We start from the raw sequence: 101514 nt of genomic DNA, 5'->3' as shown, positions 1-101514 counted from the left end.
ACGCGGCCTTTGGAGCTGTTCTAGAGAGGAATTCAGATAAACGAACGTCACTCGATGTGTCTTCCAAGGAGAAATTTGATAACTGTCCTCCAAGGCCAGACTGGGGGAGTTCGGATTGAGATAAGACTTTGTTTGGTAACAGGCTGGAATTTTCCACAGACTTTTCCGTGGCATCTCTGTCATGGCTGAATTATGTTTCAATCTGAGCGGACATTCTCTCCAAGATGGTACCTGATGAGAGGACGAGGTCATGAACCGCATAAGGCCAACCACTTTGAGCGAGAATGCTGCCAGTTTCTGTCCATGTTCCGTCAGCACTTCAGTCAGAGTCACACAATTCGCGATTCCAATCACTTATGGAACTTACACCAGTTATCCACCAGCTCCAATAAGCAGAAATCGAGTTATCATAAATCCAAATAGGTAGATGTCTTCAACATCCTCCACGGAAAGAACCATCAGACACAAGATCTTCCACTTTCCCAGGGAATCCATCATGTATCCAGCCGCGTGAGTTACATTCTTGCAGGATGCAGCCGAGGCTATCCCGCCCTGCTTAACCTTTATCATCACTTGAACAAAATCATGTCCATGATTATTTTAAATTGGCTCGGGTAATTCCATTATATAAAAAGAGCAGTAAACAGGACCCTGTTAACTACGGTCCAGTCTCAATCTTAATTTCAGTCTCTAAAGTTATCTTTCATCTTTGAACCAAATTAATGAATATTTGGTTCAAAACAACCTCCTGCACCAATTTCAATCAGGATTTAGACCATTGCATTCTACAGACACTTGTCTCCTGTACTTGACGGACTTAATTAGAAGTGAAATAGATGATGGTAAATATTGTGGAATGGTCCTGTTGGACCTCCAAAAAGCATTTGACACAGTCAATTTTACAATCTTTTTGTTTAAACTTAAGGCCTTGGGATTCAACACTGCCTCTATACAGTGGGTCAGGTCATACTTTGAAGGGCTTCAGCAAGTGGTGGAGGGGAATGGTGCTAAAAAAAATCCCATAGTCTGGAGCTTAGTAAGATCAACTCATGGCTGATGGACTATAGTCTGTCACTACATATTCGGAAAACTGAATCAATCCTTTTTGGTTCAAGTATCCGCTAATCAAAATCCCACAACTTAAGTATAATGTTGGGGGATTGTGAGATTGCAGTGAAAGAGGAGGTAACCTTTCTGGGATGTATTTTGGACTGCAGATTATCAGGAGAAAGGCTCTGAAAATGAATCAGCAAGTTGGGTTTTTAGCTATACTATCCACTTTCTTGAACAGAAGGGCCCTGGAAAATCCTATCAGGAGCTCTTGTACAGTATAGTGTCCCTATGATTGTGCCTTTTCCTCTTGCTTTTCTGCTATCCCCAAAATAATTAAAACCAGGCTCTCAGTCTGCTCAGAACAAATTGATAAGAATTATTCTAAAGTTGAACCCCAGAACTCACCTCTTCCCTGAACATTTTGACAGCCTTCAATGACTCAGAGTCGAGGAGCGTGTTACTCAAATTAAATGATGTGTGGTTTATAGGATTTTAAATAATGCTGCCTCAGATTACCCGAAGAGTTATTTTACTGAAGTTAGTGATGTTTACAACCATACCACCAGGGGGAGATACTTTAATCTGGTTCCTGTCAGATTTAAAAGAAATATAGGTCAAAATACATTCAGATATACAGCCTGTGTGGCCTGGAATTGTTTGCCCTCATCTGTGAAGAACATGAGCTCAATTTTTTCCGTTAAAAGGGACCTAAAGGGATAATTAAGAGGCACTTTTTAGCTAATAGTGAAGACTGTTATTTTATTTTATATTTTAACTTTGTTATTGATATTGCACTTTGTAATTGTCTCTCTACCCCAACTTCTGTGTGGAGGCATGTATGTTCAAACATAGTACTGTTGTCAAGAAAGATCTCAATCAATCAAAAAAGTCTGAGGTTCTCCACACACGTTCACGTGTTTCACCCACAGAGCTGGATTATATGTACGAGAGAGGGGGTTCTAGTTAATCCAGCTAAATTGCATGCTCTGTTGGCTCAAGAGATGGAGACGCGGCTCATATGATGCATTTTTCCCCAGGACAACTCGACTCATCAGAGCTTTGGTTCTAAAAGAACATTATTCAGCTTGGAGTCGCCTGGTTTTACTTCATTCAGATGGCAGAGGGAAGTAATCAGACGGGGCTATGCACTCCAGTTTGCCCGTCAACCCTGTGCGTTTTTCAGGGATTCTCAGGACACGCATGGTGGAGCAGGAGAATTTATTTTTCCTGCCTTAGAAATGAGGTCTCTACTCTGCTGCAGCTCTACTCCCAGCAGCAAAGATGATGAGTGGGTACCTTCTTGAGTCAAAGAAGACTGGAGGAAGGAGGCTCATGTTGGAACTCAGCTATTAGAACAAGTTCATAGCTGTCCACCCGTTTTGGATGTTGACGCCAGGTCAGAAGCAGAGAGTCACGCTCACAGATACAGAAGGTGTTGAGCCACATTGCCACTTGGGGGTTTATGGTGAACCTCAGCAAGAGCTCTCTCACTCCAGTTCAGCAGTTGGTTCACCTGGGGGTGCTGCTGAACACTGAGGAAGGATGCGCTTGCCTGCCAGACACGTATCCAGCCCATTCTCTGAGTGACAAACACAGACACATCCCTGACAGGTTGGGCACTTCGGGTCAGATTTATGCCGTCTCTGCTGTCCTGTCTTCCCTGCAACATTTGCTGGATAACGGACGGACTGTGGCTACACTGAGAGTGTTCACAAGAGCCATAGAGAGCGAGCGAGCTTGTGCTCTCTCCATTAGTCTGATATCTACAGATGCAACTGCTGATGAGATATGAACAAATGATACAAATTAAACTCACCTCGTCTTGGACTTCTAATATCATGAATGCAGTGGTACCCACGCCAATCCTCACGTCCCTGAAGCGAGAGAGATCCTTAAACTATTTTGAAGTGGTAAGAATGGTAAGGTGTCAATGTAGGTGTGGCATGATAAATAAGTTTAGGGCTTATTAAATTCCTCAACCAATCATCACATCCAGGTGGGCTTTAAAAAGCACTTAGGAAACACCTCATTGTTATCTTGTTGGTTGGAGGGAAGGGCTCTGTTGTTTCATGGCATCCATCACTTATGCTTTAGTCCGGCTGGAGGTAGGCTTTCGCAGCATCTGTTTTGGCTTACATGTAATCCATTCAATTTAACTCAATTTTATTTAAAGTGTCTTATCATGACAAAGTTATCTCAAGACACTTTACAGTTTATGTAAGACTACTGTATATTGGAGAAAAGAAAACGACAATGAGTGAATCTCAGCGTGGCAGTGTCCAGGAAAAAACTTCCCTTTAGAAGGCAGAAACCTCAAGCAGAACCAGACTCAATGTTGACAGCTTTCTGCTGCGAACGGCTTGAAGGGTGGATGGGGTAGACAGATGAATAGAGAAAATAGTGATTGAGGATACAGTGAGAGAAGAGAGGAGAGTATAGAGTAGGGCAGACTAGTCCATGGAGGTCCTGGATCCAGCAGCAGCTCTGGAGGTGGAGCCCTGAAAAGTGTGGATTTAAACTGCACAGGTGATGAATATATTGCAGAAATAAAGGATACACACAGAGAGAGAGAGCTTGGTGTCTAAAACGTATCCAACAATCTAAGAGCCCAAGTCAGTCAAAACTATAGGCTTCATAAAAAAAGTAAAGTTTTAAGACTTCTCTTAAACATAGAGAGGGTGTCTGCCCTCCGGACTGAAGCCGGTAGTTGGTTCCACAGCAGAGGGGCTTGAAAATTGAAGGCCCTGGCTCCAAATCTACATTTAGAGATTTGTGCTATAACTAATAGATCTGAGTGTAAGGATTGTAACGTCCTAGAAGGTTGATAGGTTTGGATTAAATCTGTGATGTATGTTGGTGCTAGACCATGTAAAGCTTTATAGGTTAAGAGAAAGATTTAAAATTTTATTCTAAATTCTACTGGAAGACAATTTAAAGATGACAGCACAGGGGAAATGTGTTCACGCCTCTTAGTCTTAGTCAGGATACGAGCTGCAGAGTTCTGAATGAACTGAAGAGTTCTGAGAGACTTCTTAGAACATCGTGACAGAAGAGAGTTACAGTAGTCCAGCCTGGAGGTAACAAAAGCATGGATGAGTTTCTCAGTATCGTCCAAACGAAGCAAACGTTCGAATGCCTGAAATGCCAGAGCGTCGAGGGGCATTAAAGTTAATGTGGCTGGGTGGTGTTGATGCATTTAAAGATACATAATCATCTATAGACAGCCATTTAAAAAACTGCTCCAGAAACGAAGACGATGAAATGGCAAACGATCTTTCAGCTGAGAGGAAGAGAGACATTATGCGGTGGTGCACATTCATGTAGCTCAATTTATTACAGAAGCCCCTGGGTGTTGCTTTGTGGCACAATCAGTGATGTGGGTTTCAAGATTCGTGCTGAGTGAGACTGACTGACCGGTGCATGATGGTGTCAGAGGATGGATGGAACACTTAAAGAGTCTCTAAAAGCCTGCTGTTTCTATGCTTTGTGTTACTTTGCTTCATGCCGTTTTGCTTCTTGCTGTTTTGACTCCTTTGAAATGCTCTGCTGCTGACCTGCAGAGTTCTGGAAAGTGTGTGGTCTGGCGGTGCACTGGAGTTAAAGGGCAACTAATGTGAAAAACCAACTCTCCTGATATACATGTTTCAAATGTTGAAGTCTTCCTCTCCAAGATGCTATGAATCCCTCATCATGATGATGCTCCGTTTTAAAGTTATTACTTAAAAAATGTTGTCCCTGTGTGAAGTCTCGCGGAACAAGAAGTTATGAAAACAGAGCCCATTATGATGTAATAGTGAGCTTCGTTCCTCGCTGCTTCTTTCTGTACACACGTCCCTTAGAGGTGGAGACTTCCTGGAGGACAACGCTGCTCTGACAAAAATTTGACCAATCACAGCAAGGTGGGTGTGGTTATCGGAAACAAGACACTTAATTGGCGCACTTAAATGGCCAGAAAATGGACACTTTCTACCCTTAACGGCTGCCGTCCTAATGACATAGATGACGCTAATGGACGTGTCTTCGGAGCGGATACTGGCGTAAGTGTGCAAAGAATACAATACTTTTACCGAAAAAAACAACAACAGTAATAACAAAATGAAATACAACATAATAACTAGTTTCAGTTAGCGAAAAGCGCTGTCAAGTGTCGCCGATAGGGTTCCAACAGCTGGTTGCATCAGCGTTAAAAGTATTGGAAGAAGAAGCTGCCAAGTCATTTCCGGTAAGTGTGTAGTGGCAGTGTTTGACTTGATATAGTACTATCCTGTTGAAATTTGTGCAGTTGTGCTCTGTCTTACAGTGTACTGTAAATAAGTAAGTAAGTAAAGGTTACTTGTAAATCACATTTCTAGACCACTTTCACAAAGCGCTTTAACAATCAAAAATGATACACAGTTCAAATATATACTTTAAAAAGGTGTTTGATTAAAATTGTTATATACGTATACGCCATACTTAAATTAATGCTAAAAGATTATCTAATATAACCTAAGGGAATAATATTGTACTATACTATACTTATACTATACTCTGCTTGATCTAAGAGCGGGGGAACTTTTGTCCCCCCACACAAACACACACAATCAACATACATGCATACTGATTGCTGGATTGAGACCAGCTCAATTCAGGATTAGGGTTAAAACACCAGTAGAATAAACATATCTGTCTGCCTGCAACAACATCTGACAAAAGGACAGGGACAAATGGGTTTCGGCGAGACCCCAGGGGGGAAGCGGAAAACCGGAACAAAGCCTATAACTAGTGTGACCTCTGTCTAAAACATTTGAATTATTAGACTAACAGGAGACAACAGGAGACTCTCCCAGCGGGACACTAGGGAATCAGAAAACTTGAAAGAACAATTTGGCCGGAAGATCCGACCCCCCTGGGTGGGGAATTGGGCTTAAATCGAGCAGGCTTTCTACAGCTCGATGCTATTGTGTTCTGGACTGTCAATTTGTTGAGTCGCAGAAAGAAGTTGCCTCTCACTCGGGATTGTTCCTTTTTTTCCACAAATCGAAGGATAAGACCCTGGCGGAAGTGAACGTTGTATGTGTGCAGATGTAGTGTGCACGAAAAAGAATGTCTTAAGAAGTTTCTTGAAGGAGTCAGTAGACTCCATCAAACACAGAGGTAGAGGAAGATATTTCAAAAGCTTAGGAGCAACAGCCTGGAACAGCTGGGGTGTAAGGCTGAATCAGATCACTGATGCAAGGAGGATACTCACAATAGCTCTGAAAGTGAGAACCAGAATAAAAAAAATTATCTGAAAGAAAGTGGCAGCCAGTGACGAGATTTAAGGATCGGGTAAATTGAGTTCTTCTACTAGAGCAGGTCTAAATTCACGCTGCAGAGTTTTGTATTGACTGCAGGCGACTGCAGAGTTTCAGTTTTGTCCACATTTAATTTAAATTTCAGTTTATTTAAAAGGACAATGTGCAGTTACATTAAAAAGATGGAAGCACCAGATTTAGCACAATGCTACTTTCCATCTGTAGTCCTCAACAAAGATGCAGACAGTTTACATAATACATCACATACAAATAAAGCAAAAACACAATAATATACAAAAACACAGTACAATCTAATAATGTCAATGATGTCCACATACCCGTGTGGTACTATTGGTGCGAGCAGGACTGGTGGTCTAAAAGCCAGTCTTTGACAGCCCGTGAGAAGCTATGAATGATTTTACCCAGGGGAATCAAGTACAGCAAAAACAATAAATAATAAAGCAGGGCACTAAGAGAAATGCAAGATTTGAGACACAGCATTAAGCTTGATAAACTGGGCGGGGCTTTAGCAAACTTACTAACGTAAATATCTTTATAAAAAAAAAAATTTTACAAACAGACACGTACTGATAAGTACAACAGTGGTCCAAGATCAACACATTAGTTTACCTTTAAGATGCGCGCACAGCCACATAGTGACCATTATTCTGTTACTTTTAGATTCTGGTTGCTGCTGCGCTGCTGGTAGGAACCATTAGCGAGAGATGGTGCACTTCAGTGATATACCTTATTTTCCGGACTATAAGTCGCAGTTTCATAGTTTGGCCGGGGGTGCGACTTATACTCTGGAGCGACTTAAACTTTAAATAATTAACACATTATTACCGGTATATAATTTTACATGTTATTTTCACACTAAACCGCAAGAGGGCGCTCTAGGCCTGTGTTGATAATTTCAGAAGAGGAAGCGCCGCATCTTCTACCTCCGGAGTTAGTGGAGTTGTTTAAAAGTGACACCGAGGATGAAGATTTCATTGGATTTTAGTTATTTGGAGTTACACAGATGGTTTGTTAAACTTCTTAGCATGTTATTTATGCTGTAGTTATCTGAAAAACTCTTAATATGTAATGCTAACATACCAGGCACTTTCTCAGTTGTGTCATGTTACGTAAGCATACCGTACAATTATTCAGCCTGTTGTTGCCTCTATTCTATTTTTAATTTTAAATTGCCTTTCAAGATGACATGTCTGTTCTTGGTGTTGGATTTTATCAAATAAATTTCCCCAAAAAATGCGACTTATATATGTTTTTTTCTTATTTATTATGCATTTTATGGCTGGTGCGACTTGTAGTCCGGAAAATACGGTAGTTTGAATCTTGATTGCTTTAGGTTTTTCTTCGGATTCCCCTTTTTGTTTGACTTTTCCATCTCCCTATTTTGGTTCTTGATTCTAGTTTTATAATTAAGTTGTTTTCAAGTAAACCTGTTATTTAATAAAAGTCATTTTATATTAATTTAACTGTGTATGATCAACTTGTGAGTAAATCTAAATTAAAATGTTATTTTCCCTGGTATATTCAGGGTGATGTTGTTGGAGCAGACATATTGAATTAATGTGAATGTAGTAGGATATGGAAATGTGTTGCTTTTCAGTAAAGTTCAATTAATTTCCTCACTCCACTGTTGGCCCTGTTGGCAGTCTTATGTTTTGATTTCAATACTGTTTTTATTTGTGATAGGATCAGTCTACTGTTTGCTTTGCCTGTATGCTTCGCCTGTAGGCCTAAAGTCCCATTCCTTGCCTGGACGGCTTTGCTCTGCTTTGCCTATATGCTTTGTTTGCATGCTTTGCTTGAATGGTTCTGCGCTTTGGTTGCTGTGCCTAGCCTGACCTGTTTTCAAACCAACTCAATGCACTTTATCTGCTGAACGAACCTGCTGGCCTTGAAGATGTCGCCAGCATCGCCACAGTCAACTTGTATTGACGTCATAGACCTGATGGTGCCAGCTCACCTATGTTTTTGCTAAACTAACGTTGATTTACCTCTTTTAAAGGACATTTTTATAGATATTTTAAAGATTTCCATTACACATCTTGCGTTATTTGGGTTCTTTATGCTCATTGTCCATCTTGTATAATTTTGCCTTATTGTTATTTCTTTAGTCTCTGTGTGAATGTTCATTTTTTTTTGTTTTTGCCATTGTCTTTGTTTAACCTTGCAATTGCTGAGTGCTGAGGTGGTGGTCCTGGATGGCAGTTCCCGTTCCCTGTCTTATGCACCCTGTTAGTGCGTTCACTTCGAATGCATGTCGGCTTCTAATGCCACTTGCTACAAAAGCATTTAACAATTCAAATAATTTATATTCTCGGCTCAAATTGTCAAATTGAGGATTTCAATCTTCCTCTGAACAATCCAAACTTTGCAAACCAATTTCTGTTTGATCCTAAAGTAACTCATTTTTTTAACCTCAAGATGCAATATCTAAAACCACTCTTAATTAGTTGGTCCGACCAAAACTATTGCAAATTCCTTTGCTGTATACCTGTTACAGAACCAGCTGTGTCCTTTGAAATGTGTTGCTTGAAAAGCTCCTTTCTCAGGCTTTAGAGATAAGAGCCGGCTCGCTCCTAGTGTGGAAATTTAAAGTGTTCTCGGCATGAGAAGCACAAAAGACTACAGAAGGAATCTTTTGTCGAAAATTCACAGGATTATTATAATGGTTACCTGGCAGTTATGGAGGACTGTTATGGCAGCTCCTTTATCATTCAGCAGGTCATGGGGAAAATTGGCTACCAGAATTTCTTTAAGGTTGTGTTTAATTGAGCCACATGTGAGAGGTTTTGCTATCATGAATGACAGTAAAGAAAGGCACAGTATTTGCAGAGTTTGTACAGAAGGAAGCTACAATTGTACTTGAACCTCAAATGTCCCTAATGTGGGTATCATCATCTCCAATTGCTTGCCATCCTGCTGCCTTATCCCTAATGATGATGAGGGCAGCAGAGAAGCGAACCTATAAAGGGGCCGAATCATTTAGCTGTTAAACTGTTGAGCTTTAATATGCCTCAAAGCTTAACAGTCAATTTAACAAATATGCAACTCATTTTATCATCATATGTTCCTATCTTGTATTGAAAAAGATAAGAAAAACAGGCTGTGATCCATTAATATTTCTTGTGTTTGCATGAGACACAGCACAAATGAGTGTAAAAATGCATCACATTTGAAGAATTTGCAATAGAAGACATCTAACTTTCATCCATATGGAGAGTCTTTAGAGATTTCAAGTACTGGTTCTGGTGCCTAGATCAGACTGGTTATTGGTGAATGAGGTCCATAAAGTTTGTCTATATATTTTATAACAGCTTGTTCTTTCAACATTCAGCATAGTACCTGTGCTTTCCCTCTGTGAAAGGTTTTTTAAGTTGGCGTAGAACTACACACATGCATTTTTTCCTTTAGACTAACATGCTGAGCAATTCAATTCAATTCAATTTTATTTAAAGTTTCTTATCAGAACAAAGTTATCTAAAGAGACTTTACAGTTTACTTAACACTATAGTTGAGAAAGGAAAAACAGATCCCAGCAATTCAACAATGAGTAAATCACATCGTGGCATTGGCGAGGAAAAACTTCCTTTTAGAAGGCAGAAACCTCGAGCAGAACCAGACTCATTGTTGACGGCCTCCAGCTGTGACCAGCTGGGAGGAAGGATAGTAGATGGGAGCAGCAGCATCGAAAGGAAGGAAGTGCCTGATTTTTGAAATGTTATGAAGGTGGAAGTAGGCAGTCTGTGAGATTTGTTTTATGTGTGAGTTAAATGATAAGTCCCTGTCAAAGCAGACACCCAGATTATTTACATTGATGCTAGTAGCAGGGGCAGGTCCATTCTGGAAAGTTAGATCATTAGTAATGATTGTCTGAGACCAACTAGTAGAACCTCAGTTTTGTCTGTGTGCAGTAAAAGGACGTTTTTGGTCATCCAGGACTAGATTTCTGTAATACAAGACTGTAGTTGTGTTAGCTCATTACTTTCACCTGTCTTCATTGATAAGTAGAGTTGGGTGTCATCAGTATAACACTGAAAGTTTGAAAGAGTGTCTTCTGATCAAGTCCCCTAGTGAGAGCATATAGATTGTGAATAGGATTGGACCAAGAACAGAACCTTGTGGGACACCATAGCTGACCTTAGTGTGTGTCGATGGGAGGTGGTTGACATGTAGTGCCTTCTATCCGACAGGTAGGATTTAATCCAGTTTAGAGCAGTTCCACGTATGCCTATACGGTTTTCTAATCTCTATGGAAGGATTTGGTTCAACAGTGCCAAATGCAGCACTGAGATCTAGAAGAACAAGAACTGAAACCTGGCCCTGATCAGAGGCCATTAGCAGGTCGTTACTAACTTTCACCAGGTCGGTCTCTGTGTTGTGGTGTTCTCAATCCCGATGAGAATGGCAGCCAAACAACAAGAGAGTGTTGTATGTAAGACCTCATCAGCAGAAATGATGCAGTGCTAGCCCCTGTAGCTTCGAAACGGCAGAGCATTTGGTATGTTCTTCATCATGGAGTGTACCACCTGAGGAGGCCGTAGTCAGAAGATTGAAACTCCTCAAATTTACTTTGGTAGTATAATGGAAACTCAGATTCAGGGCCAGACATGTACAGGACAGTTCAACTGTTTTGTACTGAATTTTGAGTTAAGTTATACATATTCAGTAGTGTAATTTGTAATTACTTTTTTTTAACGTCTTTTTATTGAGATTTTTTGAATTATTACGAAACAAGTAATTCCGATCTGACAAGTAAAACCGAAAAAACAAACACCCCCCCTCCCATAAACAAACAAATAAATAAATAAAATTAAATAAAACAAATAGCACTACATTTTGCATTCAGTATAATAAGCATACATATTTGTACATTTTGTTGTCCTCAATTCGGTAACTCTAATAGCTGTGACAAGTCTTTTTTATTATTATTTAGAATGTTCCCATTTCTTTCAAAAGACTTTACTTGTCCTTCAATGAATTAATTCGGATTTTCCTATGAAAACAAATCAAACAGCCCTTGCAACCAGCAACCAATACCTGGTCCATTAGTTGATTGTTTATGACGGTTTTACACATGTTTTCCCAATTCTTAACACACTTCTATTGGTAAGTCCTCAATCCATGCCCTTTATTTGGTTTCTGCAGATTCCTATTCTTTAAAATATAATATATTTCTGAAATAATTCCTCTTTATTAAGGTTATTTTGTTGGTATTTCTTCCATAAAATACATTTTAGGTTCTCTTCTTCCCATCTGGTTAGATTGAATAAAATGTAATGTAAATACTTAATAACCACACTGTACTTCATATTTGTTGTATTTTTTTGGTTTACTTTGAACTTGAATTCCTGTCCATACAACTGAAAAACCAGTGAATCGGTCACTAGTGTCATATTAGATACTAGAATAGTGCAAATATCAAGTAAAGTGCAAATGTCTTGTAAACAAATGTGAAGCATTTGAACCATGGCTTTTAACTAACTTTTATAATAGAATATATACAATAAACAGGCCTGCTCTGGCCCTACATTTGTTGACAAAGGCTTTCTTGAGCTCATATTGAGTTTAAAAGAGCTTGCACTCCTCTAATTTTTAGTTTTTGCTGATCCAGTAGAAAAGAGATAACTGTAAGAGAATCAGAGAACTCAAATATTGAGCAGTGAGAGACAGTTTTTCTCACTGAGCTGTAACTAAGATCAAATTGACAAATATTCGATGGAGGCACAGTATGTCTCATTTTTTTCTTAGTTGAGATGAGGAAAAGAGACAGCTGTGAGATAATTTAGAGAACCTGCACAGTACTCTCTGTGAGACTTAATTCTCAGGAGAGACATTTAAGAAGAATGAGAAAAACACTTTTGTCCCAATAAGTGCTCATTTATATCTAGGAGATGTAAATGTAACATGAATGAGATCTGATCTTCAATTTTGCTTTGCTATGGGTGAATACAACTGAGCATCAGAATGGACTTAGCTTTAACTCTAAAAAGGAGCAGATTACCTTGAAAACAATCCCAAGAATTTTGGGTAAACTATCACTTTAAGCAGCACAACAACATTCTTAAATTCTTTTAAGCATTGAGAATGTTTGGGGAGACCAAACGAGTGGACGTTGCATTTCAGTTTCATCATCATGGACAAAAAGTGTTTCTTTAGTCAGGGTTTTTGTTGCTGGTGAAAGGGTAAGGGAATCCAGTCAAGTCAAGTCAAGTCAAGGCAGAGCCACAAACACCATCTTGTGCAGCATTGAGACTCCGACCTTTGGTTAGTCTCATTCATAGTCAAATCTAACTGATACAGCTCTACATTGGCACCACACATTGTCTACAAAATTGTCACAACACATACCATACACAAACATGTTCTTTACCTGTGTGAACCAAGATCAGCCCTGAAGCGACATCCTGAATCGAGGGTGACAAGTTCAGGCTTTCGCTCAGTGAGGTCTGAGGCTATGAGTCCAGTGCTGAAGTGCTTTCTTTCAAATTTTCTGAAGTCACAATAAATGGATAAAATCGAGTTCCTTCTCCTGCCCTTAATTTCAACTGTTTAAAGTCCTCGCTCCTGAATTGCTGCATCCTGGTACACTGGTCCTCTGGTGCTTTCTGGACATGCAGACCAGGGTAACCTGGCTTGGGTTGACGGTGATCCCTTGTTGGTGTGGCTTCCTTGAATTGTTTTTATCTTTTCTCAGAATTCCGGGTTGTAGTGATAAATATTTGTATTTACCTGCTCCCAAAATTGATTAGTTAAATTGCCTGCTTAGTGTTCTATAGATACATCCTATTTCCGCTGGTATTTCTGTTTTTGTGTGTTTTGTGTGTGAATAAAATGAAAAGTAAAATAATTATGTATCTAATTTTGTCACTCTTCATTCTACTGCATCCTCCCTCTTCACACCTCTTATGAGCAAGAATTAAGTTAACATATACTACTACAAATACTTGATAATATTCTAGCAATGTTGAATTCATAAGACAGATAAATTAAGCAATTGTATTGAATTGCTGTACGCCTTTAGAATGCCTCAATCATTATGTGACTGCACATTACCCCTAGATAGATTGTTAGTAAGCTGCAATGAATTCAAACAGACCACAAAATACACATTTCCATTATTTGTAATGAAGAAATAATGTATACATTCGTGTAATTTGTTACAACATGAGCACATTACCTTTAAAATGATAGTCAGCCATGCATTGTGTTTTTTAAAATTGTGTGGAGCTTCATCATTTTCTCCTTTTCTGTGTTCGGTCCTAGAATTCCTGTTTATTTATTTCTTGTGATAGCATCTCTCTCACTCAATTCTGAAGCGCTCCGTTATTTTTAATTCCCCGCCCGCCCCCTGCGGCTCACTTCAAGTATTACGGTAAAACGGCAGCAGCTTCTGCCTCAGTGTCTGAGTCCACAACAGTCGCTGGTGAGGCGCATGTATGTTTCTCTGCTCAGTCAAACTCTTGAAGCTCTTCTAAATGAGGATTGTGAGAAACAGGGCGTAATATGACATCGTTCATATCTATATTGAACTTTTTAACCTGCTGGACTTTCACATGCGCAAAGGTAAGGACCTGTATTTACTTCACTGCGCTTAGACATTTATCACATTAGTTGATTTTCAATATTATTTAGAAACACCTTTCTCTCTATATTTCTGCAGTTAAGGTAATTGGTTTTCGTCTTATTTCTTTCTCACTTATTGTAATTTTTTATTTATTATTACTTATCTTATATTCACTATCAATGTAACAAACCAAACACCTTCCAATATTAAAGTAAACGTCATTTATTACATTTAATTGGACAACAAATGGGCTGATGAATGTCATTACCGGTAGCAGCTGGCCTACAGAGGGCGCTGGGGCGCCGACCTGGCTATGTTTTTTCATGTTTAAAATTATTTTGTCAATTTGAAAATAATCATCAACAATGATGGTTTCGTATATATGTATAACTCTTTACACAGGTCAATATATTTGCATTGATTCACGTTCGTTTTATAATCTTGGTTTGTGTCGACTCCACAATCGTCATATCCGGTCTACTCTGCATGTTTGCCGAGCATATCAGTGCGTCACGTTTCTGTAACTCAGCCTTTTCGGTAAGGAAAGGTTTCCATAGTCAACTAAATATCTCTGATTTTGCTGTCCGTTCATTGAGGATTGCCACCATGTCAAGAGGCTTTGAAAAGTTCATAAGCCACTTGATGAGTTTGTTCCAACATTGAATAATAATACATTTGTCTTTTGGCTGAAACCATTCCATACAATATTTGCATTGTTTTGGAATCATTAATATTGTTGTGAGTAACTTAAAATGGATTTTCCAGGATCAAGAGCTACATTTCTCTGCAAAACTGCAGAATAAACAACAGTCAACAGGTTGGACAGGTTGATCAGAAAGGCTGGTTCTGTGGTTGGAATGAAGCTGGACTCACTGGTGACAGTCGCTGAGAGGAGATCACTGGACAAACTACCGTCCATCATGGATGATGACAGTCATCCTCTGAACACTGTCATCAGTGAGCAGAGAAGCAGGTGCAAAACAAATAGACTCAAGGACTCATTCATCCCTCGGGCTATTAAATTGTACAATTCTGAGTTCGGGGGCAGGAGTGGAGTGAAAGTATCGGAATGTTCTCTTCTATGTTATTCTTTGTATCCTTTGTTATTTTTCTTTGCTCTATGTTCTTTATCTTTATCTTTAGACTTAGATTGTATCATCTTTTTCTTTCTCTTTATTTCTCTTTGTTCTTGTTCTTATTTTATTTTTGATTTATTTCTTATGAAAAAATTGCTGTATTTTCTGTGGCTATTGGAAAAAAATAATTTCCTGAAGGAGACCTCCTGAGGAATCAATAACGTTTTACCTTACCTTACCTTACCTTAAACATAGAATATATCTTCCCAAAACTTTGTAAGTCTGCAGCGAAATAAAAGTAAACTCAGCTTGTTCGCATTCGATACATATTGGAGAAGTGGATGGATTAAAGGAATGTAGTTTTACTCTGGAATAATGCAGTCTGTGTGTGACATTGTATTGTATCAATTGATGCCTGAAGTTATTAGGTAAGTGTGGATGGTGTTGAGACATTAAGTTGTTGAGTCCTCTGACGAGCAGTAGGTGGAGCCACACAAAAAGAGAAACCAAAAGCCTGCTCCCAGGTTTGGTTATTATCAGTGACCTTTTTTATTTATTTATTTTTATTCAGAATTAAGTTCTTTAGTTTAAATATGAGAAGGATATAAACCTTAAAGTTCTCCCACAGTTTTAAATCAGAAACATGTCCTTAATCTCTAAACTTAGGAAAATGTTGTCGGAACATGATCTGGAGCTTGTAATCCATGCGTTTGTTTCTTCTCGTCTGGACTATTGTAACAGTTTGTTTTCTTGTCTTAACAAGAAGGAGCTGTCTCGTCTGCAGTTGATTCAGAACTCTGCAGTGAGAATTCTAACCCGCTCAAGTAGAAGAACTCACATTTCTCCGATCCTTAAAACTCTTCACTGGCTTCCAGTTTCTTTCAGGATCAACTTTAAAATTCTGGTTCTTACTTTCAGAGCTATTCATGGTCAGGCTCCTCCTTACATCACTGATCTGATCCAGCCTTACACCCCAGCTCGGGCTCTGAGGTCTGTGGATCAGAATCTACTTATGGTTCCACGCACACGGCTCAGGACTAGAGGAGAGAAATCTTTTCAGGCTGCTGCTCCTAAGCTTTGGAACGATCTTCCTCTCTCTTTGCGCTTGATGGAGTCTACTGACTCCTTTAAGAAACATCTTAAGACGTTTCTATTTGTTCAGGCTTTTCCTTGATTTTCTGGAACTCCTGTGTTGTTCCCCCATGGACTCTCCTACACTCTCCTCTTTTCTCTCACTATATCCTCCCTCACTCCTCTTCTTATCCATCTGTCTACCCCCCCATCCTTCCTCCCAGCCGGTCAAAGCGGCAGGCCGTCAACAATGAGTCGGGTTCCGCTCGAGGTTTCTGCCTTCTAAAAGGAAGTTTTTCCTCGCCATTGCTCACTGTACAGCTCACTGTACAGTGTTTTGTTTCTTGCTCTTTGTTGAATTGCTGGGATCTATTTTTCCTTAATCAACTGTAGTCTTATTTCAACTGTATAGTGTCTTGAGATAACTTTGTTATGATAAGACACTTTAAATACAATTGAATTGAATTGAATTGAATTGTTCTCAGTATTATCTTGATCTTTAAAGTATGTACTTTTTTGAGTATTGTTTTGATTGTTTAAGCGCTTTGTGACCCTGGTCTCGAAAAGCGCTATATAAATAAATATTACTTACTTACCTACTTACTTACTTTATAATTAATATATTCCTTAGAATTCCTTTCATTTAGAAAATAGTCAATTGGTGTTTGTGTGTTTTGTGTACCGAAAAAAAAAAGAAGCTTAGGTTATCAAAATTAGGTTAATATGTTCAATTAAGTTACATGTAGTGTCAACATCATACTGGTCACAATTATGAAGTAACCATTTGCATCTGCGTTGATATAAGGTGAAGGGAACATTATTCAACTTATATAATTACTTAATATTGCCACGACACATGCTTTAGTAGAGAATGTAGAGTGATACGTTTTTGCTATACATCCAGATCTCAATTTCAAAGCTTTTGAATGTTTAATATGCGTCTCCTGTAGAAAGCTTTTCAGATTGGAGTAAACCTTTGCTCTTTGTACCGGGTTGTTTAAACCTCTCACATTCATTTAGCATATATTTAACACTAGAACCCTATAAAGGACCAAAACATAATTTGAGTAACATAACACTATTGATGACAACATATTTGTATTTATAAAACAAATATCTCAGATTTGACACTCTCACACTCTGCATATATAATGAATGAACAATGCTAACTTAACATAGCGCTAATACTAGTACATTGTTTGAAAGGTCTTATGATTCTGAGTGACCCTGAAAATGTGAAGGTACTACTTTTGAACCTCTAAATAATTCAATTCAATTAAATTCAATTGTATTTAAAGTGTCTTATCATAACAAAGTTATCTCAAGACACTATACAGTTGAAATAAGACTACAGTTGATTAAGGAAAAATAGATCCCAGCAATTCAACAAAGAGCAAGAAACAAAACACTGTACAGTGAGCTGTACAGTGAGCAATGGCGAGGAAAAGGAGATATGGATAAGGAGGATGGATAAGGAGAGGAGTGAGGGAGGATATAGTGAGAGAAAAGAGGAGAGTGTAGGAAGGGTCCATGGGGGTGCTGGAGAGAACTCGGGATCTGATGGTAATAAGCTTACATGTGGGAATATAAATGAATTGGTGGTTGTTTTTACACCCTAGACTTCTTGACTTTCTAATGGCACGTTACCATGACATCAAATAATTATGTTAAACTTAGAGTATCCACAAGTGGCTGTGGCTTCTCCAATGTGTTTCTGTTCCTATTCCTTTCCTTTTCTTGTGCGAATAGTCTCAGGCCTGTGGTCAAGGGGCGATATGGTAGAGTGGTTGCCTGCAGTCCAAAAGGTTGCAGGTTCAATCCCAGCTCCAGACAAGCTTGTGTCGTTGTGTCCCTGAGCAAGACACTTCACCCTGATTGCTCCTGATGGTGAACATGGCGCAAGTGTGCATGCCTACTCACATCAGTATGTGTGAATGGTTGAATTTCCCCTCGCGGGACTAATAAGGGATTCTAAAAAATAAAACTAAAAAAAAAAAAAGGGTTCTTATGACATCCAGCATGTAATGCAGAGGGTTGTTGGAAATCAAAGAGTTTGGTTGTATTATATTTATAGAACTGCTTCAGCAATTTAAGAGCTTTACAGTGAGTCATCCATTTACACACTAATCGGAGTGGAATGTGATGCATCCAACTCACCAACTGGCAATCTCGGTCTCAGTCTTAACTTCTTAGCCAATATAGCCAAGTACTGTACCCTTTGAGCTGTGCAGCTGCATTCTCCATCCCTCTGTCTACTCATTTATTTTCAATTTAAAAGAATACACCATCCATCCATCCGCCCATCCGTCCATCCTTAACATGCTACTTAATAAGTCACAACACTGAGTATATATATATATATATATACACTAAATTTAAATTATCTTTTCTGTTCTCCACAGATGGAATTCGACAGCTCTCTCTCTGCGCAGGAACAGATGTTTATTCTCTATGAAATTAAACAGCAGTGCTTCCACAACATCTCCATCAGGGTTTCGGGTACCAAAGGTGTTTGGATTGCGTTAGGAATTGCTTATTTATGTGGGGTCTACAGAAACGCAATTAGACAATCACCTGGCTGTGATTCATCTTTTGTGATTTGTGAAGATATTTAAAATTAAGAATTTTATGGCCTTGTGTATGGTCTGAGTTATAGAATTCATAATTCATATTTTAAGATATTAGTCTATGTATTAAGTGCATTCATAAACAGATCATAAATCAAGGTCTCACCAACACACAAAAGTAGAATGTTTTACTATTGAAACAAACTTATACCTTGAATGACTGATTCATATCACTTACTGCGCTTCTACTTCACCAGTGTATCTGTCAGAAGATTGATTACCTATCTGTTTGCAACTTAAAGGGATGGTCCAAAGCTTCAATTGCAAAAGCAAAAGCAGATTCAAAAATGGCATGTTTTAATTTTGACTATTTATTTTGTTATTTCTTTGTTTATTCTTTCTTAATGTTTTGTTTTGTTTTCTATTCTATGTTTGTAATTTCTGTCACCAAACCAACCACCACCACAATCATTAAAGTAACCAGACTTTTAAATACTTAAAACAAAAAATATATATATATACATTTTCTTGATTGTCTTGCAATTCCACAAAGAATTTTTTTTTCCAAGACATATTCATTACCACTTTCAGAGGTAACTCTACCATCTGTGTCTCCTGTCTTTAATAGATGAGGTCTGCCCTCCACACTGGGATGGTCTTATTTGCTGGCCCCAAGGGTCACCAGGTGCTGTTACCAAGGTTCCCTGTCCTTCCTACATCTACGACTTTAATCAAAAAGGTATTTTTTCTCTCCTTCTGTTTGAAAATACCATAATGTGCTGACCTGAGATCAATTGCTATCCATTTTTTATTATAAAACATTAATAAAGAGACATCTTAATATATTTAAAGAAAAAGTTTATATGCAAGAGACTTTATTGTCATTATACAGTAATTTCATGTAACATTTACTGATATATGTACGTAATGTTATATGTAAAACTATGTGTATTTGTGTGTGGAAGAACATGGCAGCAGTTTAAAAAGTCAATGTCCTCGTGGGGGGGATCTGATGCAGTGTCTTGATCCCCTCTGAATTCTGGTATACAGTGAGTTCAGGTCAGGAAGACGACAACCCACAATTCCCTGTGTATTTTTTAAAAAGTCTTTTCTGTCCTATGACATGTAGCTGCCATATGAAACTGTTATACTTTGGCAGACGATGCTCAATTTTTTGCCCTGTAGTAGTTTGTGAGCATCATGTTGTCTATCCTCTCCACTTCCTACCCCTATGCACTCAAGAGTCATCCTGCACCTCCTATAGTTCACTATGACCTTCTTGTTCATTGCTAATGTTCCAACTATTCAAATATCCAAATATTTCAATATTTTGATTCATCAGTCCAGAGCACCTGCTGCCATTTTTCTGGACCCCAGTTCCTATGCTTTAGTGCATAGTTGAGTCCCTTGGCCTTGTTTCCAAGTCGGAAAAATGGCTTTTTGGCTGCAACTCTTCCATGAAGACCACTTCTGGCCAGACTTCTCCGGACAGTAGATGGGTGTACCTGGGTCCCACTGGTTTATACCAGTTCTGAGGTGATGGCACGGCTGGACATCTTCCTATTTCGAAGGGAAATAAGCTTGATGTGTCTTTCATCTGCTGCACTAAGTTTCCTTGGCCGAACACTGCCTCTCATTCCTCAACATTGCCTGTTTCTTTGTGCTTTGAAATCTTTGTCTGGGAGAAACCTTGTTGATGCAGTAGAACTACCTTGTGTCTTGTTGCTGTGCTCAGTCTTACCATGGTGTATTATCTGTGACATGAAACTGTCTTCCACTACCTCAGCTTGGTAGCAGAGTTTGGCTGTTCCTCACCCAGTTTTAAGCTCCTACACAGCTATATCTTTTTTTTACTTAATGACTGTTTTTCAACCTACTTGTGAAATTGATGATCATTAGCACCTGTTTGCTATAATTGGTTGATCATACACCTTACACAAAACGCCTGACTTTGTGCTAATGTACCTATAAGAATTGATGCTGGTTTTAAGGCAAAAACTGAACATTAACACTGAAACAAGCAACACTAGAGTTAATACTTTATTGGGATAAAAAATATATATAATATTTAAATAATCTGCCATTAGGACTATTCATTAAGCGTTTTCCTTAAAATACACAAGGGCATACTTCATAAATAATGATTGGCTTCAGTGATTTCAATTTTATCTTCTCACAATTCTTAATTCCAAGTTCTGTCTTTCTATCCACCACCCCAATTCCCCACCCAAAAGTGAACCAGTCTAATGAGAAAATGTCCTTTCCCCCGGATCAGGCTCCATTGTGAAATAATGGATTTCAACATTTAAATAAAGTATATTTTAATAATAATGTTTGTATACAGGTCATGCCTACAGGATGTGTGATAACAATGGTTCATGGGAGTTTGTAGAGTACTGGAACATGACTTGGACCAACTATTCGGAATGTCTTCCTTACCTCAAGACCAGTGATGAAGAGGGGAGAGTAAGTATAACTAACTTACATGGAGCAATTGTTCAACAATGCAATTAATGCTAGATTACGTAAGCGTTCTAAGCACGCTAAATGGAAGTGTAATTGTACGAATTGAAAGTAGAGTCTTGTATCTATTCTGACTTGACACACCACTGCTCCCCCTCCAAATGGTGCTGCTAAAGTGCAGGAGATAAGCAGGGACAGAGAGCCACATTGTTTCTCCTTTCTGTTTGTCCATTGCAATCGATGTAATAGGAAATACATTTTTGAATTCCCTTTTAAATGAGCAAGTTAGAAGGCAGGGGCGTGACTCCAGGTGCTGGCGGGCTTCTGTATGTCCTGCCGTGTCAAAAGACAAGAGTAATAAAAATAAGCATTTTTGTTATCAGTGCTTTGTCTTTATTTATTTGCGTTAATAAACCATCTCCCGAAATAGACCTCCTGATGGATCAATAAAGTTTTACCTTACCTTACCTTACCTTATAAGTACTAATACAACTTTATTGACACTACACCGGCCATGGAAATTGATTTTTGAAGGTCTAGCCCATTGAGTCGGACTGCTAAAGATTTAATTTGGTGTTGAAGTCTACCTCTCACTCGTCATGACCATCACTGTTCACTCTGAGCGCGCAAAAATGAAAGATACAACCTTGGGTTTGGGTTTGTCTTTATTTTAAGCGGGTGACATTTGTGAGCAGACGGTTGAAGTGCATTTTACAAACTTGGGGTACAGGTGTCTGGTTGGGCAGCTTTGCGGGGTCTTAATCGCTTTAAAGACCAGTGCGGACCAGGGTCATCGTTTCTTAAGTTTTTTTTGTAAAGCGCCTTTCACAGACCAGGGTCACAAAGCGCTTAACAACATTTTAATACAACAACACTGACATCAGGTTTTCGCTCTGCCTGCTTTATATTCCTTCATTACAAGGGTTTAAAATGCAAATTTGTTGTTTATTAATTGTTTCTAATTCATTATTTTATTCATCAAAGTATTGTTTAGAACACATTTTAAATTTTAAAGTTAATAGGTTTCAGATACTTTAAATGGAAAATTTAGGATTGTGATAAATCAATACTTTCCATTGGTAACAATCATGGACAGCCATTGATCTCTTCTTGAAGATGAGGACCATCCCACAAACTATCATATCATTTGAAAGTAGAATTTAGAGAAATTGATTATTAAATCATAATATTGTAACTAGGACGCATATAATTAATTGTCAAAGATGGCGGGTTTATGATATAAATCAATAATTATCCCAAGTATGGATCTCTGGCCTAATGTTGCTCAAAGTAGTTAAAATAAATAAATTGAGGGAACATTGATGACAAAACTCCATTTTGAAATAATTAAAACTGAAAAGAAAACAAAGCATTTTCAGTGGGCGGTGATCAAGCACATATTAACATTCCTGGGTTTCTACTTTTCAATAAAAAAAATAAACTTGTTTTATAATAGCATGCAACGTCTTTAAATAGTCAAATATAAATGGTGTGCAAGATAATAATACAATTAAAATAATTACCTGCAAAAGGGTTCAACAACAAGTGAAAAAAACAAACAGTAAATAACATTATACCTACATTTAAAATCTTTTGTAGGCCTTCAAATAAACATTTAAAGACAAAGATTTATTGAATTAATAAAAGGACACTGTTTAAACTGTTACATTTATTTGATTAAAAATGTCTCAGTTGCTGATGTTAACTCTGTTTCGGTCCACAGCAAGTTTTCTTTGACCGGCTCTACGTCATGTACACCATCGGATATGCTGTGTCCTTCAGCTCTCTACTGGTGGCCGTCTTTATCATCGCATACTTTAGGTAAGAGCAGTGAGTGTGATAGCATCAGGCTTATCATGTATTTTCATAGACATAAATCAGAAGTTAAGAGGACGAAAGAGCTCTTAATGAGCTTAACCCTTGACCCAGAGATAACACAAGGCTTAATTGTTGGTCAGTATCTGAATGGATATAATATTAATATATATATATATATAATATATTTTAAGGCAGTCAAATCTGAATGTGCCCTGCAAGGGGAAATGTGTCAGGTTAGGAATCTGACTAAAAGCTTTCACAAATTGCAAGAAAGTAGAACAGAGTTTACATTACAGTCTGAAATATTTATGAAGCGCAGAGCTGTTAGTTTGAAGTCTCACAAGCCATATACATTTTTTCTCTAATCAAATGTGAAAGTGCTTGTAGGAAAGTGCTTTTCAAAATATTTAAAAAACTTAAACCTATGTTAAAAAGAAACAATGAATTGCATTAACAGTTTCAATCAACCTGGAGCAACATGCAATATCAGGTATCTGAAGTTTGTGGAATTTAAATTTTGCGCTGATGTCGCACACACAAAACTCAGCCTTTATTCAACAAGTATTAAACACAAACTCGCTATTTATTGTATGAGACAATAATCTGAATAAAAATATCGAGATATGGTGCTATATCAAAATTTTCTTACACTTTTGGATCACATGGCGGAAGACTGCCAAATACCACATCTGCTTCTTATATTAGTCTGTGTTCACAAAACACAGCTTAACCAGGTGTACTGCACTACATCAAGAAGCAACAGGATGGCACTCCTTCACTTAAAACATACTGCACTTCTCTGTTTGACGCTGGATTACTTGGAAGCCGCAGTATCAGTGTGAGCTCTCATACTGGGCCAAATCCTACAGTGAATGCTAAACAGCACATTTATTTCTATAATCAAGCCCTAGCATCTTGATAAAGTAACCTTCTTCACATTGGGTCGTACATATTTCCATATACACTGAATCAGCTTCGCCATCCTGTTCAGTCTGTTGCCATTGTGAATCTAGGTGATTATTAACCCTGGTTTCAAGCTTGTTACACACTGCAGTAATATTACCTGAATGAGTACTAGCTGGACTAGACCTTGTCTTTACTGTTCTCCCGAATATTCCTGTCTCTCCTTGACACTTTCAATAACATTGCATTTATATTGTCATTGTAGAAGGCAACCCCATCTCTCTTATCCATAATCTTGTATGCATGAGCAGCTCAGATGCCTGGCCTGAGTGGTAGCAAGGTCAGGATATTATGCAGAGCTGTAAACACATCAACTGCTGATCAAAACATTGATTTCTAAGTGAGAGTACTGACAGGGCTGTGTGGATGACCAAGAACACATTGTTTTACCTAGAATAAAAAATAATAATATACCAATTAAATATGCAGCAAGACCTAAGCTCCCTAACAGACGAACACTTTATTACTTCTGCCGTTTCAGCTATGAATGGATAAAAATGGTAACAAATATTTCCAGTAATATTGCTCTAGTGCCTCCTAGAATTGTCCAGCAGGAAGGGGTCCATGAGGTAGACTTACTGGAGACTTCTATCTGCTGCTCTTACCCTCTGATGCGCAGAAGAAAATAAATAAGCTGAAGTTGTGATCTGTAACAATTGTCTGCTGTTTCTCAGTTTGACATTTATTTAACATGTGTCTTATTTTCCTCCCACCAGGCGTCTGCACTGCACCAGGAACTACATACACTTGCATCTCTTTGTGTCATTTATGCTACGGGCGGTCAGCATTTTTGTGAAAGACAAAGTGGTCTACTCCAGTGCAGGACTGAAGGACTTTGATAGCAAATCGTTGGACAATTTAAAATCAGTCACCATGGCACAGCTGGACAACTCTCAGTTTGTGAGTAACTTTAGTCCAATACCTGATAAATATGATAATATTAATACAATATTTTACATTGATATTATATGAATTGCTCTAGTGTTGACTTGAGATCAAAATAGATAATAATATAAATTATAAACAAACTTTGACTCCAGCTCAATTTAATGTGATATAACAATAAACAATATAGCAAATCTTAAGTCTGTGTTTTTGTGTAAAGTTTTTTTTTTTTTTTAGGAAAAAAGGCTCCTGATCTCCTTTTTTTCCCTTAATTTCGCTCTTTCTCTAGTTCATGGAATGACAAGAAAAATTTGAAAAAAAAAATTCCTACCATCCAGTTTAAATTGACAATTATTGATGATTTTTTTCCTTTAAAAATACAAAATCAGCTATTAAACATTCTAAAAAGTGCATACAAAACTAGTAATATAAAATCGACAAAAAATAAATAAATAAATATGTAATAAACATGATTACACAACCCTTTCAAAGGCTGAATTATTGTGGGCAAAAGAACACATTTTTTAATCACCTGTTCTAATGAAGACCCAAACACAACAATCACCACTGTACGTTGGAAGTATCTAAATTGTTGATAGATATTATCTTAAGAAACCTCATTTAGAAAAATGATAGCCCTTTTATTATTTAAATATCAAAAAGCAACAATGATATCTCCTCAAGAGATCTCTTGCAGGCTCCTTTTTTTCCCCACAAGAACCACTTTCCATGTTTAATAAATTAATAAATTCAAATTTATTTGAGCATTCATGTTTCCACACTCATTTTTTAAATAAGGTCATGTCCCCAATGTTTGACTCACATCAACAGGCAGCAGAAAGATTGTATTATTAGTAAGAAAGAAAATGGTTTAATGATTCAATTTCTTGAATGTTTCCTTCAATTCTGGAACAAAAATATCTTTAGCTTGTGATTATTTGTTGTGGATTTGAATCATTTCAAATTTGAAAAAGATTAAACATGTTAATATGTTGTTTCTTCCGAATGACGCTTAATTAACAACATTATCCCATGTGTTTTTTCATTAGATTGGCTGCAAGGTGACTGTGTTGCTCTTCATCTATTTTTTGGCCACCAATTACTACTGGATACTTGTTGAGGGTCTTTACCTCCACAGCCTCGTCTTCATGGCCTTTCGCTCAGATTCCAAATATCTCTGGGGATTTACACTCATTGGATGGGGTAAGACATAAAGGGCATTTATTGTGTAGTACACGACAATTTAATCATGACCAACCAAAATGAAATGTCCGCAGGTATGTGTAAGTTTGTTTGTATGAATGTAAGAATGTTTGTGTGTGTGTAAGTGTCTTTGTTCTTTTTTTGTCTTGAGCATTCAGTGGTTATCAATGAGATGATTAGGTCTCCTTGCAGCTTAAACAGTTAAGACCCCTTGCATTGTATAGATATGTTTAAGATAAAGTTCTTCTTGAAGCGTAATCTATAGCCCGAGGCAGTGTGTCCATAATTTGTCTAGCAGAAATGCACTTCTAAAAAGAACCCGTAACAATAGTCTTTATTTGAAGAATATTTTGAGTTCTTTAAATAACGGCTATTTTATCTACCAGAATACATTACTATGAATAATACCAGGGGTCGCAGTGGCATATAGCTTTGCACAGAGACAAAACTTTTTTTTTTTAACATGTATTTAAGATTTTTTTTAACATGTATTTAATTTTTTTTTTTAACATGTATTTAAGGGTTGTTGAAGCGTTGGGCAACTGAAGGAATCACAATTTGGGTTGAGGGAGCACCACCTGCTGCCTGGTAATGGCAGATCTCACCGAGTGAGAACCCTATGGGGAGAACACCTCACCTAGTCGATATCTGTCCTGATTCTCTCTAAGTCGATTCTCTCCCTAGTATTTTGATTAACAGTATAAACTGGTGTGGTATCCACAAATCTCCAAAATATTATCCATAGTGCCAAGTAAGAAGTCAACTGAGATTCTCATCATGCCGATGTGTTGGTGCACGCATATTGGTTATGAAGAAATGTTAATTTTTTAATCTGTAATTCAATGCAAAAGAAATTGACCTGAATTCTTTTTATCCCCATCACTGACTTCCTGCCTAAACAGTCCTATCAACACCGGTATCCTGGTATATAATCAGAACAAGTATCCTTTTCAGGGGATTAAATACGGATAAATTTCCCATAAGGGATGAATAGGACGAGGTCAAATCTGCGGCGTTTTTTAAACATCTCCTGCTCTGGCATACGTTCACGTAGAAACATCATTCAAACTTTAAAACGTGTTTTGACTCTGTTGTTGCTTTCATGGTTTTATTGTCACGGGGTAGAGTGCACAGCCCACTTTTGCGATTTACCATTGGGGAATTGTCTAGCCTTTAATAATACTCAAACACAAAACTTCTTCATTAGCAGATTAAGCAATTTTACGTGGCAAAAAAAAAATGTTCTACTTAAACTAACTACTTGAATTTATAAAAAAACAACCCAATAGATATTCTTCATGTGCAATTTTCTTCCAAACTCCTTTCAGACGTTTAAATCAAAAGCTTGTATGCTACAAGAAATATCATATTCCATTTATACATTAAACAGAGATCTGGCTTTACAGATGTGAATAATAGATACAACATGAAAAACAGAACAACTTTAGATGGCAGCACACTCCCTCCTCCAGGTGTAATCACTCACAGGATCAAAACAATTTCTTCTGCCTGATGTAATCAAGCTTATTATGAGATGTGCTAATAAAACAATATTTGTCAGTTTATAATATTTGATACATGATTAAAGGTTAATGAGGTTATGTTTAAACATTGAATCTCAATGAAGGAGAGAAAGTCAATGTTATTTATCAGTTGCACTGCAGGAGGGCCACTTTTTTCTAAGCGATAATGAGGTCCCTTCAGACTAAACAAAACTTTTTATTAAATGATCAAAGGGTTTCATTGATAGGTAAATAGATAAAGGGGTTAAAATCAACCCCCGTTCGTTCATTTTCTGTACTGCTTAATCCCTTTTGCGGGTCATGGGTGTGCTGAAACCTAAACCAGATTCTTCATGTGAGAGGCGGGGGACACCCTGGAGAGGACACCAGTCTGTCACAATGCACACAAAGACAGAAAACCATTCACACACACAAACTCATTATGATGGACAATTTCCAATAAGTTCTCATACTCATACAAGTTCTCAATCAACCTCTGTATGTCTTTGGACTGTGGGAGAAAACTGGAGTGCCCTGAGTAAACCCACACAACAAACTCCACACAGAAAGGTCCTAAATTGGCTCCCTCCCAATCTAGAAGTGAACCAGCAACCTTCCTGCTGTGAGGCAATCAGGCTGTAAAACTGTTATTCAGTAGCTGTAAAATACATTATTATCTGTAATTCATTGTTCTAAATAATCTCCTTTTCAATCTCAAATTTAAAAAGCCTCCAACTTCAAATTCAAGATAATGTATGTTGAAAAGATTGATGTTTAATTTGTGAAGTGTCAGTTCAAAAACACATTTATTGTTTTGAGCAGATTTGAACAGATGCATTTCTAGTCATATTTATTCTGCTGTATTTTAGACTAGTACGAAGTGTTGCATCATTATACAGATAACACATGTTAAAATAAAACTGCAAGTCTACAGTATATTAATGATAAGTGATGCAAATGAACTAATCAAAAACAAGCGTCATAAAGCTGGCAGTGAATATTAGATTGTTCAGCCACGTTTGCACTTTTTTTTTCTGTAAGCTGCATTAGTAAATTGAATGAAAAATGTTACTCAATATGTTAGAAAAAATCTTTCAAAAAAAGTATCTTTTAGGAACTGGTATCAAAGTGAAGGTACCAGTATTAGTACCGGACTGGTATTTGAATTTTTAAAAATCTATACCCCGCTCTACTTTTAGGTTCTGTAAGTATTAGAAGCTTTTTCTGCTTGTTGTACTTCAGTTCTTTAGTTGCTACAGTCCTTTCCTTATGTCATTTATCTGTATTATTTGTTCATTTAATATATACATCCGTTTAATATGTGGAAAGTAGAAAGTACATTGATCACAACAATCATTTCTCTTATTCAATTTAAATATAAAATAGACAAAGTATTCAAATCTGGAGAAAATTCCACTTTATATTACTGAAATAACCAATCAGAAAAAATACCTTCTGCAATTTTAGGCAGGAAGAATTGACAATAGTATTTATTAACTATGGGCATATATCTTGACAACTGGCAAGCTTAATGCTTAATGCTTAATGCAGGCACAGATAGAACAATTAAAATACAAAAGTCCATTCTTTAAAAAGAAACATTTCATCTAACCATTCTGTTGGATTTTAGGTATACCAGGAATATTTGTAGCAGTTTGGGGGATATTCAGGAGACTGTTAGCAGATGCAAGGTGAGTCAACTGGTCAGTTTTAAATACATTTTTTTTAAAGTTCAGGTATTTCTTTGAAAAACATTTGTGCGATTTATTCTTTCTTACACTACACAACCACTGCTGACACACCATGTTAAAGAAAATAAAGAATGAAATAGCTTACAGTTCATACAAAATTATGATTTTGAAAATGATGAATTCTAAGATAAGATAATTTTGAGATCATGATATCTGTGTATATTAGCAATGAAGTCAATCGTTCTGACCTCTAATGCTTTTTACACAAGCCGAGAGCAACAGCCATCTCTCTAAAATAGCATTGCAGCCTACTTCAAGGGTCAGCTTGAAGAAGGGTACATCTTCCTCCCCACTCTTCCACTCTTCCACTCTTGCAGCCGCACTGCTACATCTTATGCATGTGTTCAAGTCTTGTTAATTTTTATATCATTGGTTATCTTATTCTCTCATGAGTACTCATTACATGATTTATACACCCAAAAAAAATGTTGAATATCAAAAATAGCATGTAGCAAATGGCTTATATGGCAATAATTTTGAGAACACTAGCATATCATTTTCTGTTTATTAACTGTTTTACATATAATAATAATAATACAAATATTGTAAAAAAAATAAAATAAAAATATAATATATATATAAAATATAAAGTAAATCAATCTTTGACATATGTTTTGAAAGAACTTTAAGGCCATGAAGAGTTATCACAAGCATTTTTGTTTAGTCTACAGACCTTAGAAGATCAAATATTTAGATTATCCAGTAAAGGATAAAACTGTCTTTGTTGAACTAAGCCTGGGTGAAAAGCACTATTGCGTTGTTCATCGTCAACCAGTTAGTGGTAGATTAAATTGCAATAAACTTTGTCTTTTGTAATCACAAACTAATGTTCAAGGCTGGTTTAGTAATGGAGAAGAACGGCTATTTCTATATTGGGGAACTTGAACAGTTCACCAAATATATATTTATATACATATAAACATACACATGTGTTTCCTAATTTTCAAGAACTATCAGCAAAAAATAGGGTTAAGTGATATTTATCAAATTGTCACCAGCACCAACGCCGTTGGATTGACAATAGTATTTATTAACTATGGGCCCATTTATGCTTTGCCAACGTCGCAAATTCGTAATGTTTCTTGTTAAGTCCAACATACCCATAGACCTCCCCGGTGTGACTCCATTTATTTAGAGCTCACAGGTGCCAGACAACATCTGTTGTTACATATCTTCACAACTGCCAAGCTTAATGCTTGTGGGCACAGATGGATAGATACACTTTCAACCTAACTTTTCTTTGTCCAGTCAAAGCCTGAAAGGGAAATCATTGATGTTTGGAGACACCATCAAGAGAAAGACAAGATGGAAGTTTGAGAATATTGGATTTGTGCTGCAGAATAACCACAAATGTTTGTAGCTAAAACAAATCATGAGTTTTTGCTCAGCCTTAAAATCTGAGGTTAGAGCTCTGGCTCTGTTATTGCCATGGTAACGCCTCGACGAAAGCAAGGTAAATGTAAATCCCTCGCTAAGCACTTGCCCCCTAATGTTGTCACACTGCAAAGAGAAAGTCCTAAGCTACAGATAAACTGCCGCCTTTATTACAAAGTTCCAAAACCTTAGTTACAGAGATCAGCCAACTTGACTCTGTGCCACATGTGGCGAGGTCAATGTTGCAAATCTTACCTGTGTATTGTGTAAAGGCAGACATAAGAACATGTACTATAACAACTATTCACTGAGATCACTTGCTTCCAATAGGCTATTTATTAAGGTTGTCAGCGCCATTTGACAAATATGAATGATCAAAAGAAATGCAGAAGTTCCAGATGATGGGACCTTAGAATCAGAGGAGGTAAACCACAACTTACATAAGATAGTGCTAAAACTTGAAAAAAGTCTAATGAGGTTCTACTGTTTTATCACCTTAGGTGTTTAACAACAAAAATCTATTTTTAATATAAACATAAATTAATATCACAGTAAACCCCTTAAACCTTTTTTTGTTTCTAATACAGGTGCTGGGAGCTCAGTGCTGGAAACATCAAGTGGATCTACCAGGTTCCCATTCTGTCAGCAATCGGGGTATGGCTGTGTTATTATTAATGTAATTGTACTTTAGAATAGAATGCATTCCGTGATTTGCAGTGAGGTTCATGGTTGGTGTATGGACTTAAACTTAAATAAACATTAAACTTTAATGGTTAAAGAAATCCGCCAGACAATGTAAAACCAAGGCAAATAAACATATCTAACAAGTCCTTGATATAGATGGATAGAACTTTATTGATCCCTCAGGAGGTCTCCGTCGCGAAATTGTTTTTCCAATTAGAACACAGCAATACAGACGATTATTCATTAAAATAGAAAATAGGAACAAGAACAAAGAAAAAGAAAAAGAAAGAAGAAGATGACACAATCTCAGTCTAAAGATAAAGAACAGAGATCAAAGACAAATAACAAAGACTATGGCGGAGTCGTCTCTCTGGCAAGAGACTGGAGCATGAAGGTCAACGTAGGCAAACACCTACAGTTTCCCCAAGAAATGACCACCACCTCACTCAGGCCAGACATCGTACTTTGGTCTGCGGCTGCAAATTCTGCCATGCTCATATAGCTCACCATCCCCTGGGAGGAGGGGATCCAAGCTGCCCACGAACGCCAAGCAGCAACTCCAATCTAGCTGCTGAGTGCAGAGAGCTGGGTTGGTCTGCTAACATCTAGCCTGTGGAAGTAGGCTGTGAACCTCAACAAAAGGACTGCTTCAGGACGTGGGAACAACTGGGGCTAAGCTTGGAAGGTAAACTAAGGCCCTTGCTGAGGAGGCAGAAAAGGAGGCTTCTGGCTGTGGCTTAGGAGAAATGACAATAATTGAGGGTCAAGGCAATAACATGGGTCAGCTGCAGCGTGCAGATTTCCAGAAAAAAACTAAATGGTTTTGACTATTATTTTGCTAAAATCCTTGAGCAGCTTTAAGTTTGTGGGACATACTACAAACTATAATTCTGAGTTTGGGGGCAGGAGCGGACGTGTTTAGTCCATTCCTCCCTGAGATGGTTCTACTCCTTCATTGGAGTCCAGCTGTGTTTAAATAAACTGATTGGACTTGATAAGGAAAGACATACATGTCTATATAAGACCTTACAGCTCACAATGCATGTCAGAGCAAATAAGAATCATGAGGTATAGGAACTGCCCAAAGAGCTCAGAGACATAATTGTGGCACAAATCTGGCCAAGGTTACAGAAGAATTTCTGCCGCACTCAAGGTTCCTAAGAGCACAGTGGTCTCCATAATCCTTGAATGGAAGAAGTTTGGGACGACCAGAACTCTTCCTAGACCTGGCCGTCCAGCCAAACTGAGCAATCGTGGTGAGAGAGGTGAAGAAAATCCCAAAGATCACTGTGGCTGAACTCCAGAGATGCAGCGGGGAGATGGGAGAAAGTTTCCGGAAGTCAACTATCACTGCAGCCCTCCACCAATCGGGGCTTTATGGCAGAGCTGCCCTCCGAAGCCTCTCCTCCGTGTAAGACATATGAAAGTCTACATAGAGTTTGCCAAATAACACTTGAAGGACTCCCAGACTATGAGAAATAACATTCTCTGGTCAGATGAGACCAATATTTAACTCTTTGGCCTCAATTCTAAGAGGTATGTGTGGAGAAAACCAGGCACTGCTCATCACCTGCCCAATGCTGTCCCAAAAGTGAAGCATGGTGGTGGCAGCATCATGGTATGGGGATGTTATTCAGCTGCAGGGACAGGATAACTGGTTGCAATTCAAGGAAAGATGAATGCGGCCAAGTACAGAGATATCCTGGAAGAAAACGTTTTCCAGAGTGCTTAGCACCTCAGACTGGGCCAAAGGTTCACTTTCCAACAAGACAATGACTCTAAGCACATAGCCAAAATAACAAAGGAGTGGCTTCGGAACCAATCTTGAATGGCGGGACTGATGACGAGCATCTTTTGAGAAAATGGCTCATCAACGTTCACCATCCAACCTAACAGAACTGGAGAGGTTCTGCAAGGAAGAATGGCAGAGGATCCCTAAATACAGGTGTGAAAAACCTGTTGCATCATTCCCAAAAATCATGGCTATACTAGCTCAATAAGTTGCTTCTAATCAATACTGAGAAAGGGGTCTGAATTATGACCATTTCAGTTTTCCTTTTTTAATAAATTTGCAAAGATTTCTACATTTCGGTTTTTCTGTCAAGATAAGGTGCTGAGTGGACATTAATAAGGAAAAAAATGTTTTAAACTTAAATGATTTTAGCGAATGGCTGCAATGAAACAAAGACTAAAAAATGGAAAGGGGTCTGATTACTTTCTGTACTTACTGTATGTTTGATATAGTATGTATATATATATTCTTTTTAATTAGGTGCAATATTAAATTAGAAAAAAAACATTACTGTTTTTCATTGCAGCTGAACTTCATCCTATTTCTGAATATTGTCAAAGTGCTGGCGACCAAAATTCGAGAAACAAACGCTGGAAGATACGACACTAGGACCCAGTACAGGTTTGTTAAGTTCTTCACCTTATGTTTTCTATTTTACCATTACCATTCTTGACCCTGAGCTAAAACAAGGTTTAATAAAACAACAACCAAAAAAAACATTATAAAAACATATGCACATATTGTGTCTCTCTTTTCACCAAAAAATGGTCTCAACCACTTTGTCACATGAACCCATGCAGAGAATGCAGATAGAGGAAATCTACAAACAGCACTGTACAGTCCTGGTGTAGGACTGTCATATAGCGTAAGGAAACTTTTGAAATGACTTGCATGTATTAATTACGTTTGCTTGTTTTTGTTTAAATTTTTTAATTAAATTTCAATTTAATTTGATCAAAGTGTCAAATCATAATAAAAGTTATCTCAAGACACTTTACAGATTAAGTAAGAATATGTTGGAGAAAAGAAAAACAGATCCCAGCGATTTAACAATGAATCATATCGACAGTGGCAAGGAAAAACTTTTAACACGCAGAAACCTTGAGCAGAACCAGACTCATCATGTCTATATCATGTGCTGATGGTGATGAAGATGAACCTTTGGTTGTGGACACATTCTCCCAGTTATGAAGCTTCCTCTTCCAGTACCTTACACAACAAACATAGCCTCAGCTATCTTGATTCTTGACAGTTTCAACAATCAGCCCTGACTGTAATGTAGGGATCAAAATATTGTTATCAGAATCCAAATGTGTATCTATCTATCTATCTATCTATCTATCTATCTATCTATCTATCTATCTATCTATCTATCTATCTATCCATCCATCCATCCATCCATCCATCCATCCATCCATCCATCCATCCATCCATCCATCCATCCATCCATCCATCCATCCATCCATCCATCCATCCATCCATCCATCCATCCATCCATCCATCCATCCATCCATCCATCCATCCATCCATCCATCCATCCATCCATCCATCCATCCATCCATCCATCCATCCATCCATCCATCCATCCATCCATCCATCCATCCATCCATCCATCCATCCATCCATCCATCCATCCATCCATCCATCCATCCATCCATCCATCCATCCATCCATCCATCCATCCATCCATCCATCCATCCATCCATCCATCCATCCATCCATCCATCCATCCATCCATCCATCCATCCATCCATCCATCCATCCATCCATCCATCCATCCATCCATCCATCCATCCATCCATCCATCCATCCATCCATCCATCCATCCATCCATCCATCCATCCATCCATCCATCCATCCATCCATCCATCCATCCATCCATCCATCCATCCATCCATCCATCCATCCATCCATCCATCCATCCATCCATCCATCCATCCATCCATCCATCCATCCATCCATCCATCCATCCATCCATCCATCCATCCATCCATCCATCCATCCATCCATCCATCCATCCATCCATCCATCCATCCATCCATCCATCCATCCATCCATCCATCCATCCATCCATCCATCCATCCATCCATCCATCCATCCATCCATCCATCCATCCATCCATCCATCCATCCATCCATCCATCCATCCATCCATCCATCCATCCATCCATCCATCCATCCATCCATCCATCCATCCATCCATCCATCCATCCATCCATCCATCCATCCATCCATCCATCCATCCATCCATCCATCCATCCATCCATCCATCCATCCATCCATCCATCCATCCATCCATCCATCCATCCATCCATCCATCCATCCATCCATCCATCCATCCATCCATCCATCCATCCATCCATCCATCCATCCATCCATCCATCCATCCATCCATCCATCCATCCATCCATCCATCCATCCATCCATCCATCCATCCATCCATCCATCCATCCATCCATCCATCCATCCATCCATCCATCCATCCATCCATCCATCCATCCATCCATCCATCCATCCATCCATCCATCCATCCATCCATCCATCCATCCATCCATCCATCCATCCATCCATCCATCCATCCATCCATCCATCCATCCATCCATCCATCCATCCATCCATCCATCCATCCATCCATCCATCCATCCATCCATCCATCCATCCATCCATCCATCCATCCATCCATCCATCCATCCATCCATCCATCCATCCATCCATCCATCCATCCATCCATCCATCCATCCATCCATCCATCCATCCATCCATCCATCCATCCATCCATCCATCCATCCATCCATCCATCCATCCATCCATCCATCCATCCATCCATCCATCCATCCATCCATCCATCCATCCATCCATCCATCCATCCATCCATCCATCCATCCATCCATCCATCCATCCATCCATCCATCCATCCATCCATCCATCCATCCATCCATCCATCCATCCATCCATCCATCCATCCATCCATCCATCCATCCATCCATCCATCCATCCATCCATCCATCCATCCATCCATCCATCCATCCATCCATCCATCCATCCATCCATCCATCCATCCATCCATCCATCCATCCATCCATCCATCCATCCATCCATCCATCCATCCATCCATCCATCCATCCATCCATCCATCCATCCATCCATCCATCCATCCATCCATCCATCCATCCATCCATCCATCCATCCATCCATCCATCCATCCATCCATCCATCCATCCATCCATCCATCCATCCATCCATCCATCCATCCATCCATCCATCCATCCATCCATCCATCCATCCATCCATCCATCCATCCATCCATCCATCCATCCATCCATCCATCCATCCATCCATCCATCCATCCATCCATCCATCCATCCATCCATCCATCCATCCATCCATCCATCCATCCATCCATCCATCCATCCATCCATCCATCCATCCATCCATCCATCCATCCATCCATCCATCCATCCATCCATCCATCCATCCATCCATCCATCCATCCATCCATCCATCCATCCATCCATCCATCCATCCATCCATCCATCCATCCATCCATCCATCCATCCATCCATCCATCCATCCATCCATCCATCCATCCATCCATCCATCCATCCATCCATCCATCCATCCATCCATCCATCCATCCATCCATCCATCCATCCATCCATCCATCCATCCATCCATCCATCCATCCATCCATCCATCCATCCATCCATCCATCCATCCATCCATCCATCCATCCATCCATCCATCCATCCATCCATCCATCCATCCATCCATCCATCCATCCATCCATCCATCCATCCATCCATCCATCCATCCATCCATCCATCCATCCATCCATCCATCCATCCATCCATCCATCCATCCATCCATCCATCCATCCATCCATCCATCCATCCATCCATCCATCCATCCATCCATCCATCCATCCATCCATCCATCCATCCATCCATCCATCCATCCATCCATCCATCCATCCATCCATCCATCCATCCATCCATCCATCCATCCATCCATCCATCCATCCATCCATCCATCCATCCATCCATCCATCCATCCATCCATCCATCCATCCATCCATCCATCCATCCATCCATCCATCCATCCATCCATCCATCCATCCATCCATCCATCCATCCATCCATCCATCCATCCATCCATCCATCCATCCATCCATCCATCCATCCATCCATCCATCCATCCATCCATCCATCCATCCATCCATCCATCCATCCATCCATCCATCCATCCATCCATCCATCCATCCATCCATCCATCCATCCATCCATCCATCCATCCATCCATCCATCCATCCATCCATCCATCCATCCATCCATCCATCCATCCATCCATCCATCCATCCATCCATCCATCCATCCATCCATCCATCCATCCATCCATCCATCCATCCATCCATCCATCCATCCATCCATCCATCCATCCATCCATCCATCCATCCATCCATCCATCCATCCATCCATCCATCCATCCATCCATCCATCCATCCATCCATCCATCCATCCATCCATCCATCCATCCATCCATCCATCCATCCATCCATCCATCCATCCATCCATCCATCCATCCATCCATCCATCCATCCATCCATCCATCCATCCATCCATCCATCCATCCATCCATCCATCCATCCATCCATCCATCCATCCATCCATCCATCCATCCATCCATCCATCCATCCATCCATCCATCCATCCATCTGATGAGGATGTGTGGAAGGAGTTGAGAGCGGGCTGAGAAACTGGTTGGTTTTTCGGGCTTTATCTGTTTTTTTTCTTTCGTTTGTAGTTTAATAAAACTTGTAGTTAATGTCATAGTGTTACTGTTGGTGTAAATGTCTGGTCATTTTATTTGACTTTTGAATAAATATATTTTTTTAGCAATGTTTTAAAGTTCTAACTTTTTTATATGGAGGGTTTTTAAAGTGGGAAGTTTGAATACAAACAGGACTCGTGATTTAAGACACTGTAAGTAAGTAATTAATACTTCTTTCGTCTATACCTAATAAAATATATACTTAAAAGGTCAACATAACACAGAGAACAACACAGGAGTTCCAGAAAATCAAGTAAAAGAGACAGCTCCTTCTTGTTAAGACGTGAAAATAATAATGTCTATTTATATAGCTGCTTTCTAGACCAGGGTCACAAAGCACTTTGACAGTCATGCATTCCCCCATTTACACATACTGATGGGAGTAGGCTGCAACATGGCGCCAGCTCTGCCATCAGGGTAAAGTGTCTTGCTCAGGGACACAATGACACAAGCTTGTCTGGAGCTGGGATTGAACCTGCAACCTCTTGGACTGCAGGCAACCACTCTACCATCTGAGCCAGGTAGATGTCCCAAAATGACTGTTGCAATAGTCCAGACGAGAAGACACAAACGCTTGGATTACAAGCTACAGATCATGTTGTGACAACTTTTTTCTAAGTTTAGAGATTTTTCTCAGTTGAAGGAAACAGTTTCTGGTCAGTTTTCTGCAGTGTTGAACTAGAGCACACCATGCGGCCCTTTGACTGTATTTTCACTTCCTTGCTTTTTGTGTGGAATTTTTTAGAGTATATATTAATCCCTCAAAAAGTTTTTTTTTCAAGTTAATTGAAGAAATGTTTTGAAAAAAATTAATTTATACAAGAATACAATTGCAGCTTATTTAGCTTAATAAATGTCACGGCCTAATGATGCATGTCCTTTTTTTTTCTTTAGGGATTTTTCGTCTTTCTTTTTGCTTGACATCCCCTAACAGCATTCACAGAATTTAATGTGGCCCTTGAATTATTGAATTGCCCAGCCCTGAACTAGAGACAAACACCCAGGTTTCTCAGTTTCAGTTTGACATACTGGCCTAAGTCACCCAAGTACTGACTCAACCCTGGAACCTTATCATCAGGAGCAATAACCAGAGTTTCAGTTTTGTCCACATTTAGCTGCAGAGTGTTTTCACTCAGCCATTGTTTGATTTCTAGCAAACAATTGACTAAGCTGTTCAGCCTCTGGGGCTCGGTTGGATCAAAAGATCAGTAGAGCTGGATGTCATCAGCAAAAATATGGTAAAAAACATCAGGAAATCTCTGAATGATTTTACCCAGGGGAATCAAGTACAGCAAAAACAATAAAGGACCCAGTACAGAACCTTGATGGACTCCACACAACAGATCCGCCGATTCAGACCTTATTTGATTGGCAGATACACTGAAACTGCGCCCAGAAAGGTATGCTGAGAACCACTGTAACACAGACCCAGACATTTCCACTTCATTCCTCAGTCTTCTCAGCAGGATCTGGTGATCAGCTGTTTCAAAGGCTAAGGACAGATCCAAGAGAACCAGAACAGTGTATTGACCCGAATCAACCGACATCATGATGTCACTGGACACTTTCAGTAAGGCTGTCTCTGCAGTTTGCGGAAGCCTGACTGAAACTTCTCATTGATGTTGCTGTGATCCAGGAACAATGTCAGCTGCTCAGACACTGCCTTCTCTGAGATCTTGGACAAGAATGGAATCTTAGGAATAGGCCTGAGGTCAGTCGGGTCTCAGCCTGGCTTTTTGAGCTCCACAATGGCATGTTTAAATGCCTTGGGGAAAAAACCCTGTGGAAATGGAGAGGTTAACCATATCGGTAACCAATGGGCCAATTACATCAAACGCTTTGATAAAGAGTCTATAAGGAGGGACGTCGTCTGAGCAAGAGGAGGGTTTCTTCACTTGTTCACTAGTGCTGAAATATCAGCCAGAGATATGAGGTGGAAACAGGCTCAGTTTTGCTGCTGTTTCCACCATCTCATTATATGAAGACATCAGATCCCTGAGGTGAGGTCTGTGCACCTCAAGTTTAGTGGACTTCCAGAGACGCTCAGTCTTTCGACAAAGTGTCTTAAGACTCAGGAGATCTTCATTTTCAAGTTCCATTTAACAGGTGCCAATTAATCCAGTATTTCAACACAATGAGTAATGAAACAGTAAATCAAATTGACACATTTAGGAAGTCATCGAAGGGAAGAGGGTCAAACTGAGATGACACGCCTCTGAGACCTAACTTTCAAGGGATTAGTTTCAGGAATGAAGTCCAGGTTAAACAAGATAAGAGAATGATCACTCAGATGGACATCATGTACAAGATACGTTAGAAATGTCCAGTCCTTTTTGATGAGTGGGTTCAAAAACCCATAACATGTTGCTCAAAATTAAAGGCTTCTGTTAAAGTTAAAAGTAATTAAGCAAAGCAAGGTGTGACATAATAATCATGAAGATAATATTTATAGTATATATATATATATATATTTCTATTTCGTCCCTACTGACCGCCAGAGGCGGTGCTTCAAGCACTGAATGTATCCATCTCGTGCATGCGCTGTTCAAGTTTAATACCAACAAAGTCACCTGTGACCCCGGATGACCCCGGATAGGGTATATCTTCCGGTGACATCTGAGGATCTGTTCCTTTTCATCTTCTCGCTGCGCAGTTAGCATGTCACCGAGCTAGCTCAAGGACTAGTTCTTTCGTTGCTGGTAGTCTCGTGACTTCTGTCGGAGACTGCAATGAACTCTGACGCTAAGAAGTTGTAGCGGCTCACCGTGGACACTTCCGCGGATCGTCATCGTTTGGCTAAGTACCAACTTTCTTATATCTTTGAATACTAGTACAACCTGTTGTACTCGCTTTTGGTTGTATTTTGATTTCTTTCGGTGACAGGAGTATATTCGCTCCCTCTCCCGACATTGTACTCTATATTTATATATCATTGAATATCAGTACAACCTGTTGTACTCGCTTTTGGTTGTATTTTGATTTCTTTCGGTGACAGGAGTGTATTCGCTTCCTCTCCTGACATTGTACTCTATATTTATAGATCAGTACAACCTGTTGTACTCGCTTTTGGTTGTATTTTGATTTCTTCGGTGACAGGAGTGTATTCGCTCCCTCTCCCAACATTGTACTCTATATTTATAGATCAGTACAACGTGTTGTACTTGCTTTTGGTTGTATTTTGATTTCTTTTGGTGAAGGCAGTGTATTCACTCCCTCTCCCGACTTTGTACACTCAATATTTATATATCTATCATTGAATAATCAGTACAACCTGTTGTACTCGCTTTGGTTGTATTTTGATTTTCTTTGGTGACGGCATTGTATTCGCTCCCTCTCCCGACCTCGTAGACTAAATATTTATATATCTATCATTGAATATCAGTACAACCTGTTGCACTCGCTTTGGTTGTATTTTTATTTTCTTTGGTGACGGCAGTGTATTCGCTCCCTCTCCCGACATTTTAATCTATATTTATACATCATTGAATATCAGTACAACCTGTTGTACTCGCTTTTGGTTGTATTTTGATTTCTTTCGGTGACAGGAGTGTATTCGCTTCCTCTCCTGACATTGTACTCTATATTTATAGATCAGTACAACCTGTTGTACTCGCTTTTGGTTGTATTTTGATTTCTTCGGTGACAGGAGTGTATTCGCTCCCTCTCCCAACATTGTACTCTATATTTATAGATCAGTACAACGTGTTGTACTTGCTTTTGGTTGTATTTTGATTTCTTTTGGTGAAGGCAGTGTATTCACTCCCTCTCCCGACTTTGTACACTCAATATTTATATATCTATCATTGAATAATCAGTACAACCTGTTGTACTCGCTTTGGTTGTATTTTGATTTTCTTTGGTGACGGCATTGTATTCGCTCCCTCTCCCGACCTCGTAGACTAAATATTTATATATCTATCATTGAATATCAGTACAACCTGTTGCACTCGCTTTGGTTGTATTTTTATTTTCTTTGGTGACGGCAGTGTATTCGCTCCCTCTCCCGACATTTTAATCTATATTTATACATCATTGAATATCAGTACAACCTGTTGTACTCGCTTTTGGTTGTATTTTGATTTCTTTCGGTGACAGGAGTGTATTCGCTCCCTCTCCTGACATTGTACTCTATATTTATAGATCAGTACAACCTGTTGTACTCGCTTTTGGTTGTATTTTGATTTCTTCGGTGACAGGAGTGTATTCGCTCCCTCTCCCAACATTGTACTCTATATTTATAGATCAGTACAACGTGTTGTACTTGCTTTTGGTTGTATTTTGATTTCTTTTGGTGAAGGCAGTGTATTCACTCCCTCTCCCGACTTTGTACACTCAATATTTATATATCTATCATTGAATAATCAGTACAACCTGTTGTACTCGCTTTGGTTGTATTTTGATTTTCTTTGGTGACGGCATTGTATTCGCTCCCTCTCCCGACCTCGTAGACTAAATATTTATATATCTATCATTGAATATCAGTACAACCTGTTGCACTCGCTTTGGTTGTATTTTTATTTTCTTTGGTGACGGCAGTGTATTCGCTCCCTCTCCCGACATTTTAATCTATATTTATACATCATTGAATATCAGTACAACCTGTTGTACTCGCTTTTGGTTGTATTTTGATTTCTTTCGGTGACAGGAGTGTATTCGCTCCCTCTCCCGACATTGTACTCTATATTTATATTACATTGAATATCAGTACAACCTGTTGTACTCGCTTTTGGTTGTATTTTGATTTCTTTCGGTGACAGGAGTGTATTCGCTTCCTCTCCTGACATTGTACTCTATATTTATAGATCAGTACAACCTGTTGTACTCGCTTTTGGTTGTATTTTGATTTCTTTTGGTGAAGGCAGTGTATTCACTCCCTCTCCCGACTTTGTACACTCAATATTTATATATCTATCATTGAATAATCAGTACAACCTGTTGTACTCGCTTTGATTGTATTTTGATTTTCTTTGGTGACGGCATTGTATTCGCTCCCTCTCCCGACCTCGTAGACTAAATATTTATATATCTATCATTGAATATCAGTACAACCTGTTGCACTCGCTTTGGTTGTATTTTGATTTTCTTTGGTGACGGCAGTGTATTCGCTCCCTCTCCCGACATTGTACACTAAATATTTAAATGTCAGTACAACCTGTTGTCCTCGCTTTGGTTGTATTTTGATTTCTTTTGGTGACGGCAGTGTTTTCGCTACCTCTCCCGAAATTTGTAATGCTGATATACAGCTACCGTTATTGAGTGCCGGTGCAACCTGTTGCACTCGCTTGGTTATTTTTTACATTTGTTGGTGACGGCAGTGTTTTCGCTCCCTCTCCTGACATCTGTACCGCTGATATACAGCTACAATTATTGCTTGGTTATTTTTTACATTTGTTGGTGACGGCAGTGTATTATCTCCCTCTTCCAACATTTGTACCGCTGATATTCAGCTACTGTTATTGAAGTACCCGTGCAACCTATTGCATTCGCTTTTGTTTATATTTTTATATTTGTTGGTGAAGGCTGTGTTTTCGCTCCCGCTCCCAGCGTTTGTTGTTTTTTCTCTGTGTGTCCCTAATGCCTTGATCTCGAGCATCTGAGGGAAGGTCTTTCAGAAGATTCCTGCATGAACTGCAGCTTCATGCCCCGGGGAGTAAGGGCTGCCAGACTTGCTGAGGTGGAACAACTGTTGGGCCTCGTTTCGTTGCCTGAGCAGTTGACTCAGCCCAGCGGCAGACTCCAGCTCAACCCGGCCGATCTAAACGGCGGGCTGCTGAGACTAGAGGCCCCACTTCTAGGAAGAAGGTTAAAGAGTCCCGACTTGCTTCCAAGGTGGACCAATTAACGGAGGAGCTTAATCAAATGAGATCCTTTTTCCTGGCCTTCAAGTCTGGGACTGGTGAAAGAGAGTTGGGTGATCCTGCTCCTCCTCCAGCCATTTTGGAACCGGAGGAAGATATAATCTCCATGGCAGCTTCAGCCACTGACTTCGCCGAATATGGAGAGGATGTGGTGCCACAGCATGTAGCCTCCCATGCCTCCGCAGCGGGCTCCCGTTCTTCAGCCCACAGCTTTAGCTGTTGGTTCTGAAGACAGCTCAATTGGGGCCATAATTCGTACGGCCCTGGCTCGCCTGCAGTTAGATATACCGCAGGCTCAGCCAGCTTCAGCCAGTGCTTTTTTCAGGTGCGGATCAGCTCCCGCCAACTTTACTGTGCTCCATCTGACAAACATCTTCTCGCTGCGCAGTTAGCATGTCACCGAGCTAGCTCAAGGACTAGTTCTTTCGTTGCTGGTAGTCTCGTGACTTCTGTCGGAGACTGCAATGAACTCTGACGCTAAGAAGTTGTAGCGGCTCACCGTGGACACTTCCGCGGATCGTCATCGTTTGGCTAAGTACCAACTTTCTTATATCTTTGAATACTAGTACAACCTGTTGTACTCGCTTTTGGTTGTATTTTGATTTCTTTCGGTGACAGGAGTGTATTCGCTCCCTCTCCCGACATTGTACTCTATATTTATATATCATTGAATATCAGTACAACCTGTTGTACTCGCTTTTGGTTGTATTTTGATTTCTTTCGGTGACAGGAGTGTATTCGCTTCCTCTCCTGACATTGTACTCTATATTTATAGATCAGTACAACCTGTTGTACTCGCTTTTGGTTGTATTTTGATTTCTTCGGTGACAGGAGTGTATTCGCTCCCTCTCCCAACATTGTACTCTATATTTATAGATCAGTACAACGTGTTGTACTTGCTTTTGGTTGTATTTTGATTTCTTTTGGTGAAGGCAGTGTATTCACTCCCTCTCCCGACTTTGTACACTCAATATTTATATATCTATCATTGAATAATCAGTACAACCTGTTGTACTCGCTTTGGTTGTATTTTGATTTTCTTTGGTGACGGCATTGTATTCGCTCCCTCTCCCGACCTCGTAGACTAAATATTTATATATCTATCATTGAATATCAGTACAACCTGTTGCACTCGCTTTGGTTGTATTTTTATTTTCTTTGGTGACGGCAGTGTATTCGCTCCCTCTCCCGACATTTTAATCTATATTTATACATCATTGAATATCAGTACAACCTGTTGTACTCGCTTTTGGTTGTATTTTGATTTCTTTCGGTGACAGGAGTGTATTCGCTTCCTCTCCTGACATTGTACTCTATATTTATAGATCAGTACAACCTGTTGTACTCGCTTTTGGTTGTATTTTGATTTCTTCGGTGACAGGAGTGTATTCGCTCCCTCTCCCAACATTGTACTCTATATTTATAGATCAGTACAACGTGTTGTACTTGCTTTTGGTTGTATTTTGATTTCTTTTGGTGAAGGCAGTGTATTCACTCCCTCTCCCGACTTTGTACACTCAATATTTATATATCTATCATTGAATAATCAGTACAACCTGTTGTACTCGCTTTGGTTGTATTTTGATTTTCTTTGGTGACGGCATTGTATTCGCTCCCTCTCCCGACCTCGTAGACTAAATATTTATATATCTATCATTGAATATCAGTACAACCTGTTGCACTCGCTTTGGTTGTATTTTTATTTTCTTTGGTGACGGCAGTGTATTCGCTCCCTCTCCCGACATTTTAATCTATATTTATACATCATTGAATATCAGTACAACCTGTTGTACTCGCTTTTGGTTGTATTTTGATTTCTTTCGGTGACAGGAGTGTATTCGCTCCCTCTCCCGACATTGTACTCTATATTTATATTACATTGAATATCAGTACAACCTGTTGTACTCGCTTTTGGTTGTATTTTGATTTCTTTCGGTGACAGGAGTGTATTCGCTTCCTCTCCTGACATTGTACTCTATATTTATAGATCAGTACAACCTGTTGTACTCGCTTTTGGTTGTATTTTGATTTCTTTTGGTGAAGGCAGTGTATTCACTCCCTCTCCCGACTTTGTACACTCAATATTTATATATCTATCATTGAATAATCAGTACAACCTGTTGTACTCGCTTTGATTGTATTTTGATTTTCTTTGGTGACGGCATTGTATTCGCTCCCTCTCCCGACCTCGTAGACTAAATATTTATATATCTATCATTGAATATCAGTACAACCTGTTGCACTCGCTTTGGTTGTATTTTGATTTTCTTTGGTGACGGCAGTGTATTCGCTCCCTCTCCCGACATTGTACACTAAATATTTAAATGTCAGTACAACCTGTTGTCCTCGCTTTGGTTGTATTTTGATTTCTTTTGGTGACGGCAGTGTTTTCGCTACCTCTCCCGAAATTTGTAATGCTGATATACAGCTACCGTTATTGAGTGCCGGTGCAACCTGTTGCACTCGCTTGGTTATTTTTTACATTTGTTGGTGACGGCAGTGTTTTCGCTCCCTCTCCTGACATCTGTACCGCTGATATACAGCTACAATTATTGCTTGGTTATTTTTTACATTTGTTGGTGACGGCAGTGTATTATCTCCCTCTTCCAACATTTGTACCGCTGATATTCAGCTACTGTTATTGAAGTACCCGTGCAACCTATTGCATTCGCTTTTGTTTATATTTTTATATTTGTTGGTGAAGGCTGTGTTTTCGCTCCCGCTCCCAGCGTTTGTTGTTTTTTCTCTGTGTGTCCCTAATGCCTTGATCTCGAGCATCTGAGGGAAGGTCTTTCAGAAGATTCCTGCATGAACTGCAGCTTCATGCCCCGGGGAGTAAGGGCTGCCAGACTTGCTGAGGTGGAACAACTGTTGGGCCTCGTTTCGTTGCCTGAGCAGTTGACTCAGCCCAGCGGCAGACTCCAGCTCAACCCGGCCGATCTAAACGGCGGGCTGCTGAGACTAGAGGCCCCACTTCTAGGAAGAAGGTTAAAGAGTCCCGACTTGCTTCCAAGGTGGACCAATTAACGGAGGAGCTTAATCAAATGAGATCCTTTTTCCTGGCCTTCAAGTCTGGGACTGGTGAAAGAGAGTTGGGTGATCCTGCTCCTCCTCCAGCCATTTTGGAACCGGAGGAAGATATAATCTCCATGGCAGCTTCAGCCACTGACTTCGCCGAATATGGAGAGGATGTGGTGCCACAGCATGTAGCCTCCCATGCCTCCGCAGCGGGCTCCCGTTCTTCAGCCCACAGCTTTAGCTGTTGGTTCTGAAGACAGCTCAATTGGGGCCATAATTCGTACGGCCCTGGCTCGCCTGCAGTTAGATATACCGCAGGCTCAGCCAGCTTCAGCCAGTGCTTTTTTCAGGTGCGGATCAGCTCCCGCCAACTTTACTGTGCTCCATCTGACGAATATTGAGGGAGTTGCATGCATGCTGGAGGGACTCTAGAAACTTCTCTCATGCAACTTCAGACGGCCGGACCCTGGCAGCCATGCAGGACGCACCCAAGCTTGGCTTGGGCCGCATACCAGCGGTTGAGCCGACAATAGCTGTGATAATTGTCTCACCTGATGAGGCTCTGAGACCGGATGCGGGGTGTCCTCGTCCCCAGTGTCGGGTGACGGATGACCTGCTCTCCAAAGCCTATGACGCAGCGGCACGCATGGGACGCATAGGTAATTCTATCTCCCACCTGATGCTTGCTTTATCAACATCCCTACAAAAGACTCCATTGGATACTTCCGTCCATAATTTCAGTAACGCTTCCCTGCAGGCATACGCGCTGATGTCTAGAGAGCTAGGGCGGTTGATGTCCACTCTCATCCAGACTCGCCGCCAGGTTTGGCTGGCGCAATCACCCATGACGGAGGCATGCAGGAAGACCCTCTGCAGTGTTCCAGTGGGACCGGCGAAACTGTTTGGACCTGCAGCGCTATTGCCACTTGAGCGGACTGTCCAAGCCAGACAGAGTCAACAGCAGCTGTCCAGGCTTCGTAGGAGTGTGCCTTCTCCTGGCAGACCTAGGGGTTCTTCACCATGGTTGTGATGGCAGCCCCCTGCAGTCACAGGGCATGAAGATCCTGCCCTATCTAGACGTTTGGCTCGTCTGTGCTCCGTCCCGGTCTTGGGTGACCCTGGACACCACAAGCCTTCTTTCCCATGTGTCTCAACCAGGTCTCAGGGTGAACTCTACAAAGAGTTTCCTGGTTCCCTCGCCGAGCACAATTTTCTCTCCGGATAACACTCAATACCGTCTCAATGAAGGCCTGGCCGTCACCACAGCGGGTGGACGACATCCTCCGCCTCCTTCCCCTCTTTTGCAGGGGCATGTGGTTGCATTACGTGGAGTTTTCTGCGACTTCTAGGCAAACTGCCGGCTGCCGCCACTGTGGTCCCTTTGGGGCTGTTGTCGCTACGTCCCCTTCAGAGGTGGCTGAACAGCTTTCATTTGGATGCCAGGTGACACCGGCACAGGAGACTCAAGGTGTCACACCGTTGCCTCCTTGCTCTGGCTCCGTGGAGAGAGAGACGTTTTCTCCTCCAGCTCTCTACGCACTCAAGAGGTCCTTCTCCAGAGATTCTGTTGGCCCACATTCAAGGAGAATACCAGAGACTTTTTCTCTATCCTGCCCTGTTTGCAACCAACACAAGCCCAGCTTACCTAAACTCCAGGCCACTCACACCAGTTGCCAAACTTATGGATGTCCTGTATTCCAGTAATCCCTTGTCGCCGACATGTTTCGTCCCTGCTCCTGTTTACTTGCCCTCAGATTGATTACAAATTCTTAACCCACTTCTACTCTGACCAAGTCTGCTCCTCTGATCCCCAGCAAAACTACTCACATTCAATCTCTGACTTTGAATCTGCAAACAGTAAGTCAGAATCCCTTAAATACTCTACTCTGCCATTCCTGAATTCCCACCAACCCCGTGGCCCAGATCTAGTGTCTCCAGCCTTCCTGCTATCAAGTCTTGTTCAAATCCCACCCAACTTTGCCCAAGTATTTAATAAAGACTGTTGATTGCTACATAATCTATTGTTTTTGTCGATTCTTTCCTGTTAGTCTGGATGTGATGTAATAAAAAATGATGCTTTTACATAAATGCAACAGCAACATTATGTATAGGAAAGGTATTTAATACTTATTTTTAACATGTTGGACAACACAGGATTAGCAGGACCTACCCCAATTTGTTTTCCAAACTGATTAAATTCAGTATTTAAGAGTTTCAAATTTCATATGGTACATTCTGTATCTACAGGAAACTGGCCAAGTCTACCCTGGTGCTGGTTCTCGTGTTCGGCATCCACTATATCATCTTTGTCTGTGTGCCGCTTACATCGAAAGGTCCCATCTGGGAGGTCCGCATGTACTGTGAGCTGTTTTTAAACTCCTTTCAGGTAAGTCTTTAGATACAGTGTAATGTATACTCAGCAATTGCAATGTGATATTGTGGTCTTATAGGCAGACACAATAGGCTAGCTAGTTAGCAACATCGTCATCACAACTAACCAGAGAAGCAGATGGAGTACACGAATGCTCCTTCCCAGATACAAAACTAATAGACTCAGGGACTCATTCATTCCTCGGGCTATTAGATTGTACAAATCTGGGTTTTGGGGGCAGGAGTGGAGCGAAAGTATCTTGACATTCTATTCTATGTAATCTTTGTATCCTTTGTCTTTGTTATTTGTCTTTGATCTATTTTCTTTACCTTTAGACTTAGATTGTGTCATCTTATTCTTTCTTTTTATTTCTCTTTGTTTTTTTTCTTATTTTTATTTTTATGAATAATCGTCTGTATTGCTGTGTCTGATTTGAAAACCATGCTCCCGAAGGAGACCTCCTGAGGGATCAATAAAGTTCTACCTAACCTAACCTAACCAAGCTGTATTTACAGTATGTGTATCATGTTGTTTGTAAAAGGTTCCATTTTGTATTGTGTGTACTGACTGTAAGATATGCTGTAAGCTAATTGAATTAAACCATCTGTTTCTGTGCATTACAAATTTTACTGTATACTTTCGAACAAGATCATTGTTACTTTGTCATCTCTCTTTGGTCCTTATCGGCATGATGACTATACTTTAATTTTGTTTACATGTTTTAGACTTGTATTCGGTCCAAAGCGAATCAAATGAACTCTGTAGGGTTGTAGAAAGACGTTTCACCTCTTATCCAGCCTCCCACCTAGGCATAGAACACAAGGAAAGAGTGGCAGTCAATGTGTGAAAACAATTCATCTTGTGACATTTAATCTTAAATCTGAAAAAAACAACCATTTGTGTTGTTTCCATTAATGCACTTGAGCAGCAAGCTAAAAAACTTGATAGGAATTGTATAAATCGACTCTAAGATGTTGATGACCTAAGATGTTGAACGTTGAAGTACATACCCCATAATATCATAGTCAAGGTAGTATGAAAATAGTGAGAGCCAGAAAAAATTAATATATTGCGTAGTACGTGAAAAACAAAAGAGTAGCAACCAAGTTTGTGCTGGTGGGCAATTGTGGCTCTCTTAATATATGATTGTTGCAAAGCACAAGAAGTAAAACAAGTTCAAAAACACACAAATCGTATTGGCTTCTAAAATTAGCCTCAATAACCAGACCCTTTAAAATCATCCAAACCCGCCTCACGGTACAGCAGTGTCAGTGAGATTGTAAATGGATGTATCGGTGAATGACAAACGAGAATAATTAAGTGCAGTGAAACATTTAATAAAAACAGTACAGTGTGCTTTTTGTAAAGTATATTGAGACTTGATCTTGTTAAATATACGTTTGGGAAATTTTGTGTGATTTTTCTTAAATAAAAGATGTTTGATATAGATTGTACACAACTACAAACATAATGCTAACTTAATTGTTACAATGCTGTATTGCAACATATTTATTCAATAATTAATTTATCTATATAATAAAAAAAAATTGTATACATGTTCATAATGATAAAAGAATCAAGGGTATTTAAAAAAAAGACAATTTCTTTTGATAAATAATTTTAAGGGAAATAAAAAGTTACAAACTACAAGAGTCTACAAAGATCTTCAGCTTGATATTATTTGAATTATATGAATATATATCTAGAAGAGAGAGAGATTGACACTGCCAATGAACTGCTGCTCTCTTCATCTCCATTTGACATAATCCATGTCAAATGGAGTCAAATGCTGTAAAACTCACCTCAATTTTTGAAATGAAATGTTCAGCTCAGAATATTGGAAATGTAAGCCTATAATTTATTGCTGTGTTATTAAGTCTTAAGAAGTGGATGAAACAAAATAGTGGTTTTGATCGGGAGTCGTGACACAAGTGGTAATTTTTTGTATTGAAGGTTACAAAGTGGAATATGTGGATAGACAGGAAGAATGATATAAAATCAGAAATATTGAATGAAAGAATAGGTTAATTGCTGACTTCAGAATCTGCACTCTACTTTTTCAAGCATGTATTGTTGTCAGGCTTTGGGGCACATTAGATACACAGGATATGAAGCTACACCAACTTAGATTTGTGGTTGGAATGTTATTTCTGTTATTTGCCAAATTGTGCCATGATATCTGTGCTACCATTTATGTCCATGAAATCATCTCTTAACCAGCTCTTTACCTTAGTTGTAGACACATACTGATGAGTACAATAGAGGTCTAGGATCAATTTAAGAGACGCTTAAATCAACACATTAGCTCCTCTTCAATAACTAATTGCTATCTAGATCAGTGTGCTAGCCAAGGCAGGAGGATCTGGGTTTGTCCCTGTGTTTTTGGGTTAAAAGGTCAAAGAGTGGAGGATGAGAAGGTGGGGGAAGTACAGTAGACTTCACGGAAACAGTGGCCCACAGCACAGCTTAATTAGGCACAAACTCAGAACTGAACTTGAGACTCACATATTAGTCTCGCACCAGGGGTTTTAAATTGCACAATTTACTAATTTTCTGCCTGAACAACCTTGTCTACATTAGTACTGCGACATGATGCCTCTACCTTGGTTAAGATGTTGTTCATCTTATCTATGGGTATATTGTAAATTAGTGTATTTGCATGTGAATTCATCATTTATGTTAGCGTGCGCTATTATAGCTCACTAGATAGTTATGCTGCAATCATCAACATATTGTAAGAGATCTCCTCCATGATATGTTAGGTTAGGTAAGTTAGAACTTTATTGATCTCTCAGTAGGTCTCCTTCGGAATTTTTTTTTTTTTTACAATTCTGTGGATGATAAAGGACAACTAATGTGATGATTTTAGAGTCTCTTTAATAGATCTTGGACCTCATCTATCGTACTCATCAGTATGTGTCTGTTTGTATGAAACTATATTTTAATTGAAATATTTAAATTAAAAATCTATAAGAACCTGAACATAAACATTTCAATAAATGTAAGGTAAGGTAAGGTAAGGTAAAACTTTATTGATTATTGAAATTGTTTTTTCCAATAGCCAGCAATTTTTCATAAACAATAAAAAATAATAAATAAAAAATAAAATAAGAAGAAGAACATAAAGAGGAAGAACAAGATGACACAATCCAAGTCTAAAGATAAAGATATAGAACATAGATCAAAGAAAAACAACAAAGACAAAGGATACAAAGACTAACATAGAACAGAACATCCAGATACTCTCACTCCACTCCTGCCCCCGAACTCAGAATTGTACAATTGAATAGCCCGAGGAACGAATGAGTCCTTGAGTCTATTTGTTTTGCACCTGGGTAGGAGCATTCGTGCACTCATTCTGCTTCTCTGCTCACTGATGACAGTGTTGAGAGGATGACTGTCATCGTCCATGATGGACAGTAGTTTGTTCAATGATCTCCTCTCAGCAACTGTCACCAGTGAGTCCAGCTTCATTCCAACCACAGAGCCAGCCCTCCTGATCAACCTGTCCAACCTGTTGACACTCCTCTTGGACACATTTCCACCCCAACACACCACAGCATAGAACACAACACTGGCCACCACAGACTGGTAGAACATGCAGAGGAGCTTCTTGCAGATGTTAAATGATCGAAGCCTCCTCAGAGTACAGTCTACTCTGAACCTTCTTATATACATGGTCTGTGTTGCAGGACCAGTCCAGTTTACTGTCCATCCACACACCGAGGTAGCAGAATGAGTGAGTGCACGAATGCTCCTACCCAGGTGCAAGACTAATAGACTCAGGGACTCATTCATTCCTCGGGCTATTAAATTGTACAATTCTGAGTTCGGGGGCAGGAGTGGAGTGAGAGTATCTGGATGTTCTGTTCTATGTTAGTCTTTGTATCCTTCGTCTTTGTTGTTTTTCTTTGACCTATGTTCTTTGTCTTTATCTTTAGACTTAGATTGTGTCATCTTGTTCTTTTTCTCTTTATCTTCTTATTTTATTTTTATTTATTATTTTGTATTGTTTATGGAAAATTGCTGGCTGTTGGAAAAAACAATTTCCCGAAGGAGACCTCCTGAGGGATCAATAAAGTTTTACCTTATAGTTGTCAACTATCTCCACCTCGTCGCCTTTGATGGACACTGGACGTGGCTTGTATTATAATATCAACAACTGACTGGTGAATAAATACATGCACACACTTTAGTTTAGTTTAGTTTCACTGTGTTTTCTGCTCAATGACAAAGAAGGAAGTCTAAAGTCTAATTAAGTGCTGTTGTTGTTTATTTGTAATCTGTGTAAACTTTAAAGCTGAGTAACTTTAACTTGAGCTTGGTACTTAAAAAAGTTTGTAACATTATGTTGGCCCTATCAGAAATATTTATTGTGAAATTCTCTTGTGATGCAAAATAAGAAAAAAAATGTACTTCACTGTTGCACTACGTCAAGCAAACATTTCATGGCTGACGGTTGGAGTTACTGTTATCTTTCTAGTTGACAGTTCTCTGCAGACCTAGACAGCTCATAAGTTTTGTTTTCATCCTTTTTTTTCTTTCTCTTTCACATATATCTTTTTAACCAGCCGAGTCAGTGTATGTCATCAGCAACAAGAATGGAGGTTCTGGAGATTATGATGATATTGGAAGTGATCATCCTTGACCACATTGGATCTCCAGCCCAGGCCTGTGCAGTGGTGCTTGGAGTGATCTATGTACTGAACCTGACCTACCCCAAAGAACTGAGACTGTATTATGAATTAATCCAGAAAGTATTTATTGATTGTGGAATGGATGGGCAAAAACTAGGATAATAACATCAGTGCTGGACTGTAGTACTTATTTCTCTACCCCCAAAACTAAGACAAATGTTGCACCTCTATGCTGTTCACAAGGCTGTTGTACTCTTGTATATTAAAGTTGGTAGCTTTAATACATTTGGTGGTTCTGTGTTGTGTATGATGTTAGATATCAAAGCTAGTTACAGCATACAGCTCCACAGTTAAGGCATTCTTTTGGAATCAACAGAATGAAAAGTTGTTTCATTTTGAACGATTGAATGGCTTTCAAATGGCTATAACTACACAATACATAAAGCACAATACATACATTACACATACAGAACATTAAACAATTATAGTTGTTCAACAAAATACTTTTGTGTATTTGCACAAACATAAGGTACTTATAGAATAATAATTATTATTAAAAAATAGTTTATGTATGTTGTCACAAATATTTGGCTGTATGGCAAATGTACTTGTAGATGTTTCCAGCAAGATAAAATGTTGAAAACTACCCGACAATAGCCTTTGTCTTTATGTATGAAAAATATATTATTGTAATGCCGCTTTTACTTTGTAAAAAAGTGATCTCTAAAATCATTCTTTTCTATCTCTTAATAGGGTTTCTTTGTGTCCATCATATTCTGTTTCTGCAATGAGGAGGTAAGTAAACAACTTCTTTCCCAAATCATATCTACAGTACAAACTGGAATATCCCAGTTACTTGTGGTAATGGGAGGGAACCCTGAATAGGTAGCCAGTCTGTCACAGTGCACAGGTTTTTTAGATTTTAAGTATGTAAGTAAGTTATTGTTTGGAAAGCCTCTTTTTCTCAGACCAGGGTCACAAAGAAAAAAAATCAAAATTAATACATAGTTAAAATACAGGCTTTAAATGCCAAGACAGAATACAGTAGCCCCAAGATAATTAAGAAAAAGCTTAAATGTAAGTAGAAGTAGTAGAAAAGTAAATGGGTCTTAAGATGTTTCTTGAAGGAGTCAGTAGACTCCATCAAACACAGAGGGAGAGAAAGATCGTTCCAAAGATTAGAAGCAACAGCCTGAAAGGATTTCTCCCCTTTAGCACTATCAGCAGATTCTGATCCACGTTAAAAAAATAATTAAGTTCTGAATGAAAATGTGGTTCTGTGTTGATCTACATCACAGTATATACTTAGATGTCTGTCATAGAAACATACTCAACAAACTCCAACAGTATGTGTCTGTTTGTACAAAACTGTCTTATAATAAAGATATTTACATTAGAAAATGTGCTTAAGCCCCACCCGCCTATAAGGCTAGGTTTTTATCAAGCTGAAGTCTGGTATACCATAACTATGCCCACTCTGCTGTGATTGGTCAAACATCGAGTGAAGCCCATTATTACGTACTAATCGGCTCTGTTCCTGTAACCTCTCCAAGACTCTACGTGGGGAAGAACTTTATAAAGTAATAACTTTAAAATCACCATGATGGGAGAGGAAGACTTCAACATATGAAACAAATAAGTAAGTCAGAAGGGTTGGGTTTGCACATTACTTTCCCTTTCATCTGTATTTCACGTGGTCTGTAATGTCCTTGCTGAACTGCACCAGGCTGTTGTCCTCAGGAGAATCAGTCCTCCAAGTTGAGAGTTCAGGAGGAGTTATGTGCAAAATCACTTTCAAAATGATCAGTTTAGCTGATGACTGATGATTTGTAATATTTGCAGGTACATACTTCATTCATTGTCAGGGTTTTTTAAACAAGATGCCCCTGGAGCGTAAGATTAAAAAAAAAACAACAGAAAACACAGTGGCAATTTATAAGAACACACAAGGTGCAGTGAGGCAAGATGTCGATGACGATGTCCAAGAGTCCTTTCTCAAACCAACCAAGTCCAAAAACAGTCCCTTTCCTAAATTAAAAGTCTATATACTAAAGAGAACGTGTCAAAGCTGGAAGGATGCAGCTCCTCTGAGAAGAAGACAGGAAAAACAGCTGATTTCATCATCCACAATTTCCCAAAGAAGCAGTAGCAGAAAGCGCTGACGAAATTTAGTCAGGAAAATATTCCAGTCCAGCAATCAGACAAGCGATCTCAGCAAAGTCAGGTAGTTTTTAAAACAAGCTGACGGAGAGGATCAGGACTGAAATATTTATGAAGCAGTGATGATTTTTCCAATTGCCAGCAACAACAACCCCCTGTCTGGAACCAACCCTCGACAACTGTCGGCAGAGTAAACAGGGCCAAAACAGGAAATGGAAGAACAAAGTAAAAATACTTGGGAGGAGATTCTGACAGTCACCTCTGTAAATAAAAATGAAGTGGTTAATTGTTCTTGGAAATGTCATCCCTTTTGTATCTGTTTACAATTTCTTTGATACGACTTTTGCTGATGAGGGTCTCGGGGGCGTGAAAATCAATTATAAATGATGATAGGACCTGATTCAGCTCAGCTGCCATATGCTTTTTTGTTTTGTGGCACAGTGTAGGTGTAATGTTGTCTTCTCTGACTAAACAGTTCCCCCCTCGAGCAGCTAGATGAATCGGTTGGGTTTGACTTTGATATTCCTGCTTTAGTCTATGTCAATAAAAAATGTTAGAACTGAGCCTTTATTTTGGATCTTTGATGTGATAAGATTTGGTAATCAGATTCAAACAAGCCCTTTATGACTTAGTAATTGGCATTGCTCCTCCTGCAGCCAGCTGTAATCATGCCCAGCTTTGTTTATTCACAGAGTCCCCTTAAGGTGGAGATTTCCAGGGTTGATGACACGTGGTGACAAACCTGCAGACAGCAGGGTAGGTGTGGTTATGGTAAGCGAGAATTAATCTCCAGAAAAACAGTGTTTTCAGTGGGCGGGGCCTAAGAAACCTTTTTCTAATGCAAATATTTAAATTGAAAGAGAGTTTTTTACAAAAAGACACATACTGGTGAGTACAATAGAGGTCCAAGATCAATTTAGGTGTCAATTAAATGAACACATTAGTGTTTTGTTTTAGAATTTGCTTAACTCGCAAAACGGATTATGCTGACCCTAACATGGGTTGAATTACAAGGTGGATTTTAGGGCGAGAAAATGTAGCAAAACTTTTAAATTGGTAGAATATTAAATTCAAGTTTCTCTTCAGAAATAAATTTAAACGTTCAATTGCACATCTTGTTTTGCAAATAGCAGTGTTGACTGCATGCACAGGTGTGGTCGCCGCAGGAAAACAAGTAAATCGTGATTGTTTGAGTCTCAGACGATCTATAAAAAAAAAGCACATACTCTTTAGTACATAAGACTTTATGTTTGCTGTTTGATGTCACATGTTCAACACGTATGTTCGTGATATTATATCTTCTGGGTCAAAACCGTTGAACACAACACTAGCAACACCATTGAGACTCTTTCACTGCCCACAGGTCCAGTCAGAGATTAAGAAGACTTGGACTCGCTGGCACCAAACCTATGAGTGGGAAGGTCCTGTAATATGCAAATGTCACGGAAGCAGTTCTGTGGTTGTCACGCTCCACAACACCAGCAGCAGTCACTCCAACTTGCCAGGTGTTGGACCTTCCATCCGCTTCACCACCGGGGTTTTAAACCGTGCCTCACAGAGCAATGGTCCTCCTGTGATCAGCATGCATGCCACTCTGCCGGGATATGTGATCGCTAACTCTGAACCTTCATTGCTAGAGGAACCTGAGGAAAGCGGTCCAAAGCAAGTGGATGATATCTCCCTGAAGGAGAATCTTCCAGTTCTCAACAGGACTGAGGCTGTGTAGGGCGAGGAGGTAACAATGTAGTAGCAGGTTGGGGAGCATTGTGGAATTAATGTTTCTTTACTGGGGTCTATTTTTGACACAAGTCTTTAAATAAGCACTGAAAATACTGCTAATTTAAGACACTTAAAAAGTAATTAGTACACCCACACACAGTAAAACATTTGTTTTTTAATCTACATCAGAAAAATGCCCATTTAAGGTGGATTTAGGCCTCAACTTTCTGAATCATTCTAAAATATATTTAAAGTTAACAATTTAACTTGAAGTATTGTTTAAATTTGTTTAAAGTGCTCTTTCCTTCAGCATTAAATTAAAAAAAATCTGAAAAATCATGTTACTGTAGTATATTTCTAAATATTTGTTTTGTAACTACTTAGAAATCAACAGAGGTTCAAGGTTTGGAGACGGTCGATGCTGAACGTTTGATTGTTTGTTGTCATACTAGTCTGCTGTGCTATTGTTATAGTACACCATCCAGGTGCAACTGTGTTTGGAAACGTCATCTTGGCAACATTTTTTTCAAATGGTTTGTTGAATGAAAAAATAAGTATATTTGTACATTTAGAGGGTCATAAGGAATTCTTTGAAATGTTCATTGATTTTTTTTGCAAAAAAGGAACCAATGCTTAAAACAATAGATTACAATAATAAGATAACCACTTTTTGTAACTCGCATGAGTGCCAAAGCCTATTCATGTTTTTGTCAGACTTTAACGCTTTAAACAATGATGACAAATCAGATTTTGCATCAAAGACACATTTTAATTTTAATTACAATGAAAAGAGTTCTGTGAGACACACATATTTCACGTTGCTGTTACAGTATATCTCCATCCCAGTTCTTACAAGCTGTAAATTATTTTACTCCAAAGGTTCGATACAATAACACACTTGGATTATTTATACCCTGATGTGTCTTGACCTTTTAAAGTATATATTTTAACTGTGTATTGTTTTAGATTATTAAAGCACTTTGTGACCCTTGATATTTGATAAGCATACTTTAATTCAACATTTTTCCATCAGTATTAAATCAGAGAGGTTTTTAAGATGTAGTTTCGGACATTGAATCAAATAGAAAAAGAGAACATAACATCTGATACTGTGTGAATTCATTTCAGTGAAATGTTAATGTTAAGCATTCTGGCCTCCTTCTTTCTATAAAAAACATAAAAGGCATAAGTATGAATGCAGAGTTCCACGCATTATAGCATTATGTGTCTTCAATTTTCTGCTTTCCTCCTCTGCAGATGTGTGCTCTCGGTACCATGTGTTTAATTATAGTGTAAGGATAACAAGGCCAGTAGGGACACAAATTACAAGCTAATGGAAAAAAAGGCACTCACCAATAATGTCCAACTTCTATAACTTATTGTTGGGGTTTTGTTCCGATGAACCGACCCCTCCCCAGATTGATACGTGGTGGTGGTAAAAAAGGAACAGACACAGTAATGAGTTTAAGAGAAAATGCTTGTTTAGTGAAATATGCAAAAGACAGGGACAAACTTACATGATCATGCACGCTTAGCAAGCAGAGACTATCGCAGAGACGTCTTCAAGTGCCAAAACGCAGAGCTCTAATGAAATGGTGGATCTTTATATAGTATAGTATGAATATTCAGGTTAACACCTCTAGTCATTTGTGCCTGTATGATTGGCTGGTTATTCTTAACATTTTACTTCTAAGATGGCTGTCTCACGTGTTAGTTGTGAAAAGTTACTGCAGTTCGATCGTCTAGAGAGAATCTGTTTATCAGTTGAATTACGCAGATGTCTGTCCTTGGTCCAGAGACAAGCTGGCACCATCGAGAGATTGTTTTGTCTTTCTCAGTGTGACCTGAAGAATTTTTGTTGTTGCAGTGAATGGATTTTAATGCAAGGCAATGATTATTTAATAAATATTAAAGATTATCAGTTAATCAAGTGATTATTTGAAATGTGTGTTAAATCTATATCCTTACATGTACAACCTGAAAAATAACGTAGAAAATATTAGATCAAATAAAGCCATTATGTTTCATTAAGGATAAAGGCATATGCTAACTCTTACAGGGAATTTCAATGATTCAAGGAATTTAATAATTATTTATTACGTTTTTATTATTATTATTATTATTATTATTATTATTATGTTTTCCCCCTTTAAAGCTTTCAATTGTCAGTAAATTGTACCACAGAATCTGGGACTACTGCTATCAAGCTCAGGTCAGTAACTACGTGGACAGAAGTAATAATAGTTTATAAAGTTCACGTTCAAAGTTGACTCAGTCTATTCATACTTTAATAAGCAGAATGCCTTTTCTGTTTGAATTAAATGACTAGTCCTCAAAAAAAAGAAAAGAAAACAGCAAAAATAGCAAACACATTTAAACAACGTATAAGATAAAGGGCAATTAATGTTTTGAATTAGGGGGGTTTAATTTGTTCTTGGAGATATGTAGTACTAATCAGTATGTGTCTGTTTGTACTCTCTTTTAATTAAAATATTTGCATTAGAAAAAGTGCTCAAGGGAGAGAGTGAGAGAGAGTTAGAGAGCAAGAGAGAAACTAACCTTTCTGTAGCAGAAATCCAGTTTCAAAAGCGCAGGGATGGTAAACAGGAGGAATGATCTCAAAGTCCAAATATAACACCACCTGTTATATATTTTATTTTTAGCTTATGATTATTCGATATTCTTATGTTTTAATATTATTATAGAAATAAACATTCATCATGTACAAGGATGAGTAATCTATTGAGTTGATTTAAAGCAGTAAATCACAATCATGAACATGATCTAGATTTTGAACCTGCTAATTGTCAACTACTGTAACTAGATGTGATTTATAAAAATAAAGATATATAAAAATATATTTCTGTAGCGTAGGATGACTAGTCTGCAGCTTTCGTCAACCAGACCAGTCTGGAAACTGCAAGAGTTAGTTAACAGGGATTCTATTCACTTTATACTACCCAGTGTCAGAACATCTATCACTGTGACAGCTTTTCGAGACAGGAAGGCATTGACCTCATCCACCTCTTCTCCGATGGTTAATCCAGCATCTCTCTGATATGCAGCACTCCATCTCTCCTAGAAAAGAAGAGATTTTAGATTATTTACATGGTGGGATGTGCTGTAGGTTTACAAGTTTGTGTTCACTATGCTTACTTCACATTTGAAGTCATTGGCTTTGGCATGAAACACAGAGTGAAGGGTTTCATGTCAAGCAGGTTTGGAGTTCTGGGAAGTTTTTGCAGGTCACTTCCATGCAAAAAAACAACCTTTTGCAGGTTCATGGGATAGGCAGAGATCTCTCCCCTGTACACGTTGAGGGCACAAAGGAGCACTCCATTCCAATCTCTCCTCATCCAGCTTGCTTGCTGATCTATGGGAGGTCTCTCTGGCTGCAGACCAAAATTATGATGTTCAGATTATGATCACTTTTAAATATAAATATAAAGAAAACTTTCATTACATGTTTAATTTTGCTGTGGATGTAGTTCACGGCACCTGTGACGTCATCATCCTTTGCTACGAAGACACCGTCGAAAATGGGTTGTTCCTCTTCTGCTCCAGTTTGAAGAAGCCCGATCAGAAGGTCCTGGAGTTTCTATCACGTTGTCTATGTTTTCATTGTTCAAAGTTTGCTGGAGTTCTTGTAGAAACGCCTCTATTAAATCAGTAGTGAAGAAAGTTTGTAACATAAATGTGTCATAATAAGTTATCAAAATGCAGAAACTTGCAGATCAATCCTTTCTGAGACACACATATTTCACGTTGCTGTTACAGTATAGCTCCATCCCAGTTCTTACAAGTTGTAAATTATTTTACTCCAAAGGTTCCATACAATAACACACTCTGTCTGCTCTTGTTCTGCGAAATGTGGATTCTTGGCCTTACTTCTTCTAGCTGTAATAGAAACAAATTAATGTTATGCTTAGCAGGCTGCAAGGGAATGGATTTTAGTAATAACTGATAACTCCAGCAAGTATACTTGATCATGCATTCAGAGATAAGCTCTGCATGTTTCATTCATTCATTGTTTAATGGTGTTTCACATCTGGTTTACACCTTTATTTTGAAATTTAAAATACTTTTAATTATTATTTTATGTATTTTTATTTATTTAAAGAAAAAACAACCGATCAAATCTCTCATCGAAAAGGGTTAAAATAAAATCCCTCATAACATATGTTAAATATGTTATCTGTATTAATATGCAGAAGTGCCTGGAATAAATTAAATCAAAATCTTGAATATAATAAAATAAATTATCTACTATGACCTACCAGGAACAATACAGCAAACTTATTATTGGAATAATAAGAAATACGTGTGTGTGTTGCATTATAATTAAAAAAGCTATTCAGTGTTTTAGTGAACCATCTCTCGTGTTAAGGCACCACAGAAAGTTACATTACAGGTAATGAAACATTGTTTCTGAGGCGACTTAAAGCAATAATTATATCTTACTTCAATAGACGAGTGACTAGCACCTTAATTGTTCCTTCAAGTAACTGCAGAAGCGTGAGCACAAATGCTGTTATTCTGGGTTACTGAGTGTGACTTCAATATCCGCGGGTTTGGAGGAAGTTGCGTGTGGAATGCGGAAGTTAGAAGACGGCTGACGCTTTAAACTACAAAACTATACTCGGTCTATATCCAAGCACACATCTACAATTGAGAATGGATGTCGTTGTTCGAGATGTTCTACTGTGGTGCTTTTAAACAAACCACCACAATATCTGACTTTATTCCTGTGGTGTGACGGGACTATATTCTGTGCATGGGGGAGGGATTAATTAATGACGTGACGTGATACGAAATCAGCTATATTCACGTTTTGATCTGATTCTATGTCTGATGTGTGTAAAAAATAAAGCGTGAATACAGTTTAAATGCGCGGTCTTCTTTGTGACTGCCTTTAATGTAAGTTGTTGTATTAGAATGTCTTAAAAATCAAAGTTCCTTTTATTTTGAAAGAGTAGCTGTTTTGTGTTGAGCGCAGCTGTTATGTGAATATAAATGCATTGAGTTAAATAAATTTAATGTTTAACAAAGAACTGGATTATGACTTTTTCAATGTTTTTTTTAACACCCTAAACTTTTTTATTAGCGGGTGTGACGTCACCTCGCACGATCGAGTTTAGTGTTGACAAAAGTGTTGCTCATAATCGCAGCCAAATGAAAAGAAAACACAGTTGATTAAGGGGTTCATTGTGTTTTTATCTAAGCTATTTATTGGGGCTGATGAACCAGAATCCACTCACATTGCCGGTGTTGTTCCGGTGTCGTAATAGTACTTGGGAGTGAGACTGTGTTGTGTCCGTCCGTTCATCCGTCTGTTTGTCTTAATGAACTCTGCGCTGTCATAGGGAATATTCATGCAAAGTGATTCAGACACAGGAATTCAACTCTTTTAATTTGCATACCTTCACCAGTTACAAACAAATATAAGAAAAACAAAAGTAACAAATACAGGGTATAATAGTATTTTGTTCATCCAATTTTTCATAGATAATATATTATTTAATAGCTTATTTTTGTTGTTGTGCTTCATTAAATATTGGACCTGATAGGACCAGAGCTGCACAGCCTTCATTTATCTATGAATAAGTGAGTCATCCTTGTATTGTTTACAAAGATTTAATCTGTGGATTCATGGTTTATTATTTACATTGTTATAAACTTAGCTTTATGCTACCAGGGCAGCTCTAGTTCCCTGCCAAGAGTTTATGAAAACAACATCACACACCAGGCCACCACCCCGCCCACAACAGATAACCATAGGAAGACAGGCCAGAGGGACAGAAAGCCACCACAGCAGCAGCGGCGCACTCCACGCATGCCCCGCAATAACACAGCCAGTAGTTGGGCCGAGTAGCACCCCAGGAGCAGCACGGTCAATTCACTTCTTTTGAGTCCCGGATGATCTTGGTTGGTTTTACAAGACCTTTTTATTGTGTTTCAGTCTAGCGCCCGCCTGGTCGTGCGCCAGTTTTCTTGAAGGACTTCAGTGACTTATTATTGTTTAAGCGTTTGTAACCCTGGTATGGAAAAGCGCTCTCCAAATATAAATTACTAACTTACTTAATTCTTATCTTCCATTATTCAAATGGAATCTGTTCTTATTCTTGGGGACTTTAATCTTCATGTTGATGACATCACATCTTGCTCTGCTAAAGAACTTTTAACTTTAACTGAAGCCTTTAATTTTGAGCAGCATGTAAGTTAGTAAGTAATTTGTATTTATTTAGCGCTTTTCCAGACCAGGGTCACAAAGCGCTTAAACAATCTCACCAAAAAGGCCACATTTTAGACTTAGTTTTTACTCTTGGCCTGGACATTTCTAATGTATCGGTACATGATGTCCATCTGAGTGATCATTCTCTTGTCTTGTTTAACCTGGAACTTAAAATGTACTGCTGTCTCACCTTCAGTTAATACAAAACTCAGCGAAAATCCTGACCTGCTCTAGTTTCTTTCAGGATCAATTTTAACTTCAGAGCTATTCATGGTCAGGCTCCACCTTACATCACTGATCTGATCCAGCCTTACACCCCAGCTCAGGCTCTTAGGTTTGTGGACCATGGTTCCGCGCACACACTTCAGGACTAGAGGAGAGAAATCCTTCCAGGCTGTTGCACCTAAGCTTTGGAACGATCCTCCTCTCTCTCTGGGCTTGATGAAGTCTACTAACTCCTTCAAGAAACATCTTAAGACATTGTTATTTGTGCAGGCTTTTCCCTGATTTCCTGGGACTCCTGTGTTTTTCTTATGTGTCTTGGCCTTTTAAAGTATATATTTTAACTGTGTTTTGTTTTTTGATTGTTAAAGTGCTCTGGACCCTGGTCTCTTTACTTACTTACTTACTTAAATAACAAAGCACTATATGATCAAAAATGTGGATTTCCAGCAGTCAAATTCTTTAATTGACACGAACTGTGAGTATCTAACATAAGATCGCAGCTACTAAAACATCATCACTCGCCAGATTTGTCAGGGGCACACAGAACACTACGAAGTCTAAATTGTTTGCACGTATGCTGACTCAACATTAATTTAATTGACTTCTGATCGGCACCAGGTGTCATTGCCCCGGACATGAATATTTATCTTATTCTGCTTCAGTCGGTAGAGCTTGAGCACATGTATCTATGTTTAGCTTTTGCCAGCCTAATTTAAATTTGATTCAGTGTTACCTGCTCTGGCCCTAGGAATGTGTTTACTGAATCCACAAATTGAACATTTCAAAGTAAAGGGTCAGCAATATACAGCTGGTTCCTCGACGGAAAAAGATCATACTGACAGGCTCCTAATGAGTTTTTCGTTAGAAATTCACTTTCCTTTTAACTTGTTTACTTATTCTATTGGGGTCCAAGATAAAAGTGTGTGAGGAAGAAACTCTGGACGACCCTCACCACAAGATCTGAACAAAATGATCAGAGGAACCGTCTGAAATTCTGAAAAGTGCTTGGATCCAGAGTTTAAGGAAGGCAGATTTGTCTAATATGCGCTTGAGATTATTTAATAAAAAAAGGAGTTTGACCCTTGTGTCATCTCAGGCACAAGATGACCCAAAGGCCCGAAAACAAATGTATTTGTGGTGTCCTTTGTGTTTTCTCTGGGTCAAGGTGAACGACCTCCCTGGCTTCCAGATATATATGCAGTGGTGGAGGTTGCTCACCTGACCCAGAAATAACACATTTGTTTTTCGGCCTTTGGGTCGCCTTGACCCTGAGATAACAAAAGGGATATAGAACCTGTAATCATCTCATTTAAGCCAACTTTAAGTGAAGGAAAACTTACTAGTAAATGATATCTATAGTGTGCTTATTTGAGGGTAAAAATGGAGATGAATAGAGACAATATTTTACTGGTCACATGAATGATTTGATGAAATACAGTTTACTACAACCTAATGCTGCAAAACAGTTGATGATAAACTAGAACATTGCAGATATAGTTTCAATTTATTTGTTGCATATTTAAATCATCTTCATAGCAGATATTATTGATTACATGAACACATTAAATACACACATGGATACATTTAACTTTATCTTTAACAAAGGTGCAGAATCTTCTCTAAAATTGGTCACTTCAGGAAAAAAGTTCAGCTTTACTGAAGAATTGTTGGTTTGTCATGGTGACTCAAGTGGCTTCCACTATTTCCTTTGTTGTTCTGAATTTGGTTTGGTGAATTATATTTGATACCGACAAAACCACACATTTTTTTCAGCATAAGGTCAACGATCTCTTCTTCCTCTGAAGGCTGTAGGAAGAATAAGAGATTACTTTGTGGGAATATTTCTGATGGATTCATGACAGCACTGTTTCTCTCGTGATAACATTTCAGAATACAATACAATTTTCCCTGATTTTCTTGGACTCCCATGTTTGTTATGTGTCTTGGCCTTTTAAAGTATATATTTTAACTGTCTATTTTTTTTTTATTGTTAAAGCGTTTTGTGACCCTGGTCTAGAAAGGCGCTTTACAAATAACTTTAACTTAATTACTTACAAACTGAACTACCAGTTCCAGAAATTAAAATTAAATCAGTTTGCACCCATCTTTTAAAATATTCAATAAAAGATAGTGAATAAAGTAAATATTCAATAATAGTTTTGCCACAAGATATTTCAATAAAAGCCAAAAGTAGGTTTTTTGAAATGTAGGCACAAACATTGTACATGAGACATCTTGCATTAATGATTGTAGAGAGAATATGATTGTGTTTAATTTGACTGTGTTCAGTGCCTTTGTGAGTTACTTAATTTGATTGTATAAACGCAAAATTCAGACACCTTCTGTTACAATCAACAATAAATACTGTGATCTAACATTACCTGGTGATAAATCTGCTCCACACTGAAAGCCACAAGGATTACACTGATCAGTAGATTGAGCACTACAAAGGTCATAAACACAATGCAGGAGCCAAAAAGTACAGCACCGAGGAAAGGATTGTGCTCCAGAACCTGAGGAATAAAAAGACAGCACATCTGTATGGTAAGATCAGGGTGATGTCATGCTAGAGAGGTTATCTCTGGTTACCTCGTCATAGTTGAAGATGCCGATTTGCATGTTGATGATGGTCATAAGTGCCGTGATGAAGGTTTTATATGATGATATCTCCCATCCATAGATCATATTACTCTAGAACAATGTTCACATTGAGAATATGGAAAGAATATGTAAGTTTATACATGAATGAATGTGCAGCAACATATTTTGAAATGTAATAGAATAACTCGTGTAACATTTCTGCTGCTTTTCTTGGTGAGTGAAACCTAATGTTACTACTTAGGTGTGATGAAAAAGTCAGTTCAGAACTTCCTATTTCAACACTGTCTCTGAACATGTGCTGTGAAGTAATTTGATAGTCACCAGACATCCACAGACTCTCTTGGCTGGATAGTCCAACAAAGTTACTTAGTGAAGAACATTGTAAAACTAACTGAACAAACTGAAATTAGAGAGTTCTAATAGATTAATCACTGTTTAAAACTACACCAATCCTTACAGCAAATATGACAAAGTGATAATATTGTCTAAGTGATACATTATATTGCTTTAGAATAATACTTTTTTAAATGGTTTTCAAACAGAAATAGTTACTGTTCTTAAGAGGGGAGTAACAGGCTAGAAAATGCTTGAATAGAATGTGGTGTATTCTACTTTTTGGTTAATGTGTATGATAAAAAGGTTGTACTTACAGCCATGGAATATGCAATTATCATGATTAAAATCACCAAGCCAAACCCACAGAGTTCTGGCCAGGCTCGTTGCAGTGTGGCTGTGAGCATGTTCATTTTTGGATTGAGTCGCAGCAAATGCCAAAGTTTGACAGAGGCCAGCAGAACAATGAAAGCAATCAGATACTGTAGTGTGGAGTCGGTTATTGCTGTATTGTGAAAACTTGCAAATCTAAAAAGAAGTGATAATTAATATAAAACATTTATAATTTGAGAAAATATTGGTTTGTATTCATCTTACTGATTCTTGTTTTCCTGGTAAAATGCCAACTCCTGATTTCCCAGCACAGTCCTCAGGATAAAAACAGCCATAGCACACCAGCTCAGGAGGATGATGGCTAAATCCAAGAGGTTCCATTTGGTCCTGAAGTAGGCTCCACGGTGCTGTTTCATTAACTTGCACTGTCAAGGATAGACAATTCATATGACATAACAACCTGCTTCTTGGGAGCTAGAAAGTAATCCACCATTCATAACAGATAATCCAGTCACATGAAATGTGCTAGAATCTTGTAAAATGGTAGAAGGGGAGTGTCAGAAGTGTTCGAGGCCTAACATTACAAATAAATATTCCCACAATATGGGTGTAATTTATTTGTTATTTGTTTGTTTGGGCGGATAACAATTCTCCTTACAAATAGATTGAGTGCTTTTGCTGCTTAAAAACATTCTCCAAGCACAGCTGTTCTTCCCTCATTTTCAAGCATATTCTATACTGATCAGAAACCGCAACAAAATGCCTCTTAGATGTGTTAACCTGCACCATTACAACATTAACAAAACCAAAAATACAATGTTTAGATTTTCTAAAAATGAAGAATACGGTACATGATGAAGTTCAACTGACTCACATGACTTCACACTACTAGATATGACATCTGAGTAATGTAACAACGATTATAAAAAAATTCACTACAATACTACCTATTTAAAAATAACTTTAATTAATAAAGCTCAGTTCAACTACTACACAAGTTCACTCTGTTGTATTAGAAACATCTATTCTTCTTAGTCACTTCCTGAGTGTGTTAAGTAGTTCAACAACAACAACTTACCCAGGATCAAGGTATGTTAACAACAGTTATTAACAACATTCATATTCAAAACCATATAACTACAATTAAGAAAATATATGAATTTGTCACCAAGCTAAATATCTTTAACACTCAATATGTAGTTACACAACTGCTATTGTGTGCTTTAGTAGTCAAGTGGATAATAGACTTGCTCTGGCTGAAGTCTTACCTGCTGGAACATGAAGAACAGGATAAACAGCATGTATGTTATCTCAGCTGCCATCATAAAGATGTAAAACCCATCAGTGGAATGGTAGAGACGAACCGTCTGAATCCCACTTTGGAACTCAAAGGCTCCTGTAACATCATATTTTGTTATGAATATAGCGCCAGCATTGATTAAACCTAGCCCCAAGTACAACTAAGTAGCATAACTAAAGCTAACCTAATCCCACATGTGTATTTTTTTCACACATATCAGTTAAGACAAATACAGTTCTGTATCTAGGAACATTGCTTACCTAGGGGCCACAATTCCAGGCCTAGCCTCAAGTGCCAGACTAATAATAATAATGAAGCCTTCTATTGTCAATATCTGGGGGACCAACAACTCACCGACTGATGCTGTCTCCAGCAAGAGGGCGACGATACAGAAGAGGTTTACATTTGCATTGTAGACTGTAAATTCAACAAAGATGGCTCTTGTGTATGAATCAAGCCATTTGCTTCTGAAGAGATCTGTGATGGTCCTGGAGATACCATTTGAGACATTATGTTTCATTAGGTCAACCAAAAAAAGATGCATTGAGGTTAACTTACATCATAGAGCTTTGTAAATCAGGCCCAAGCTCAGCTGCAAACCCACCACCTCTATAAAGAAGATTCTTTCCTCTGATGGAGTAGGAACGAAGCTGGTTCTGAGTCCAGTATTTCCATGAGTCAGAAGGGCGGATAGTGATATTACCAGGACTAAAATATTTCCAACCCGGCTCATAGCTTCCTGTGTCTTCTGTCTCCCATGAATACGGAGCATGACAGCTCGGCACAGTGTGGGATATTGTCTGGGCGGTCTCACAAGAATTTGTCTTCACCCTCACCTGACGAAGGCGAGCATTACCCAAAAGTATGGAATTTCCATCTGTGATAAACCCTAGAAGGATAAAAGAAAAGTGTAACAAAGCTGGACAGATAGAAAGCAAATTATGCCTTTGCATACTCTGCATTAAAAATATATTTATTCAGATATTAATCACCCTGACAGAACAGATGCTTTCACAAATTATGTTGATGTATGTTTATTTGATTTAAAGGATTTATTTATAAACAAATGGATACAATTTAAAAATAATTACATTTTAGGTTTTTTGGGGGAAAAACGAATCTAGTACTCTTTAATTAAAGTTATATTGCATATTTCTCAAGTATGGAGGTAGATTTGTTTTTTTTATTATTCAATCAAAACAAAAGTTCCTTCAATCAAAAAAAATGTTTTAACAAAAATATTTTCAAACTGTTTCCTATGATTGAAGTTGTCTTTTTGTTGCAGGGCCACATTATGGGTAGTAGTTTTTGTCTTAATACTTCAATCACAAAACAAGTTGCTTCAACCAATTGAAGTCTTTTTTTTTTTTATCAAAGTAACTTTCTTTTGATTGGAGTGAAAAAAGTTTTGAAGTCGTTTTTTTCAATTACAGTGTAAATACTTGTGACATATGTGGGCCTTTGTGTGCTTCTGCATTGGTCAGACACGTGCCTCTTTCAGAAGCAGGTCATCGTCGAGGTAGAAGTTGTTGCTCAATAAGTTGATATAAGATATTAAATTGATTGTTTTCTTGTTAAGGTTTGCATTTGATAGTGTTGGTTATTTAACGTCGTCATTTCATCAAAATGGCTGTGCTAACAGCTAGCTGAAAACATTATGCACAACAAATACATACTTTATTTCAATGAAGTACAGCGGCTTCATTTTTCCCAGTACCATGTTATGTTATAATAAGTAAAGTCATTAGTGGTAAAACGAAAGTCGACAACTTTTGGCCTGCATGAGTCAATCTTATTGACTCGTGAGTTTTGGTGCATCTTGATACAGTGCTCTGTATGCATGACACATTACTCTCTGTGCTATTGAGAAGTGATGTTGATATAGATACAGTAATTGCTGCACTTTTTGCAGCAGACAGACGAGACAACTTAATTTCAGTTACTTAAAGGGCTCCTAATGTGAAAACCCAACTCTCCTGACTTATTCACATGTTGTAAATGTTGAAGTCGTCCTCTTCAACATGCAGGAGGTCAATTAAGTTATTACAAATGAGATTACGGTTTAAATCATATATTCTGATGTCACACTGGTGAAATGTCCTCCTGTAGAAACCCTTAATAAGTTAAGTACCTACATGTTAATTGTGAAACAAAATAAATATTTATGTAAACATGGTGAGAGTCACTTCTGCCTTTAGGTGTTTTTGTAATGTGTACATTAAGCAGCAAACCTTAATTAAGTTTCCGGGGTGAGTTTGAAATTTACGTGAGTCCTTGAATGCAACTTGTGTTTTTGTGACCAATCAGAGCAGAGTGGCCGTGGTTGCTTGGACGAGATTTCTTCTCAGCCAAAACACTGCATTTTAATTGGGTTGGGCTTAAGCAAATTTTCTAATATAAATATCTTTATTAAATGAAAGTTTTATGCAAAAAGAAACATAGTAATGAGTATAATAGAGTTCCTAGAACAATTTAAGAGACACTTAAATCAGCACATTAGGTGCCATTTAAGGCTTTAGTTAGTTAGCTACATGAGAAAAAACACAACAAAATATAAAAAAGAACGTCTGGCAAAGTGTACACTATATTTGGGATTAATTGCTTGCTTCTGAAAGAGGTGTTGGTGTAGCCACGCCCATGTGTCTGACCAATGGGAAAGCATATGAACAAAGAAACTTTGATCAAAAAAAAGACTTTCGATTAAAGCAACTTATTTTGTGATTAAATAATTAAGACACAAACTTCCTACCCATAATATGGCCCTGCAACAAAACGACAACTTCAATCAAAGAAAACAGTTTGAACATTTTTTTAGTAACTTTTCTTTTATTATATCTTTTTTTTTTGATTGAAGGAACTTTTTTTTAATACTAAAGAAACAAATGTACCCCTATTCAGACGGAACAGCAGTGCATAGAACACAGCAGGCTTTGTTATGTGTTGAGCTTTAATGGCCAGTACAGACACTGAAAAGATAAGTGCGTGGCTGTATGGATTAGTCTAAACTCGACAGATTTTTAAGGCAAAATTTTAACGCTCCATTAGGAAGCTTTGGCTTCGGCGGGGTTGGTACTGCAACATGACAATTATCTCTAACTTTGTTCCAATTTTTTTTTTTTAAAAGGGTTATTCTGTCATTGCCATTACAATCCCCAGGTAATGGAGATTTGAGGTATGACCTGAAGCCTGCTGTCCATGCTGGTAGGGGATTGGTTGGACAAAATGTCTGTTTTTTGTAAGTTATAAAATGCGTAAGACAGAAGAAAATACCTGTTTCTGTGAATAAATATACCTGACCAATGAGCTGTTTGTTTTTTTAATATGGCTATGTTTCGTGGTGAATAATTAATAACTCTTCATTGACGAAGTATTTTGCATTACACATTACAAAAAATGAATGGCAACCAAAGATAATTATCATGTTTTACCTGGATAGGCTCCAAAGAGGTTTTTAAGAAGAGAAGTGTTGGCCCAGGTAAACACATCTTCAACACTCATGCTGTTTGATATCCCTCTGCTGAAGCTCTGTTGAATGTGTTGGTTCAGGAAGAATGTGTTCTGGTCTCGCTGGCCGTATGCAACCAGGAGCAAAATCCACATGAAGAAAAGATAAACTGCAATATGGATTATTAAAACTTACTTAGATATCATGATAAAAGATCAAGTCGAAAACTCATCCACAAGCAACATATCAATGTTTCTAGACATATTACATGCTTCTTGAATATGTTCAGCTTTGCTATATAGGATGAGAAATTGATATTGCCGTGCCTGTTAAATGTTTTTGGAGTAATGGGAGAAACACAAGCAAGCACAGAGACATACATGCTTCTAACAGAATGACATTGTCTCTAGCTTGATTCAAACCCACAACCCTCTTGTTGGACAGGAATGCTCAAAAGGAGAAAAACAATCTAGGGGTTCATAGTTGATGGGAGACCAAACTCACTACCGCGTAACTTTTGGAGCAACATCTTTTTGTGTCAACTTAACTTTTCCTTCTCTGATGGGGTTAGGTAGGGATGGCTTTGTCACAGAAAAAGTGTGACGATCGCAGGGGTACCTGAACTAAAAATGTATATAATCACGTAACAAATAACCGTCTCTGTGTTTTTAACAGAAAAAAGTCAGGAATGAAACACTATTCATTGAATCAATGATAATCAAATAACCCTCTCTTTGTTCTTCACAGAGAAATGGTCCATGGAACAATAACTTTATGTGCAATTTTAAGACTTAAAATTTTAATATTTTTTAAACCAGGCCTTCTTCGGGAACTCAAAAAATGTGGGAAGTTGTCGAATATAACAACAAAAAACAGTCTTGATTTTTGTTAAGCTCTTAAAAAGAAAAATCTACCCCCTAAAATGGGTGGTCCTATAGTTGTGTCACACACTGTATATGGGAAAAAATCTAAATACTGGTATTGTTTAGGGGGCCGGGCTACTTATGGAGGCGGGTTGTAGTTTGGAGACAACTGATCTACTGATCTCCGCACTTTCGAAGCTAAACCGCTAGCTAGCCCATCTCAGCATGTGCAAAGCCACATAGCTTAGCAGTTAGCTCTCCTCCAGCAATTCCCGAGCAGCCGGGAAACCAGGGCCAGTGGGTGACTGTTCCTGGGAGAAATAGTTCCATACCAAAGCCCACAGAGCACCATCAACTTAGTATTTCAAATAGATTTTCCCCATTCAGCGAGACACCTGTTGAGGAACCAGCTGTTTATTGGCCACTCGAAATGTTATATTAGTGAAGCTAGTGAAGGTTGTCTGCATTTCTGAAACACAGAAACAGTTGGATAACAATTCATGACTTAATTTAACTTCTACATAAAATGTATCTTATGCCTACTTTTACCTTCATAAAATTAAAAAAATTAGTCATTTCCTTGGGACGCCGCTGAGAAGCTCATCTATGCTTTTGTTACCTCCAGACTGGACTATTGTAACCCTCTTCTGTCAGGATGTTCTAAAAAGTCTCTCAGAACTCTTCAGCTCATTCAGAACTCTGCAGCTCGTGTCTGGACTAAGACTAAGAGGCGCGAGCATATTTCCCCTGTGCTGTCTTCTTTACATCGGCTTCCAGTAGAATTTAGAATAACATTTACTTAATTTAACCTATAAACCTTTACATGGGCTAGCACCAACATACATCAAAGATCTAATCACAATTTATCAACCTTCTAGGGCATTATGATCCATAAACTCAGATCTATTAGTAATACCACAAATCTCTAAATATAGATTTTGAGCCAGGGCCTTCAGTTTTCAAGCCCCTCTGCCAACTACCGGCTTCAGTCAGGAGGGCAGACACCCTCTCTTTGTTTTAAGAGTAATCTTAAAAATTTACTTTTTTGATAAAGCCTATAGTTTAGATTGATTTGGGCCCCTTTTTCTTCTTAGCGGATATACGCTTAGATTGTTGGAGGACTTTTAGACACCAAGCTCTCTCTCTGTGTCTTTCTTGCATTTTTTTTATCACCTGTGCAGTTTAAACCCCTTTTCTTCTCCATCTCTACAGGAGCTGCACCTTCAGAGCTGCTGCTGGTTCCATGATCTCCTCCACGACTGTCACAGCCCCCATGTCGACAGACCCAGTATCACGAATATGTGATTGATAGTCAAACATAACAGTATATATATTTTCACCTGCATTTTTTGTAGAACTTTACAAATAAATGTTCTTACTAACTTTCCCGAGGCTCTGAAACTAACTAGAAAACTAAAACACACCACTTGTATTTTGTCTTTTGCATTTCGTCATCATACTGTCACACAGAGATTGTTTCGAAAAATGTCACTTACCTAATATCTCAGTCATGAGGGCATATGCTTTTCGTTCCTTCAGTTTATTCCTCTTCATTACTTCGATGTCAACAGGAAGAGGCGGGGCATAAAGATAAGCATTCCTTTTGACTTCTTCTGTGTGTTTACCTTTGATTTAGATATTTTTACAAAGGTAAATGAGTAAACAAACTGAAGCATTCAAAAAAATCTCCTGTTTACCGGCTTGCACGAATACCAAAGCATCCATATCGTCGTCCTCAATTCTCTTAATAACAAGGGCAAAGAAAACAGCCAAACAAAGCACCTGTAGACACAGAGTCTATATATTAAATATGTATATAAGTTGTTTAATTAGTGTTACCTTTAGTGGCTGAATGACAAGGATACTTTGGAAAAAGGATATCATCATGGACATCAACCAACTGATGGAACGATCCTTCCCAAACTTGAGTCCATACAGCATGGTGAAATATCCAGCTACTACGCTGGTGGAGATCACTAGAAACCAGCCGACAAATACGAACCACCAAGGCAGTCCGCCATGACAGCAGGGTGTCTTTTTCAGAGACCTGTCATCATCTTCACTGTTTTTACTGGAATTTAAAGTTGCAAATGGAAGAGTTTCTTTGTTTGGGATGATTTCAAAACAATTTAACAAATTCCAGAAATTGTTTCGCATTAGTCACAATTGTTAGCTTGGTTTGCACTAGATAACACATTCAAGCAAACTAAAAGATGTTAAAAATGACTCAAATACAATCCATACCTTTGCTGGTGAACTTCGTTGTTTGATGTGTGGAGCTCATCTTCCAGCAAAGCCTGAATTCTCTGGACTTTGTTCTGAATCTGGCTGAAGCTGTGAGAGGACCCAGCAGGTCCCAGCAGACTCAGACGTTTTTCAATCTTACGCAGCTGCTGATATAAATAATGACTTCTTTTTATCCTCATCTTACTTCCTTCCGCTTTTGAACCAGGATGAACGCTTCCATCTGAAAAACAGTGACATCATCCACGTTTTTCTTTCCTCTTACTGATCAAACCATTACAGTCATGTTTGACAAGCACAACAAGAATAAAAGGAACTGTGCACAATGATCTGTTTCAGCTTGAATGTTCTATGCCCACAAAGGGTTGTGGAAATGGGTTTGTACATTCTCAAAATCATTCTTAGTTGGCAGGTGATAATATTCATGTCCATTCTAGCTGTGCACAGTACAACCCAAAAGAGTATTGCCATGTTCAGGTATCTACTAAAATACATCACATGAAAGCACAAAAACACATTAGTAAAATGATGCTTTCAGGAATCCAGTCTTGATTCGAACAGCCCTAAACGTGTAAGTAAAAGAACCAATAACATGTAGAAATCTCATAGATTCAGCTATGAATTCAGCTAACAATATATCGAACTGCTGCCTTTGTGTTTTGAGTACCACTGGACCCATTTAATGATGTTAAAGGGTGTTATTTTAAAAAAAATGCAGAAGCAGTCAACAAAATAACAACACACTGAGGCTAGCAAGCTAGAAAGTGTGAGAAGAAGAACATGTAGCAAGTTTTGTTTTGCCCTGCCAAGAAAAAGCTAATTGCGATATGGGTAAAAAAGATTACTATTTTCGCCAAATCGTTTACTCCTGTTGCACATTCTTTGATTATGGAGTAATGATTATGTATCAGTCTATGATTAACATGTGCGCTGAAGTTCATGGTTGGTAAGGCACTGACTCCTTTAGTGTGAGTTTTAGTATATGAACCCAAAAAAATGGCTTATTCAATTGGCTACTGGTTATTTCATATCTCAACAGCATTCTTCACACAGTCATGCACACACACACACACACGCATGGTCTTTAGTAAAATGATTGAAAGGTGATTTATATTATTTTATTAGACTGATGTCCACACCACCATGCCGCTTATAGCATAAAACTGTCATCTTTGACAATATCCCATGACTAAGAAAATGTGATTTATTTAATAATTTCTAAAAAAGGCTACATTGAATTGTTGTAATATTTTGTTTGATTTTAGTCTACATCCTCTAGATCTACGGCAGTAATTTAGTGTGTAGATGTATAGCAACATAAACCTGTCATCTTTGACATTGACATAAGAGTCATGGCTGAAATATTACGTTTTAATAATCAATTTATTTAAAATTCTTTATTCAACATCTTTAACCACCATGTTTAATGATCTGAGACATTTCAATTGGCTGATAATCTAAATCTAAATTAGTTTTAAACAATCACTGGACATAGAAAAAAATGTATGAAAAATAACAAAATATAAAAAGGATTAGCAAATGTGGATTTAAACAATATAGGAGTGAAAAATCACAGTTTTGTGTCCCTGAAACTTTGAATTTTCACTGCGGTTGTATTTACGATGAGCAAAACTAAACTATGACCCTTACAAACATTAAACTTTAATGGTAAAGACATCAGCCAGACTGTGAAAAACCAAGAAAATCGTATCTTTCATATATCATCACCTGTTTTATGTTTTCTTTCAAAATTTGATAATTGTGATTTAATGGAGTTGAAACCAAATTATATGTAACATAGAGTTCCAATGTAAATCTTAGCGATTCCAATTTAGCGATTTGGCCATAATACAAATTAATTAAATGTATCCTCTTATTCAAGTTATATTTGTAACCAGAAATATTAGCTTTTCAAGGTGTTTTATGAAATGTGGAATGCATTACATTTCATTATTAATGTAAAGAAGGTGATCGGCATATTGCATACCTTATGAATTTTGTTATTCCATAATATTATAATAATTGATGGCTCGGTCTCCTGTATTTGAAAGCAGTCTGATAGCAAACAGTTGGTCTTACCTGCTGAGTCACTGCAATGCGAGGTGCGACCCACATCTGCCGCAATCCATTGTTAGTTTTGGTGTTATTCTAAGGTAAGGTAAGGTAAGGTAAAACTTTATTGAAATTGTTTTTTACCAATAGCCAGCAATTTTTCATAAACAATAAAAAATAATACATAAAAAATAAAATAAGAAGAAGAACATAAAGAGGAAGAACAAGATGACACAATCTAAGTCTAAAGACAAAGACAAAGAACATAGGTCAAGGAAAGAAAAACAACAAAGAAAAAGGATATAAAGACTAACATGGAACAGAACATCCAGATACTTTCACTGCACTCCTGCCCCCGAACTCAGAATTGTACAATTTAATAGCCCGAGGGATGAATGAGTCCCTGAGTCTTTTTGTTTTGCACCTGGGTAGGAGCATTCGTGCACTCATTCTGCTTCTCTGCTCACTGATGACAGTGTTCAGAGGATGACTGTCATCATCCATGATGGACAGTAGTTTGTTCAGTGATCTCCTCTCAGCAACTGTCACCAGTGAGTCCAGCTTCATTCCAACCACAGAGCCAGCCCTCCTGATCAACCTGTCTAACCTGTTGACACTCCTCTTGGACACATTTCCACCCCAACACACCACAGCATAGAACATGACACCGGCCACCACAGACTGGTAGAACATGCAGAGGAGCTTCTTGCAGATGTTAAATGATCGAAGCCTCCTCAGAAAGTACAGTCTACTCTGAACCTTCTTATATACATGGTCTGTGTTGCAGGACCAGTCCAGTTTACTGTCCATCCACACACCGAGGTACCTATAGTTGTCCACTATCTCCACCTCGTCGCCTCTGATGGACACTTGACGTGGCTTTGTCCTGGACCTCCCGAAGTCCAAGACCAGCTCCTTGGTCTTTGAGGTGTTGAGCTGCAAGTGGTTCCTCTCACTCCAGTCCACAAAGTCACGTATCAGACTCCTGTACTCGTCTTCGCTGTTGTCCCTGATGCATCCAACAATGGCAGTGTCGTCAGCATACTTCTGGACGAGACTCAGCTCTGAGTTGTAGCAGAAGTCCGAAGTGTAGATGGTGAAGAGGAGAGGGGCCAGTACTGTCCCCTGAGGTGCTCCTGTACTACACACCACAGTGTCAGACTAGATGTCCTTCAGCCTGACATACTGTGGTCGATCAGTAAGATAGTCCGTAATCCAGGAGACCAGACCAGGGTCCACATGCATCTTAGTCAGTTTGTCCTGCAGCAGAGTGGGTTGGATAGTGTTGAAGGCACTAGAAAAGTCCAGGAACAGGATTCTCACTGAACCGCTTCCTTTATCCAAGTGGGAGTAGGTCCGATGCAGGAGGTGAAGGATGGCATCTTCCACACCAACTGCTTGCTGGTAGGCAAACTGCAGGGGGTCTTGCGCGTGCTGGACTTGTAAGTAAGTAAGTAAGTAAGTCATATTTATTTATATAGCGCTTTTCGAGACCAGGGTCACAAAGCGCTTTAACAATCAAAACAATACTCAAAACAGTACATACGTCAAAGATCAAGACAACACCGAGAACAACACAGGAGTTCGAGAAATTCAAGGAAAAGCCTGAACAAATAGAAACGTCTTAAGATGTTTCTTAAAGGAGTCAGTAGACTCCATCAAGCGCAAAGAGAGAGGAAGATTGTTCCAAAGCTTAGGAGCAACAGCCTGAAAAGATTTCTCTCCTCTGGTCCTGAGCCGTGTGCGTGGAACCATAAGTAGATTCTGATCCACAGACCTCAGAGACCGAGCTGGGGTGTAAGGCTGGATCAGATCAGTGATGTAAGGAGGAGCCTGACCATGAATAGCTCTGAAAGTAAGAACCAGAATTTTAAAGTTGATCCTGAAAGAAACTGGAAGCCAGTGAAGAGTTTTAAGGATCGGAGAAATGTGAGTTCTCCTACTTGAGCGGGTCAGAATTCTCGCTGCAGAGTTCTGAATCAACTGCAGACGAGACAGCTCCTTCTTGTTAAGACATGAAAACAAACTGTTACAATAGTCCAGACGAGAAGAAACAAACGCATGGATTACAAGCTCCAGATCATGTTGTGACAACATTTTCCTAAGTTTAGAGACTTTTCTCAGTTGAAGGAAACAGTTTCTGGTCAGTTTTCTGCAGTGTTGAACAAGAGACATGTCTTTATCAAATACAACACCCAGGTTTCTCAGGCTCAGTTTGACAGACTGACCTAAGTCACCCAAGTACTGACTCAACCCTGGAATCTTATCATCAGGAGCAATCACCAGAGTTTCAGTTTTGTCCACATTAAGCTGTAAAGTGTTTTCACTCAGCCATTGTTTGATTTCTAGCAAACAATTGACTAAGCTGTTCAGCCTTTGGGGCTCAGTTGGGTCAAAAGAGCAGTAGAGCTGGATGTCATCAGCAAAAATGTGATAAGAAACATCTGGAAATCTCTGAATGATTTTACCAAGGGGAATCAAGTACAGCAAAAACAATAAAGGACCCAGAACAGAACCTTGAGGGACTCCACACAACAGATCTGCCGATTCAGACCTCATTTGATTGGCAGATACACTAAAACTGCGCCCAGAAAGGTAAGATGAGAACCATTCTAACACAGACCCAGACAGTCCCAGTTCATCCCTTAGTCTTCTCAGCAGGATCTGGTGATCAACTGTGTCAAAGGCTGACGACAGATCCAAGAGAACCAGAACAGTGAATTTACCAGAGTCAGCCGACATCATGATGTCACTGGACACTTTCAATAAAGCTGTCTCCGTAGAGTGATGTTTACGGAAGCCAGACTGAAACTTCTCATGGATGTCGCTCTGATCCAGGAACAAAGACAGCTGCTCGGACACCACCTTCTCCAAGATCTTGGACAAGAAAGGGAGCTTAGAAATAGGCCTGAAATTACTGAGGTCAGTTGGGTCTAAGCCTGGTTTTTTGAGCAGAGGCTCCACAATGGCATGTTTAAATGCATTGGGAAAAACCCCTGTGGAAAGGGAGAGGTTCACCATATTGGTAACCCAGGGGCCAATTACATCAAATACTTTGATAAAAAGCCTACAAGGAAGGACGTCATCTGAGCAAGAGGAGGGTTTCATCTTGTTCACTAGTGCTGAAATATCACCCAAAGATACAGCAGTGAAGGATGACCAAGAGGAGGAGATGGGCTCAGAGACAGTAGGGGTTCCCAACAAAGGGGGAGAGATTTTCTCTTTGATCAATTTAATTTTGTCAATGAAAAATCTCAACAATGCATTGCTGTCAGCTTCACAGAAGACCGGCGTGATTTGAGGAGCAGGAGATCGTTAATGTGGCCTGAGATGTTTGAGGACCAGCCGCTCCAGTGTCTTCATCAGCTGCGAAGTCAGTGCCACCGGTCTGTAATCGTTCAGCACACTCGGTCGGGTCTTTTTAGGGACTGGAACGATACAGGAAGTCTTCCACAGAGTTGTTACTTTTCCCAGCCGTAGACTGAGGTTGAAGACATGCTGGAGTGGCTCAGCTAGTTCAGCAGCGCAGGTCTTTAGCAGTCGAGCAGACACCTTATCAGGACCAGCAGCCTTCCCTGGACGAATCCTCCGAAGTACATCCTGTACCTGGAGTGAGGTGAAGCTGGGAAGTGGTTGTGTAGAGCTGAGGGGGGCACAAGAAGTTGGGGCAGGTCCTGAGGCGGGCAGCAGTGAGGGTGAGGTGACCTGCTCAAACCTGTTGAAAAAGTTGTTCAGACCATTTGCCTCCTCCACCGTGTCCACTGCAGTCAGAGAGGCCTTGGTCTTGTGTCCAGTGATGGTTTTAACACCATCCCAGACCTCTCTTATTTCTTCTCGGCTCAGCTTATCCTCCAACCTCCTCCTGTAGGTGTCCTTTGCCTCCCTCAAGCATCGCTTCACCTCCTACTGAGCTGACCTCATGGCGTCCCTGTCCCTGCTCCTGAATGCCACTTTCTTCCTGTTAAGGACATCCTTGACCTCCTTTGTTACCCACGGTTTATTATTAGGGTAACAGCGGACAGTCTTAGTAGGGGCGACAACGTCCAAGCAGAAATTTAAATAATCTGTTAGACAGTGTGTCTGACCCTCGATGTCCTCACCATGAGACTTCAGCAGCACATCCCAGTCTGTTGTTTCAAGGCAGTCTCTCATGGCATCCTCCACAGCTGGTGTCCACTTTCTGATTGTCTTAGTGGTCACAGTCTGTCTCTGCACCAGAGGAATGTACTGTGACTGAAGGTGGACCAGGTTGTGATCGGACCTTCCAAGTGGAGGAAGAGGTTTGGCTCTGTAGGCGTCCTTCAAGTTGGAATAAAGGAGGTCAATTGTCCTGTTATTCCTGGTGGGACAATCCACAGCCTGATGGAAAGTAGGCAGAGTAGAGTCCAGGTTGTCATGATTAAAGTCTCCAGAGATGATGATAAACGCGTCAGGATGTTGATTCTGAAGTCGAGCTGTCATTGTGTGGATCTTCTCACAGGCAGATGCAGCCGCAGCGCTCGGAGGAATGTAAACACACAGCGCGATCACGTGACTGAACTCACGCGGTAGATAATATGGACGCATGCTGACAGCCAACAGTTCTAAATCTTGACAACAAGAGACTTTCTTCACAGTAACGTGTCCCGGGCTACACCAGCGTTTATTCACGTACATGATCAGACCTCCTCCTCTGCGCTTCCCACACGCGCGCGCGTCTCTGTCCGCTCTTACGGTGCTGAAACCAGGCAGCTCCACGTGTGAGTCCGGAGTCAGCTGAGTGAGCCACGTCTCCGTGAAGATCAACAAGCTGCTCTCTCTGTAGATCCGCTGGTTGTTGAGGGCAGACAGCTCGTCGATCTTATTCGTCAGTGAATTGACGTTCCCCATCGTGATCGTTGGGATCGTTGGTCTGTGACGTCTCCGATTGTCCGTTAGCTTAGCCTTTAGTCTCTTCCCTGCCCGACAGCCTCTGTAACGGCGCTGAAGTTCGATCGGGATCTCGTGGCGATCTCCAGCCCGTGCCATTGACTTCAGCGACAGTAGATCCTCTCTTGAGTAAACAAGACGATTCTCCCCATGTTCAAAAGTATCCATTTAAAAAATTATAGTAAAAAAAAACAAAAAAAACAGAAAATTATAGAAATTGCTGCGGAGCTACTGGAAGAGGCAGCCGTCCTCGTCGGCGCCTTTAATCCTCCTGGATTAAAGATTCTGAATACCATAATTAATTTAAGTTGAAAGAGTAACCTACCTGGATGCCACTGACTTGAACTTTAGAAAAGCTTCAAACACAAAAATATACTCTCTATCACTCATATGTGCACACACTAGTTTTTTTTAATTTTTTTATAGCCATCACCTTAACTGAAGTGTGAACTCTTCCTTGTGTGAATGACGCATATGTTACAGCTAATTTGACAGCAAGCAACACGTTAAACCTTCGGAAGTTATATTTAGAAGACTGTTTCTACATCAATTAGAGGTGAAAATAATAATTGCTAACCTGTCAATGTGGAATGGAGTGGATTTTTTTACATTACCTGTTCTGGATATGTTGACATCACTTGTGTCTCTATCCCATTTGATGAAGTTTTCCAACTCAGAGAGCACAAGGTTTATGTCGCCTTGGTTTCCCTGGCTGGAGTCATAGTTGGGTATTTTTCTCTTCATACTTTCCGACAGGTGTTGAGATAATCTACTGATGTCCTGGGGAAACATAATACAAACATAATAAAATAAACCTTCTTGTGGTTTCTTTTCCATTCTGGTTGGTATGGTTCTGCTCTCCAGATAAGCTATGCAGATAATTTTAAAGCAAACTATTTGATCACCAGGATTTTTGTAAGAACAATTTGACTCTTATTTTTAATTGAGCTACCATTCATTTATATCCATTTTGTTAATTGCATTTAAAGTTAATCACATTTTGACACTTCTTTAAGAGTCTTCTTTCTGTCTTGTGGCCATCACAAGAAAAACATCTGGATCTACTTTCTTACCCTGCATCTCAATCATTGACAGAGCTCCCCATTATAATGTCTCTCTACTATTATTAAAATCATGAAACAAGACCAAAGTGGAAAGTGGAGCTGCACAACTTTTCAGTTGCTACCTCGAACTCTGGAACTCTTTTTCAAAACACACCACTTTGGTATAATAGCCCCTTCCTTATTATATAGTTGAATTGATCATTTTTTTTGTTTAATTCAACCCCTATGAGTATTTTATTTGTAAGTGATTAAAAATCATTATATGATTGAAAGGTAAATAATTACTTGGATTATGCTCTCAATGGTCACACTGCATGGCTTAGACGTGTATTCCTGCTCCAGTTTGTCCTTTTGTTTTCGTTTTCTTCCGCAACATGGTGTCTTCCGAGGATGGGTGTTTCTGAAGACGCTGACAATGAGGATATTTACTGGAAACATGATGAGTGAACTTTGAATTCCGATCATGAACTGTTGCCAGGTGAATTCAATCACACCTGTGAACATCAAAGAATATCGTTTTAAAAATACGTTAAAAAGACTACATCACAGAAATTCAAAAAGGGTAACTAATGTGTGGATTTAAGTTTCTCTTAAATTGATCTTGGACCTCTATTGTACTCATCCGTATGCGTTTGTTTGTACAAAGGTCTCTTAACATTGAAATATTGACACTAAAAATGTGCATAAGCTGTGCCCACAGAATACACTTTTTTCTGAAAATTCCATTTTGTTTACCATAACCACGCCCACTATGCTGTTATTGGTCAATCGTCATTATGTGCCATCAATCCAGGAAGTCTCATTGTAAAAACATAGCAGGACAAGATAACAGCTGGCAAGAGGAGAAGTGAAGCCCATTTTTATGTCATAATAGATCTGTCTGGTTCGCCAAGATTTCGGAGGAGAAAGTAATAACTGTACAATCATGGTTGTAATTCAGCAATTACAGTGTGGGTGAAGTGGTAAATACTTTATACAAATATTTTTGCCTTACCATATTTTACATAAATCTTTATTTATAAGACATGTAACATCTTGAATCTGAGCTCACAAGGTTGTGGCTTTCTATAGGTGGTGTTGAGCTGTAAACCCAGCAGTGAAGTGGTTGAAAGTGTGGATGACAAAACAGCCATTGGTCGTGGCATACTGTTTCAACTGTGTGGCGTCCTTGACCAAAACTAAATACAGTCACTAATCTCTCTGATCATTATCGCGTTTTTTTTCATCACAAGAATTGAAAAATCGCTCAGACCCTGCATGTTACAAAACCACATACAATTTTACATCTACCCTTTATCATTTAGGTGAAACATTTACTTCAGTGTTTCTTATTATCAGAAAATTTGAAGACTTTGGTGAGGATGTTCTCTTACCTTAGTTAAGCCGACAGTTTTGACTTGAGTTTCCTGGATTACTGGTGAACAGTCAGAACTGCTGACTAAACTAAGCTAAAAGAACATCCTTACCAATATATTCAAATAGTCTGGTAATATGAAAGACTCAGGTTAATATTAGATAAAGAAGACATTAAGAACAAAGTTGATCTAGGCAAATCACTATCAACAACAAAAATGATCCTGTTTGAAAAAAAATGTAATAGCCTTAAAAAATAAATAAAAAAAGGAACCCATTACAAAAAAAATATAATAATTATTGTATTTATTCTGAAAACTAAGTTGTATGGTAAAAACTTTTCTAAAGGGGATTATTGTATGACTACTATACACATTTTAACGTCAAATGTTTAATATTTGTGTTATAACTAATCACATTTTTTTTCAGAGCTGTCAAACCTGACAGGTTGGAAATGAAATCATCCTTGTGTAATATTTATTAAATATCTTTGATTTCATTTATTCCTATTTAAGTTGGATATTTTAACATAATACCTTTTTCTTTCATATTGATTGATTAGTTGACGTGTTATGTTGTAAGTTACATTACCAAGGTCCAATGTCTGCTCAGATGGGTCTGTTGGGATGCCATAAAACATTATATTGGTTAACATGGTGCAGAGCAGCAAAGAGAAGCAGCAGGAGACTCTTTGCACACATGTGAAGGAACTTCTTGGGGGTCCATTTATCACAGAGTACCAGAGGTGGCCGTCACAGAAATCCTTTATCGTCTTCATATAAAACAAATGACTGTGAGACAGAAAAATAAAAAATATATATATCATCAATAAACTTCTTCAAATTGACCACAAGTGTTTTTATGATTCAGTTATTTTGAATAAATTTGCATTCAAATATTTGAATCATAAATGCAATTTGCAAAAATAACCAAGGTCAGTTAAATTATACAGATTATTCTTGTACACTAAATAAGTCATTTTAAACGTAGGAAAACAAGTTCAGCAGAATTTTTGAATGTCAATGCCACTTTTTGCATCACTCTTTTCTGTCACCTGAACTTCTTCATATCGGTATCCGTTGAAACAGGGAAACTTTTATCCAGAGAACAATCATCCATGTCAACAGCCAGCCAGCTGCTGCACAGAAAATGACTTTTCTGCTGAGTCTGCAGATCTTGCACCATTACTTGACTCACATACCTGTGAATATACGGATATGTAGCTTTTTTTTCCAGAATACTTTCGGTAAATTTGTAAATTACTTTACATAGAAAACAAATACTTAAAGGGCATTGCTGAGTCTGATTCAGTATTCTTACCAGGCTGGATGATCACCTGAGTTGTTGTGCCACAGTCTGACGGCCTGCAAGTCTCCAAGTGAAAATGGAGTGGTGAGCAAAAACGTGTCCACCATTCCTCTACCAAACAGACTCTTCTTTGAATCGGTCAAGTGATGTGGCTCACTGCTTGCTTCTGAGCCCAGCAGGCTAAAAGTGACCTGTATAATTAAGATAATTTTAAAAGTCTCTTGGTATTTTTTATGAAAACATTATTTCTGACGCACTGCTGTAAAGCAGTTTAGTGGTCAAATGAAAAAGACACATAGTGAAGAACAATGTTAAAACAAAACTTAAACAGTTCTACAACATGGATTATGACCTTTTTTTTACCTGTTCTGTAATGCATCAAAAGTGACAAATATGTAACATATTATTTTCAATGTTGGAAGATTTAGGTTTCAATCATTCTTAAAATTTATATTCATTCTATGACTCACCAAAGATGAAGTAGCTGCTCCTCTACGAAAGCCTGTGCCGATACATAACAAGTAGCGATACTCGTCCATGGGGTTGTTGTCATGCAATATCGTCACTTTCACCTACACCAAAAAAAAGCACTTTAAAAATGAACAATACAAATCTGTTGATTGTGTGTGTGTGTTCATTTAACATTTCTGAATAAAAATACAACTCTGTTTGTCCTAGGTCATAAAAATGATATCTTAGCGTCTGGAGCTAAGTGGTTTTTAAATGGCATACTTGCAAACATTAAACTACCTCCATTGTGCTTGTCTGTAATGTCCATCTTGTATTGAAGCCTTGACATGAAGATTTGTTCAAAACTTAAATAAGTCTGTATATTTGAAGTTTAAAGCGGAAGTTATCAGCTGCTGCCTGAATTATTTCTTCATTGTAACACACAAGTATCAGTGCACATAAGATTTAGGCTGATGTCCTAACATATTGATCTGAAAATAATCCCAACCATTATTCGACATGAGGCTAAGTAGAAAATGATAGAAATTAGAATTTTGGATGAACTATCCCTTCTTGTGTATTTTTGGGACAAAAGACAAAATAGCAACAAATATAATATTAGTTGGATCGTATACAGTAAAATTGGATTCAGTTCTACCTTGCCTTTGTCCCGTACGTCCTTCAATCTGGCCCATACAAGCAGCAACAGATAAGCGAGAAAGAGCGCCCCAACAAAACAAACAACCACAGGATTTTCACCAAAGGTTCCAAACAGCTCTGCAGAACATGAGGGATCCACCAGGTTTGGGGTGACGAAGAAAGAGCTTCCAAAGAATGTCAGGTGATTGCAAAAACATTGAACAGATTCATGTGACGTCTCAAGACCCACCTTGGACATGAAAAATAGTTATTACTTTGGTCAAAGTGGAACAAGTTTAGAAGAAACTGAATCTTCGTTCTTACCCTGCATCCATAATCATCCCATTCCAATAATGATTCATTCCAAAATTTACAAGAAGCTCCAAAAGTGGAAATGGATAAGTTGCCAGTTATGGATTTGATTCCTGGACCAACGATTGGCCGCACCAACAGGTAGTAAATACCAGACTTCTTGTTTAAATCCTTAGGGTGCAGCAGCCAGCTGTATTTCTCTTCTGCAAGACAACCCACACAAATCAACTAAATCAAAAATATTTTCCAATTGTCTTCCTTCTTCCATCTCCTTATAGTAGTGAAAACATTACCAATTGTGCTTCCCTGATGAGGCATCACTGTTACTGCTAAATGTTTCTGTTCAGTTGGGTACTCCATGTATCCAAGGTAGAGTTTCAATGGCATTGGGTCCTCTGAAGGCAAAATCTTTGTAACGAAGCAATAAATTGTAAGGTTAGTGTAGAACACTGAGAGCTTTGTTCATGTCTATATTCTGTCTGAATTCAAAATTTGGGGTTGGTTAGTAAATTGGTTAATAAATAAAAATAAATTGGGATTAGAAGTTTATGGCGATGGCATACATCTTTGTGGTTCACTCAGAGGGCTAGGTTGTGGGGCTATTGTGATTGACTCTACCTGTGTTCACGTTTCATTGTCTATGCTTATAGCCAATCAAATGTCATCCATGTGTATAAGTCCCACCCACTTCTCAGCCTGTTGTAGCGTCACATGTCAATCACACTGCTCTAACGCTGCTAGATAAGAAGCTTTAATACAGAATTGAGAGCTAACACAATTGAGCCGATGGAACATAAAAACAAGTCCAAAAAAATGTGTTGCTGACGGCGGAACCTGCAGGAACAATTCGAAAAAATATGGATCTATTTGGTGGCTTTTTGGTTTCAAAAGCAGACCAACAGAAATCATCCAACAAATATAATGGTAAGTTGTTTCTTAAACTTTGTGATGCTTTATGTTTAAATGTTTTGTCTTAATCTATTTCAAAATATCATCTTTATTGAAATGTTCTTATTGTTGTAATTATGTTCCCTTCTAGTTTACCCAGCATATATTATATTAGCTCTACAAGTCTGGCAAATCGGTGGGACAAAATATTTTGTATCAATGACCTACATTAAAATCATTACATGCTTTAAAATCACAACACTGCTGTAAATATGTTATATTTATAATTATATTACTGTAGGCTTAATAAGGCTACATGGTTATGGTACAAAACATTGTGAAAAGCTGCTTTTTCATCAAGGTACAGGGAACTTGTGTCATTGGCTGGAAAGCTTCCTACACCACGCATTAAGTGGGCTGGCCAGTCAGTGACTCAGGCCAATTCCCCCCTAGTCTGCCCCTGCCTTAAGCACATTTAACAGTACAAAACTATTAATTACTTTGTAGTTATCTGACATAGTCTCAATGCATGTGAATGATAAATTATTCTATATGTAAGGTGATGGTAAAATTACACCTTGATCGCCAGAGTAGAGTCTTCCAGGGGAATGTCAATGATTGTAGTGCTAAAGTTCCTCAGATCCAACAGAGTGATGTTTACTGGCACACCAAGAGGCCTTGGCAGGCGAATCTAGAAGTAAAGTAAACTTGAAATAAAGAATTGAACAGCATATGCAAACAACAAAAACAAACATAAAACCAGTCCTAGCCTCATGTTGACTATGACCCACAAATCAATCCCAACTCCTCCCTATCGGTCTCTGTCCTACCCTTAGCAGGAGCTATACTGAATCCTCAGACCATCTCTTGGATGAGAGGTGAAACATCTCCCAGTCCAGATGACTTGCTTTGGAACCACTGTAAGCTGAACCAATTCAGTGTATGAATTTTGCTAGGAGAACAACTAGAAAATGCAATTTTATCAAGTTTTAGTGCAGATTATCTCCTTAGCATGGAAAAAGTACATAGGTTTCAAAGATACAGCTCTAAAAAAAGGGTTTTTTTTGGTGCGTAGCAGTAATTTAGTAAGCGGAAAAGGGAATAACAGGGATTGGAATGGCTATACTGATTGTTTTTATAATGAAAACAAATCTTAAAAATATGTTTCTTTATGTATAATATATCCCTCATTTACACGCTACATGCACTCTAAGTGGTTGTCTGAAGTAAACAATTGTATTGTGTTCACACAACACAGGGTCCAAACTATGCAGGATGAATATGCTCTTGACGTGGGCTCACCTCAATATCTTCCTGTAAGTCTTTCAGAGGAATGACCTCTCCATTCCTTGTTGTCAGTGTCAGTGATCCAATGACCCCGCTGATGTTTCCTTTCGTATTCCAGGAGAAAATATTTTCAGCCAAACTCAAGACCTTAGTAAGAGAAGAAGAGATTATATAAGAGTGAAATTTGTCAAATTGAAGACTCTAACTCTCACTTTGATATTCACTACTCCGCCTTGAGGGACTATGTCGCCGGGCAAGTCCGGGAGCGAGAACCTGATGCAGGAATCGTCTTGAAGATCTGCAGACACTTTATCTAGATCTTCTGCTGTCACCCTATGTAAAAAATAAACATGATAATTGAAATCCCGGCATTTTGTGTTGTTGTATGTTACCATACAACTTTGTGTGTGCTTTTCTATATCACTCCAGCATTTTGCCACAACTTTTTTTCAAATTGGTCTTGACTGGGACTTTAGGAAGTGATGAGGAAGGTTAAGTTCAGACAACGAGTCAGTCAGGTTTATTGCATGATGGATTGATTGTTTTTTTGTGACAGGTACATTTGATCACTGTCCAGGCTTCTAAGTGAGGAAATTTGGAGTCAGATTTGAAAAAAAGGCAATTTAAAAGTGCATTTTAATGAACTCATATTTGTGACATATACGTGGGAGAGGCTGTTAACAAAGAACTATAGATAATTATCAAAGAAATCTACTACTGTCCATGTTTTTTGGTAGTTTTTATACACTCAAGTCTATCACTAATCAAAATCATCAGAATCTATAAAGACCCAGTTAAGGCTTCATTAATCTGTGGAAAGTCAAAGCTATGTATTTTGGTTGAGAGTTTGGGGCAGATTGACCAATCGAAGTTTAGTACATGGGTGTGGCAACAATCGTTCCTGAAGTCTTATCATCATCATCTCATCAGAGTGGTTTGAGGAGAGATTTAAATGGCTGGGCTAGCTTCCCAACATGGCCGTTTTCAAGACGGCATAAGAAATAAAAATAGAAATAAAAACTAACAGTGTTAAAGGAAAGTGAAAAAAAACAAACCAGACCTTTCATGGCAGGAAATTAACGCTGCTAACCGTGGATATCAACTAATACTAAGACTATACTGCTGGAGATGTATATTGCCACTGACAAGACATTCACCTTCAGAGCAGTGCATTTGTCTGCCTTACAAATCTGACAAAGTTATCGCAGCATCAGGATTCTGCTGTGCATCTGCGACCAACTGTCAGTTTGAGCATTTTGTATTTTGACCTTTGGAAGGGAGTTTAACTATTTAGCCCAAATTATTTTTTTTAGGTCAATCTAGAGTAGGTTTTGCAGAGTTTTATGTATTTGCTTTTAGTGGTGATGTCTGAGGGTAAGGTTCAGCTGTGGTGTGCTTCATTCCTGAATAACTGTAGTGATAAAAACAGTTATTAACTGTATTTCTTTGTCGTCTTCCTTAAACTTACCTATTGACTAACATACAGATGTTATCTCTCTTGATGATTAGGGGAAAATTGTCATCATTTAGACCCAGTAATGCATTCTGTGTGTTGTTCAAGGCGTCAATAATGGACTCCGAGGTGGCTTTCTGTATGGAAAAAAGTATAACAAGAACAAATTTGCTAATATAGTAATACTCAGGTAACCGCTCTTCAAATATAAATTACTTTATTACATCTAGGGCTCATGATAAAATTGACAATATTTAGTTTTCTTAATTGAGTCACAAAACTAAAATAAGAAAAATAAAAATTGATTTTGTGATCTATTAAATACTCACATTGGGGGGGAATTCTGTCATGGTGCTGGCAATCTCCACCAGAATCCCGGCTGGAATTAGAATTTGTTCTTTCTTTGGGTTGCGAGTAAGTTCAAGTAAAAATGAGCTCAGCGCTTTCAACATCATCGAGGCATCTTCCTGTGAAGATTTGAGACGCACAGTACAAAAATCCAATTTAGATGTTAAAAATATTTTAGTGCAGTTTACTCACCTACTTAATTCTTAATCTAACCAGATTGTATTATTGTACAGTTTGTCAATGTCTATTATTTATACCCTTGAATGCATTACCTGAGCTTTAAAGCTGAGTTCATCTGCTTGTTGCACAAGAGCATTAAGGACTCCTGCAATCGAAACAACCTCCTCAGAAGTCCATTTTGGAACCTTTGTTGTGATGTCAGCCATGAAGTCCAAGATTAGATCTCGAAGCTGTTGCAAAGAGCAGATGAAAGGAAAACATGTAATCTTGAAACAACACTAAACCCCTGTTTCCTGCAGATGCCAATGGATTTTAAAAACATAAATGACTTAATGTGACTCTGGCCACCATCTTGCTCTGATAACTCAATCCCTACTCACGGCTACTTTTCTGATCTTGCCAGAGTCAAAAACAATTATTTTAATTTTTTTCATTAAATATTTCTTGTAACTTAAAGTTATGTATTTATGTCAGGGATAGGGTTAGGGTGAAAACAATTTTATTGTATTTTTTCGTTGACTCTTTCACAATATGAATTATTTAATAGAACAATACTGCACAGCGTCCACACAATAACCCTTACCTTTTCTTTATCTGGTTTACTTTTGTCATCCATCTTGTCATTCAACATATTCGCCACAGTGAGCAGGAGTCTTGCAGCAGTTTTTTCTGGCAATAGCTCTTGATTCCATAATACAATCAAGTGCTCTGTAACCATTGTGAGTTTTTGAACACAAAAGCTTGATGCCTTTACCTGGAGGAAAATATGTTTTTAACAACAAATAACATCTTTTTTTTTTAATCCTCAATGTTAATAACTCAAACCTGCACAGATATTGTAGTTTTCACTTCAGAACATTGAAACTTCGCTGTTGCTGTTATATTCAGGTTGAAATTGTTGCTCCTGTTACCTAAGGGAAGGTAAATATTTTGCAACGTCTTGTCTGCGCTACATTGGAGGTGCTTGTCTGGAAACATAAATGACAGAAAGTCTAAAGCTTCAAATAAAAAGAACAATAATAAAATAATTATCAATAATAAAAATGAATAAGATGTACGTACCTTCTATGCTAATACAATACTGACAGTCCCGGCAGGGTGTTACAGTCTCACAGTGTATGTTGAAAGGCTCAAGTACATTTCCAACCAAAGGAGATATACTACACACAACAGTTCCAGGCCCAGAAGTGACTGGTGAAGTATTGCTTGTTGGAGTATCTGTTGTCGACTCAGTAGGAGAATTTGGTTTTAAACTAGTCACTGTTGTCCGTGCAGAAGCAGTTGCTAATGGAGTCACAGGTGTAGATTCCGGTCTTGATCTAGTCACCGTTGTCCGTACAATGGCAGGTGCTAATGGAGTAACAGGTGTAGATTCAGGTCTTGGTCTAGTCAACGTTGTTCGTGCAATGGCTGGTGCTAATGGAGTAACAGGTGTAGATTCAGGTCTTGGTCTACTCAACGTTGTTCGTGCAATGGCTGGTGCTAATGGAGTAACAGGTGTAGATTCTGGTCTTGATCTAGTCACCGTTGTCCGTACAATGGCAGTTGATGACAGGGATGATGATTTGGATGATTTAGATGATTCAGACTTGGAAGATGACTTAGATGGTGACTTGGTGGCTGACTTAGATGATTTAGACTTGGAAGATGACTTAGATGGTGACTTGGTGGTTGACTTAGATGATTTAGACTTGGAAGATGACTTAGATGGTGACTTGGTGGTTGACTTAGATGATTTAGACTTGGAAGATGACTTAGATGATGACTTGGTGGTTGACTTAGATGATTTAGACTTGGAAGATGACTTAGATGGTGACTTGGTGGTTGACTTAGATGATTTAGACTTGGAAGATGACTTAGATGGTGACTTGGTGGTTGACTTGGATGATTTAGACTTGGAAGATGACTTAGATGGTGACTTGGATGATGACTTAGATGATTTAGACTTGGAAGATGACTTAGATGATGACTTGGTGGTTGACTTGGATGATTTAGACTTGGAAGATGACTTAGATGGTGACTTGGATGATGACTTAGACGATTTAGACTTGGAAGATGACTTAGATGGTGACTTGGTGGTTGACTTAGATGATTTAGACATGGAAGATGACTTAGATGGTGACTTGGATGATGACTTAGATGATTTAGACTTGGAAGATGACTTAGATGGTGACTTGGATGATGACTTAGATGATTTAGACTTGGAAGATGACTTAGATGGTGACTTGGATGATGACTTAGATGATTTAGACTTGGAAGATGACTTAGATGGTGACTTGGATGATGACTTAGATGATTTAGACTTGGAAGATGACTTAGATGGTGACTTGGATGATGACTTAGATGTTTTAGACTTGGATGATGACTTAGATGGTGACTTGGTGGTTGACTTAGAAGATTTAGACTTGAAGGATGACTTAGATGGTGACTTGGATGATGACTTAGATGATTTAGACTTGGATGATGACTTAGATGGTGACTTGGTGGTTGACTTAGATGATTTAGACTTGGAAGATGACTTAGATGGTGACTTGGATGATGACTTAGATGATTTAGACTTGGAAGATGACTTAGATGGTGACTTGGATGATGACTTAGATGATTTAGACTTGGAAGATGGCTTAGATGATTTAGACTTGGATGATGACTTAGATGATTTAGACTTGGAAGATGACTTAGATGATTTAGACTTGGATGATGACTTAGATGTTTTAGACTTGGATGATGACTTAGATGGTGACTTGGTGGTTGACTTAGAAGATTTAGACTTGGAAGATGACTTAGATGGTGACTTGGATGATGACTTAGATGATTTAGACTTGGATGATGACTTAGATGGTGACTTGGTGGTTGACTTAGATGATTTAGACTTGGATGATGACTTAGATGATGACTTGAGTGATGACTTAGATGATGACTTGGAAGATGACTTAGATGATGACTTGGGTGATCGCTTGGATAATGGTTTAGATTTAGACTTGGAAGATGACTTAGATGATGGTTTGAGCGATGACTTAGATGATGACTTGGAAGATGACTTAGATGATGACTTGGGTGATCGCTTGGATAATGGTTTAGTTTTAGACTTGGATGATGACTTAGACGATTTAGACTTGGAAGATGACTTAGATGATGACTTGGAAGATGACTTAGATGATGACTTGGGTGATCGCTTGGATAATGGTTTAGATTTAGACTTGGATGATGACTTAGATGATGACTTGAGTGATGACTTAGATGATGACTTGGAAGATGACTTAGATGATGACTTGGAAGATGACTTAGATGATGACTTGGGTGATCGCTTGGATAATGGTTTAGATTTAGACTTGGAAGATGACTTAGATGATGACTTGAGTGATGACTTAGATGATGACTTGGAAGATGACTTGGATGATGACTTGAGTGATGACTTAGATGATGACTTGGAAGATGACTTAGATGATGACTTGGAAGATGACTTAGATGATGACTTGAGTGATGACTTAGATGATGACTTGAGTGATGACTTAGATGATGACTTGAGTGATGACTTAAATGATGACTTGGAAGATGACTTAGATGATGACTTGGGTGATCGCTTGGATAATGGTTTAGATTTAGACTTGGAAGATGACTTGGATGATGGCTTGGACAATGGCTTGGATGATGATTTAGATAATTTCGACTTGGAAGATGATGTTCGCTTGATGGTCATTCTTTTATATCGAGGTGTATCCTCATCTTTGGTGGGAAAAAATGTTATGTCATCATGTTAATCTATTTCTTTTCCAATTTAATCAACAATAATTGCACAAGGGCACCTGATCCTGCTAGCTCATCTTGGCAATGTCGGAACACACAAGAATGACGAAATCAAAAATGTCACAAAGCTTCATACAATCATCACTAAAGGTCAATTAACACTGAATTCATCACCATCAGCTGCATTAGTGAAGTTGGACATTAGTTTTATGTTTAACCTCATCTAGAAACAGTGTGTTGGTACCAATTGGACACAAATAAATAATCATAAGGTACACAAAAAATGCTAAATTATTTATATCTACTTAATGATAATGAAGGACCTAAATCTTGATTGCAGTTCTACTAAAGACACCAGTCAACTACCTAAAAGAACCAAAATCTAGCCGTATACAGTTCTCAATGTAATTAATTTTGGCTGTAGAGGGAACCCCTTTGAAAATCTGCCCAAAGAGGATTTATATGCTCATCAGCATATGACCAACCATTTAATAAAAAAGCTTCTAAAAGTGTTCTAAAAAAGGACAGGTACATTTAGCAAAAGGGACAAAAGTCAAGTAGTGCACTAAAAACCATTGCTTTCCATGTACATTTACAGCGCAGAAAAACACTGGTGAGTCTTGGTTAACGAGGAATAACACTCTTTGGTAAAATGAAGGCAATTATAATTATAATTCTGTGTGGTTGGAGTAAATTGGGGATTTATTTTATAAAGGCTTGTTCAGTGGCGGAGGACCAACATTTCTGGTAATATTTGATGAAGCTAAGATAAATATCGGATCACTTCCATCTATGGCTCTATTTATCAATCATATGTGTGCCAGGTTTAACACCTAGTTTAAGGAAAGAGGATTATGCTGAATATGCTGAACCGGCGACCGATAAGCAGATGATGATGGATGGATGGATTAGGCTGAATAATTAACTAACTCCAGAAGTCAATTTTAACATTTTTGTAAAAACAGATTTTTTTTTTTTTTTAGGATGGACTGGTATTTGTGCTGTAGGTCTTCTGAAGGTCACAACTTTAAAATACACATCAATTAACACCCCTTAATTCTTGCTATTTGCTACTTATTTGATCCGTAAGTTGGCTGCTAATATCTATATATATATATTATATATTATAATATTATTATTATATTTCACAAATACCATGATGATGGTAAGAAACAAACACACACACCTGTAATAACCACCACGGTAATATCCTCCTTTAAACTTTGGGCCCAGCCAAGGCTGTCCTTGTTCACAAGGTATTCGTTCCCTCCCTCCTGACCGTCTATCAGCGGTCTGGTATTGTTCGCCTCATGACACTTTGTTGTCATGGTCTGGGAATGAAAGAAAATCAACATCAAACAAGGGTATTGTTGATAGATTAAACTCCACTACTCATTTAAGAGCCGCCATACTAACATTCCAATTTTTTATCTTTCTTGGGTCTTCAATATACCAGTTGACTTGGGGGCAATCGCTCTCACAGGTCATAGCGATCTTGGGCAGAGTGATAGTTTTTAAGTCACAACCCTCAACACAAGTAAGACTGTGGAACAACAACAACTTTAATACAGTATGTTTGTTACAGAAACAACTTCACAGTGTGTTCTTGTTTATGAAATTGTTGAAAAATTCTGAAAACACTTAAAAAACACTTGAAATTGGAATAGTTTACAATAGCAGACATTCTTATTCCATTTAAGTTCATAGACACTCAGCATTTCTATCATCAGAATGATATGTGTACAGTATATGCAATCGAAAAACAAGTATTATAGCGATTCAAATTTAATAAAAGTCAATTTTACAAATGAAGTGACAACAATGTGGTTAAAACTGATAAAAAGGTTAGCATGACAACATCACATCCATCATTTTCATCTAATGAAAAATCATGGATTTTAATGTATTGACTGTTATCAAATGAAAAATGTAATGTAATTATCAAATGACTTTATTATTAAAACGGTATTTATGGTCACTTACTTGATTGGCAAGACAACCTGAGGTGTGAGTGTGACACAAAAAGGCTCTGAATGTTTTAAAAGTTCACCTTGGAACTCATTGTAATAATAAATGAAATAATGGAAGGGCCTGGGCAGGCAATCACTTGTGATAATTTGACTCTCTGCTTCCCAAGTCCCACCACATTTACACGGATCTGTAAATGAAGAAATGTTATATGGTTATATTTTATACATGCAGTCAATTCAAATCTGAATACTTCTACAATAATTAACAATAATAAAGTGCTACTAGGTACTAGTTTTGACGGAATAATGTTGAATAAAATATGTTTATCAAATGTATTAACTATATATAACAGTATTATAATTGTATCAATGCTGATATTGTTTGTTTTTTGTCTGCTTCATGTGTGAGAAAATAATTGGGGACTAGAGATGTGTCTGTGACCTAGAGGGTATAAATTATTATTAGTGTGTTATTTTATGGAACCTTTGGAGGAAAATAATTATATACTGTAATAGATATACTGTAACAGCAACCTGACCCAGTTTTTAATCGGGCAGTTTACCTTCTTCAGTCTAAAGGCATATGTGGTTGTCTCATTCAAATATTAAATAACAGACTGGTCATTTGAAAACATCATTATATGGATTATCAGTTGTAGAGACATTGTCACAGTGGAGGAACAGAAACAGAATCATGTATAGCAAATTCAGCATAGTAGCTTTTTACCTTCATAGATCATAACTGAGCATTAATTTTAGCGTTCTACTTACCACAGGACCATTTGTATGTTCTGTCAGATTTCCTCTGGATATCTGAATTAAGTGAAAGTGTGATTTCCTGCTTTTTGATGAATACTTCATTCAAAGGATATGCAATGATTTCCATTGCTTGTCTCCTGACTCGGACATGTTGTTTTGACTAAGAAACATTAGCAGAGAGTCAGTAGGAGATTTAAAAAAAAAAGAAAGTGTTTCTTACCAAACGACCAGATAAAAAGTTATTTTTAAATATCAAATCACAGGAGACATGGTCTATGTTCACTTCCGCAGACGAAAAAAGATTCCATGCTCTGATTGTTAGTTTTATGGATCCTGTTGACAAAAATCAAGAAAATTAATTAATGATTAATATGTTAATAATAAGGAGGTTTTGTAGTTGCAAAGAATGGATATATTGATAATGTGATTGATATTGTGTAGCCACATGATTTGTTATATATACAAGTAAAAAAATAAAGTAATTTTGTTTCCTTAAAGATTTACAATGAGCCATACTATAGATAAGAAAGAGCTTTCAACATTTACTGCAGAAGAAAATAAAATATTTTAATTGAAAACAAAGAAGTGAGTTAAGCAGTCCTACTCAGAGAATGATTTAATTTGGTAAAGGCTAATGCCAACTCATTTGGCTGTTTGCATTGGAACTCATTCTTTCTAAAATCTTTTAACTTGGGTTCTCAGCTGGGAAAGGTTGGGAATTGAGTTAAGGGGTTGCTTTGCAAAGTTAATCTGGTTGTCATCTAAACACTAACTGAAATACATATAAAAATATAAAGATGCAATGAGTATAAAGTCAGTTAAAAATAAACAGCCCTAGCATGTGGAACTTAACACATTCCATTGACCGATTGGGGGGGTCAGGAAAACAAGAGTGAACCAAGCTGTGATGTCGAACTGATACTGACCGAGTTGACAATGCATTAAGGAAATGCTGGGAGCGCTGCCTACAAAAGAAAGAGGTCAAAGTTTGTTGACCTCGGTTGTTGGTCCAATATTGTTGAATAGGATTAGAAATAATTGTGAAATATTGAATGACTTCTATTCCAAGTATGTCAACAAAAAGGGGTGATGAATTTCACATACTGTATCTTCCCCTAAGCTCTTCCTACACCAATACGAAATGTATGATCTGTCAGCATCGTAAAACACTTCGGAGGCATGTCCAGGGGAAAATTCTCAAATTTGTGTCGCATACGAATGGAGAGTCAAGTTAGTAAGAAAATGGTTCAACATACCTTTCAGTTCCTTTTTAATTACAAAGACATCTTTCCTTGTGTTCATATGTCTGATCTCAGCTGAACAGCTGACGTCTCCAGTGAGGGTGAAATGGACAGTCACCGGACTGCCAGCCTCCAAAGAAACACTAACTGACACATTTGAACAGTTTTCCTTGTTGGCCAGGATTTCTGCTCGCAGTCCAGAGACTCTCTCCAATACACACACCTGTATTCAAAGTTACAATAAGGGCCTTTTCTTTAAAACTATATAACAGGAAAGATAATATGAATGTATAATTTGGCTTTTTTAAATTTTTTCACATTATCAAATTGTTGTTTTGATAGAAAAGGTCAAATAGTTAATGTTACACTATTAGTTTCAAGGTCTTAAAGTCAAAACCCATCAGTGTCATTTGAAAGTAAAAATATATTAATCAGAGAAAATAGTATTTTTCATTTTTGTTTTTTAATATGTATCCTGTCAAAAACGTAAGTTTGATGTCATTTAAGCTGTATATAGTAATAATACATAATAATATTTGAGAACATAAATGACCAAAACCATGACCTTCCAGAAGATATTATATTACTAAATTCCAGGGCAAAGAATGACATTTTCACAGCTGAATGGAGTCTGACCTGAAGATTAGTGGACAGCAGGCGCTTGGTGACCATGTTTGAGGCATGAAGGTTCATCTGATGGCAGCCAGGCCCAAGATGTTTGACCTTCTCTGCAGATAGACTTATGTTATGAGGTACAGTTCCTCTCATCACGAACAGAGTTGCTAAGATCATATCACCACTTTGGAGTGTGTAGACCACATGAGTGCCTGTTGGGAAAAAAAGAAAAGCAACAAATTGCATGTTTTGGCGCTTGTGATACTTGGTGATCTCACCTGTTCTTACAACAGTTTGAATTTCCAATGACACTCCATAAATGGTTTTGCAACTGTTATCTTTTGTAGTCAGGCTGCCAGACACACATTTGATGATCGCCAACTCTGAGATAGGCTCTTGAAGGGTAATTTTCTCCTGAGCTGTGATGTGAATGTCACTGTCTGTACATTCAGCCATCACAGTCAAATCACCTGGATCAGTGTATTGATGCACCAAACGCCGACCCCACCTGAGGGAGCAACCATTATGGTATCACGGGATTACAGGGAAAAATAATTCAACACAATACTACACATGCCCAAGTAGTGCTTCTCTTTGAAGAACAGGCTAGTCTTTTACCAGGCCACCTGGCTTCCTTTATTTTAACGTATAGTTATTTTACCTTATTTTAGTTATGAAGACAAAAATGAAAATATGTATCCAAAGAAAAATGATTGAAAGTATCATTTCATTTGAGTTTGTCATATTTATAAATTGAGATTATGGTTTTTTACCATTTAAAAACTTACTTATATAAATTATATCCATTATTTGTAATTAGTAAATTAAATTTAAATTTAAATAGTTAAAACAAGCAAAAACCAACATATTTAATCCCATTATTTAATCGCAATTTCTGTGTCTAGTCGCGTTAATCACTCACCTGTCTACATTATCAAGCATAATCAAATGTCCATCTCCGGTATTTAGACGGCAGCTGAAGTTTCTTTCAGAAAGATTTAGCAGCCATTTTAAGTCGATGGTCACACTGATAAAGACAGCTGCCACTGAGTCAAGGGACAGTGAGAGAGCTAGAGGATAAGATAAAGATAGAGACAAAGACATTAATTAAGCAAGTGAAGTGAAGTCTGAAAAAATTAACAAAGTCCAGCTCATGCAACATAGTCAACATTTGTTGAGTTGTGAGTTAAACTCTTCTTAGCGAGCTGCCGTTCCAACCAGTCCAATCTTATTTTTTACTCTTGTTTTCTGCTATTATGTTCCTTGGTTTTAAGACTTCAGTGAAATTCTAAGATACTGAGTGGACAAGCTTGATACACTCTTCTGAAATAAAAGACAAACTTGGGTAAATTATTCATATTACCCTGAACATGTTAATGAATCACACCACAACTACCACAGTAGCACAATACGAATGAACTTCAATACCTTTCTTACTAAATGTTAGATTCTTTTTTTACTTTGAATACAGAGATTCTCAAAAAAAAAAACAGCAATAAGAAAATAATAATTTAATGTGTACAAATCATCAGGGCACATGTATATAGATTCCTTTATTATGTGTTTTGAGACCTCTGTTCTAGTTTTTATTTAATAACAGGATTCCTAAAACACCTCACATGCACAATAACAAGTACTTTTGCATTTAATTTCAATAACATCTAAAACTAGTAAATACGTGTTTCTATTCATATTGAAAGACCAGTTCATTCATAACC

The 101514-nt window shown here is 38.4% G+C and overlaps 2 protein-coding genes across 2 annotated transcripts; one reads left to right on the top strand and one right to left on the bottom strand.

Moving 5' to 3' along the window:
* The first annotated feature begins 13800 nt into the window (after positions 1-13800).
* pth2ra (parathyroid hormone 2 receptor a) lies at positions 13801-58035 on the top strand. The gene is made up of 13 exons (XM_087803719.1): positions 13801-13910; positions 18461-18566; positions 19254-19364; positions 20970-21091; positions 22812-22909; positions 24586-24769; positions 25804-25957; positions 29090-29150; positions 31172-31238; positions 33587-33681; positions 49010-49148; positions 54524-54565; positions 57294-58035. Exons 1-13 carry the CDS (start codon positions 13851-13853, stop codon positions 57654-57656), a joined length of 1602 nt encoding a protein of 533 aa, XP_087659845.1. The 5' UTR covers positions 13801-13850; the 3' UTR covers positions 57657-58035.
* Positions 58036-65497: 7462 nt separating this feature from the next.
* LOC148068832 (polycystin-1-like protein 2) lies at positions 65498-99853 on the bottom strand. Its single transcript, XM_087803457.1, has 27 exons — positions 99818-99853; positions 93795-94420; positions 89699-89819; positions 89502-89633; positions 88777-88890; positions 87605-87719; positions 87324-87514; positions 87019-87249; positions 86381-86482; positions 85923-86101; positions 85657-85803; positions 85194-85393; positions 83535-83743; positions 82800-82965; positions 75226-75448; positions 74821-75052; positions 74679-74763; positions 74478-74606; positions 72102-72287; positions 69232-69562; positions 69028-69161; positions 68642-68769; positions 67638-67798; positions 67358-67568; positions 66696-66797; positions 66488-66619; positions 65498-65912 (listed from the first exon to the last, which is right to left on the bottom strand). The coding sequence occupies exons 1-27, from the start codon at positions 99851-99853 to the stop codon at positions 65760-65762; spliced, it is 4776 nt and encodes a 1591-aa protein (XP_087659583.1). The 3' UTR covers positions 65498-65759.
* Positions 99854-101514: the final 1661 nt, after the last annotated feature.

The sequence above is a fragment of the Callionymus lyra genome, chromosome 12, assembly GCF_982586985.1.
Source record: "Callionymus lyra chromosome 12, fCalLyr1.hap1.1, whole genome shotgun sequence".
Classification (NCBI taxonomy): domain Eukaryota; kingdom Metazoa; phylum Chordata; class Actinopteri; order Syngnathiformes; family Callionymidae; genus Callionymus; species Callionymus lyra.
Note: the sequence above shows the minus strand (reverse complement) of the source record. Positions and strands in the feature narration are given on the sequence as shown.

Bases quoted from the DNA above. Each gene is read 5' to 3' on its own strand.
- pth2ra (XM_087803719.1), top strand. From the start codon at position 13,851: ATGACATCGTTCATATCTATATTGAACTTTTTAACCTGCTGGACTTTC. The intron at 31,239-33,586 runs GTATGGCTGTGT...TTTTCATTGCAG, and splicing joins CCATTCTGTCAGCAATCGGG to CTGAACTTCATCCTATTTCT. The intron at 54,566-57,293 runs GTAAGTAAACAA...CACTGCCCACAG, and splicing joins TCTGTTTCTGCAATGAGGAG to GTCCAGTCAGAGATTAAGAA.
- LOC148068832 (XM_087803457.1), bottom strand. From the start codon at position 99,853: ATGGTCACCAAGCGCCTGCTGTCCACTAATCTTCAG. The intron at 86,102-86,380 runs GTGAGTCATAGA...TTAATTATACAG, and splicing joins GAGCAGCTACTTCATCTTTG to GTCACTTTTAGCCTGCTGGG. The intron at 69,563-72,101 runs GTAAAACATGAT...TTATCCTTCTAG, and splicing joins CCTCTTTGGAGCCTATCCAG to GGTTTATCACAGATGGAAAT.